The sequence below is a fragment of the Aphelocoma coerulescens genome, unplaced genomic scaffold, assembly GCF_041296385.1.
Source record: "Aphelocoma coerulescens isolate FSJ_1873_10779 unplaced genomic scaffold, UR_Acoe_1.0 HiC_scaffold_180, whole genome shotgun sequence".
In the NCBI taxonomy this organism is placed as follows: domain Eukaryota; kingdom Metazoa; phylum Chordata; class Aves; order Passeriformes; family Corvidae; genus Aphelocoma; species Aphelocoma coerulescens.
This window is the reverse complement of record NW_027183528.1, coordinates 122405-255248: the sequence shown is the minus strand read 5'-3', so window position 1 is coordinate 255248 and position 132844 is coordinate 122405. Positions and strand designations below refer to the sequence as shown.

The 132844-nt window shown below is 62.0% G+C and overlaps 3 protein-coding genes and 1 long non-coding RNA gene across 4 annotated transcripts in view; 1 reads left to right on the top strand and 3 right to left on the bottom strand.

Annotated features, from left to right (window-relative positions):
* SCAF1 (SR-related CTD associated factor 1) overlaps positions 1–21560 on the bottom strand; it is a 64185-nt gene extending 42625 nt beyond the window's left edge. Inside the window, 27 exon segments of the mRNA XM_068998831.1 lie at positions 3545–3575; positions 4978–5105; positions 8072–8112; positions 8159–8260; positions 8262–8339; positions 9228–9310; positions 9464–9521; positions 9524–10111; positions 10113–10201; positions 10257–10302; positions 10304–10349; positions 10351–10952; positions 10954–11213; positions 11216–11488; positions 11491–11742; positions 11745–11900; positions 11903–12110; positions 12113–12241; positions 12243–12494; positions 12496–12537; positions 12540–12619; positions 13480–13607; positions 15219–15274; positions 16436–16497; positions 18742–18787; positions 19612–19751; positions 21463–21560. Of these exon segments, the coding sequence (XP_068854932.1) occupies positions 3545–3575; positions 4978–5105; positions 8072–8112; positions 8159–8260; positions 8262–8339; positions 9228–9310; positions 9464–9521; positions 9524–10111; positions 10113–10201; positions 10257–10302; positions 10304–10349; positions 10351–10952; positions 10954–11213; positions 11216–11488; positions 11491–11742; positions 11745–11900; positions 11903–12110; positions 12113–12241; positions 12243–12494; positions 12496–12537; positions 12540–12619; positions 13480–13607; positions 15219–15274; positions 16436–16497; positions 18742–18787; positions 19612–19737 (3962 nt within the window). The 5' untranslated portion in view covers positions 19738–19751; positions 21463–21560.
* An 8884-nt stretch (positions 21561–30444) lies between these two features.
* Positions 30445–82532, bottom strand: PRR12 (proline rich 12). The gene is given in 17 exon segments (XM_068998830.1): positions 30445–30613; positions 32842–32937; positions 34955–35083; positions 40472–40569; positions 40656–40781; positions 43498–43844; positions 44926–45056; positions 47904–48020; positions 52044–52208; positions 52287–52402; positions 56435–56666; positions 56708–56813; positions 56815–57131; positions 60445–63881; positions 67341–67502; positions 75730–75842; positions 82447–82532. Coding segments are annotated over 17 exon segments (5919 nt in total). The 3' UTR covers positions 30445–30472.
* Positions 82533–83320: 788 nt separating this feature from the next.
* NOSIP (nitric oxide synthase interacting protein) lies at positions 83321–109685 on the top strand. Its single transcript, XM_068998825.1, has 8 exons — positions 83321–83667; positions 83770–83875; positions 89380–89461; positions 92992–93124; positions 95325–95410; positions 102140–102333; positions 106994–107102; positions 109537–109685. The coding sequence occupies exons 1-8, from the start codon at positions 83598–83600 to the stop codon at positions 109606–109608; spliced, it is 852 nt and encodes a 283-aa protein (XP_068854926.1). The 5' UTR covers positions 83321–83597; the 3' UTR covers positions 109609–109685.
* Positions 109686–121526: 11841 nt separating this feature from the next.
* LOC138100979 (uncharacterized) lies at positions 121527–127867 on the bottom strand. The gene is made up of 3 exons (XR_011146990.1): positions 127831–127867; positions 126112–126189; positions 121527–121569 (listed from the first exon to the last, which is right to left on the bottom strand). It is a non-coding gene; the product is annotated as an uncharacterized lncRNA (long non-coding RNA).
* Positions 127868–132844: the final 4977 nt, after the last annotated feature.

The window sequence follows — 132844 nt, the reverse complement described above, 5'->3', positions numbered from 1 at the left end:
TTTTTTGGGATGTTTTTGGATTTTTTGGGGATTTTTTTTTGGATTTTTTGGGGGATTTTTTGGATTTTTAGGGGATTGTTTTGAAATTTTTTTTGATTTTTTAGGGGATTTTTTTGAGATTTTTTGGAATTTTTTGAGATTTTTTGGGGATTTTTTGAGATTTTTTGGGGGATTTTTGGGGCATTTTTTGGGATTTTTTGGGGAATTTTTTGGACATTTTTGGGGGATTTTTTTGAAATTTTTAGGGATTTTTTTCGGGGATTTTGGGGGGTTTTGGGGTTTTTGTTTGGTTTTTTTGGGGCATTTGATCTCCCCGCTGCGGCTGTGGCAGATCTGGGGGAAAAAACGCAGAAATCGGGGCCGGGATAGAAAGGGGTTTTCTAAAAGGAATTTTGGGGGATTTTTTGGGATTTTTTGGGGATTTTTTGGGGATTTTTTTGGATTTTTTGGGGTTTTTTTCGAAATTTTTTGGGTTTAATTTGGGTTTTTGGGGATTTTTTGGGATTTTTAGGATTTTTTTGGGGAATTTTTGGGGGTTTTTGCGGATTTTTTTGGGGATTTTTTGGGATTTTTCAGAGGATTTTTTTCCAGATTTTTGGGATTTTTTGAGATTTTTTGAGGATTTTTTTGGATTTTTTTGGGATGTTTTTGGATTTTTTGGGGATTTTTTTGGATTTTTTGGGGATTTTTTGGGATTTTTAGGGGATTTTTTTTGAAATTTTTTGGGATTTTTTAGGGGATTTTTTTGAGATTTTTTGGGATTTTTTGAGATTTTTTGGGGATTTTTTGGGGATTTTTTGAGATTTTTAGGAGATTTTTGGGGATTTTTGAGATTTTTAGGGGATTTTTTGGGATTTTTTGAGATTTTTTGGGGGATTTTTTGGGGATTTTTTGGGATTTTTTGGGGAATTTTTTGGACATTTTTGGGGGATTTTTTGGGGAATTTTTTGGACATTTTTGGGGGATTTTTTGAATTTTTAGGGATTTTTTCGGGGATTTTGGGGGGTTTTGGGGTTTTTGTTTGGTTTTTTTGGGGCATTTGATCTCCCCACTGCGGCTGTGGCAGATCTGGGGGGAAAAACGCAGAAATCGGGGCCGGGATCGAAAGGGGTTTTCTAAAGGAATTTTGGGGATTTTTTTGGATTTTTTGGGATTTTTTTCGAAATTTTTTGGGGTTTTTTAGGGGATTTTTTTGGGTTTTTTTCGAAATTTTTTGGGGTTTTATTGGGTTTTTTGGGGATTTTTTGGATTTTTAGGGATTTTTTTGGGGAATTTTTGGGGTTTTTTGGGGATTTTTTGGGGGATTTTTTGGGATTTTTCAGAGGATTTTTTCCAGATTTTTGGGATTTTTTGAGATTTTTTGAGGATTTTTTGGATTTTTTGGGATGTTTTTGGATTTTTTGGGGATTTTTTTTTTGGATTTTTGGGGATTTTTTGGGATTTTTAGGGGATTTTTTTGAAATTTTTTGGGATTTTTTAGTGGATTTTTTTTGAGATTTTTTGGAATTTTTTGAGATTTTTTGGGGATTTTTTGGGGATTTTTTGAGATTTTTTGGGATTTTTTGGGGGATTTTTGGGGCATTTTTTGGGGATTTTTGTGGGAATTTTTTGGACATTTTTGGGGGATTTTTTGGGGAATTTTTTGGACATTTTTGGGGATTTTTTTGAAATTGTTAGGGATTTTTTTAGGGGATTTGGGGGGGTTTTTTGGGGTATTTTTAGGTTTTTTGGGGCATTTGATCTCCCCGCTGCGGCTGTGGCAGATCTGGGGGGAAAAACGCAGAAATCGGGGCCGGGATCGAAAGGGGTTTTCTAAAAGGAATTTTGGGGGATTTTTGGGGATTTTTTTGTATTTTTTGGGATTTTTTTCGAGATTTTTTGGGGTTTTTTAGGGGATTTTTTGGGGTTTTATTTGGGTTTTTTGGGGATTTTTTTGGGGATTTTGGGGGATTTTTTGGGATTTTTAGGGGGATTCTTTGGGATTTTTGGGGATTTTTTGAGGATTTTTTGGGGATTTTTTTGTGATTTTTCAGGGGATTTTTTTGAAATTTTTTGGGATTTTTTGAGATTTTTTGAGGATTTTTTTGGATTTTTAAAGGAGATTTTTTGAGATTTTTTGGGGGATTTTGGGGCATTTTTGGGATTTTTTGGGAATTTTTGGATATTTTTTTGAATTTTTAGGGATTTTTTAGGGGATTTTTTGGGATTTTTTTTTTATTTTTTAGGGGATTTTGGGGGATTTTTTGGGGTATTTTTAGGTTTTTTGGGGCATTTGATCTCCCCGCTGCGGCTGTGGCAGATCTGGGGGGAAAAACGCAGAAATCGGGGCCGGGATAGAAAGGGGTTTTATAAAAGGAATTTTGGGGATTTTTTGGGGATTTTTTTGGGATTTTTTTGGAGATTTTTTGGGGTTTTTTTCGAAATTTTTTGGGGTTTTTTAGGGGATTTTTTTGGGTTTTATTTGGGTTTTTTGGGGATTTTTTGGGATTTTTAGGGATTTTTTTGGGGAATTTTTGGGGTTTTTTGGGGATTTTTTTGGGGATTTTTGGGATTTTTCAGAGGATTTTTTTCCAGATTTTTTGGGATTTTTTGAGATTTTTTGAGGATTTTTTTGGATTTTTTTTGGGATGTTTTTGGATTTTTTGGGGATTTTTTTTGGATTTTTGGGGGGATTTTTTGGATTTTTAGGGGATTTTTTTGAAATTTTTTGGGATTTTTTAGGGGATTTTTTTGAGATTTTTTGGGATTTTTTGAGATTTTTTGGGGATTTTTTGGGGATTTTTTGAGATTTTTAGGGGATTTTTTGGGGGATTTTTTGAGATTTTTTAGGGGATTTTTTGGGGATTTTTTGAGATTTTTTGGGGGATTTTTTTGGGGATTTTTTGGGATTTTTTGGGGAATTTTTTGGACATTTTTGGGGGATTTTTTGGGGAATTTTTTGGACATTTTTGGGGGATTTTTTTGAAATTTTTAGGGATTTTTTTCGGGGATTTTGGGGGGGTTTTGGGGGTTTTGTTTGGTTTTTTTGGGGCATTTGATCTCCCGCTGCGGCTGTGGCAGATCTGGGGGGAAAACGCAGAAATCGGGGCCGGGATCGAAGGGGTTTTCTAAAGGAATTTTTGGGGATTTTTTTGGATTTTTTGGGATTTTTTTCGAATTTTTTGGGGTTTTTTAGGGGATTTTTGGGTTTTTTTTCGAATTTTTTTGGGGTTTTTTAGGGGATTTTTTGGGGTTTTATTTGGGTTTTTGGGGATTTTTTTGGGATTTTTTTGGGGATTTTTTGGGATTTTTTGGGGAATTTTGGGGATTTTTGGGGATTTTTTGGGGATTTTTGAGATTTTTCAGGGGATTTTTTTCGAGATTTTTTGGGATTTTTTGAGATTTTTTGGGGGATTTTTGGGGCATTTTTTGGGATTTTTTTTTGGAAATTTTTGGGGATTTTTTTGAAATATTTAGGGATTTTTTAGGGGATTTTTTGGGATTTTTTTTTGATTTTTTAGGGGATTTTGGGGGGTTTTGGGGTTTTTGTTTGGTTTTTTTGGGGATTTGATCTCCCCGCTGCGGCTGTGGCAGATCTGGGGAGAAAAAGGGCGAAATTGGGCGGGTTTGAAAGGGTTTTTATAAAGGATTTTTTGGGAATTTTTTTGGATTTTTTGGGGATTTGGGGGGGGGGGGTTGGGGGGTTTTGGGGGATTTTTTGGGGATTTTTTTGGATTTTTTTAGGGGATATTTTGGGATTTTTTGGGGGATTTTTTGGGGGATTTTTTGGGGATTTTTGGGGATTTTTTTGGATTTTTTGGGTATTTTTGGGGGATTTTTGAATTTTTTTTAAGGATTTATAAAAATTTTAGGGATTTTTGGAGGATTTTTTGGTAGATTTTTTGGGGACTTCTTTCAATTTGTTGGGTGAGTTTTTGGATTTTTTGGGGGCAATTTTTTAAGGAATTTTTGGAGGTCCCCCACCCCAAATTCCACCCAGGAAAAACTCCCCCCCCCCTCCCCCTCCTCCTCCCCTCCCCCCCCAGTTTTGTTCCCCCTGATTTTAGACCCCTCCCCAATTTGGGGACCCCCCCTCCCCCCCCTCCAATTTTAGGGCCCCTTCCCCCAATTTTGGGTCACTGGGACTTTAGGACCCCCCAATTTTGGGGTATTTTCCACCAATTTCGGTCACTACCACTTTAAACCTCCCCGATTTTGGGTATTTTCCCCCAAATTTTGCTTCCCTGTGACTTCAAACCCCCGGATTTTGGAGACACTCCAAATTTTGGAGATTTCCCCCCGATTTTGGAGATTTCCCCCCAATTTTGGGGTATTTCCTGCCAATTTTGGGGGTTTTTCCCCGATTTTGGGGTCACCATGACTTCAAACCCCCCAATTTTGGGTATTTTCCCGCAATTTTGGTTCCCTGTGACTTTAAACCCCCGATTTTGGGAACACCCCCAATTTTGGGCCATGTCCCTCCAATTTGGGGCCATTTCCCCCCGATTTTTGGCCATTCCCCCCGATTTGGGGCCATTTTCCTCCGATTTGGGGCCATTCTCCCCCCGATTTTTGGCCATTTCCCCCCGATTTGGGGCCATTTTCCTCCAATTTGGGGCCATTTTCCCCCCGATTTGGGGCCGTTTCCCCCCTATTTGGGGCCATTTTCCTCCGATTTGGGGCTGTTTCCCCCCGATTTGGGGCCGTTTCCCCCCGATTTGGGGCCATTTCCCCCCGATTTGGGGCCGTTTCCCCCCGATTTGGGGCCGTTTCCCCCCGATTTGGGGCCATTCTCCCCCATTTTGGGCCATTTCCCCCCAATTTGGGGCCATTTCCCTCTGATTTTTGGCCATTTCCCCCCGATTTTTGGCCATTTCCCCCCAATTTGGGGCCATTCTCCCCCATTTTGGGCCATTTCCCCCCGATTTGGGGCCATTTCCCTCTGATTTTTGGCCGTTTCCCCCCGATTTGGGGCCGTTTCCCCCCGATTTGGGGTACCTTGTGCACGGCCTTGCGCAGGATGTCCTTGTACTCGTCCTTGGTGATGTCCTTGCGCTGGTAGAAGGGTTTGATGCCAACTTGACCTCCTCGACCGCCCGCTCCTGCGTGTGCAGCTTCTTCAGGTACTGCGGACACGGCCACTTGTGGTCACTCGTGGTCACTCGTGGTCACTTGTGGTCACTCGGGGCCACTCGTGGTCACTCGGGGCCACTCGGGGCCACTCGGGGTCACTTGGGGTCACTCGGGGTCCCCGAAAGCGACCGGCGGTGACAACGTGGGACGATGGACATCGGTGATGTGGGGGGAACCCAACGCTGATGGTGCCACCGCCCACCCAACCTGGGGTGACCCCAACACCCTGATGGTCACCAGAACCATCACAGAGTGACCCCAACACCCTGATGGTCATCAGAACCAATTTGGGGTGACCCCAACACCCTTGTGGTCATCAGAACCAACCTGGGGTGACCCCAACACCCTCATGGTCATCAAAACCAACCTGACGTGACCCCAACACCCTGATGGTCATCAGAACCGATTTGGGGTGACCCCAACACCCTTGTGGTCATCAAAACCAACCTGAGGTGACCCCAACACCCTGATGGTCACCAGAACCATCACAGGGTGACCTCAACACCCTGATGGTCATCAGAACCAATCTGGGGCGACCTCAACACCCTGACGGCCACGGTCACCTTGGGGTGACCTCAAGACCCTCGTGGTCACCAGAACCATCACAGAGTGACCCCAACACCCCTGTGGTCATCAGAACCAACTTGGGGTGACCCTGAGGCCTTGTGGCCACCAGAACCAATTTGGGGTGACCTCAAGATTCTCGTGGTCATCAGAACCATCACAGAGTGACCCCAACACCCTCGTGGTCATCAAAACAACCTGAGGTGACCCCAAGGCCCTGATGGCCACGGTCACCTTGGGGTGACCCCAACACCCTGATGGTCACCAGAACCATCACAGAGTGACCCCAACCACCCTCGTGGCCACCAGAACCGATTTGGGGTGACCTCAAGACCCTCGTGGTCACCAGAACTGATTTGGGGTGACCCCAAGGCCCTGATGGCCAGGGTCACCTTGGGATGACCTCAAGACCCTCATGGTCATCAGAACCATCCCACAGTGACCCCAACACCCTCGTGGTCATCAGAACTGACTTGGGGTGACCTCAAGGCCCTGATGGCCACGGTCACCTTGGAGTGACCCCAATGCCCTGATGGTCATCAGAACCAATCTCGGGGTGATCTCAAGATCCTCGTGGTCACCAGAACCATCACAGAGTGACCCCAATGCCCCTGTGGTCATCAGAACCAATTTGGGGTGACCTCAACACCCTGATGGTCACCAGAACCATCACACAGTGACCCCAAGGCCCTCATGGTCATCAGAACCAATTTGGGGTGACCCCAACACCCTCAAGGTCATCAGAACCGATTTGGGGCCACCTCAACACCCTGATGGCCACAGTCACCTTGGGGTGACCTCAAGACCCTCGTGGTCATCAAAACCAACCTGAGGTGACCCCAACACCCTCGTGGTCATCAGAACCAATTTGGGGTGACCCTGAGGCCCTCGTGGTCACCAGACCAACTTGGGGTGACCCCGACACCCTCAGGACCCTCAGAACCAGCGTGAGGTGACTCCCACGCCACCATGGCCGCGGTCACCTCGGGGTGGCCCCAAAACCCTCGTGGTCATCAGAACCGACCTGGGCTGACCCAATGCCCCCCGTGCCCATCCCCCGCTGACCTTGTCGCTGTCCCCTCTGCCCCCCGTGACCCCCAATGCCCCCCAATGCCCCCCCGTGCCCCCCGTGCCCATCCCCCGCTCACCTTGTCACTGTCCCCTCTGCCCCCCAATGCCCCCCTGTGCCCCCCAACACCCCCCAATGCCCTCTGTGCCCCCCAATGCCCCCTGTGCCCCCCAATGCCCCCAAGGCCCCCCTGTGCCCACCCCCCGCTGACCTTGTCGCTGTCCCCAATGCCCCCCAATGCCCCCCGTGCCCCCCGTGCCCCCCATGCCCCCCAATGCCCCCCGTGTCCCCCTCTGCCCCCCAATGCCCCCCATGCCCACCCCCCACTGACCTTGTCGCTGTCCCCTCTGCCTCCTGTGCCCCCCCGTGCCCCCCAATGCCCCCCGTGCCCCCCAATGCCCTCTGTGCCCTCCTCTGCCCCCTGTGCCCCCCAATGCCCTCTGTGCCCCCCTGTGCCCCCCCAATGCCCCCCGTGCCCACTGACCTTGTCACTGTCCCCTCTGCCCCCCAACGCCCCCTGTGCCCCCCAATGCCCCCCCTGTGCCCCCCCGTGCCCCACTGACCTTGTCGCTGTCCCCTCTGCCCCCCAATGCCCCCCAATGCCCCCCAATGCCCCCCATGCCCCCCCCATGCCCACCCCCCGCTGACCTTGTCGCTGTCCCCTCTGCCCCCCAATGCCCCCCAATGCCCCCCGTGCCCCCCAACGCCCCTGTGCCCTCCAATGCCCCCCCTGTGCCCCCCGTGCCCCACTGACCTTGTCGCTGTCCCCTCTGCCCCCCCAATGCCCCCCAATGCCCCCTGTGCCCCCCATGCCCCCCCCGTGCCCACCCCCCACTGACCTTGTCGCTGTCCCCTCTGCCCCCTGTGCCCCCCAATGCCCCCCGTGCCCCCCAATGCCCCCTCTGCCCCCCAATGCCCCCCATGCCCCCCAATGCACCCCGTGCCCCACTGACCTTGTCGCTGTCCCCTCTGCCCCTCAATGCCCCCTCTGCCCCCCAATGCCCCCCGTGCCCCCCATGCCCACCCCCTGCTGACCTTGTCGCTGTCCCCTCTGCCCCTGTGCCCCCCTGTGCCCCCCAATGCCCCCTGTGCCCCCCAATGCCCCCTCTGCCCCCCAATGCCCCCCGTGCCCCCCATGCCCACCCCCCGCTGACCTTGTCGCTGTTCCCTCTGCCCCCTGTGCCCCCCAATGCCCCCTGTGCCCCCCAATGCCCCCCGTGCCCCCAATGCCCCCCCTGTGCCCCCCGTGCCCCGCTGACCTTGTCGCTGTCCCCTCTGCCCCCCAATGCCCCCTGTGCCCCCCTGTGCCCCCCATGCCCCACTGACCTTGTCGCTGTCCCCTCTGCCCTCGCCGTCCCTCCGGTCACCTCCGGCCGCGCCTCCTCCGTACAGGGGGGGCCCCCCCCGCCCCACCCCCGGGCCCCCCCGCAGCCCCCGGGACCCCCAACCCGGGCAGGGTGGGGGTGGGGGGTGCGGGGGGGCCCCCCCCGAGGGGCAGCAGGTACGGGGGGGGCAGGTGGGGGGGGCCGGGGGGGCCCGGGGGGGGCTGGGAGGGGCCCAGGGGGGGAGGGGCCGCCTTCGTGTGGCTCAGGATCTGCCGGGAAATTGGGGGGGGGTCACAGGGGTGGGGGGGGCACCCATGGGGGGGGGGAACCCTGTCCCCACCCCCTCTCTGGGGGGGTCTGGTCCTGCTTGGGGGTGCCCCTTGTCCCCCTCCCCCATAGGGGACATCCTGGGGGGTCCCCACCCCCCTTTTTGGGGTCTCTCTGTCCCTTTAAGGGTCCCCACCCCCCTTTTTGGGGTCTCCCAGCTCGTGGGGGGGGGGTCCCGCTGTCCCCTTCCTGGGGTCCCCACCCCCCTTTTTGGGGTCTCTCTGTCCCTTTAGGGCTCCCGCTGTCCCCACCCCCATTTCTGAGGTCCCCACCCCCCCCTTTTTGGGGTCCACACCCCCCTTTTTGGGCTCTCCTGTCCCTTTAGGGCTCCCGCTGCCCCCTCCTGGGGTCCCCAGCCCCCTTTTTGGGGTCCTCGCCCCCCTTTTTTGGGGTCCCCACCCCCCTTTTTGGGCTCTCCCTGTCCCTTTAGGACTCCCACTGTCCCCACCCCCCCTTTTTGGGGTCCCCACCTCCCTTTTTGGGGTCTCCCTGTTCCTTTAAGGGTCCTCACCCCCCTTTTTGGGGTCTCCCAGCTCGGGGGGGGGGTCCTGCTGTCCCCTCCTGGGGTCCCCACCTCCTCTTTGGGGTCTCCCTGTTCCCTTTAAGGGTCCCCACCCCCCTTTTTGGGGTCCCCACCCCCCCCTTTTTGGGCTCTCCCTGTCCCTTTAGGGCTCCCGCAGTCCCCACCCCCCCTTTTTGGGGTCCCCACCCCCCCTTTTTGGGCTCTCCCTGTCCCTTTAGGGCTCCCGCTGTCCCCACCCCCCTTTTTGGGGTCCCCACCCCCCCTTTTTGGGCTCTCCCTGTCCCTTTAGGGCTCCCGCTGTCCCCACCTGGTTGGTGGCCTGGATCAGCTCCTGCGCCTTAGCCCTGCTGGCCAAGTTGGCTTCTTCCATCTTGAACAGCAACGCCGTCACTGCCAGAAGGCAACAAAGGGGTGGGGGGCAAAAAAAAAAACCAACCAAAAACCCCCACACCCATTACCCCACCCCCCCCCCAAAAGAACACCCCAAAACCTTCCCCCCCAAACCACCACCCCCCCCCCCCCCCCAAAAAAAAAGCCACCTACGTGCCAGCACGCCGCTGGTGGCACAGTCCACCCCTCCCTGCAGGCTCCAGCCCCCCCCGCCGCCGCCGCCGCCGCCGCCGCCGGGGGGGCACCCGGGGGTCTCGCCGGCTCCTCCTTCCCCTCGGAGCGGCTGTCGGCCTCGGGGTCCCCCGGGGGGGCATCGCCGCCGCCGCCGCCGCCGCCCTCGGTGCCCGCTCCCTGCGGGGCAGCCCCGGCGCCCTCCTCGGGCAGGAAGGACACGTCGGGGGTCTTGCAGCTGCTGTCCACCGTCTGCGAGTCCGGGGTCAGCTCGCGCTCGGGGGGAGCCGCGGGGGCCGCGGCCCGCCGGGGGGGGCTTTGGGGGCGGCCGGGGTAGGGGGAGGGCTGGGAGGTTTGGGGGTGGCCCCCCCCGGATTTCTCGGAGCCCGACCAGGCCGGCTCGGGTTTGGGGGGCAGGCGCAGAGGGGGGGTCCCGGCGCCTTGGCTGCAGCTGTCGGCTTTGGACTTCTTCAAGGCGCCCTTGGTCTTGGTCTTCCTCTTCTTGCGGGCCTCGCCCTTGGCTTTGACCTTCACCTTCTTCACCCCTCCCTTGGCCTTGGGGGGCTTCAGCTTGCGGGGTTTGGCCCCCCCATCGCGGGCCGGCCCCTCGGCTTTGGGGCCGCCTTTGTCCCGCCTTCTCCTCGGCCTTGAGGAACGGGGCGCGGCTCTCGGCGTCGCGGGCGAACTTGACGGCGATGCCGCTGCCGGGGCCGCCGCCACCTGCCCGGCCCGGCCCCGCCGCCGCCCGGCCCGGCGCCGCCGCCGCCGCCGCCGCCCTCCTTGCCGGGGGTCGTGGTGGAGCTGACGCCCTCGCGGATCAACAACGGACACCTTGGACTGCAGCTTCACCTTGCGGGACGCGGGCGGGCTTCGGCGGAGCCCCCTCGGCCTCCTTGTGCCCCCCGCCCGTTTTCCCTTTCCGCGCCGCCTTCTCCCGCTGCTTCTCCTTGCTTTTGCCCGCATCGGGCGCGGCAGGCTCGGGGTATTCCTTGAACTTCTTCTTGTACTTCTCCCGGCCCGGGGGCCGCTCCTCGGTGCGGCCGCGCTTCCGCTCCTTGTCCTTCTTGTCGGGCGGCGGCGGCGGCGGCCGCGCCTCCGCCTTGCGCGCCGGGAACTCGGCGTGCTCGCGGTCCGAGAAGCCCTCGAAGCTCAGCCCCTCGGAGTCGTAGAGCACCTCCCGCTTGGGCTCGGGCGTGGCGGCGCGGCGGCTCACGGTGATGGTCCTTTTGATGGCGAACAGGTCGGAATCGTTGAGCTCCTGCACGGACGGCGGCACCACCGCCCGCAGCTCCCGGCGCCGCCCCGAGCCCGAATCGCCTTTCTCCGCCTTGGGCTCCGCGTCCCGCCGGGAGCCGCGCCGCTCCCGCGACCGCGAGCGCTGCTTCTTCTTCTTCTTGTCGCCGCGGTGCTTCTCCTTGTGCCGGGAGCGCCCGGAGCTGCCCGAGCGGCGGCCGCGCCGCTTCTCCCGCGACGCGCGAGCGCCGCGACCACGAGCGCCGGCGGGAGCGCGACCGGGAGCCGCGGCGCCGGTGCCGCTCCTTGGACTTGGGCGCCGGCTCCGGAGGCTTCTTGGCGCTGCCCCAGGCGCTTCCCGAGCCGCCGCGCTCCCGGGAGCGCTTGGATTTCTTGCGGGACGCGGCGGAAGGCGAACGCGGCGAGGGCGGCGCACGGAGCCGGCGCTGGGTCAGGATTTTCCGCCGCAGGTCGGAGCCGCCGCTTTTCCAGCGCGGGTCGGTTGGGATTCGGCCCCGAAATCGGCTTCCTCGTCCGAGTCGGCGTGCAGCGAAAGGAAATCGTCGCCGCCCTCGGGCAGCCGCGGGGCTCGGGGCTCCGGGGCGCGGCTGCGGGCGCTGCCGGGGGTGCCGGCGCCCGCCGAGGCGCGGAAGATGCGCAGGGGGCTGAAGCGCTCCTCCTCGGGCTGCACGATCTCGCCCTCCTCGATCTCCGAGTCCCCGGGCGTGCCCCACTCGCGGCGCCCGCGGTGCCGGGAGGTTTTCGGGGTGCCGCGGCCCCGGCGCCGCGGGATTGGGGCGGCACCCCGGCGATTTGGGGCGCTTTGGGGTTGCCGGCGGTCACCACTTCCAGCGAGAGCTTCCCGTCGAATTTGGGGTGCGCCTCGCTCTCGGCGCGGCCTTTGCCCCCCAGATCCACCACGAAGACGCGGCGCCGCGGCTCCGCCAGCGCCCCGTCCCGGGGGGAAGAGCCTTCCTCCCGCTCCTCCTCCTCCTCCTCCTCCTCCTCCTCCTCTTCCTCCTCCTCCGCAGCGTCGAGTCGGCCCCGGGCGGGTTCGGGGGCGTTTTAGGGGGTCCCGGCTCCGGCTCCTTCTCGAAATCCTGGCTCAGGCTGTTGTCGTCGTAGATGCCGGCCAAGGTCTCCGAGATGCGGCTGATGCTGTGGGAAACGTCGGGCAGCGCCGGCGGCTCTCCTCCTCCTCCTCCTCCTCTTCCTCCTCTTCTTCCTCCTCCTCCTCCTCCTCCTCCTCCTCCTCTTCTTCCTCCTCCTCCTCCTCCTCGGGGCTGGGGCTGCTCCGAGACGAGCTGGGGTTGGAGCCCGTGGGGTCGAAGGGGTCGTACTTCTGGTCCTGCCGCCCTTCGGCCTCTTTGCCGGGCGAGGAAGAGGAGCGCCGCCGTAGCCGAAATCCGGGGGGGCCCCCCCGCCGCCGCCGCCCCCTCCCCCCGCCGCCGCGCCGCCGCCGCCGCCCGGGTTCTCCTCGTCGGTGGGGTGGAAAGGATCATAAATATCCAGGGAGGGCGAGCGGGGGCCGGGCGGAAGCGGGCGGGGGGCCCGAGGAAGAGGAGGCGGACGAGGAGGAAGAGCGGGAGGAAGAAGAGGAGGAAGAGGAAGAGGAGGAAGAGGAAGAATCGGCTTTTTCCGGGGGGTGCGTGCGGCCGGGCTCGTCCCGCGGTGCCGCCGGGGCTTGGGGGGGTCGTTGCTGCTGTTGGGGTCCCCCCGGCCCCCCCGGAGCGGCAGCGCGGGGTCCCCGGGGGCGCCGGGGCCGGCCCGGCGTGGGGGGGAGGGGCCCGGCGGGTCCGGTGAGGGAGGGGGGGGCGCGGGGGGGGGTCCCGGCGGGGGGGCCCGGGGGGGACGGGGGACCCCCGGGAACGCGCCAGCGGCGGGAGGAGGTGCCGGGGAGGTGGCCTGGGAGAGGAGGGGGGGGGTGGAAAGAAAAGGGGGGGGGGGTCAGGAGGTGAGAGAGAGACCCCCCCACCCCCCCCCAAAAAATCCTACAGAGATCCCCCCATTTCCCCCCCCGGGAAATTCCCATTTTCAGGCCAAACCCCTCCCCAAACCCCCCATTTCTGCCCCAAGATCCCCCATTTCCCCCCCAAATCCCCCCAAAATCCCCCATTTCCCCCCCAACCCCCCCCCAAAATCCCCATTCCCCCCCAAATCCCCCAAAAATCCCCCATTTCTCCCCCAACCCCCCCCAAAATCCCCCATTTCCCCCAAATTCCCCCCAAAAATCCCCCATTTCATCCCCCCAACCCCCCCAAAATCCCCCATTTCCCCCCAAATCCCCCCAAAATCCATTTCCCCCTCCAAATCCCCCCAAAATCCCCCATTTTTCCCCCCCCAAAATCCCCCATTTTCCCCCCAAAATCCCCCATTTCCCCCCCCAATCCCCCCAAAATCCATTTCCCCCCCCAAATCCCCCAAAATCCCCATTTTTCCCCCCCAAAATCCATTTTTCCCCCCCAAATCCCCCCCAAAAATCCCCCATTTCCCCCCCCAACCCCCCCCCAAATCCCCCATTTTCCCCCAAATCCCCCCCAAAATCCCCCATTTTCCCCCCAAAATCCCCCATTTCCCCCCAAAATCCCCCATTTCCCGCCCCCAAAATCCCCCATTTCTCCCCCAAATCCCCCCCAAAATCCCCCACTTCCCCCCCAAATCCCCCCCCAAATCCCCCATTTTTCCCCCCATTTCCCCCCCAAAATCCCGCATTTGCCCCCCAACCCCCCCTGGTTGCCCCCCGGCCCCCCCCGCTCGCCCCCCACCTCCTTTGGGTGCCCTCCAGGGCCTCTCCCTGCGCAGGAGCCCCGAGGTGGCCGCGAGCCCCCCCAGGTCGCCCAGGCGGACCTCGGCCACCAACTCCAGCTCCTCCTCCTCGGGGGACCCCTCCCCGCTGTGGGGTGGGGAGAGGGGTCAGGGCACCCCAAAAAAACGGCACCCCCAAAGAAATAGCACCCCAAAAAGAAGGGCACCCCCAAAAAAAGGAAACCCCAAATAAATGAACCCCAAAAACAAGGGAACCCCAAAAAAATGAACCCCAAATAAATGAACCCCAAAAAGAAGGGAAGCCCAAAAAAATGAACCCCAAATAAATGAACCCCAAAAAGAAGGGAAGCCCAAAAAAATGAACCCCAAATAAATGAACCCCAAAAAGAAGGGAAGCCCAAAAAAATGAACCCCAAAAAGAGAACCCCCCAAAAAATGAACCCCAAAAAAACCCCCAAAAATGGAACCCCAAAAAAAACGGGAACCCCAAAAAGAAGGGAACCCCTAAAAAAAAACCCCAAAAATGGAACCCCAAAAAAAAAACGAACCCCAAAAAAGGGCACCCCCAAAAAAATGAACCCCAAAAACAAGGGAACCCCAAAAAATGAACCCCAAAAAGAAGGGAACCCCAAAATAAGGGAACTCCAAAAAAATGAACCCCCAAAAAAAACCCCCAAAAATGGAACCCCAAAAAACGGGAACCCCAAAAAGAAGGGAACCCCCCAAAAAAAAAACCAAAAAGGGGACCCCCAAAAAAATGAACCCCCAAAAAATGAACCCCCAAAAAAATGAACCCCAAAAAGAAGGGCACCCCAAAAAATGAACCCCAAAAAAAATGAACCCCAAAAAGAAGGGCACCCCAAAAAATGAACCCCAAAAAGAAGGGAACCCTAAAAAAAGGGAACCCAAAGAAGGGCACCCCAAAAAAAAGGGCACCCCAAAAAAAGGGCACCCCCAGACCCCAAAAATGCTCCTCGGCGGCCCCAAAAAAAAGAGGGGGGGAGGGGAAACACCCAAAAGGGACCCCCGGGGTTTGGGGGGAACCCCCCCAAAAATACCCCAAATTTGGGGGTGTCCATCCCAAAAGGGCCCGAAGGGTTCGGGGTTCCCCTCCCACCCCAAAAGGAGCCTGGAATTGGGGGTGACCCCCCCCAAAAATCCCAAATTTTGGGGTTCCCCCCTCCCCAAGGAAGCCCAGATTTGGGGTTTCCCGCCCAATTCTGTCCCCCCTCCCCGGTTTTGGGGTCCCCCCTCCCCATTTTTGGGGTCCCCCCTCCCCATTTTGGGGTCTCCCCTCCCCCTTTCGGGGTCCCCCTCCCCATTTTGGGGTCCCCCTCCCCATTTCGGGGTCCCCCCTCCCCATTTTAGGGTTCCCCCTCCCCATTTTTGGGGTCCCCCCTCCCCATTTCGGGGTCCCCCTCCCTATTTCGAGGTCCCCCCTCCCCATTTTTGGGGTCCCCCTCCCCATTTCGGGGTCCCCCCTCCCCATTTTTGGGGTCCCCCTCCCCAGTTTGGGGTCCCCCTCCCTATTTCGGGGTCCCCCTCCCCATTTTTGGGGTCCCCCCTCCCCATTTCGGGGTCCTCCTCCCCATTTTGGGGTCCCCCCTCCCCATTTCGGGGTCCCCCCTCCCCATTTTTGGGGTCCCCCCCCCCATTTTGGGGTCCCCCCTCCCCAGTTTGGGGTCCTCCCTCCCCATTTTTGGGGTCCCCCCTCCCCATTTTTGGGGTCCCCCCTCACCCGCTCAGCTGCAGCTGCTCCAGGGCCCCCCCCGGCCCCCCCGCGGCTTCCCAGACCTGAGGGGAGATTTTGGGGGAAAAACCCCCGGATTTGGGTCAGGGGGGGCGGGGGGGTGGGGAGGGACTGGGATGGGCGGGGAAGCAAACTGGGATCGACTGGGAGGGACTGGGATGGACTGGGAGGGACTGGGAGGGACTGGGAAGCAAACTGGGATCTACTAGGAAGAACTGGGAAGGACTGGGAAGCAAACTGGGATCTACTGGGATGGACTGGGAGGGACTGGGAAAGACTAGGAAGTAAACTGGGATATACTGGGAGGGACTGGGATGGGCTGGGTTGGACTGGGAGTTACTGGGAGGAGCTGGGATATACTGGGAAGGACTAAGAAGGGAACTGAGACACACTGGGAGAGACTGGAAAAGGAACTGGGATGGACTGGGAGGGACTGGGAGGGACTGGGATGGACTGGAGAAAGAACTGGGATAAACTGGGATGGACTGGGATGGACTGGGAGAGACTGGACAAGGAACTGGGATATACTGGGAGTAACCAGGACGGCCTTGGGCTATCCCAGGATGTGCAGGGGCGATACTGGGATCGACTGGGAGAAACTGGGAGGGACTGGGATGGACTGAGACGCACTGGTAGGTGAACTGGGAAAGCAACAGGGCCGAACTGGGCCTAACTGGGAAAGCAACAGGACCAAACTGGGCCGAACTGGGCTGAACTGGGAAAGCAACACGGCTGAACTGGGCGGAACTGGGAAAGCAACAGGGCCAAACTGGGCTGAACTGGGCTGAACTGGGCCGAACTGGGCGGAACTGGTCAGAACTGGGCGGAACTGGGCGGAACTGGGCTGAACTGGTCAGAACTGGGCTGAACTGGGCCGAACTGGGCGGAACTGGGCAGAACTGGGCGGAACTGGGCGGAAATGGGCGGAACTGGGCGGAACTGGGAAAGCAACAGGGCCAAACTGGGCCGAACTGGGCCGAACCAGGCGGAACTGGGAAAACAACAGGGCCAAACTGGGCTGAACAGGGCCAAACTGGGCGGAACTGGGCGGAACTGGGAGGAACTGGGCTGAACTGGGCTGAACTGGGCTGAACTGGGCTGAACTGGGCGGAACTGGGCTGAACTGGGCTGAACTGGGCGGAACTGGGCAGAACTGGTCAGAACTGGGCCGAACTGGGCGGAACTGGGCTGAACTGGTCACTCACCGGGCCGCCCTCGGGCCGGGGTCCCCAACACCAGCGCTGCCGGGGGGGCTTCCGGGGGGGGTCTGGGGGGACACCAGAGGGGAGGGGTCACACCCAGGGACCCCCGGGGGCACAGGGACCCCCAGGGGGCATCAGGACCCCCCAGGTGGCATCAGGACCCCCCCAGGTGGCACCCAGGGACCCCTGGGGGCACAGGGACCCCCCAGGGGGCATCAGGACCCCCCAGGGGGCATCAGGACCCCCCCAGGTGGCACCAAGACCTCCCCAGGTGCTACAGGGACCCTCCCAGGTGGCATCAGGACCCCCCAGGGGGCATCAGGACCCCCCCAGGTGGCACAGGGACCCCCCAGGTGGCACAGGGACCCCCCCAGGTGGCATCAGGACCCTCCCAGGTGGCATCAGGACCCCCCAGGGGGCATCAGGACCCCCCCAGGTGGCACAGGGACCCCCCAGGTGGCACAGGGACCCCCCCAGGTGGCATCAGGACCCCCCCAGGTGGCATCGGGACCCCCCAGGTGGCACCAGGACCCCCCCCCAGGGGCACCAAGACCCCCCCAGGTGGCACAGGGACCCCCAGGTGGCATCAGAACCCCCCCAGGTGGCATCAGGACCCCCCCAGGTGGCACCAGGACCCCCCAGGTGGCATCGGGACCCCCCCAGGTGGCACCAGGACCCCCCCCAGGGGCACCAAGACCCCCCCAGGTGGCACAGGGACCCCCAGGTGGCATCAGGACCCCCCCAGGTGGCACCAGGACCACCCAGGTGGCACCAGGTGGCACAGGGACCCCCTCAGGTGGCATCAAGTGACACAGGGACTCCCCCAGGTGCCACAGGGACCCCCCCCAGGTGCCACAGGGACTCCCCCAGGTGCCACAGGGACCCCCCCCCAGGTGCCACAGGGACCCCTCAGGTGCCACAGGGACCCCCCTCAGGTGCCACAGGGACCCCTCAGGTGCCACTGCCCCCCCCCTCAGGTGCCACAGGGACCCCCCCAGGTGCCACAGGGACCCCTGAGGTGGCATCAGGACCCCCTCAGGGGGCATCAGGACCCCCCCAGGTAACATCAGGTGCCACAGGGACCCCCTCAGGTGCCACAGGGACCCCCCAGGTGCCACTACCCCCCCCCCCAGGTGCCACAGGGACCCCTCAGGTGCCACAGGGACCCCCCCAGGTGCCACAGGAACCCCTCCCAGGTGCCATCAGGACCCCCCTCAGGTGGCATCAGGTGCCACAGGGACCCCCCAGGTGCCACTGCCCCCCCCTCAGGTGCCACAGGGACCCTCCCAGGTGGCATCAGGACCCCCCCAGGTGCCACAGGGACCCCTCAGGTGCCACAGGGACCCTCCCAGGTGGCACCAGGATGCCCTCAAGTGGTATCAGGACCCCCCCAGGTGGCATCAGGTGCCACAGGGACCCCCCCAGGTGCCACAGGGACCCCCCCAGGTGCCACAGGGACCCCTCAGGTGCCACTGCCCCCCCCCCAGGTGCCACAGGGACCCCCCCAGGTGCCACAGGGACCCCTCAGGTGCCACAGGGACCCCCCCCAGGTGCCACAGGGACCCCTCAGGTGCCACAGGGACCCCTCAGGTGCCACTGCCCCCCCCCCCCAGGTGCCACAGGGACCCCTCAGGTGCCACAGGGACCCCCCCAGGTGGCACCAGGATGCCCTCAAGTGGTATCAGGACCCCCCCAGGTGGCATCAGGTGCCACAGGGACCCCCCCAGGTGCCACAGGGACCCCCCCAGGTGCCACAGGGACCCCTCAGGTGCCACTGCCCCCCCCCCCAGGTGCCACAGGGACCCCTCAGGTGCCACTGCCCCCCCCCCCAGGTGCCACAGGGACCCCTCAGGTGACACCAGGACCCCCCCAGGTGGCACCAGGATGCCCTCAAGTGGTATCAGGACCCCCCCAGGTGGCATCAGGTGCCACAGGGACCCCCCCAGGTGCCACAGGGACCCCTCAGGTGCCACAGGGACCCCTCAGGTGCCACTGCCCCCCCCCCCCAGGTGCCACAGGGACCCCTCAGGTGCCACTGCCCCCCCCCCCCAGGTGCCACAGGGACCCCTCAGGTGACACCAGGACCCCCTCAGGGGGCATCAGGACCCCCCCAGGTAACATCAGGTGCCACAGGGACCCCCCCAGGTGGCACCAGGATGCCCTCAAGTGGTATCAGGACCCCCCCAGGTGGCATCAGGTGCCACAGGGACCCCCCCAGGTGCCACAGGGACCCCCCCAGGTGGCACCAGGACCCCCCCCAGGTGGCATCAGGTGCCCCTGCCCCCCCAGGTGCCCCTGCCCCCCCTCACCTTGTCCCCAGACGAAGGCGCCGCTCACCAGGCGCTGCAGGGCCTTCTGGGGGGGGGGGGGGGGGGGACACCCCCAAAATCCGTCACGAGGGTCCCGATCCCCAAATCCGCCCCCCAAAATCCCCCCTTGGGGGGGGTCCCAACACCCCCAAAACCCCCCCCAGGTGGTCTCAGCCCCCCCAAAACCCCCTCGGGGGGGGGTCCCAACACCCCAAAACCCCCTCAGGGGGGTCCCAGCCCCCCCAGTCCCCCCCCAGATGGTCTCAGCCCCCCCAAAACTCCCTCAGGGAGGTCCCAACACCCCCAAAACTCTCTCAGGAAGGTCCCAGCCCCCCAAAACCCCCCCAAATCCCTCCCCAGGTGGTCCCAGCCCCCCAAAACCCACCCCAAATCGCCCCCAGGTGGTCCCAGGCCTCCAAAATCCCCCCAAAAACTCACCCAAAACCCTCTCAGGGAGGTCCCAACACCCAAACCCCCCCAAAACCTCCTCTGGGGGATCCCAGGCCCCCCAAATCCCCCCCAGGTGGTCTCAGCCCCCCAAAACCCCCTCAGGGAGGGTCCCAGCCCCCCCAAATCCCCCCCAGGTGGTCCCAGCCCCCCAAAATTCCCCCCAAACCCCCTCAGGGGGGGTCCAGCCCCCCAAAATCCCCCCCAAAACCCCCTCAGGGGGGATTCCAGCCCCCCCAAATCCCCCCCCAGGTGGTCTCAGCCCCCCAAAACCCCCTCAGGGAGGGTCCCAGCCCCCCAAAATCCCCCCCAAACCTCCTTATGGGAGGTCCCAGCCCCCCCAAATCCCCCCCCCAGGTGGTCCCAGCCCCCCAAAATCCCCCCCAAACCCCCTCGGGGGGTCCCAGCCGCTCCCAGTCTCACCAGTAGCCCCTGGCTGGGCCGCAGGGACCCCTCAGGTTCCGGGGGGGCCCCCCCAGGCCCCCCCCCGTCCTCGCCCGGCCCTGCCGGGTCCTCCCCCCCCCGGGGGGGCTTCTCCTCCTCCTCCATGGGACGGCGACGGCCTGGGGGGGGGTGGGGAAGGGGGGAATTAGGGACCCCCCAAACCCCCCTTTTCCCACCCCAATTTCCTCCTCAATCCAAATTTTGGCGCTTCTCCTTTTTTTTGTTTTTTTTTTTTGCACCAGGAGCCCTTTTTTCCACCCAAATCCTCCTCCCCCCCCCCCAATTCCTGCCCAAAATTCCCCTCCCTGTCCTAAACCCCCAAATCCCCCCCGATTCTGCCCCAAATTGCACCTCGGAGTCCCCACTTGTACCCCAAACTCCGTTTCTCCCCCCAAATCCCCTCCTTGTGCCCCAAATTCTTGTTTTTTCTTCCCCAAATCCTTCCTTTCTTCCCAAACTCCCACCCCAAAGGATCCTTTTACCCCAAATCCCCGAGGTCCCACCCCTCATCCTGCTCCTTCACCCCCAAATCCCCCCATTCCCACCCCAAATTCCCCTTTCACCCCCAAAATTCCTCTCCCCGCATCCCAGATCTCCTCCTCCGACCCAAATTCCTCCATTCTGACCCCAAATCCCATCTCTGTATCCCCAAAAGTGCCGGATTTTTCACCCCAAACCCTTTCCCTGTACCCCAAAATCCTTCGTTCCTCGCCTCGACTCCCAAATCCTCCCTTTTGTACCCCAAATCCCTTCCCGATCCCACCCCAAACCCCCTCTCTCCGCACCCCAAATCCCCTCTTTCTTACCCCAAATCCCCTTTCTTACCCCAAATCCCAACTCCCCTTCCCAAACCCCAAACCCCAAATCCCCGCACCCCAAATCCCCCCTTTCTTACCCCAAATCCCTTCCCAAACCCAAATCCCCCTTTTCTTACCCCAAATCCCCTTTCTTACCCCAAACCCCAACTCCCCTTCCCCCAACCCCAAACCCCAAATCTCCGCACCCCAAATCCCCCCTTTCTTACCCCAAATCCCTTCCCAAACCCCAAATCCCCCTTTTCTTACCCCAAATCCCACCTTTCTTACCCCAAACCCCAACTCCCCTTCCCCAACCCCAAACACCCTCTCTCCGCACCCCAAATCCCTTCTCAAACCCCAAATCCCCCCTTTCTTACCCCAAATCCCCCCTTTCTTACCCCAAACCCCAACTCCCCTTCCCCAACCCCGAACACCCCTCTCCGCACCCCAAATCCCTTCCCAAACCCCAAATCCCCCCTTTCTTACCCCAAATCCCTTCCCAAACCCCAAATCCTTTCCCAAACCCCAAATCCCCCCTTTCTTACCCCAAATCCCTTCCCAAACCCCAAATCCTTTCCCAAACCCCAAATCCCCCCTTTCTTACCCCAAATCCTTTCCCAAACCCCAAATCCCCCCTTTCTTACCCCAAATCCTTTCCCAAACCCCAAATCCCCCCTTTCTTACCCCAAACCCCAACTCCCCTTCCCCAACCCCAAACCCCAAACCCCCGCACCCCAAATCCCCCGCTGCCACCCCAACCCCCCCCTTCCTGGCCCCAAATCCCCTCAATCTTCCCCAAATCCCCTCAGCCCTCCCCTCCCCTCACGCCCCCTCCCCTTTCTCCCCCCGCCCCCTCCCCCCCCCCCCAAAATCCCGCCGTTCCCGCCCCAAACCACCCCAGACCTCCCCTTCTCCCCTCTCCCCACCCCGACCTCCCCCTCAGGACCCCCTTCGACGTCCCGGACCCCCTCAGGACCCCTCAAAACCGCCCCGATCCCCCCGACCCCCCGCCCGGGCCCCGCCGCCATTTTACCGCGGCTTCTCCGCTCCCTCCGCTGGGGGGCGGCGCCGCGCGGGGCACGACGGGTAGCGCCGCCTACCGGGGGGGAGGACCCGCGCCGCGCCGCGTTGCTAGGCGACGCCGCGGTGTGGCCACGCCCCCTCGCAGGAAGCCACGCCCCACTAAGCCACGCCCCCACGCCTTGGCCACGCCCCCACGGCGCCTTGGGAAGCGGCGCGGGGGGCGGGGCTTGCATATATTAAGGCGAGGCCACGCCCCCCGGGGGTTTGGGGGTCTCGGGAGGGGTTTGGGGGGTCCCCAAGGGGAGACGGGAGGGTCCTGGAGGTGTTTTGGGGCTCCAAAAGGAGGGGGGGGGAGGGTTTGAGACCCCCCCCCCCAAAAATCATGTGAGTCCCCCAAAGACGAGACCCCCCCCCTCCCCAAATCTGAGCACCCCAAATTGTGACCCCCACACCCCCCCCAGAAATTTAAGCCCAACTCTGAGCCCCCCCAAACTCTGACACCCCCCCCAAACTGACACCCCCCAACTCTGAGCCCCCCAAACTCTGAGCCCCCCCAAACTCTGACACCCCCTCCCCCCCTCAAATCTGACCCCTCCCTACCCCCCCAAAATCGTGTGACCCCCCCCCCCCCACTCCGAGCCCCCCAAACCGCGTGACCCCCCCAAAACCTGACCCCAAATCTGCCCCTCCCCAATTTCCCCCCGGTTCTGCCCCCGGCACCCCCCAAATTCCCCAAAACCCCCCCAAAACCCCCCCCAGCCCCCAAAAATAAACTCGCAGAGCCTCGGGAACGACGCAAAGCTCTCGGCAGCACCCACGACATGTCACGATAGCCCGGAGAAAACGGGGGGGGGGGGACCCCCCAATCCTCACCCCGAACCCCCCCCTTCTCCTCTGTGGGGCTGGGGGGGCCCAGGGGGTGTTGGGGACCCCCCCCCCAAATTCCCTTTTCCGCCTCTTTTCCCCCTCATTTTCCACTTTTCTGGCAGTTTTTGGCCTCCAGGAGCTCCTTTTGCACCCCAAATCCTCTCCCCGCCCCCCAAATTCCCCCTTTCTCGCCCCAAAAATCCTCCGTGCCCGCCCCGAATTCTCCTTTCACCCCAAATCCATCTCTGCAGCCCCAGAGCCCACGTGGTGTTTGCCCCCCCAAATTCCAAATTCCCGGCACAAATCGCCCTCTCCCTGCCCCAAATTGTCCTTTCACCCCAAATTCTCCCCCCCCCCTTTTTTTTGCACCCCAAATCTTCCCGTTCCCACCCCAAATCTGCCGCACCTGTCTGAAATTCCCTTGCTCCCACCCCAAATTGCCTCTTCTCACCCCAAACCCACCATTCCCACCCCAAATCTCCCCTTCTGACCCCAAACCTCCCCTTCTGACCCCAAATCTCCCCTTCTGACCCCAAACCCACCATTCCCACCCCAAGCCCATCTCGGCACCCCAAACCTCCCCTTTTTAACCCCAAATCCTCCTTTTTCACCCCAAACCCACCATTCCCACCCCAAACCTCTCCCCACACCCCAAATCTCCCCTTCTGACCCGAAACCTCCCCTTCTGACCCCAAATCTCCCCTTCTGACCCCAAACCTCCCCTTCTGACCCCAAATCTCCCCTTCTGAGCCCCAAATCTCCCCTTCTGACCCCAAACCCCTCCATCCCCCCCCAAAGCCCATCTCGGCACCCCAAACCTCCCCTTTTTAACCCCAAACCCTCCCGCTGGACCCAAACCCCCGCGTTTCTCACCAAATCCCCCTCAACTGCCGCCCAACCCCCCCACCCCCCACCCCGCACCCCAAACCCCCCCCCCTTTCTCAGCCCAAATCCCACCCCGCACCCCAAATCCTCCACGAACACCCCAAACCTCCCAAACCCCTCCCGATCCTCCCCAAAACCCCCTCAGCCCCCGCTCCCCTCACGCTCCATCCCCTCCCTCGGCCTCCCCCGCTCGCCGAAACCCCGGAATTCCGCCCTTCCCGCCCCGCACCCCCCCTCTTCTCCCTTCTCCCTTCTCCCCCACCCCGACCTCCCCCTCACATCCCCTGCCCACCCCTCAAACCACCCCAAACAGCCCCAAAATCACCGCGGCCATCCCCTCCCCCCCCTCCCCCCCCCCGACCCTGCCGCCGGCTGACCGCGCCTCTTCCGCTGCCTAGCGCCGCCTAGCGGGGGGGAGGACCCGCGAGGCCACGCCCACTCCCAGACCACGCCCACCAAGACCACGCCCACCCGGCCAGGCCACGCCCACCCGGGCGAGTCCAGCGGCGCCTCCGTGTCCCTCCGGCATCGCCCCGGGCTCGCTGCCCTTGGGCGCCTTCCCGTTCTGCCTCATCTCCGACACCAGAGCCCTGCTCAGCCCGGCCGGCTTGGCTGCCTCGCCCGCTCGCCTTCCGACACCCGGGAATTTCCTGCCCCTGGGCGCTCCGCAGGCGGTGCTGAACAGGTAACCGGCACGCACGGAGCCCAGCGTGTTTTCCAGTGGAGGATTTCGGCACTCGGGTCCCCGAGGCGCCGGGAGGGGATCTCCGAGCTGAATTGTAGAGGTGCACCCTCACCAATTGTAGTGGTGCATCGGAGGTTGTGCGAAGGAGGTGCGAAGTGCAATCCTGGCCGAGCTGCGCGCTGTCACAGAGCGCTGCCTCTCCCCGTGCCGGCCGCTTGGTGCCTGCCAGCGATCTCCCACATTCCCATCAATGTTCTGCGCTCCACTGGGACAGTCGAGCTCGGCTTCGAGCGCTGACTCTTTCCGCTGCCTGTTCTGTGCGGGACATCTGTTACTGTGCCACTGCCAGAACCTTTTGGGATGCAGCAAGGAAAAGGATCCGCTGTGACTTTGCCGAGTCTCTCTGGGAGAACCTCCAAGGGCGCAGATTGGAACTGCTGGGACTGGAGCCCCTTCACAGCGGCGGCAGCTCCAGTGACCCAACGCGTCCCTGCTCACACAGTCCCACCAGGTTTCCTCACCGCTTCAGCCCCAGGTTTGCCATGGCAGAGTCTCAGATGTCTTGTTCCACAAAGCCATTTATTCACGGTGCAGTAACACAGTGCAAGCTCGAGCTGCTGAATCCAAGCAGGACCCCAAACAAAGCACCCCTGGGCTCATTTGTCCCACCATTTTCCCGGTTTTATTCAACTTTCCCACCCGTTTTCCCTCAAGTTTCCCACCACTTTTCCTCTCACGCTTCCCATCCTTCTGTCCCCTCACATTTCCCATCGTTTTTGGTCTCATGTTTCCTGCCTTTTTTCCCCTTTATGTTTCTCACCCATGTTTCCTCCCAGTTCCCATCTTTTCCCCTCACGTTTCCCGCTCTTTTTCCCCCTCACCTTTCCCGCCCTTTTCTCCCCTCACGTTTCGTTCCCTTTTCCACCCTCACCTTTCCCACACGTTTCTCCCCTCACCTTTCCCTCCCTTTTCCCCCCTCACCTTTCCCTCCCTTTTCTCCCCTCACGTTTCCCTCCCTTTCCTCCCTCACCTTTCCCTCCCTTTTCCCCCCTCACCTTTCCCTCCCTTTTCTCCCCTCACCTTTCCCTCCCTTTTCTCCCCTCACCTTTCCCTCCCTTTTCTCCCCTCACCTTTCCCTCCCTTTTCCCCCCTCACCTTTCCCTCCCTTTTCTCCCCTCACCTTTCCCTCCCTTTTCTCCCCTCACCTTTCCCGCTCTTTTCCCCCCTCACCTTTCCCTCCCTTTTCCCCCCTCACCTTTCCCTCCCTTTTCCCCCCTCACCTTTCCCTCCCTTTTCCCCCTCACCTTTCCCGCCCTTTTCTCCCCTCACATTTCTTTCCCTTTTTCACCCTCACGTTTCTCCCCTCACGTTTCCCGCTCATTTCTCCCCTCACCTTTCCCTCCCTTTTTCCCCCTCACCTTTCCCGCTCTTTTCTCCCCTCACCTTTCCCACCCTTTTCCCCCCTCACATTTTACCCTTTTTCCCCCTCCCTTTTCTCCCCTCACCTTTCCCTCCCTTTTCCCCCCTCACATTTTTCCTTTTTTCCCCCTCACGTTTCCCCCTTCACCTTTCCCTCCTTTTTCCCCTCAGGTTTCCCTCCCTTTTTTCCCGCCCTCACCTTTCCGCCCTTTTCTCCCCTCACCTTTCCCTCCGTTTTTTCTCCCCTCAAGTTTCCCTCCCTTTTCCCCCCTCACCTTTCCCGCCCTTTTCTCCCCTCACATTTCTTTCCCTTTTTCCCCCTCCCTTTTCTCCCCTCACGTTTCCCGCTCTTTTCCCCCCTCACCTTTCCCTCCCTTCCTCCCCTCACCTTTCCCTTCCTTTCTCCCCTCACCTTTCCCTCCCTTTTCTCCCCTCACGTTTCCCTCACTTTTCCTCCCTCACCCTTCCCGCCCTTTTCCCCCCTCACATTTCCCTCCCTTTTTCCCCCTCACCTTTCCCTCCCTTTTCCCCCCTCACATTTTTCCTTTTTTCCCCCTCACGTTTCCCCCTTCACATTTCCCTCCTTTTTCCCCTCACGTTTCCCTCCCTTTTTTCCCGCCCTCACCTTTCCGCCCTTTTCTCCCCTCACCTTTCCCTCCCTTTTTTCTCCCCTCACCTTTCCCGCCCTTTTCTCCCCTCATGTTTCGTTCCCTTTTCCCCCCTCACCTTTCCCGCCCTTTTGTCCCCTCACATTTCTTTCCTTTTTCCCCCCTCACGTTTCCCCCCTCACCTTTCCTCTCCTTTTCCCCCTCACCTTTCCCTCCCTTTTCCCCCTCACATTTCCCTCACTTTTCCTCCCTCACCCTTCCCGCCCTTTTCCCCCCTCACATTTTCCTCCCTTTTCCCCCTCACTTTTCCTTTCCTTTTTCCCCCTCACCTTTTCCTCCCTTTTCCCCCCTCACCTTTCCCTCCCTTTTTTCTCCCCTCACCTTTCCCTCCCTTTCCCCCCTCACGTTTCCTGCTCTTTTCTCCCCTCACATTTCCCTTCCTTTTCTCCCCTCACATTTCCCTCCCTTTCCCTCCTCACGTTTCCCTCCCTTTTCTCCCCTCACCTTTCCCTCCCTTTCCCCCCCTCACCTTTCCCTCCCTTTTCCCACCTTTCCCTCCCTTTCCCCCTCACACTCCCCGCCATTTCCCCCCCTCACACTCCCCACCTGCACCTCTCACTGTCCCCCCTCACCTCATCCTGTGGCCGCCCCACCCCAGCCGTGCACCTGTAAGTGACGGGTGGGTGGGTGGGGGTCGGTCTCCAGCGTCCGGGGGAGACCCCGGAGTGTCCCAGGGGAGGGGGCTGGGGCTGAAGCGGTGAGGAAACCTGGTGGGACTGTGTGAGCAGGGACGCGTTGGGTCACTGGAGCTGCCGCCGCTGTGAAGGGGCTCCAGTCCCAGCAGTTCCAATCTGTGGCCTTGGAGGTTCTCCCAGAGAGACTCAACAAGGTCACACTGGATTGTTCCTTCACACTGCCATGGCCACAGCACGTCCTTGCACCATTGCTTTGGGTGCTTCCCTCTTTGCGCACTCCCCTCAGAGTTTGTCCCTGTCCCAGTTATCAGCTCCTGTGCTGCCTTTCCCACTCCGTTGGAAATCTCCAATCACACAATTGTGTGTGCTCGGAACCCGAGCTGCTCTCCTCACACAGTTCTCGGGTGGTCTCAGCACTCAGGGACAGGTGGGCTCAGGTCCCTGGGACAAGGGATCCACGCCATGAAGCTCCATCATGAATGAGCTTGGGATTGGGGGGTCCCAGGGGAGGTTTGGGGGTCTCAAGTGGTTCCAGGTGAGGGATCTGGGGATCCTGGAGGGAGGTTGAGGCTCCCCTTTGGATTTGGGGGTCCCTGGGGAGGTTTGGGGGTCTCAGGTGGTTCCAGGTGAGGGGTCTGGGGATCCTGGAGGGAGGTTGAGGATCCCCTTTGGATTTGGGGGTCCCGGGAGAGGTTTGGGGGTCTCAAGTGGGAGGGTCTGCAGTGGTTCCAGGTGAGGGGGATCCTGGAGAAAGGTTGAGGGTCCCCATTGGATTTGGGGGTCCCGGGAGAGGTTTGGGGGTCTCAGGTGGTTCCAGGTGAGGGGGTCTGGGGGAGGTTTGGGGGTCTGCAGTGGTTCCAGGTGAGGGATCTGGGGATCCTGGAGGGAGGTTGAGGGTCCCCTTTGGATTTGGGGGTCCCTGGGGCGGTTTGGGGGTCTCAGGTGGTTCCAGGTGAGGGGGTCTGGGAATCCTGGAGGGAGGTTGAGGCTCCCCTTTGGATTTGGGGGTCCCTGGGGCGGTTTGGGGGTCTCAGGTGGTTCCAGGTGAGGGGGTCTGGGGATCCTGGAGGGAGGTTGAGGCTCCCCTTTGGATTTGGGGGTCCCTGGGGCGGTTTGGGGGTCTCAAGTGGTTCCAGGGGGTTTTGGGTGCCCACAGGAGGTTTGGGGATCTGGGGGGTCCCAGAGAAGATTTTGGGGGATCCCAGGGGGGTTTTGGAAGTCTCCCACCCTCCCAAGTCACGTGACTCCCCATTCCGAGACCACCCCCAAATTATAACCCCACCCCCACCCCCCCCCGCCCCCAAAACCCCCTGACCCCCAACTCACGGAACACCCCCCCCCCCCCCCCAAAATCCGAACCCCATTCCCTTCCCCCCCCTCCCCGGAAATCGCAGCCCCTCCCAAACGATGACCCCCCCCCCAAATCGGGAATCCCCCGCACCCCAAAATCGTGTGACGACCCCGCCCCTCCCCCCATGACCCCATCAGGGTCCTGCCCCCCCCCCAAAAAGCCCCCCCCCCCAAAAAATCTCTCGGAGCCTCGGGAACGATAAAAAGGTCTCGGCAACACCCACGACACGCCCGTCACGATACACCGTAGAAAAGGGGGGGGGGGGGGCCACGGGGTGGGGGTGGGGGGCCCCCTCAAGCCCCCCCCCCCCCCAAAAACCCCGCGGGGTTGGGGGAGGGGGGGAGGGGAAGGGGCAAAGGGAAGGCTCCCCGCCCCCCCAATATATATAATAATAATTATAATAATAATTAAAAAAACACCCCCCCCCCCCCGAAAATGAACCAAAAAAAAAAAAAAATTGGGGGGGAGGGGGGGGGAAAGGAGAGAAGCCCCTCCCCCCCCCCTCCAAAATTGGGGAGGGGGCGGGGAGAAAAGGGGGGAGGGCAAAATAAACCCCCCCCCCCCCCCCCCCGCTCCGCCTCGGTGGGGGGAGGGGTGGTGCGGTGACACCTTGAGGGAGGGGGGGAGGGGCAAATTGAGGAGGGGGGGAGGGGGTATAAATGCCCCGGGGGGGGGAGGGGGGAGGGGGAGGGGAACTGCCCCCGGGGGGGGGGGGGGGGGAGGGGGCAAATGCGACCCCCGAGGTGGGGGAGGGGGGCAAATACAATATGATACATAGAGACTTTGACCATATACACTATTTACAGCCCCCCCCCCCAAAATCCCGGGGGGGGGGACACGAATAAAGGGAGGGGGGGGGGAGGGGTCCTCCCCCCCCCCACCCCCTCCCCCCCCCCAAAACCCAGAGGAGGCCCCAAAATCCCAGGGTGGGGGGGGGGGGGTCCCCCTCCCTTTTAACTCCCCCCCCCTCAAATCCATCCGGGGGAGGGGGGGGGGGGGCTTGGCAATAAATAGCTGGGGGGGGGTTGGGGGGAGGGGCTGATGGTGATTTTGGGGCCCCCTCCCCCCATTTTTCATCCCCCTGGCACCTCCCCCCCCCCCAAATTTATGTACAGGTTCCCCTCGAGGGGGGAGGGGGGCGGCGAGGGGTGGTCCCGGTTGGGTGGGTGGGGGGGGGGAATTTGGGGACCCCCCCCCCCCCAAAATAACCCTGTTGGCTGCCTGAGGGGGACCCCAAGGTGTTGGGAGGAGGGGGGGGGGGGGGCCCCCCCTTTTCTTCCCCTCCCCCAAAATTAGGGACCCCCTCCCCAAAATGGGGCCCCCCCCCGGGCTGCTAATAGACATTTATACATATATATAAATAGGGGGGGGGGTCTCCGCCGGGGGGGGGGGCATTTTTTGGGGGGTTGGGGGGTGGGGGAACCCCCCTTTTATTGGGGTGGGGGTTTAGGACACCCCTTTTTTTTTTTTTTTTTCCTGTGGGGGGGGGGGGGTCCCAGGAACTTCCGACCCCCCACCCCAAAAAAAAAAAAGGGGGGGGGAGGGGTCGGACACAGCCCCCTGATTGGGGGGGGGGGAGGGGCGCTGATAAGGGGGTGCCCCCAATTCTGGGGGGACCCCGAATGTGTGTGTGGGGTGGGGGGGGGGTGTCCCCAAAAAAAGGGGGGGGGGGGAGTCCCCGAGTGGGTGTGGGTCCCCATTTTTGGGGGAGGGGTCCCCAAGTCTGTCAGGAGCGGGGTTTCCCCCAGAGCCGCCCCCGTTTTTGGGGTGACCCCGGACCCCCCCAGGGGTGTCCCCATTTTTTGGGGGGGGGGATCCGCCCCCGTTTTTGGGGTGTCCCCATTTTTGGGGGGGGGATCCGCACCCGTTTTTGGGGTGTCCCCATTTTTGGGGGGGGGATCCACCCCCATTTTTGGGGTGTCCCCATTTTTGGGGGGGGGATCCGCCCCCATTTTTGGGGTGTCCCCAACTCGGGGGGGGGTTCAGTTCCTTGGGCGAGCCCGTCCCACTCCCCCTCCTTTGGGGGTGTCCCCCCTCCCCCCCCCCATGCTTTTTGGGAGCTCCCCCGAATTTTGGGGGACCCCCTGTGTTTCGGGGGTGCCCTCCAGGGGGCACGGGGCCGTTTTGGGGGTTCCCCCCCCCCTCGCACAAACCGGGAGCTCCATCCCCATCCCCCTCCCCACCGCAGAACCCCCCCCCCCATTTCAAGGGGCGTCCCCCCACATTTTGGGGCACTCCCGGTTTTTTTTTTTTTTGGGGGGGGTCCCCCCCATATTTTGGGGGCACCCTGGGGGGGGGCACTCCAGGGGTTCCCCCTCCCCCTCAGCTGTGTCCGCACGGCGGGGGGGGGGAGGGAGGGTCCGTCCTCATCCTGGGGGTGTCCCCGCGCGGTTCCGGGGGCGTCGCCCCATTTTTGGGGGGGGTTCTCCGTTTTTGGGGGGGTTCCCGTTTTTTGGGGGGGTTCCCCATTTTTGGGGGGGGGGGTCCCCGTTTTTTTTTTGGGGGGGGGGTCAGGCGCACTTGGCCCGCGCCTGGGCCAGGAGGTCGCTGAAGGAGTCGAAGAGGCGCTCGAGCCAGGGCTGGTTGCGCATGCAGCGCTGCACCACCTCCTCCTGCCCCAGGTCCTCGGCGCGGCCCTCGATCGCCGTCGTCTGCGGGGACACGGCCACGGCTCAGCCACCCACGGCCGCAGTGGCCACCCGACCGGCAGCAGGAGTGGCCACTGACGGCAGGAGTGGCCACTGACGGCAGGAGCGGCCACCCGGCGGCGGCAGGAGCGGCCGCTGACGGCGGCCGACGGCAGCGGGAGAGGCCGGAGAGAGAGGGAGCGGCCGTGGTGGAGGGGGATGGTCAGTGCCACGGCCGGCGGGGGAGGGGAGGGTCAGGGGGAGGGGGAGAATGGCCAGTGAGATGGCTACCAGGGAGGGGATGGTCAGTGGGAGAGGGGGAATGGTCAGTGAGATGGCTACCACAGAGGGGATGGTCAGTGCCATGGCTACCATGGAGGGGAGGGTCAGTGCCATGGCTACCATGGAGGGGATGGTCAATGCCATGGCTACCAGGGAGGGGATGGTCAGTGCCACGGCTGGCGGGGAGGGGATGGTCAGTGGGATGGAGAGAATGGCCAATGCCATGGCTACCATGGAGGGGATGGTCAGTGGGATGGAGAGAATGGCCAATGCCATGGCTACCACAGAGGGGATGGTCAGTGCCATGGCTACCATGGAGGGGATGGTCAGGGGGAGGAGGAGAATGGCCAGTGAGATGGCTACCACAGAGGGAATGGTCAGTGCCACGGCCGGCAGGGAGAGGAGGGTCAGGGGGAGGGGGAGAATGGCCAGTGAGATGGCTACCAGGGAGGGGATGGTCAGTGCCACGGCCGGCATGGAGGGGAGGGTCAGGGGGAGAATGGCCAGTGAGATGGCTACCAGGGAGGGGATGGTCAGTGCCATGGCTACCATGGAGGGGATGGTCAGTGCCATGGCTACCATGGAGGGGACGGTCAGTGCCATGGCTGGCGTGGAGGGGAGGGTCAGGGGGAGGAGGAGAATGGTGAGTGCCATGGCTACCAGGGAGGGGATGGTCAGTGCCATGGCTACCATGGAGGGGACGGTCAATAGGATGGAGAGAATGGTCAACACTGTGGCTACCATGAAGGAAATGGTCAATGCCACCACCAGCAGGAAGGGGATGGTCAGTGGGAGGGGCAGAATGGCCAATGCCATGGCTACCATGGAGGGGATGGTCAGTGCCATGGCTACCATGGAGGGGACAGTCAGTGGGATGGAGAGAATGGCCAATGACATGGCTACCATGGCGGGGATGGTCAGTGCCACGGCCGGCACAGAGGGGATGGTCAGTGGGAGGGGGAGAATGGCCAATGCCATGGCTACCATGGAGGGGATGGTCAATGCCACGGCTACCACGGAGAAGACGGTCAGTGCCACGGCCAGCACAGAGGGGATGGTCAGTGGGAGGGGGAGAATGGCCAATGCCATGGCTACCATGGAGGGGACGGTCAGTGCCATGGCTACCACGGAGAAGACGGTCAGTGCCACGGCCGGCACAGAGGGGATGGTCAGTGGGATGGACAAGGTGGCCGACGCGTGGCCACCATGAAGGGGATGGTCAAGGCCAAGGCCACCAGAAAGGGGCGAGCCAACACCGCGGGGAGGACAAGCAGCGCGATGACCACCAGGAGTGACCACCACAACGGTCACCGCGACGGGGAGGCACGCACGGGACACAAGTGGCCAAGGTGGCCCTGGAGACTGACAGGGGGGTGGCCCAGGTGGCCCTGGAGACAAGGGGGTGGCCCAGGTGGCCCAGGTGACGGGGGGGTGGCCCAGGTGGCCCAGGTGATGGGGTAGACCAGGTGGCCCAGGTGATGGGGGTGGCCCAGGTGATGGGGGTAGCCCAGGTGGCCCGGGTGGTGGCCCAGGTGACAGGGGTAGCCCAGGTGACCTGGGCGGTGGCCCAGGTAATGGGGGCGGCCCAGGTGGCCCAGGTGATGGGGGGTGGCCCAGGTGACAGGGGGGCAGCCCAGGTGACCCAGGTAGCCCAGGTGACGGGTGGTAGCCCAGGTGGGCCGGGCAGTGGCCCAGGTGATGGGGGTAGCCCAGGTGGCCCAGATGATGGGAGTAGCCCAGGTGGCCCAGGTGACAGGGGGTGGCCCAGGTGGCCCAGGTGATGGGAGTGGCCCAGGTGACCCAGGTGGGCCGGGCGGTGGCCCAGGTGATGGGGGTAGCCCAGGTGACCCGGGCAGTGGCCCAGGTAGCCCAGATGACGGGGGTAGCCCAGGTAGCCCAGGTGGTAGCCCAGGTGACGGGGGTAGCCCAGGTAGCCCAGGTGGTAGCCCAGGTGGCCCAGGCGCGCTCACCTCGTCCTTGCAGCGCAGGAAGGTGTGGTACTTGTAGTGGTGCAGGGAGTGGTAGAGCGTGTACAGGAACGACTTCTCCACCTCCACCTTGAACTCCTGCGGGGCAAGCGCGGGTCAGGGACCACCAGGGACCACCCGGGACCACCAGGGACCACCGGGGAGCCCTGGGACCACCAGGGAGCCCCTGGGACCACTGGGGAGCCCTGGGACCACCAGGGACCACCAGGGACCACCCGGGACCACCCGGGACCACCGGGGAGCCCTGGGACCACTGAGGAGCCCCTGGGACCACCAGGGACCACCAGGGACCACCAGGGACCACCCGGGACCACTGGGGAGCCCCTGGGACCACTGGGGAGCCCTGGGACCACCAGGGACCACCCGGGACCACCGGGGACCACCGGGGAGCCCTGGGACCACTGAGGAGCCCCTGGGACCACCAGGGACCACCAGGGACCACCAGGGACCACCCGGGACCACTGGGGAGCCCCTGGGACCACTGGGGAGCCCTGGGACCACCAGGGACCACCCGGGACCACCCGGGACCACCGGGGAGCCCTGGGACCACTGGGGAGCCCCTGGGACCACTGGGGAGCTCTGGGACCACCAGGACCACTGGGGAGCCCCCGGGACCACCAGGGACCACCAGGGAGCCCCTGGGACCACCAGGGACCCCCCAGGACCCCTGGGACCACCAGGGACCACCAGGGACCACCGGGGAGCCCCCGGGACCACCAGGGAGCCCCAGGGACCACCAGGGACAACCTGGGGTCCCCCAGGACCCCTCAGATCCCACCCAACACCTCTGGGACCCCTCTAATGACCCCCAGGACCCCTCATTGGACCCCCCAGGACCCTCTGGGACCCCTCTAGTGACCCCCTGGACCCTCTGAGACCCCTCCCATGACCCCCAAGCCCCTCTAGTGACCCCCAGGACCCCCTGAAACCCCTCCCATGACCCCCCCAGGACCCTTTGGAACCCCTCTAGTGACCCCCAGGACCCCTCTAGTGACCCCCAACCCCCCTTGGAACCCCCCCAGGACCCTCTGACCCCTCTAGTGCCCCCCAGAACCCCTCTAGTGACCCCCAAGACCCCTCTAGTGCCCCCTGAGACCCCTCTAGTGACCCCCAAGCCCCTCTGAGACCCCTCTAGTGCCCCCCGGGACCCCGCTAGTGACCCCCAACTCCCTCTAGTGACCCCCAGGACCCTCTGAAACCCCTCTAGTGACCCCCCAGGACCCCTCCCATGACCCTCAGGACCCTCTAAGACCCCTCTAGTGCCCCCCAGAACCCCTCTAGTGACCCCCAGGACCCTCTGGGACCCCTCTAGTGACCCCCAACCCCCCATGGGACCCTCCCAGGACCCTCTGGGACCCCTTTAGTGACCCCCAAGCCCCCTCTAGTGACCCCCAACCCCCCATGGGACCCCCCCCAGGACCTTCTGGGACCCCTTTAGTGACCCCCAAGCCCCTCTGGGACCCCTGTAATGCCCCCTGGGACCCCTCTAATGCCCCCTGGGACCCCTCTAGTGACCCCCAAGACCCCTCTAGTGCCCCCCAAGCCCCTCTGGGACCCCTCTAGTGCCCCCTGAGACCCCTCTAGTGACCCCCAAGCCCCTCTGGGACCCCTCTAGTGCCCCCTGAGACCCCTCTAGTGACCCCCAAGCCCCTCTGGGACCCCTCTAGTGCCCCCTGGGACCCCTCTAATGCCCCCCAAGACCCCTCTAGTGACCCCCAACCCCCCATGGGACCCTCCCAGGTTCCTCTGGGACCCCTCTAGTGACCCCCAAGACCCCTCTAATGCCCCCTGGGACCCCTCTAGTGACCCCCAAGACCCCTCTAGTGACCCCCAAGCCCCTCTGGGACCCCTCTAGTGCCCCCTGAGACCCCTCTAGTGACCCCCAAGCCCCTCTGGGACCCCTCTAGTGCCCCCTGGGACCCCTCTAATGCCCCCCAAGACCCCTCTAGTGCCCCCCAAGCCCCTCTGGGACCCCTCTAGTGCCCCCTGAGACCCCTCTAGCGACCCCCAACCCCCCATAGGACCCCTCTAATGCCCCCCAGGACCCCTCTAGCGACCCCCAACCCCCCATAGGACCCCTCCCCCGCCCCCTTACCTGGGGTTTGCCCACGCTCCTCTTGACCTTGCTGAGGGTCTTGCGGTTGTAGGGGTCCCCCCCGGGGCGCAGCTTCACCAGGGACTCCCCGGGCTCGGCGTGCAGCTGCGGGAAGGTGTGCAGGGCCTCCTGGGGGGCCCCGCGTCACCCGCGGCCTCACCGCAGCCCCCCCGGCCCCGGCAGCCCCACAGATCGACCCTTCCTGCCCCATAGAGCCGCCCCCCTGCCCTATAGAGGCACCCCGGTTCTATAGAGCCGCCCCCCTGCCCTATAGAGGCACCCCGGTTCTATAGAGCCGCCCCCCTGCCCTATAGAGCCGCCCCCCTGCCCTATAGAGCCCCCTCAGCGCCATAGAGCCGCCCCCCTGCCCTATAGAGGTACCCCAGCCCTATAGAGGCACCCCCCTGCCCTATAGGGGCAACCCAGCCCCATAGAGCCGCCCCCCTGCCCTATAGAGCCCCCTCAGCGCCATAGAGGCACCCCAGCCCTATAGAGGCACCCCCCTGCCCCATAGAGGCACCCCGGTTCTATAGAGCCACCCCCCAGCCCTATAGAGGCACCCCCCAGCCCTATAGAGCCCCCTCAGCGCCATAGAGCCGCCCTAGCCCCATAGAGCCACCCTCCAGCCCTATAGAGCCCCCTCAGTGCCATAGAGCCGCCCCCCTGCCCTATAGAGCCACCCCCCTGCCCTATAGAGCCCCCTCAGCGCCATAGAGGCACCCCAGCCCTATAGAGGCACCCCGGTTCTATACAGCCGCCCCCCTGCCCTATAGAGGTACCCCAGCCCCACAGAGCTCCCTCAGATCCCTTCCAACCCCATAAAGGCACCTCAGCCCCATAGAGTCACCTCCCTGCCCTATAGAGGTACTCCAGCCCTATAGAGCTCCCCCAGCCCTACAGAGCCGCCCCCCTGCCCTATAGAGGCACCCCAGTTCTATAGAGCCGCCCCCCTGCCCTATAGAGGCAACCCAGCCCTACAGAGCCGCCCCCCTGCCCTAGAGAGGCACCCCAGTTCTATAGAGCCGCCCCCCTGCCCTATAGAGCCCCCTCAGCGCCATAGAGGCACCCCAGCCCTATAGAGCCACCCCCCAGCCCCATAGAGCCACCCCCCAGCCCTATAGAGCCCCCTCAGTGCCATAGAGCCGCCCTAGCCCCATAGAGCCACCCCCCAGCCCTATAGAGCCCCCTCAGTGCCATAGAGCCGCCCCCCTGCCCTATAGAGGTACCCCAGCCCTATAGAGGCACCCCCCTGCCCTATAGGGGCAACCCAGCCCCATAGAGCCGCCCCCCTGCCCTATAGAGCCCCCTCAGCGCCATAGAGGCACCCCAGCCCTATAGAGGCACCCCCCTGCCCCATAGAGGCACCCCCCTGCCCTATAGAGCCCCCTCAGCGCCATAGAGCCGCCCTAGCCCCATAGAGCCACCCCCCAGCCCTATAGAGCCCCCTCAGTGCCATAGAGCCGCCCCCTGCCCTATAGAGGTACCCCAGCCCCATAGAGCTCCCTCAGATCCCTTCCAACCCCATAAAGGCACCTCAGCCCCATAGAGCCACCCCCCAGCCCTATAGAGGCAACCCAGCCTCATAGAGCCGCCCCCCTGCCCTATAGAGGCACCCCAGTTCTATAGAGCCGCCCCCCTGCCCTATAGAGGCACCCCAGTTCTATAGAGCCACCCCCCAGCCCTATAGAGGCAACCCAGCCCCATAGAGCCGCCCCCCTGCCCTATAGAGGCACCCCAGTTCTATAGAGCCCCCTCAGCGCCATAGAGCCGCCCTAGCCCCATAGAGCCACCCCCCAGCCCTATAGAGCCCCCTCAGTGCCATAGAGCCGCCCCCCTGCCCTATAGAGGTACCCCAGCCCCATAGAGCTCCCTCAGATCCCTTCCAACCCCATAAAGGCACCTCAGCCCCATAGAGTCACCTCCCTGCCCTATAGAGGTACTCCAGCCCTATAGAGCTCCCCCAGCCCTACAGAGCCGCCCCCCTGCCCTATAGAGGCACCCCAGTTCTATAGAGCCGCCCCCCTGCCCTATAGAGGTACCCCAGCCCCATAGAGCCGCCCCCCTGCCCTAGAGAGGCACCCCAGTTCTATAGAGCCGCCCCCCTGCCCTATAGAGCCCCCTCAGCGCCATAGAGGCACCCCAGCCCTATAGAGCCACCCCCCAGCCCCATAGAGGCACCCCCCAGCCCTATAGAGCCCCCTCAGTGCCATAGAGCCGCCCTAGCCCCATAGAGCCACCCCCCAGCCCTATAGAGCCCCCTCAGTGCCATAGAGCCACCCCCCTGCCCTATAGAGGTACCCCAGCCCTATAGAGGCACCCCCCTGCCCTATAGGGGCAACCCAGCCCCATAGAGCCGCCCCCCTGCCCTATAGAGCCCCCTCAGCGCCATAGAGGCACCCCAGCCCTATAGAGGCACCCCAGCCCTATAGAGGCACCCCCCAGCCCCATAGAGCCGCCCCCCTGCCCTATAGAGCCCCCTCAGCGCCATAGGGGCACCCCAGCCCTATAGAGCCCCCTCAGTGCCATAGAGCCGCCCTAGCCCCATAGAGCCACCCCCCAGCCCTATAGAGCCCCCTCAGTGCCATAGAGCCGCCCCCTGCCCTATAGAGGTACCCCAGCCCCATAGAGCTCCCTCAGATCCCTTCCAACCCCATAAAGGCACCTCAGCCCCATAGAGTCACCCCCCCTGCCCTATAGAGCCCCCTCAGCGCCATAGGGGCACCCCAGCCCTATAGAGGCACCCCAGCCCTATAGAGGCACCCCCCTGCCCCATAGAGGCACCCCCCTGCCCTATAGAGCCCCCTCAGCGCCATAGGGGCACCACCCTGCCCTATAGAGGCACCCCCCTGCCCCATAGAGGCACCCCAGCCCTATAGAGCTCCCTCAGATCCCTTCCGGCCCCATAGAGCCACCCCCCTGCCCTATAGAGGCACCCCAGCCCCATAGAGCGCCCTCAGCCCCATAAAGCTCCCTCAGATCCCTTCCTGCCCCATACAGCCGCCCCCCTGCCCCATAGAGCCCCCTCAGCGCCACAGAGCCGCCCCCCTGCCCCATAGAGGCACCCCAGCCCTATAGAGATACCCCAGCCCCATAGAGCCACCCCCCTGCCCCATAGAGGCACCCCAGCCCCTTAGAGCCGCCCCCCAGCCCCATAGAGGTACCCCAGCCCCATAGAGCCCCCCCTGCCCTATAGAGCCCCCTCAGCACCATAGAGCCACCCCAGCCCTATAGAGCTCCCTCAGATCCCCCCCCCAGCCCCACACTTCCCCCTCCCCCAGCCCCACAGATCCTTTCCCAGGATGCTCTGAGCCCCACAGCCCCACACTGCCCCATCCCCCAGCCCCACACTGCCCCCTGCCCAGCCCCACAGCCCCTCCCCAGCACCCCCAGCCCCCCCCAGCCCCACAGACCCTCCCCAGCCCCACAGCCCCCTCCTCCAGACCCCCAGCCCCACACTTCCCCCTTCCCCAGCCCCACAGCCCCTCCCCAGAACCCCCAGCCCCACATAGCCCCCTCCCCAGCCCCACAGATCCTTTCCCAGGATACCCCCACCCCCCCCAGCCCCACAGACCCTCCCCCGCACCCCCAGCCCCCTCCCCAGCCCCACACTGCCCCCTCCCCGGCCCCACACTGCCCCCTGCCCAGCCCCACAGACCCTCCCCAGCACCCCCAGCCCCACACTTCCCCCCTCCCCCAGCCCCACAGACCCTCCCCCAGCCCCACTTTCCCCCCCAGCCCCACACTTCCCCCTCCCCCAGCCCCACACTTCCCCCTCCCCAGCCCCACAACAGCCCCCTCCCCAGCCCCACAGATCCTTTCCCAGGATGCCCCCAGCCCCCCCCAGCCCCACACTTCCCCCCTCCCCCAGCCTCCCCCCAGCCCCCCAGCCCCCCAGATCCTTTCCCAGGATGCCCCCAGCCCCACACTTCCCCCTCCCCCAGCCCCACACTGCCCCCTGCCCAGCCCCCCAGCCCCTCCCCAGCACCCACAGCCCCCCCAGCCCCACGGCCCCTCCCCAGCACCCTCCCCAGCCCCACACTTCCCCCTCCCCCAGCCCCAGAGACCCTCCCCAGCCCCACACTTCCCCCTCCCCAGCCCCACTGCCCCACACTTCCCCCTCCCCCAGCCCCACAGATCCCTTCCCAGGATACCCCCAGCCCCACACTGCCCCATCCCCAGCCCCACAGCCCCTCCCCAGAACCCCCAGCACCCTCCCCAGCCCCACATAGCCCCCTCCCCAGCCCCACAGATCCTTTCCCAGGATACCCCCACCCCCCCCAGCCCCACAGACCCTCCCCCGCACCCCCAGCCCCCTCCCCAGCCCCACACTGCCCCCTCCCCAGCCCCACACTGCCCCCTCCCCAGCCCCACACTGCCCCCTGCCCAGCCCCACAGACCCTCCCCAGCACCCCCAGCCCCCCCAGCCCCCCCCAGCCCCACACTTCCCCCTCCCCAGCCCCACAACAGCCCCCTCCCCAGCCCCACAGATCCTTTCCCAGGATACCCCCAGCCCCCCCCAGCCCCACACTTCCCCCCTCCCCCAGCCCCACAGACCCTCCCCCAGCCCCACTTTCCCCCCCAGCCCCACACTTCCCCCTCCCCCAGCCCCACACTTCCCCCTCCCCCAGCCCCACAGATCCTTTCCCAGGATACCCCCAGCCCCCCCCAGCCCCACACTTCCCCCCTCCCCCAGCCTCCCCCCCAGCCCCCCAGCCCCCCAGATCCTTTCCCAGGATGCCCCCAGCCCCACACTTCCCCCTCCCCCAGCCCCACACTGCCCCCTCCCCAGCACCCACAGCCCCCCCAGCCCCACGGCCCCTCCCCAGCACCCTCCCCAGCCCCACACTTCCCCCTCCCCCAGCCCCAGAGACCCTCCCCAGCCCCACACTTCCCCCTCCCCAGCCCCACTGCCCCACACTTCCCCCTCCCCCAGCCCCACAGATCCCTTCCCAGGATACCCCCAGCCCCACACTGCCCCATCCCCAGCCCCACAGCCCCTCCCCAGAACCCCCAGCCCCCTCCCCAGCCCCACATAGCCCCCTCCCCAGCCCCACATAGCCCCCTCCCCAGCCCCACAGATCCTTTCCCAGGATGCCCCCACCCCCCCCAGCCCCATACTTCCCCCTGCCCAACCCCACAGATCCTTTCCCAGGATACCCCCATCCCCCAGCCCCACACTTCCCTTTCCCCCAGCCCCACAGATCCTTTCCCAGGATACCCCCACCCCCCCCAGCCCCACACTGCCCCCTGCCCAGCCCCACAGACCCTCCCCAGCACCCACAGCCCCCCCAGCCCCACGGCCCCTCCCCAGCACCCTCCCCAGCCCCACACTGCCCCCTCCCCAGCACCCCCAGCCCCCCACTTTCCCCTCCCCCAGCCCCACAGATCCTTTCCCAGGATACCCCCACCCCCCCCCAGCCCCACACTACCCCCTCCCCAGCACCCCCAGCACCCTCCCCAGACCCTCCCCCAGCCCCCCAGCCCCACACAGCCCCCCCAGCGCCCCCCACCCCTCACCTGCAGGCTGGGGTTCAGCGTCACCCTCTTCAGCACCTTCTTCTTGTGGTCGTTGAGGATCCCGTCGATTTTGCGCATGGGGGGCAGGTACAGCTCATCTGGGGGGAGGGGTGGGGGGGCGTCACTGGGGGGGGCTCCGAGGGCTGAGGGGTGGGGGAGGGGTGGGGGGAGGGTCCTGGCTCACCGTTGGTGTCCTCCAGGGCCTGGATCATGTCGGGGTCCAGGGCGGTGCTGACGAGCATCTCCACGTAGCTGCGGTACATCTCCTTCATGGCGCGCGTGTTCAGCACCCGCCCGGGCGGGGCCCGCTCTGCGGGACGCGGCCCCTTTAAGAGGGGGGGGGGGGGGGGCACGCCCAGACCCTTCCCCTGCCCCTCCTCCAAAATCCCTTCCCCGCGGTGTGGATTGCAAAAGGAGCGCGGTCCCTTTAAGAGGGGGAGGGGCACGCCCAAACCCTTCCCCTGCCCCTCCTCCAAAATCCCTTCCCGCGGTGTGGATTGAAAAAGGAGCGCGGCCCCTTTAAGAGGGGGAGGGGCACGCCCCTGCCCCTCCCCCTCCTCCAAAACCCCCTCCCCATCATGTGGATTGAAAAAGGAGCGCGGCCCCTTTAAGAGGGAGAAGAGCATGCCCAGACCCACCCCGCGGTGTGGATTGAAAAAGGAGCGCGGCCCCTTTAAATGAAAGCCACGCCCTTCCCCTGTGGCCCCGCCCACAAAAGCCCCCTCCTCAAAAATCCCCCCTCCCCCCAAATTTTAGGGGAGGCGGCGCCTTTAAGTGGAAGCCACGCCCCCTTCACCCAAACCACGCCCACCAAAGCCACGCCCCCTTACAGCAGCCAATAGGAACCGGGAACAAGCCCCGCCCCCACATCGCCATATATGGGCAAAACCACGCCCCTTAAAGCGGCCACGCCCCCTTAAAGCGGCCACGCCCCTTAAAGGGGAACGGGGGGTGTCCCAACTCCTCCCCGCCCCCAGGGGCCCCCCCAAAAAACCACCAAATTTTGGGGTGTCACCTCCAGGGTCCCCAAAAAACGCCCCAAGGTCCCCCCAAATCATCAGGGACCCCCCCCCCCCCCCCCAAAAAAAAAAACCCTCTCAGAGACCCCAAAATCTTCAGGAACACCCCAAAAAATCAGCCCCGAACACCCCAAATTCACCCTCGGAACGCTCCCAAATTTCGGGGTCCCCCCCAAAAAAACCCTTCAGGAATCTGCCCCCCAAAACCTCACCCCCTTTTCCCCCCCTCAGGACCCCCAAATCCCCCTCCCAAATTTTGGGGTGAGCCCAAAACTTGCCCCCAAAAACCCCTCGAACCACTCCAGGAGTTGTGGTCCCCCCAAAACCCCTCCAAAATTTGGGGTCCCCCCCCAAAACTCCCCCCAAAGCCCTCCCAGATTTCAGGGTCCCCCCCCAAAACCCCTCCCAGATTTTGGGGTGCTCCCAAAACCCCTCTCAAACCCCCCCCCCCTCGATTTCGGGGTGCCCCAAACCCCCCAAACCCCCCTAAATTTCGGGGTCCCCCTCCCCGATTCCGGGGTCCGTCCTCTGCCTGCCCCCCAAATTTCGGCGTGCCCCTCCCAAACCCCCCCCAAATTCCGGGGTGCTCCCCACTCCCCATTTTGATTTCGGGGTCTCCCCCAAGTTTTGGGGTCTCTCCCCCGGTTCCGGGGTCCCCCACACCCCTCATTTCGATTTCGGGGTGCTCCCCATCCCCCATTTTAATTTCGGGGTTCCCTCTCTGTTTCGGGGTGCTCCCCACCCCCATTTTGATTTCGGGGTCTCTCCCCCGATTTCGGGGTGCCCCCCCAAACCCCCAATTCGATTTCGGGGTGCCCCCCCAGCCCCTCCACCCCCCATTTTGATTTCGGGGTCTCTCCCCCGATTTCGGGGTCCCCCCCGCCCCCATTTCTATTTCGGGGTGCTCCCCATCCCCCAATTCGATTTCGGGGTGCCCCCCCACCCCCAATCCGATTTCGGGGTGCTCCCCGCTCCCCGCCCACCCCCTCCACCCCCAATCCGATTTCGGGGTGCCCCCCACACCCCCCACTCCCCAATTCGATTTCGGGGTGCCCCCCATCTCCCAAAGCCCCAATCCGATTTCGGGGTGCCCCCGCACCCCCTCCACCCCCAATCCGATTTCGGGGTGCCCCCCCAAACCCCAAAGCCCCAATTCGATTTCGGGGTGCCCCCCATCTCCCAAAGCCCCAATCAGATTTCGGGGTGCCCCCCCAAACCCCAAACCCCCAATCCGATTTCGGGGTGCTCCCCCACACCCCCCGCCCCCAATCCGATTTCGGGGTGCCCCCCGCACCCCCCCCAAACCCCCAATCCGATTTCAGGGTGCCCCCCCACCCCCCCCACCCCCAATTCGATTTCGGGGTGCCTCCCACCCCCCTTCACCCCCAATTCGATTTCGGGCTGCCCCCCATCCCCCAAACCCCCAATTCGATTTCGGGGTGCCCCCGCACACCCCCCACCCCCCAATCCGATTTCGGGGTGCCCCCCCGCACCCCCGCCCCCAATTCGATTTCAGGGTGCCCCCCCAAACCCCAAACCCCCAATTCGATTTCAGGGTGCTTCCCATCCTCCAATCCGATTTCGGGGTGCCCCCCCGCCCCCAATCCGATTTCGGGGTGCCCCTGCACCCCCTCCACCCCCAATTCGATTTCGGGGTGCCCCCGCACCCCCTCCACCCCCAATTCGATTTCGGGGTGCCCCCCCGCCCCCAATCCGATTTCGGGGTGCTTCCCACCCCCCAATCCGATTTCGGGGTGCCCCCCGCCCCCAATCCGATTTCGGGGTGCTTCCCACCCCCCAATCCGATTTCAGGGTGCCCCCCGCCCACCCCCCCCACCCCCCATTTCGATTTCGGGGTGCTCTCCATCCCCCATTTCGATTTTGGGCTGTCCCCCGCACCCCCCGCCCCCAATCCGATTTCGGGGTGCCCCCCGCACCCCCCAAACCCCCAATTCGATTTCGGGGTGCCCCCCGCGCCCCCCGCCCCCCGTCCCCTCCCCCTCTCACCCTCCTCGCTGGGGGGTTCGGGGCTCGAGCCCGACTCCGACGTCGTCGCCGCCTCCTTGAGCCACTTTTTCCTCTTCTTGGGGGGGGGCTCCGCCTTCACCTTGGGGGGCTTGGCCTTGGCCTTGGGGGGGGGCGGGGCCGGGGGGGGCCCGGGGGGGCCCCGCGGCCGGCGCGGGGGGGGGGCGGGGGCTGGGGGAGGGGGGGGGTCGTTCCTCGGGGGTCTCTCGGCTTTTGGGGGGCGCTCGGTTTTTGGGGGGCGCTCGGCTTTGGGGGCTTTTTCGGGGGGGTCCGTTTTGGGCGGGGGGGGAGGGGCTTTGGGGGCGCTGGGTTTGGGGTGGTTCTGCCTCCTTGAAGGGGGGGGGGAGGGGAAAAAAAAAAAAAAGGGGGGGGGGAGAGGGGTCAGAGGGGTGGGGGAGGGGCACCATAAAGTGTCCCCAAGGACCCACCCCCTCCCCCCCCCGCCCCTCTCCTCCCCTCCCCCCCCCGCTGAAACAGCTCCGGGGGGTGGGGGGGCAATGGGAGCCCCTCCCCCTCCCCACCCCCCCACCCCTGAGGGGACATCGGGGACAAAAGGGGCACCCCCCGAAGGCTCGGTGGTGCTGCCCAGGTGTGCCCAGGTGGGCCCAGGTGTGCCCCAGGTACCCCCAGGTGTGCCCAAGTGTGCCCCAGGTGTGCCCCAGGTGTGCCCAGGTGTGCCCCAGGTACCCCCAGGTGTGCCCCAGGTGCCCCCAGGTGTGCCCAAGTGTGCCCAAGTGTGCCCCAGGTGTGCCCCAGGTGTGCCCAGGTGTGCCCCAGGTGTGCCCCAGGTACCCCCAGGTGTGCCCAAGTGTGCCCAAGTGTGCCCCAGGTGTGCCCCAGGTGTGCCCAGGTGTGCCCCAGGTGTGCCCCAGGTACCCCCAGGTGTGCCCAGGTGTGCCCCAGGTGTGCTCCAGGTGGCCCCAGATGTGCCCCAGGTGTGCCCCAGGTACCCCCAGGTGTGCCCCAGGTACCCCCAGCTGTGCCCAGCTGCCCCCAGGTGTGCCCAGGTGTGCTCCCAGCTGCCCCCAGGTGTGCCCCAGGTGATTCCAGCTGCCCCCAGGTGCCCCCAGGTGTGCCCAGGTGTGCTCCCAGCTGCCCCCAGGTGTGCCCCAGGTGATTCCAGGTGCCCCCAGCTGTGCCCAGCTGCCCCCAGCTGTGCCCAGCTGCCCCCAGGTGCCCCCAGGTATGCCCCAGGTGTGCCCAGGTGCCCCCAGGTGTGCCCAGGTGTGCTCCCAGCTGCCCCCAGCTGTGCCCAGCTGCCCCCAGGTATGCCCCAGGTGCCCCCAGGTGTGCCCAGCTGCCCCCAGGTGCCCCCAGCTGCCCCCAGGTGTGCCCAGGTGTGCTCCCAGCTGCCCCCAGCTGCCCCCAGGTGCCCCCAGGTGTGCCCAGGTGTGCCCGGCGGTGCCGCACCTGAGGGCCAGGGGCCGGTGCCAGGGTTTCCGCGAGCACACGCGCACGTAATCCTTCTTGTTGACGTTCTCCAGGAACTTGACGTAGAGGCGCTGGTAGCGGTGCTTGGCATCCCCGAAATAGCCCAGGTACTGCGGGGCGCGGGCACCGCGCGCTCAGGGCACCCCGGCACCGCCCGCGGACCCCAAACCCCACCCGGGGACACCAAAAACCCCACCCGGGACACCAAAATCCCACCCGGGGAGCCCAAAATGCCACCCGGGGACACCAAAATGCCAACCGGGGAGCCCAAAATCCCACCCAGGGATCCCAAAATACCCCCCAAAATGCCACCCGGGGACACCAAAATGCCACCCCGGGATCCCAAAATACCCCCCAAAATCGCACCCGGGGACCCCAAAATCGCACCCGGGGACACCAAAATATCCCCCAAAATGCCACCCAGGGACCCCAAAATGCCACCCGGGGATCCCAAAATGCCACCCGGGGACACCAAAAACCCCACCCCGGGATCCCAAAATCCCACCCGGGGAGCCCAAAATACCCCCCAAAATGCCACCCGGGGACACCAAAATGCCAACCGGGGATCCCAAATCCCACCTGGGGACACCAAACCCCACCCGGGACACCAAAAACCCCACCCCGGGATCCCAAAATCCCACCCGGGGACCCCAAACCCCACCCGGGGATCCCAAAATACCCCCCAAAATGCCACCCGGGGACACCAAAACCCCACCCAGGGACCCAAAAATCCCACCCGGGGATCCCAAAATCCCACCTGGGGACCCCAAATCCCACCCGGGGATCCCAAATCCCCACCCGGGGATCCCAAAATCCCACCCGGGGATACCAAATCCCACCCGGGGATCCCAAAATCGCACCCGGGGACCCCAAATCGCACCCGGGGACCCAAAAATGCCACCCGGGGACCCCAAAATCGCAGCCGGGGATCCCAAAATACCCCCCAAAATGCCACCCGGGGACACCAAAATGCCAACCGGGGATCCCAAATCCCACCCGGGGACACCAAAATGCCACCCCGGGATCCCAAAATACCCCCCAAAATCGCACCCGGGGACCCCAAAATCGCACCCGGGGACACCAAAATATCCCCCAAAATGCCACCCAGGGACCCCAAAATGCCACCCGGGGATCCCAAAATGCCACCCGGGGACACCAAAAACCCCACCCGGGGAGCCCAAAATCCCACCCGGGGAGCCCAAAATACCCCCCAAAATGCCACCCGGGGACACCAAAAACCCCACCCGGGACACCAAAAACCCCACCCCGGGATCCCAAAATCCCACCCGGGGATCCCAAAATACCCCCCAAAATGCCACCCGGGGATCCCAAAATCCCACCTGGGGATCCCAAACCCCACCCGGGGATCCCAAAATACCCCCCAAAATGCCACCCGGGGATCCCAAAATCGCACCCGGGGACCCCCAAAATGCCACCCGGGGACCCCAAAATGCCACCCGGGGACACCAAAATGCCACCCAGGGACCCCCAAAATGCCACCCGGGGATCCCAAATCCCACTCGGGGATCCCAAAAATGCCACCCGGGGACCCCAAAATCCCACCCGGGGACCCCAAAACCGCACCCGGGGACCCCAAAATCGCACCCGGGGACCCCAAAATGCCACCAGGGACCCCAAAATGCCACCCGGGGACCCCAAAATGCCACCCGGGGACCCCAAAGGTTTTGGGGGCGTTTTTGGGGGTGTTCTTGGGACATTTTTTGGGGCGTTTTGGGGGCGTTTTTGGGGGTGTTTTGGGGCGTTTTTGGTTTTTTTGGGGGGGGCGTTTTTGGTATTTTTTTGGGGGCGTTTTCGGGGTTTTTTGGGGGCGTTTTTGGTTTTTTTTGGGGCGTTTTTCGAGCTTTTTGGGGTGGTTTTTGGACGATTTTGGGGTGTTTTTGGGGAAGTTTTGGGGCATTTCTGGGGGTGTTTTTGGGGGTGTTTTCGGGACATTTTTGGGGTGGTTTTGGGGTGGTTTTCGGGGCATTTTTCGAGCATTTTGGGGTGATTTTCGTACGATTTAGGGGCATTTTGGGGGTGGTTTTGGGGGTATTTCTGGAGGCGTTTTTGGGGTGTTTTCTGGGTGTTTTTTGGGGCGTTTTGGGGGCATTTTGGGGTGTTTATTGGGGTGTTTTTGGGGCGTTTTTGGGGGTGTTTTTGGGGCATTTTTGGGGATGTTTTTGGGGCATTTTCTGGGTATTTTTGAGATATTTTGGGGGTGGTTTTGGGGCATTTTGGGGTGTTTTTTGGGATGTTTTTGGGGCATTTTCTGGGTATTTTTGGGCATTTTGGGGGTGGTTTTGGGGGTGGTTTTGGGGGTGGTTTTGGGGATGTTTTTTGGGGCGTTTTTGGGGATGTTTTTGGGGCATTTTCTGGGTATTTTTGGGGCATTTTGGGCTGGTTTTGGGGTCTTTTTGGGGGTGTTTTTGGGGCAATTTGGGGTGGTTTTTGGGGCGCTTTTGGGGATGTTTTTGGGGCATTTTCTGGGTATTTTTGAGACATTTTGGGGGTGGTTTTGGGGGTGGTTTTGGGGGTGGTTTTGGGGATGTTTTTTGGGGCGTTTTTGGGGATGTTTTTGGGGCATTTTCTGGGTATTTTTGGGGCATTTTGGGCTGGTTTTGGGGTCTTTTTGGGGGTGTTTTTGGGGCAATTTGGGGTGGTTTTTGGGGCGCTTTTGGGGATGTTTTTGGGGCATTTTCTGGGTGTTTTTGGGGCAATTTGGGCTGTTTTTTGGGGCGCTTTTGAGGATGTTTTTGGGGCATTTTCTGGGTGTTTTTGGGGCAATTTGGGGTGTTTTTTGGGGCGCTTTTGGGGATGTTTTTGGGGCATTTTCTGGGTGTTTTTGGGGCAATTTGGGCTGTTTTTTGGGGCGCTTTTGGGGATGTTTTTGGGGCATTTTCTGGGTATTTTTGGGGCATTTTGGGGCTGTTTTTTGGGGGTGTTTCTGGGGTGCTCACGTTGCTGGTGGCGCAGAACTGGCGCTGCCCGTCCTTGATCTCGGGGGTGAATTTCTGCAGCAGCGCCTTCTGCACCCGCCAGATGGGGGGCGGCTCCCGGCCCGTCTGCAGCGCCAGCTGGGGGGGCAAAAACGGGGCTCGGGGGGGTCCTGAAACCCCCAAAACCCCCCCCAAAACCCCCAGAGCCATCCCCACCCCCCCAGAGCCAAAGGAACCCCCAAAAGTCACAGAAATCCCCCAAAATTCAGAGAAATCCCTCAAAATCCCCCCAAAATGCCCCTCAGGTGCCCTCCCAGTGCCATCTCCTGACTCCCAGTGCCCTCCCAGTGCCCTCCCAGTGCCCTCCCAGTGCCTCCCAGTGCCTCCCAGTGCCATCTCCTGACTCCCAGTCCCTCCCAGTGCCTCCCAGTGCCATGTCCTGACTCCCAGTCACTCCCAGTGCCCTCCCAGTGCCCTCCCAGTGCCATCTCCTGCCTCACAGCATGTCCAAATGCCCCTCAGGTGCCCTCCCAGTGCCTCCCAGTCCCCTCCTAGTGCCCTCCCAGTGCCATATCCTGACTCCCAGTCCCTCCCAGTCCCTCCCAGTGCCCACCTTGAGGGTGGGGATGTCCTCCACGCGCACCACGAACTCGTCCCTCTCCCTGAAGATGCCTCCCAGTCCCTCCCACTCCCTCCCAGTGCCTCCCAGTGCCCTCCCAGTGCCCTCCCAGTCCCTCCCAGTGCCCACCTTGAGGGCGGGGATGTCCTCCACGCGCACCACGAACTCGTCCCTCTCCCTGAAGATGCCCCCCAGTGCCTCCCAGTGCCTCCCAGTGCCCTCCCAGTGCCATGTCCTGACTCCCAGTGCCACGTCCTGACTCCCGGTCCCTCCCAGTGCCCTCCCAGTGCCCTCCCAGTGCCATGTCCTGACTCCCAGTGCCATGTCCTGACTCCCAGTCCCTCCCAGTGCCCTCCCAGTGCCATTTCCTGCCTCACAGCATCTCCAAATGCCCCTCAGGTGCCCTCCCAGTGCCATCTCCTGACTCCCAGTGCCTCCCAGTGCCCTCCCAGTGCCTCCCAGTCCTCTCCCAGTGCCATCTCCTGACTCCCAGTGCCCTCCCAGTCCCTCCCAGTGCCCTCCCAGTGCCATTTCCTGCCTCACAGCACCTCCAAATGCCCCTCAGGTGCCCTCCCAGTGCCATGTCCTGACTCCCAGTCCCTCCCAGTCCCTCCCAGTGCCCACCTTGAGGGCGGGGATGTCCTCCACGCGCACCACGAACTCGTCCCTCTCCCTGAAGATGCCCCCCAGTGCCTCCCAGTGCCCTCCCAGTGCCCTCCCAGTGCCTCCCAGTGCCATCTCCTGACTCCCAGTGCCTCCCAGTGCCCTCCCAGTGCCTCCCAGTGCCATGTCCTGACTCCCAGTCCTCTCCCAGTCACTCCCAGTGCCCTCCCAGTGCCATTTCCTGCCTCACAGCACCTCCAAATGCCCCTCAGGTGCCCTCCCAGTGCCAATGCAGTGCCTCCCACTGCCTCCCACTCCCTCCCAGTGCCCTCCCAGTGCCTCCCAGTGCCCTCCCAGTGCCCACCTTGAGGGCGGGGATGTCCTCCACGCGCACCACGAACTCGTCCCTCTCCCTGAAGATGCCCCCCAGTGCCTCCCAGTGCCCTCCCAGTGCCTCCCAGTGCCTCCCAGTGCCCACCTTGAGGGCGGGGATGTCCTCCACGCGCACCACGAACTCGTCCCTCTCCCTGAAGATGCCCCCCAGTCCCTCCCAGTGCCCTCCCAGTGCCCTCCCAGTGCCTCCCAGTGCCCACCTTGAGGGCGGGGATGTCCTCCACGCGCACCACGAACTCGTCCCTCTCCCTGAAGATGCCCCCCAGTGCCTCCCAGTGCCTCCCAGTGCCCTCCCAGTGCCATGTCCTGACTCCCAGTGCCATGTCCTGACTCCCGGTGCCTCCCAGTGCCCTCCCAGTGCCTCCCAGTGCCATGTCCTGACTCCCAGTCCTCTCCCAGTCACTCCCAGTGCCCTCCCAGTGCCATTTCCTGCCTCACAGCACCTCCAAATGCCCCTCAGGTGCCCTCCCAGTGCCAATCCAGTGCCTCCCACTGCCTCCCACTCCCTCCCAGTGCCCTCCCAGTGCCTCCCAGTCCCTCCCAGTGCCCACCTTGAGGGCGGGGATGTCCTCCACGCGCACCACGAACTCGTCCCTCTCCCTGAAGATGCCCCCCAGTGCCTCCCAGTGCCCTCCCAGTGCCATGTCCTGACTCCCACTCCCTCCCAGTCCCTCCCAGTGCCCTCCCAGTGCCTCCCAGTCCCCCCCAGTGCCCACCTTGAGGGCGGGGATGTCCTCCACGCGCACCACGAACTCGTCCCTCTCCCTGAAGATGCCTCCCAGTGCCCTCCCAGTGCCATGTCCTGACTCCCAGTGCCATGTCCTGACTCCCAGTGCCTCCCAGTGCCCTCCCAGTGCCTCCCAGTGCCATGTCCTGACTCCCAGTCCTCTCCCAGTCACTCCCAGTCCCTCCCAGTGCCCACCTTGAGGGCGGGGATGTCCTCCACGCGCACCACGAACTCGTCCCTCTCCCTGAAGATGCCCCCCAGTGCCTCCCAGTCCCTCCCAGTGCCTCCCAGTGCCTCCCAGTGCCCTCCCAGTGCCCTCCCAGTCCCTCCCAGTGCCCACCTTGAGGGCGGGGATGTCCTCCACGCGCACCACGAACTCGTCCCTCTCCCTGAAGATGCCCCCCAGTGCCTCCCAGTCCCTCCCAGTGCCTCCCAGTGCCTCCCAGTGCCCTCCCAGTGCCCTCCCAGTCCCTCCCAGTGCCCACCTTGAGGGCGGGGATGTCCTCCACGCGCACCACGAACTCGTCCCTCTCCCTGAAGATGCCCCCCAGTGCCTCCCAGTCCCTCCCAGTGCCTCCCAGTGCCTCCCAGTGCCCTCCCAGTGCCCTCCCAGTCCCTCCCAGTGCCCACCTTGAGGGCGGGGATGTCCTCCACGCGCACCACGAACTCGTCCCTCTCCCTGAAGATGCCCCCCAGTGCCTCCCAGTCCCTCCCAGTGCCTCCCAGTGCCTCCCAGTGCCCTCCCAGTGCCCTCCCAGTCCCTCCCAGTGCCCACCTTGAGGGCGGGGATGTCCTCCACGCGCACCACGAACTCGTCCCTCTCCCTGAAGATGCCCCCCAGTGCCTCCCAGTCCCTCCCAGTGCCTCCCAGTGCCCTCCCAGTGCCCTCCCAGTCCCTCCCAGTGCCCACCTTGAGGGCGGGGATGTCCTCCACGCGCACCACGAACTCGTCCCTCTCCCTGAAGATGCCCCCCAGTGCCTCCCAGTCCCTCCCAGTGCCTCCCAGTGCCTCCCAGTGCCCTCCCAGTGCCATATCCTGTCTCCCACTCCCTCCCAGTGCCTCCCAGTGCCCTCCCAGTGCCCTCCCAGTGCCTCCCAGTGCCCACCTTGAGGGCGGGGATGTCCTCCACGCGCACCACGAACTCGTCCCTCTCCCTGAAGATGCCCCCCAGTGCCTCCCAGTCCCTCCCAGTGCCTCCCAGTGCCTCCCAGTGCCCTCCCAGTGCCATATCCTGTCTCCCACTCCCTCCCAGTGCCTCCCAGTGCCCTCCCAGTGCCCTCCCAGTGCCTCCCAGTGCCCACCTTGAGGGCGGGGATGTCCTCCACGCGCACCACGAACTCGTCCCTCTCCCTGAAGATGCCCCCCAGTGCCTCCCAGTGCCCTCCCAGTGCCCTCCCAGTGCCTCCCAGTGCCATGTCCTGGCTCCCAGTGCCTCCCAGTCCCTCCCAGTGCCCTCCCAGTGCCCTCCCAGTGCCTCCCAGTGCCCACCTTGAGGGCGGGGATGTCCTCCACGCGCACCACGAACTCGTCCCTCTCCCTGAAGATGCCCCCCAGTGCCTCCCAGTGCCCTCCCAGTGCCATGTCCTGACTCCCACTCCCTCCCAGTCCCTCCCAGTGCCCTCCCAGTCCCTCCCAGTGCCTCCCAGTGCCCACCTTGAGGGCGGGGATGTCCTCCACGCGCACCACGAACTCGTCCCTCTCCCTGAAGATGCCCCCCAGTGCCTCCCAGTGCCCTCCCAGTGCCATGTCCTGACTCCCACTCCCTCCCAGTCCCTCCCAGTGCCCTCCCAGTCCCTCCCAGTGCCTCCCAGTGCCCACCTTGAGGGCGGGGATGTCCTCCACGCGCACCACGAACTCGTCCCTCTCCCTGAAGATGCCCTCCCCGCCGCTCTCGGCCTCCTCGTCGCTCGTGTCCCCGCAGACGGCGGCCGTGCCCTGCTTCTGTGCCAGGTGCAGCGCCCGCGCGTCCGGCGCCCCCGCGCCCTCGGGGGACCCCCCCCCCCCGGCCGGGCTGGGAGACCCCCCCCCCGCCCCTCCCCCACCCCCTGCCCCTCCCCCGGCCTTGGCGGCCGCGGGGGGGGAGGGGGGCAAGGTGGGGGTGGGGGGAGCTTCGGCCTGGGGGGGCTCCGGGGGTGGCGGGGGAGGGCTCGGGGGGGGCTCCTCCGGTGGGGGGGCGTCTGTGGGGGGAGGGGAGAGAGAGGGGGAGGGGGGTTAGAGGTGGGTCCTGGAAGGGAGAAGTGGGGGTCAAATGGCTCCCAGAGGGTCCTGGAAGGGAGAGGTGGGGGTCAAATGGCTCCCAGAGGGTCCTGGAAGGGACCTATGAGCCCCTAAATGGCTCCCAGAGGGTCCTGGAAGGGAGAGGTGGGGGTCAAATGGCTCCCAGAGGGTCCTGGAAGGGAGAGGTGGGGGTCAAATGGCTCCCAGAGGGTCCTGGAAGGGAGAGGTGGGGGTCAAATGGCTCCCAGAGGGTCCTGGAAGGGAGAGGTGGGGGTCAAATGGCTCCCAGAGGGTCCTGGAAGGGAGAGGTGGGGGCCAAATGGCTCCCAGAGGGTCCTGGAAAGGACCTGTGATCCCCAAATGGCTCCCAGAGGGTCCTGGAAGGGACCTATGAGCCCCTAAATGGCTCTCAGAGGGTCCTGGAAGGGAGAGGTGGGGGTCAAATGGCTCCCAGAGGGTCCTGGAAGGGAGAGGTGGGGGCCAAATGGCTCCCAGAGGGTCCTGGAAGGGAGAGGTGGGGGCCAAATGGCTCCCAGAGGGTCCTGGAAGGTTCCCATGAGCCCCAAATGGCTCCCAGAGGGTCCTGGAAGGGACCTATGAGCCCCAAATGGCCCCTAGAGGGTCCTGGAAGGGAGCTATGTGGCCCTGGAGGCTCTCTGTGGGTCCTGGAAGGGACCTATGAGCCCCAAATGGCTCCCAGCAGGTCCTGGAAGGGACCCATGTGCCCCAAGAAGATCCCCATGAGCCCCAAATGGCTCTCAGAGGGTCCTGGAAGGGAGAGGTGGGGGTCAAATGGCTCCCAGAGGGTCCTGGAAGGGAGAGGTGGGGGTCAAATGGCTCCCAGAGGGTCCTGGAAGGGAGAGGTGGGGGTCAAATGGCTCCCAGAGGGTCCTGGAAAGGACCTGTGATCCCCAAATGGCTCCCAGAGGGTCCTGGAAGGGACCTATGAGCCCCTAAATGGCTCTCAGAGGGTCCTGGAAGGGAGAGGTGGAGGCCAAATGGCTCCCAGAGGGTCCTGGAAGGGACCTATGAGCCCCTAAATGGCTCCCAGAGGGTCCTGGAAGGGAGAGGTGGGGGCCAAATGGCTCCCAGAGGGTCCTGGAAGGGACCCATGTGCCCCTGGAGGCTCTCTGTGGGTCCTGGAAGGGACCTATGAGCCCCAAATGGCTCCCAGCAGGTCCTGGAAGGGACCTATGTGCCCCAAATGGCTCCCAGAGGGTCCTGGAAGGGACCTATGTGCCCCAAATGGCCCCTAGAGGGTCCTGGAAGGGACCCATGTGTCCCTGGAGGCTCTGAGAGGGTCCTGGAAGGGACCTATGACCCCCAAATGGCTCCCAGAGGGTCCTGGATGGGAGATGTGACCCCCAAATGGCTCCCAGAGGGTCCTGGAAGGGACCCATGTGCCCCAAATGGCCCCTAGAGGGTCCTGGAAGGGAGCTGTGTGGCCCTAGAAGGTTCCCATGAGCCCCAAATGGCTCTCAGAGGGTCCTGGAAGGGAGATGTGGCCCCCAAATGGCCCCCAGAGGGTCCTGGAAGGGAGAGGTGGGGGTCAAATGGCTCCCAGAGGGTCCTGGAAGGGAGAGGTGGGGGTCAAATGGCTCCCAGAGGGTCCTGGAAGGGAGAGGTGGGGGCCAAATGGCTCCCAGAGGGTCCTGGAAGGGAGCTATGTGCCCCTGGAAGCTCTCTATGGGTCTTGGCAGCTCCCGGTGCCCTCCCAGCAGGTCCTGGCAGGTCCCTATGTACCCCGGCAGGTCCTGGCAGCTCCCAGTGCCCTCCCAGCCACCCAGGACAGGTCCTGGCAGCTCCCAGTGCCCCCATGGCAGGTTCTGGCAGGTCCCTATGTACCTCTGGCAGCTCCCAATGCCCTCCTAGCCACCCGGGGCAGGTCCTGGCAGCTCCCAATGCCCTCCCAGCAGCTCCTGGCAGGTCCTGGCAGCTCCCAATGCCCTCCCAACCACTCGGGACAGGTCCTGGCAGCTCCCTATGTACCCCTGGCAGCTCCCAGTGCCCTCCTAGCCACCCGGGGCAGGTCCTGGCAGCTCCCAATGTCTCCCCCAGCAGGTCCTGGCAGGTCCTGGCAGCTCCCAATGCCCTCTCAACCACTCGGGACAGGTCCTGGCAGCTCCCAATGGCCCCCTGGCAGCTCCCAGTGCCCCCATGGCAGGTCCTGGCAGCTCCCTATGTACCCCTGGCAGCTCCCAATGCCCTCTCAGCCTCCTGGGGCAGGTCCTGGCAGCTCCCAGTGCCCCCCTGGCAGGTCCCTATGTATCCCTGGCAGGTCCTGGCAGCTCCCTATGTACCCCTGGCAGCTTCTGGTGCCCTTCCAGCAGGTCCTGGCAGCTCCCAATGCCCTCCCAACCACCCGGGACAGGTCCTGGCAGCTCCCAGCAGCTCCCAATGCCCTCCCAACCACCCGGGACAGGTCCTGGCAGCTCCCAAAATCTCCCCCAGCAGGTCCTGGCAGGTCCTGGCAGCTCCCAATGCCCTCCCAGCAGCTCCTGGCAGCTCCCAGTGCCCTCCCAACCACCCGGGACAGGTCCTGGCAGGTGCACCCCGGCGTCTCACCGTGCGGCTCCGCGTCCCTGCGCTCGGGGGGCTCGTCCAGCGCCGAGATGGCCGAGCTGGAAGCTCCCTACAGGTCCTGGCAGCTCCCTATGTACCCCTGGCAGCTCCTGGCAGCTCCCTATGTACCCCTGGCAGCTCCTGGCAGCTTCCTATGTACCCCTGGCAGGTCCTGGCAGCTCCCTATGTACCCCTGGCAGCTCCCAATGCCCTCCTAGCCACCCGGGACAGGTCCTGGCAGCTCCCAGTGCCCCCATGGCAGGTCCTGGCAGGTCCCTATGTACCTCTGGCAGCTCCCAATGCCCTCCTAGCCACCCGGGGCAGGTCCTGGCAGCTCCCAGTGCCCCCCTGGCAGCTCCCAATGCCCTCCCAACCACCCGGGGCAGCTCCCAGTGCCCTCCCAACCATCCGGGACAGGTCCTGGCAGGTCCTGGCAGCTCCCAATGCCCTCCCAACCACCCGGCACAGGTCCTGGCAGCTCCCAGTGCCCCCATGGCAGGTCCTGGCAGGTCCCTATGTACCTCTGGCAGCTCCCAATGCCCTCCCAACCACCTGGGACAGGTCCTGGCAGCTCCCAGTGCCCTCCCAGCAGCTCCTGGCAGCTCCCAATGCCCTCCCAACCACTCGGGACAGGTCCTGGCAGCTCCCAGCAGCTCCCAATGCCCTCTCAACCACCCGGCACAGGTCCTGGCAGGTCCTGGCAGCTCCCTATGTACCCCTGGCAGCTCCCAATGCCCTCCCAACCACTCGGGACAGGTCCTGGCAGCTCCCAGTGCCCCCATGGCAGGTCCTGGCAGGTCCCTACGTACCCCTGGCAGCTTCTGGTGCCCTTCCAGCAGGCCCTGGCAGCTCCCAGTGCCCTCCCAACCACCCAGGACAGGTCCTGGCAGCTCCTGGCAGCTCCCAACCACCCGGGACAGGTCCTGGCAGCTCCCAGCAGCTCCCAATGCCCTCCCAGCAGCTCCTGGCAGCTCCCAATGCCCTCCCAACCACCCGGGACAGGTCCTGGCAGGTCCTGGCAGCTCCCAGTGCCCTCCCAACCACCCGGGACAGGTCCTGGCAGGTCCTGGCAGCTCCCAATGCCCTCCCAGCAGCTCCTGGCAGCTCCCAGTGCCCTCCCAACCACCCGGGACAGGTCCTGGCAGCTCCCAACCACCCGGCACAGGTCCTGGCAGGTCCTGGCAGGTGCACCCCGGCGTCTCACCGTGCGGCTCCGCGTCCCTGCGCTCGGGGGGCTCGTCCAGCGCCGAGATGGCCGAGCTGGAAGCTCCCTACAGGTCCTGGCAGCTCCCTATGTACCCCTGGCAGCTCCTGGCAGCTTCCTATGTACCCCTGGCAGCTCCCAATGCCCTCCCAACCACCCGGCACAGGTCCTGGCAGCTCCCAACCACCCGGCACAGGTCCTGGCAGGTGCACCCCCAGCGTCTCACCGTGCGGCTCGGCGTCCCTGCGCTCGGGGGGCTCGTCCAGCGCCGAGATGGCCGAGCTGATGCTCTTCTGCAGGTCCTGGTTCTTGCTGACCGAATCCTCCTCGTCCGACGAGAAGCTGGGCAGCGTCTCCAGGTTGCGCTTCAGCTCCTCGTCCAGGCGCTTGCAGGGCGACGGGCACGCCATCACCAGCCCCTCCCCCTCCCCACCCCCACCACCCCCACCCCCCCCCGTCTCCAGGGACCCCCCCAGCACCGGGAAAGCGCCGGGGGCACCCCCTGAGGAGGAGGAGGAGGAGGAGGAAGAGGAAGAGGAGGAAGAAGAGGAGGTGGTGGTGGTGGCGGCGATGCGGGCGGGGGGCTTGGAGGGGCTCGGGGGCAGCGGGTGCCGCTTGCCCGATTTGAGGAAGTCCAAGAAGGAGGCCATGAAGCCCGACTTCATCTCCGGCTGCTTCTCCTCGGCCTCGCGCAGCTTCTGCTTCATGCGGCTCTGGGACGGCTCCGGCAGCGGCTCCGGGAGCCCCGGGAAAGGAGGAGGAGGAGGAGGAGGAGGAGGAGGAGGAGGAGGGAGAGGGGGTGCGGAGGAAGCTGGAGGGATGGAGGAGGAGGAGGAGGAGGAGGAGGAGGAGGAGGAGGGTGGTGGTGGTGGTGGTGGAAGGGCGGTGGTGGTGGAGCCTGGTTTGGATACGGCCAGTTTGATCTGGGGAAGGGAAGGAGGGAGCAGTGAGCACCAGGGAGCACCAGGGAGCACCAGGGAGCACCAGTGAGCACCAGTGACCACCAGTAACCCCCCCATTGGATACGGCCAGTTTGATCTGGGGAAGGGAAGGGATGGACCAGTGACCACCAGTGACCACCAGGGAGCACCAGTGACCACCAGTGACCCCCAGTGACCACCAGGGATCCCCTGACCCCCAGTGACCACCAGTGACCACCAGGGAGCACCAGGGGCCACCAGTGACCACCAGTGACCCCCAGTGACCACTAGGGATCCCCTGACCCCCAGTGACCACCAAGGACCCCCAGTGACCACCAGTGACCACCAGTGACCACCAGGGACCACCAGGGACCACCAGGGAGCACCAGGGACCCCCTGCCCCCCAGTGACCACCAGTGACCACCAGGGAGCACCAGGGGCCACCAGTGACCCCCAGTGACCACCAGGGACCCCCCCATTGGATACGGCCAGTTTGATCTGGGGAAGGGAAGGGATGGACCAGTGACCACCAGTGACCACCAGTGACCACCAGTGACCACCAGGGAGCACCAGTGAGCACCAGGGACCCCCTGGGACCCCCTGACCCCCAGTGACCACCAGTGACCACCAGTGACCACCAGTGACCACCAGGGACCCCCTGACCCCCAGTGACCACCAGTAACCCCCCCATTGGATACGGCCAGTTTGATCTGGGGAGGGAGGGAGGGACCAGTGACCACCAGTGACCACCAGGGACCCCCTGTCCCCCAGTGACCACCAGTGACCCCCAGTGACCACTAGGGATCCCCTGACCCCCAGTGACCACCAGTGACCACCAGTGACCACCAAGGAGCACCAGGGACCCCCTGACCCCCAGTGACCACCAAGGACCCCCAGTGACCTCCAGTGACCCCCAGTGACCTCCAGTGACCCCCAGTGACCCCCCCATTGGATACGGCCAGTTTGATCTGGGAGGGTTCCAGTATGGACCAGTGACCACCAGGGACCCCCCCCATTGGATACGGCCAGTTTGATCTGGGGGAGATGGACCAGTGACCCCCAGTGACCCCCAGTGACCCCCAGTGACCACCAGTGACCCCCAGTGACCACCAGTGACCCCCTGACCCCCAGTGACCCCTCAAAACCCCCTTTTCTCCAATATTTCACCTCCAAAGGCACCACGACCCCCCCCAGCTCCTCACCTTGAAGGATTTGGGGGTCTCCAAACCATCCTCACTCCCAATTTTGGGGCGATTTGGGATCATTTTGGGGGCCAGAACACCACAGGAACCTCCCCAAACCCTCTTTTCCTCCCAAATCCCCCCCAACTCCCCACCTTAAGCAGCTCAGGGGTCTCCAAACCATCCTCACTCCCAATTTTGGGACCATTTGGACATCAGAAACCTCCCAAAAACCTCTTTTCCTCCCAAAATCTCCCCCCTTAAGTGGCTCCAAACCATCCTCACTCCCAATTTCGGGGCGATTTGGGATCATTTTAGGGGCCAGAACACCCCAAACCCCTCTTTCCCTCCCAAATCCCCCCCCCAACTCCCCACCTTAAGCGACTCAGGGGTCTCCAAACCATCCTCACTCCCAATTTTGGGGCGATTTGGGATCATTTTGGGGGCCAGAACACCCCAAACCCCTCTTTCCCTCCCAAATTCCCCCCCACTCCCCATCTTAAGCAGCTCAGGGGTCTCCAAACCATCCTCACTCCCAATTTTGGGGCGTTTTGGGACCATTTGGACATCAGAAACCTCCCAAAAACCTCTTTTCCTCCCAACTTTCCTCCCAACTTCCCCCCTTAAGTGGCTCCAAACCATCCTCACTCCCAATTTTGGGACCATTTGGACATCAGAAACCTCCCAAAACCCCTCTTTTCCTCCCAAATCCCCCCCACCTCCTCACCTTAAGCGGCTCAGGGGTCTCCAAACCATCCTCACTCCCAATTTTGGGGCGATTTGGGATCATTTTGGGGGCCAGAACACCACAAACCCCTCTTTCCCTCCCAAATTCCCCCTCCCACCTCCTCACCTTAAGCGACTCAGGGGTCTCCAAACCATCCTCACTCCCAATTTTGGGGCGATTTGGGATCATTTTGGGGGCCAGAACACCACAGGAACCTCCCCAAACCCTCTTTCCCTCCCAAATCCCCCCCAACTCCCCATCTTAAGCAGCTCAGGGGTCTCCAAACCATCCTCACTCCCAATTTTGGGGCGATTTGGGACCATTTGGACATCAGAAACCTCCCAAAAACCTCTTTTCCTCCCAAAATCTCCCCCCTTAAGTGGCTCCAAACCATCCTCACTCCCAATTTCGGGGCGATTTGGGATCATTTTGGGGGCCAGAACACCACAAACCCCTCTTTCCCTCCCAAATCCCCCCTCCCACCTCCTCACCTTAAGCGGCTCAGGGGTCTCCAAACCATCCTCACTCCCAATTTTGGGACCATTTGGACATCAGAAACCTCCCAAAAACCTCTTTTCCTCCCAACTTTCCTCCCAACTCCCCCCCTTAAGTGGCTCCAAACCATCCTCACTCCCAATTTTGGGGCGATTTGGGACCATTTGGACATCAGAAACCTCCCAAAAACCTCTTTTCCTCCCAAAATCTCCCCCCTTAAGTGGCTCCAAACCATCCTCACTCCCAATTTTGGGACTATTTGGACATCAGAAACCTCCCAAAAACCTCTTTTCCTCCCAACTTTCCTCCCAACTCCCCCCCTTAAGTGGCTTCAAACCATCCTCACTCCCAATTTCGGGGCGATTTGGGATCATTTTGGGGGCCAGAACATCACAAACCCCTCTTTCCCTCCCAAATTCCCCCCCACTCCCCATCTTAAGCAGCTCAGGGGTCTCCAAACCATCCTCACTCCCAATTTTGGGGCGTTTTGGGACCATTTGGACATCAGAAACCTCCCAAAAAACCTCTTTTCCTCCCAAATCCCCCCCACCTCCTCACCTTAAGCAGCTCAGGGGTCTCCAAACCATCCGCACTCCCAATTTTGGGCCATTTTGGGACCATTTGGACATCAGAAACCTCCCAAAAACCTCTTTTCCTCCCAACTTTCCTCCCCACTCCCCATCTTAAGCAGCTCAGGGGTCTCCAAACCATCCTCACTCCCAATTTTGGGGCATTTTGGGACCATTTGGACATCAGAAACCTCCCAAAAACCTCTTTTCCTCCCAAAATCTCCCCCCTTAAGTGGCTCCAAACCATCCTGACTCCCAATTTCGGGGCGATTTGGGATCATTTTAGGGGCCAGAACACCCCAAACCCCTCTTTCCCTCCCAAACCCCCCCTCCCACCTCCTCACCTTAAGCGGCTTGAGCGGCTCCACGCCGTCTCCCTCCTCTCCTCCCTTCTTGCCCCGTCCTCTCCCTCTCCCTCGCGGCCTCTTGGCTCCATCGGGACCGGGGAACCCGGGCGGCTCCAGAGGCCGAATCCGAGGCCGTCCCCGCGGCCGGGGGGGCCCTTCTCGCTTGGGCTTGGTGGGTTTGCGGCCTCGCTTCTTGGGGGCGGGGTGGGCGCCGGGGTGGGGGCAGAAATCGATGTCGCCCATGGGGGTCAGCGGGGGCCGGCGGCAGCTGGAGATGAGGTCGGGCAGGAGGTCGGGCAAGCGGCGCGAGTTGAGGCGGATGTCGGCGGGCACGTCGGCTTTGTCCTCGTCGTCCTCGAACTCGTACTCCTGCGCGTAGGTTTTTTTGGGGGGCGGGAAGGGGTCCCGCTTGCGCAGCAGGTGGAAGGACGAGGTTTTGAGCAGCTTTTTGGGTTTGGAGGAGCAGAAGAGCGGCGTGCTGAGCGGCGGCGGGGCCGCTTTGGGGCCGCCCTCGCCCGTGCTCTGGATCAGCCCCAGCGGCTCCGCGTTCACCGTCGAGGGCAACTCGTGCTTGGGGGGCTCCAAGCCCAGTTGCGGGGGGTCCCCCCCGCCGGCGCCGCCGTCCTGGGGGCAGAAGGAGGGGTGGTAGCTCTGCCCCATGTCGTAGGGCGGCGGCGGCTTCAGCCCCTCCGCCCGCGCCTCCAGCCCGCCGCTGCCGTCCTCCTCGTCGTCCTCGGTGGGCTTGGCGAAGTCCTCGGGCGGTGGCCCGAACATGTCCTCCATGCCCGGGAAGAAGCCGCGGTCCTCGTCCTGCAGCAGCGCGTCCGGGAAGCAGATGGAGGTGAGGGGCACGAAGCGCCCTTTGCCCCCCGCCGGGCTGCCCCCTTCCGAAAACTGGTCCTTGGCCTCGGGGGGCACGGCCGGGACCCCCCCCTCAGGGTCCAGCAGGTGCCCGGGGGGGCCTTGGACCCCCGCGCTTTGCCCCAGGTGCGGTTCCAAGCCCAAAGGCGGCTCCAAGAAGTCCTGGATCTCCTGGGGGGGGGGCAGCACCTCCATGGAGTCGGGGGGCAGCGGCGGGGGGGCCTGGGGGTCCAGGCCTTGCGAGCGCACCTGGTGCAGGTGAGCTTCCAGCAGCAGCTGCGGGGAGGGGGCGGCCGGGGGGGCCGGGGGCGCCGATTGTGGGGCTGGGGGCGGCGGCGGGGGCGGCGGCGGGGGCGGCATCCGCTGCTGCTCCAGCAGGTGAACGTCCAGCGGGGCTCTGGCCTTGGGCCGGGCGTGCAGCTGGCTCTGGGTGTGGGTGAGCACCGAGGGCAGCAGCGAACCCCCCAGTTCTGGGGAGGGGTCCAGCAGGAGGTTGTGGGGCTCCAGCGGGGGTCCCTCGCCCACCAGCCGCCCGTGCTCGGGGGTCTTGGGCAGGTAAGAGTGCGGCGGCGGCGGCGGCGGCGGCGGCGGCGGCGGCGGCTGGCCCAGTTCCTTGCCGCCGGCTAAATGTTCGGGCGGCTTCTTCAGCTCGTACGAGTCCAGCGTGGGCGGCGGCTGGTGGCCGTAGTGGACCACCGAGGTGGCCGCCAAGCCCTCGCCCCCACCGCCGGCCCCTCCGGCGGCCGCCCGGAATTCCTTCCCTCGCTCCGGCTTCTTCTTCTCCTTGAGCAGCGCCAGCTCCAGCGGCGCCTCCAGGTTGGAGTTGGGCCGGATGACGCTCTGCAGTTGGTACCGCTCCTCCTTGCCCAGGGCTCCCCCGTAGCCTCCCAGCGCCTTGGGGCCCCCGCCGCGCTCCTCGCAGCCCCCCAGCCCCTCTCGGGGCGGGCTGGGCGCCTGCAGCAGGTGCTGGATCAGGAAATCCTCGTCCTCGCTGCGCTCGGCCGCCAGCAGCTCCGCCTCCCCCTTCGCCCCCTTCCCGAAGCTCGGAGGGGCTCCGGGAGCGGGGGGCGGCTGCCGCTCCAAGCCCCCCGGAGCCGCCCCGTAGCCCTGCGGGGTCATGAAGGACGGCGACAGCACGGAGCCCAGGTACTTCTGCGACTGGCCCGGGGACGCGCCGCTCTGGGGCCGCGCGGCCGGCGGCGACTGCAGCGGGCGGATGATGGGCGAAGGGCTGGACCCCCCCAGGCCGGCGTAGGGCAAGGGGGGCCCGGGCATGGCGGGCGAGTGGCCGGTGCTGTAGGTCAGCGAGGGGCTGGCGGTGGGGAGCCCCTGGGAGGGGGCCGGGGGTCCGTAGCCCCCCGCTTGTCCCCCCTCGGGCTGGACGCCGTAGGGCAGCGCCTGCAGCTGCTCGGGCGAGTAGGTGCCCCCCGCGCTGACGCAGGGCTGCAGCCCCCCCTGGCCGCCGCCTTGCCCCCCGCTTTGGTAGCCGGCGGCTTTGCCCCCCAAGTCCCCCCCTTGGCCGCCGCTGAACCCCCCCGCGGGCTGCGCCGCCCCCGCCAGGCTTTGGGGGGCTCCGGGCGCGTTGTAGCCGGGGGCTCCCCCCATGGCCAGCAGGCTCTGGGGGGGCTGGCCCGGCGAGTAAGCGGGCGACTGGCTGGCGATGACGGAGCTGGGCTTGGGCGTGCTGGGGGTGTAGCTGCTCTGGCACTTGGGCGTGTTGGTGGAGCGGGGCGGTTGCCGCGATGCCGAGTAGCTCTTGGACTTGCCCCCGCCGCCGCCGCCGCCGCTCGCCGCCGCCGCCGCCGCCGCCCCGTTGCCCCCCGCGCTGCCGCCGGAATAGGCCGGCGACTGGATGATGGGCCGGTAGCCGGGCTCGGGGCGCGGCGCCGGGGGCGCGTTCTTAGGGGGCTGCTGCGAGCCCTCGGAGCTGGCGGGGGACTGGTCGCCCAAGGGGCTACAGGACAGGGGCGCCCGGTGAGGGGGCACCTGCTGGTAGGAGCCCCCGCAGCTCAGGTAGTGCTGGAGGCTATGAGCGGGCGCGGGGGGCAACTGCGGCTGGGCCCCGGCGGGCCGCTGGTAGTGCTTGATGACGCTGTCCTGTCGCGATATGGCGCGATCGCCGCCGCCCCCCGCGCCGCCGCCGCCGCCGCCGCCGCCCGCGCCGCCGAACACGGGCGCGTTGTAGAGCTGCGGGGGCTGCTCGGCCGGCGCGGGCAGCGGCGCCGACAGCAGGTTGAACTGGGAGGAACTGGGAGCCGGCCGGTACGGTGGGGTCTGCGCCGGTAAAGCCGAGCCCAGCACGGCCGAGCCCAGGCGGTCGAAGCCCAGCGAGGAGGGCACGGTGGGCTGGGTGGGTTTGATGTGCAGCAGGGGGTCGTGAGGGGACAGCAGCCCGTTGGAGCCGGGGCTGAAAGCGGCCTCGGGGAGGCTCAGGGGGGATCCCACCGGGAAGCTGCGGCCACCGAAAGACGCCGGGTGCTGGTAAGGGCCGAGCGCCGACGATGACGGGAAGGTCCCCGAGCCGGGAAGGGCACCCGAGATGAAGAGTTCGGCCGGAGCTGGAGTGTGCATGGCTGGGGATGGCGGGAGGAGGGAGGTAAGGGGCGGGGTGGGGGGTTGGGAAGGAGGGGAAGGGGGTTGGGGGGAGGGGGGGACCCCGCTGACCCACCCCAGTGGGTGGGGATACCTCGGGGGAAGCGGGGATGCCGTTGGGATAGGTAGGGACCTACCACTGGGAGGTACTGGGAGGGGAGTGGGAGGGACTGGGAGTCAGGACATGGCACTGGGAGGGCACTGGGAGGGCACTGGGAGGGACTGGGAGGGACTGGGAGACAGGATATGGCACTGGGAGGGCACTGGGAGGGACTGGGAGTCAGGACATGGCACTGGGAGGGACTGGGAGGGCACCTGAGGGGCATTTGGACATGCTGTGAGGCAGGAAATGGCACTGGGAGGCACTGGGAGGGCACTGGGAGTGACTGGGAGTCAGGACATGGCACTGTGGGAGGGCACTGGGAGGGCACTGGGAGGCACTGGGAGTCAGGACATGGCACTGGGAGGGCACTGGGAGGGCACTGGGAGTGGTGTAAGTGGGAACCCCATTGGGGTGGGTGGGGATACCTCGGGGGAAGCAGGGATGCCGTTGGGATAGGTAGGGACCTACCACTGGGAGGTACTGGGAGGGGAGTGGGAGGGACTGGGAGTCAGGAGATGGCACTGGGAGGGCACTAGGAGGGCACTGGGAGTGACTGGGAGTCAGGACATGGCACTGGGAGGGCACTGGGAGGGCACTGGGAGTCAGGATATGGCACTGGGAGGGCACTGGGAGGGACTGGGAGGGACTGGGAGTCAGGACATGGCACTGGGAGGGCACTGGGAGGGACTGGGGGGCACTGGGAGGGCACTGGGAGGGCACTGGGAGGCACTGGGAGGGCACTGGGAGGGACTGGGAGGGACTGGGAGACAGGATATGGCACTGGGAGGGCACTGGGAGGGACTGGGAGTCAGGACATGGCACTGGGAGGGACTGGGAGGGCACCTGAGGGGCATTTGGACATGCTGTGAGGCAGGAAATGGCACTGGGAGGCACTGGGAGGGCACTGGGAGTGACTGGGAGTCAGGACATGGCACTGGGAGGGCACTGGGAGGGCACTGGGAGGCACTGGGAGTCAGGACATGGCACTGGGAGGGCACTGGGAGGGCACTGGGGGTGGTGTAAGTGGGAACCCCATTGGGGTGGGTGGGGATACCTCGGGGGAAGCGGGGATGCCGTCGGGATAGGTAGGGACCTACCACTGGGAGGTACTGGGAGGGGAGTGGGAGGGACTGGGAGTCAGGAGATGGCACTGGGAGGGCACTAGGAGGGCACTGGGAGTGACTGGGAGTCAGGACATGGCACTGGGAGGGCACTGGGAGGGCACTGGGAGTCAGGATATGGCACTGGGAGGGCACTGGGAGGGACTGGGAGTCAGGACATGGCACTGGGAGGGCACTGGGAGGGACTGGGGGGCACTGGGAGGGCACTGGGAGGGCACTGGGAGGCACTGGGAGGGCACTGGGAGGGACTGGGAGGGACTGGGAGACAGGACATGGCACTGGGAGGGACTGGGAGGGCACCTGAGGGGCATTTGGACATGCTGTGAGGCAGGAAATGGCACTGGGAGGCACTGGGAGGGCACTGGGAGTGACTGGGAGTCAGGACATGGCACTGGGAGGGCACTGGGAGGGCACTGGGGGTGGTGTAAGTGGGAACCCCATTGGGGTGGGTGGGGATACCTCGGGGGAAGCGGGGATGCCGTCGGGATAGGTAGGGACCTACCACTGGGAGGTACTGGGAGGGGAGTGGGAGGGACTGGGAGTCAGGACATGGCACTGGGAGGGCACTGGGAGGGACTGGGGGGCACTGGGAGGGCACTGGGAGGCACTGGGAGGGCACTGGGAGGGACTGGGAGGGACTGGGAGACAGGATATGGCACTGGGAGGGACTGGGAGTCAGGACATGGCACTGGGAGGGACTGGGAGGGCACTGGGAGTGACTGGGAGTCAGGACATGGCACTGGGAGGGCACTGGGAGGGCACTGGGGGTGGTGTAAGTGGGAACCCCATTGGGGTGGGTGGGGATACCTCGGGGGAAGCGGGGATGCCGTTGGGATAGGTAGGGACCTACCACTGGGAGGTACTGGGAGGGGAGTGGGAGGGACTGGGAGTCAGGACATGGCACTGGGAGGGCACTGGGAGGGCACTGGGAGTCAGGATATGGCACGGGGAGGGCACTGGGAGGGACTGGGGGGCACTGGGAGGGCACTGGGAGGGCACTGGGAAGCACTGGGAGGGCACTGGGAGTCAGGACATGGCACTGGGAGGGCACTGGGAGGGACTGGGAGTCAGGACATGGCACTGGGAGGGCACTGGGAGGGACTGGGGGGCACTGGGAGGCACTGGGAGGCACTGGGAGTCAGGACATGGCACTGGGAGTCAGGAGATGGCACTGGGAGGGTACTGGGAGGGCACCTGAGGGGCATTTGGAGATGCTGTGAGGCAGGAAATGGCACTGGGAGGGCACTGGGAGGGCACTGGGAAGGCACTGGGAGTGGTGTAAGTGGGAACCCCATTGGGGTGGGTGGGGATACCTCGGGGGAAGCGGGGATGCCGTTGGGATAGGTAGGGACCTACCACTGGGAGGTACTGGGAGGGGAGTGGGAGTCAGGACATGGCACTGGGAAGGTACTGGGAGGCACTGGGAGGGCACTTGGAGGGCATTGGGAGGGACTGGGAAGCACTGGGAGGGCACTGGAGGGCACTGGGAGGGCACTGGGAGGCACTGGGAGGGCACTGGGAGTCAGGACATGGCACTGGGAGGGCACTGGGAAGGCACTGGGAGGGGCATTTGGAGATGCTGTGAGGCAGGAAATGGCACTGGGAGGGCACTGGGAGGGCACTGGGAGGGACTGGGAGTCAGGACATGGCACTGGGAGGGCACTGGGAAGGCACCTGAGGGGCATTTGGAGATGCTGTGAGGCAGGAAATGGCACTGGGAGGGACTGGGAGTCAGGACATGGCACTGGGAGGCACTGGGAGGGCACTGGGAGGGCACTGGGAGGGACTGGGGGTGGTGTAAGTGGGGACCCCACTGGGGTGGGTGGGACCACCCCGGTGTAAATGGGGACCCCAATGGGATAACTGGGGACACCCTGGGGGAAGGGGGGACCCCAATGGGATAACTGGGGACACCTCGGGGGAAGTGGGGACCCCACTGGGGTGGGTGGGACCACCCTGGTGTAAGTGGGGACCCCACTGGGGTGGGTGGGGACATCCTGGTGGAAATGGGGACCCCACTGGGATAACTGGGGACACCCTGGGGGAAGCGGGGACCCCACTGGGGTGGGCAGAAAGCGCCTGGGGTAAGCAGGGACCCCCACCCAGTGCGGAATAAGCCCCCACTAGGACAGAATTGGGACTCCCCCTCCCCTCCCCTCCCCCTCGGTGCAGAATAAAGACCCCTCCCCAAAACCCCCCCCCCTCCCCAGACCCACCGGTCTGCCAGGACGGGGTGCGGAACTGGGAGAGCAGCGAGGAGGCCGAGGGTCCGGGCTGGGGGCCCCGCGACTCCAGCGCCGAGATCAGGTTCATGACGGAGGCGTCGGGGGCCGCGCCCCCCGCGTGGTGCAGCCCCGTCTCGAAGAGCCCCGACAGCCCTGGGGACACGGGGACACCTTGGGGACACCCTGGGGACACTTGGGGACACCCTGGGGACAGCTGGGGACACCCTGGGGACACCCTGGGGAGACCTTGGGGACACGGGGACACCTTGGGGACACCCTGGGGACACTTGGGGACACCCTGGGGACAGCTGGGGACACCCTGGGGACACCTTGGGGACACGGGAACACCTTGGGGACACCCTGGGGACACCCTGGGAACACCTTGGGGACACCCTGGGGAGACCCTGGGGACAGTGGGACCCAGCCTCACCCCCCTTTCCATCCCAGGGACACCCTGGGGACACCTTGGGGACACCCTGGGGACACCCTGGGGACACCCTGGGGACACCTTGGGGACACCCTGGGGACACCCTGGGGACAGCGGGACCCAGCCTCACCCCCCTTTCCATCCCAGGGATACCTTGGGGACACCCTGGGGACACCCTGGGGACACCTTGGGGACACCCTGGGGAGACCTTGGGGCACCTTGGGGCACCTTGGGGACACGGGGACACCTTGGGGACACCCTGGGGACAGCAGGACCCAGCCTCACCCCCCTTTCCCTCCCAAGGACACCCTGGGGACACCCTGGGGACACCCTGGGGACACCTTGGGGACACCTTGGGGACACCTTGGGGAGACCCTGGGGACACCTTGGGGACACGGGGACACCTTGGGGACACCCTGGGGACACCCCGGGGAGACCCTGGGGAGACCTTGGGGAGACCTTGGGGAGAGCGGGACCCAGCCTCACCCCCCTTTCCTTCCCAGGGACACCCTGGGGACACCCTGGGGACACCCTGGGAACACCTTGGAGACACCCTGGGGAGACCCTGGGGACAGTGGGACCCAGCCTCACCCCCCTTTCCATCCCAGGGACACCCTGGGGACACCCTGGGGACACCCTGGGGACACCCTGGGGACAGCGGGGACACCTTGGGGACACCCTGGGGACACCTTGGGGACAGCGGGACCCAGCCTCCACCCCCTTTCCGTCCTGGGGACACCCTGGGGACACCTTGGGGACACCTTGGGGACACCCTGGGGACACCTTGGGAACACCCTGGGGACAGTGGGACCCAGCCTCACCCCCCTTTGCGTCCCAGGGACACCTTGGAGACACCCTGGGGACACCCTGGGGACACCTTGGGGACACCCTGGGGACACCCTGGGGACACGGGGACACCTTGGGGACACCCTGGGGAGACCTTGGGGAGCCTTGGGGACACCCTGGGGACACCCTGGGGAGACCCTGGGGAGACCTTGGGGAGACCTTGGGGACACCCTGGGGACACTTGGGGAGACCCTGGGGAGACCTTGGGGACACCTTGGGGACAGCAGGACCCAGCCTCACCCCCCTTTCCCTCCCAGGGACACCTTGGGGACACCCTGGGGACACCCTGGGGACACCTTGGGGACACCTTGGGGCACCCTGGGGCACCTTGGGGACACCCCGGGGACACCCCGGGGACACCCCGGGGAGACCCTGGGGAGACCCTGGGGAGACCATGGGGAGAGCGGGACCCAGCCTCACCCCCCTTTCCTTCCCAGGGACACCCTGGGGACACCCTGGGGCACCCTGGGGACATGGGGACACCCTGGGGACACGGGGACACCTTGGGGACACCCTGGGGACACCCTGGGGCACCTTGGGGACACCCTGGGGAGACCTTGGGGAGACCTTGGGGAGACCTTGGGGAGAGCGGGACCCAGCCTCACCTCCCTTTCCTTCCCAGGGACACCTTGGGGACACCCTGGGGCACCTTGGGGACACCTTGGGGACAACTTGGGGACAGCTGGGGACACCCTGGGGACACCTTGGGGACACCTTGGGGACATGGGGACACCCTGGGGACACGGGGACACCTTGGGGACACCCTGGGGACACCCTGGGGACACCTTGGGGACAGCGGGACCCAGCCTCACCCCCCTTTCCATCCCAGGGACACCCTGGGGACACCCTGGGAACACCTTGGGGACACCCTGGGGACACCCTGGGGACACCTTGGGGACACCCTGGGGACACCTTGGGGACACCTTGGGGACACCCTGGGGACAGCAGGACCCAGCCTCACCCCCCTTTCCATCCCAGGGACACCTTGGGGACACCTTGGGGACACCCCGGGGACACCCTGGGGAGACCCTGGGGACACCTTGGGGACACCTTGGGGACACCCGGGGGACACCCTGGGGACACCTTGGGGACACCCTGGGAACACCTTGGGGACAACGGGATCCAGCCTCACCCCCCTTTCCATCCCAGGGACACCTTGGGGACACCCTGGGGCACCTTGGGGACACCCTGGGGACACCCTGGGGACACCCCGGGGACACCCCGGGGACACCCTGGGGACACCTTGGGGACACCCTGGGGAGACCCTGGGGAGACCCTGGGGACATCCTGGGGCACCCTGGGGACACCTTGGGGACACCTTGGGGACACCCTGGGGACACCCTGGGGACACCTTGGGGACACCCTGGGGCACCCTGGGGACACCTTGGGGACACCCTGGGGACACCTTGGGGACACCCTGGGGACATTGGGGACACCCTGGGGACACCCTGGGGACACCTTGGGGACACCCCGGGGACACCCTGGGGACACCCTGGGGAGACCTTGGGGACACCTTGGGGACACCCTGGGGACACCCTGGGGACAGCAGGACCCAGCCTCACCCCCCTTTCCCTCCCAAGGACACCCTGGGGACACCTTGGGGACACCTTGGGGACACCCTGGGGCACCTTGGGGACACCCTGGGGACAACTTGGGGACAGCTGGGGACACCCTGGGGACACCTTGGGGACAGCTGGGGACACCCTGGGGACATCCTGGGGACACCTTGGGGACATGGGGACACCCTGGGGACACCTTGGGGACACCTTGGGGACACCCTGGGGACATCCTGGGGACACCTTGGGGACATGGGGACACCCTGGGGACACCCTGGGGACACCCTGGGGACAGCAGGACCAAGCCTCACCCCCCTTTCCCTCCCAGGGACACCTTGGGGACACCTTGGGGACACCCTGGGGACACCTTGGGGACAGCAGGACCAAGCCTCACCCCCCTTTCCCTCCCAGGGACACCCTGGGGACACCCTGGGGACACCCTGGGGAGACCTTGGGGAGACCTTGGGGAGAGCGGGACCCAGCCTCACCCCCCTTTCCTTCCCAGGGACACCCTGGGGACACCTTGGGGACACCTTGGAGACACCCTGGGGACACCCTGGGGACAGCGGGACCCAGCCTCACCCCCCTTTCCCTCCCAGGGACACCCTGGGGACACCTTGGGGACACCTTGGGGACACCCTGGGGATGGGGTTGGACGCTGGGGTCCGGGTGACAAAGGGACCCAGGGACTTTGGGGTCACGGTGACAAAGGGACACGGGGGGGAGGTAAGACGAGGTCAGGATGGCAAAGTGTCACGGGGTCGGGGTGACACAGAAACGGGGTGACACAGAGATGGGGTGACCACAGGGTTGGGGTGACACAGGGACAGGGTGACACAGGGACAGGGTGACACGGGGACGTGGAGATGGGGTGACCACAGGGTTGGGGTGACACGGGGACAGGGTGACACAGGGACAGGGTGACACGGGGACACAGAGATGGGGTGACCACAGGGTTGGGGTGACACGGGGACAGGGTGACACGGGGACATGGAGATGGGGTGACCACAGGGTTGGGGTGACACAGGGTTGGGGTGACACAGGGACAGGGTGACACGGGGACACAGAGATGGGGTGACCCCAGGACGAACAGCAGGGGTGCCACAGGGTTGGGGTGACACAGGGACATGGAGATGGGGTGACCGGGGGATGCACAGCTGTGGTGGCACAGGGTTGGGTGCCACGGGGTTGGGGTGACACAGAAATGGGGTGACACGGGGACATGGGGACATGGAGATGGGGTGACCACAGGACGAACAGCAGCGGTGCCACAGGGTTGGGTGACACAGAAAAAGGGTGACACGGGGACAGGGTGACAGAGGAACAGGGTGACCAGGGGGACAAGCAGCGGTGGTGCCACAGGGTTGGGGTGCCACAGGGTTGGGGTGACACAGGGACAGGGTGACACAGGGACAGGGTGATGGGGTGACCACAGGGTTGGGGTGACACGGGGACAGGGTGACACAGGGACAGGGTGACACGGGGACAGGGTGATGGGGTGACCGGGAGACAAGCAGCTGTGGTGGCACAGGGTTGGGTGACACAGGGACAGGGTGACACAGGGACAGGGTGATGGGGTGACCGGGGGACAAACGGCGGGGGTGCCACAGGGTTGGGGTGACACAGAAATAGGGTGACACGGGGACATGGAGACGGGGTGACCACAGGGTTGGGTGACACAGAAAAAGGGTGACACGGGGACAGGGTGACAGAGGGACAGGGTGACCAGGGGGACAAGCAGCGGTGGTGCCACAGGGTTGGGGTGACACAGGGACATGGAGATGGGGTGACCGGGGGATGCACAGCTGTGGTGGCACAGGGTTGGGTGCCACGGGGTTGGGGTGACACAGAAATGGGGTGACACGGGGACATGGGGACATGGAGATGGGGTGACCACAGGACGAACAGCAGCGGTGCCACAGGGTTGGGTGACACAGAAAAAGGGTGACACGGGGACAGGGTGACAGAGGGACAGGGTGACCAGGGGGACAAGCAGCGGTGGTGCCACAGGGTTGGGGTGACACAGGGTTGGGGTGACACAGGGACATGGAGATGGGGTGACCACAGGGTTGGGGTGACACAGGGACAGGGTGACAGGGGGACAGGGTGACGTGGAGATGGGGTGACCAGGGGACGAACAACCGTGGTGCCATAGGGTTGGGTGACACAGGGACAGGGTGACACGGGGACAGGGTGACCGGGGGATGAACAGCAGTGATGCCACAGGGTTGGGGTGACACAGAAACAGGGTGACACGGGGACATGGTGACGTGGAGATGGGGTGACCGGGGGACAAGCAGCTGTGGTGCCACAGGGTTGGGGTGACACAGGGTTGGGGTGACACAGGGACAGGGTGACACGGGGACAGGGTGACACGAAGACAGGGTGACACAGGGACAGGGTGACACAGAAACAGGGTGACACGGGGACAGGGTGACCGGGGGATGAACAGCGGGGGTGCCACAGGGTTGGGGTGACACAGGGTTGGGGTGACACAGGGACAGGGTGACGCAGGGGGGACAGGGTGACACGGAGACAGGGTGACACAGGGGATGAACAGCGGGGGTGCCACAGGGTTGGGGTGACACAGGGACAGGGTGACACAGGGACAGGGTGATGTGGAGATGGGGTGACGAGGGGACGAACAACGGTGGTGCCATAGGGTTGGGTGACACAGAAACGGGGTGACACAGGGACATGGAGACGGGGTGACCACAGGGTTGGGGTGACACAGGGACAGGGTGACACAGGGACAGGGTGATGGGGTGACCGGGGGACAAACGGCGGGGCTGCCACAGGGTTGGGCTGACACAGAAACAGGGTGACACCGGGAGGGACAGGGTGACACGGAGACAGGGTGACACAGAAACAGGGTGACACGGGGACAGGGTGACCGGGGGATGAACAGCGGGGGTGCCACAGGGCTGGGGTGACACAGAAACAGGGTGACACGGGGACAGGGTGACACAGGGACAGGGTGACACGGGGACAGGGTGACGCAGGGGGGACAGGGTGACACGGGGACAGGGTGACACAGACACAGGGTGACACGGGAACATGGAGATGGGGTGACCGGGGGACAAACAGCTGTGGTGGCACAGGGTTGGGTGACACAGAAACAGAGTGACACAGGGACAGGGTGACACCGGGACATGGAGATGGGGTGACCGGGGGACAAGCAGCTGTGGTGCCACAGGGTTGGGTGACACAGAAACAGGGTGACACAGGGACAGGGTGACACAGAAACAGGGTGACACGGGGACAGGGTGACTGGGGGATGAACAGCGGGGGTGCCACAGGGTTGGGGTGACACAGGGACAGGGTGATACAGAAACAGGGTGACACGGGGACAGGGTGACCGGGGGATGAACAGCGGGGGTGCCACAGGGTTGGGGTGACACGGGGACAGGGTGACACAGGGACAGGGTGACACGGAGACAGGGTGACACAGGGACAGGGTGACACGGGGACAGGGTGACCGGGGGATGAACAGCGGGGGTGCCACAGGGTTGGGGTGACACGGGGACAAAGGGCCGGGCTGACACCGGGTAGGGACGTTGTGCTTACAGAGCGCCGGGGTGACGCGGGGTCAAGGCGACGTGGGGTGACACAGGGTGCAGGGGACACAGGGCTGGGGGTGTCGGGGTGACACGGGTGGGAGGTTTTGGGGTGATCTAGCGGGGTTGATGTAAATTTTGGGTGCCCTCTTCACACGGGAGGGAGCTGGGGGTCCTGGTGGATGGCGGGTTGGATGGGAGAAAAATGGGGGGAAAGGAAGAAAAAAATGGGGGGGAAACGTGAAGGGAAAAGATGGGAAAGGTGAGGGGGGAAAAGGGAGGGAAAGGTGAGGGGGGAAAAGGGAGGGAAAGGTGAGGGGAAAAAAGAGCGGGAAACGTGAGGGGGGAAAAGGGAGGGAAAGGTGAGGGGAGAAAAGGGAGGGAAAAGTGAGGGGAAAAGGGAGGGAAAGGTGAGGGGGGAAAAGGGAGGGAAAGGTGAGGGGGGAAAAGGGAGGGAAAGGTGAGGGGAAAAGGGAGGGAAAGGTGAGGGGAAAAGGGAGGGAAAGGTGAGGGGAGAAAAGGGAGGGAAAGGTGAGGGGGGAAAAGGGAGGGAAAGGTGAGGGGGGAAAAGGGCGGGAAAGGTGAGGGGGGAAAAGGGAGGGAAAGGTGAGGGGGAAAAGGGAGGGAAAGGTGAGGGGGAAAAGGGAGGGAAAGGTGAGGGCACAAATATCCCCGTGTGACACCGGTTGAGCTCTTGTGACAACACCATGGCGAGGGCAGCCGGGCTCGCAGCACCGTGGGATCGGGCTGCCCCAGGCTGTCTTGGGGTGACACAGGCTGTCCCGGGGTGCCAGCAGGTGACACGGGGTGACAGGGGGTGCCATAGGGTGCCCCCAGGTGACAGCTGACGACACTGGGTGTCCGCGGGTGACGCGGGCTGCCCTTGGCTGACAATCAGCGCCATAAGGTGACAATACACACGGGGGTACACGTGGCGCCCCGGGGTGTCCTTGGGGGAGAGCGGGTGACACGGGGTGGCAGTGGGTGACAGCGGGTGACACGGGGTGACAGTGGGTGACAGTGGGTGACACGGGGTGACAGTGGGTGACACGGGGTGATGCTGGGTGACAGCGGGTGACATGGGATGACAGTGGGTGACAGTGGGTGACACGGGGTGACACAGGGTGACACGGGATGATGCTGGGTGACAGCGGGTGACATGGGATGACAGTGGGTGACAGTGGGTGACACGGGATGACATGCGGTGACAGTGGGTGACACGGGGTGACAGTGGGGTGACATGGGGTGATGCTGGGTGACAGTGGGTGACACGGGGTGACAGTGGGGTGACAGTGGGTGACACGGGGTGATGCTGGGTGACAGGGGGTGACAGTGGGTGATAGTGGGGTGACACGGGGTGATGCTGGGTGACAGTGGGTGACACAGGGTGACACGGGGTGATGCTGGGTGACAGTGGGGTGACAGTGGGGTGACAGTGGGTGACACGGGGTGACATGGGGTGATGCTGAGTGACAGTGGGTGACAGCGGGTGACACGGGGTGATTCTGGGTGACAGTGGGTGACAGTGGGGTGACAGTGGGGTGACACGGGGTGACATGGGGTGATGCTGGGTGACAGTGGGGTGACAGTGGGGTGACAGTGGGTGACACGGGATGATGCTGGGTGACAGTGGGTGACACGGGGTGACAGTGGATGACACAGGGTGACACAGGGTGACACGGGGTGATGCTGGGTGACAGTGGGGTGACAGTGGGTGACAGCGGGTGACATGGGGTGATGCTGGGTGATGCTGGGTGACAGTGGGTGACAGTGGGTGACACGGGGTGACACGGGGTGATGCTGAGTGACAGTGGGTGACACGGGGTGACACGGGGTGATGCTGGGTGACAGTGGGTGACAGTGGGGTGACAGTGGGTGACACGGGGTGACACGGGGTGATGCTGGGTGACACGGGGTGACAGTGGGGTGACAGTGGGTGACACGGGGTGATGCTGGGTGACAGTGGGTGACAGGGGGTGACAGCGGTGCCGTACCTGGGGGGTGGTGGTTGGCCGCATAGCCCTGCAGAGGGTGGGGGGCTCCGTAGGGCTGCCGGTGCAGCAGGTCGGGGTCAGGGTGCGACCCCCGCGAGCCCCCGTACACCAGGCTGGGGACAGGGGACAGGAGCGTCACACAGGCGTGTCACAGCCCCCTCCCCCACCCTCCCGGACCCTCCCCCGTGCGCCGGGCTGGGGACACAGGGGTGTCACACGGGTGTCACCCCCACAGCCCTCAGGGCACCCCAGAGCACCCCTCGTACACCCATCCAGGGACACACCCACACACAGCTGTGACACACCCATACACAGGTGTGTGACACACCCACACACAGCTGTGACACACCCACACACAGGTGTGTGACACACCCACAGACAGCTGTGACACACCCACACACAGGTGTGTGACACACCCACAGACAGCTGTGACACACCCACAGACAGGTGGGACACACCCACACACAGGTGGGACACACTGACACAGGTGTGTGACACACCCACACACAGGTGTGTGACACACCCACAGACAGGTGGGACACACGCCCAGACAGGTGTGTGACACACCCACAGACAGGTGGGACACACCCACAGACAGGTGTGTGACACACCCACAGACAGGTGGGACACACGCCCAGACAGGTGTGTGACACACCCACAGACAGGTGGGACACACCCACAGACAGGTGGGACACACCCACACACAGGTGGGACACACCCACACACAGGTGGGACACCCCCACAGACAGCTGTGACACACCCACACACAGGTGTGTGACACACCCACAGACAGCTGTGACACCCACAGACAGGTGGGACACACCCACACACAGGTGGGACACACTGACACAGGTGTGTGACACACCCACACACAGGTGTGTGACACACCCACAGACAGGTGGGACACACCCCCAGACAGGTGTGTGACACACCCACAGACAGGTGGGACACACCCACAGACAGGTGTGACACACCCACAGACAGGTGGGACACCCCCACAGACAGGTGGGACACCCCCACAGACAGCTGTGACACACCCACAGACAGGTGGGACACACCGACACAGGTGTGTGACACACCCACAGACAGGTGGGACACACTCACAGACAGGTGTGTGACACACCCCAGACAGGTGTGGGACACACCCACACACAGGTGGGACACACCCACAGACAGGTGTGACACACCCACAGACAGGTGTGGGACACACCCACACACAGCTGTGACACACCCACACACAGGTGTGTGACACACCCACAGACAGGTGGGACACACCCACACACAGGTGTGTGACACACCCACAGACAGGTGGGACACACCCACAGACAGGTGTGACACACCCACACACAGGTGTGGGACACACCCACACACAGGTGGGACACACCCACACACAGCTGTGACACACCCACACACAGGTGTGTGACACACCCACAGACAGGTGGGACACACCCACACACAGGTGTGTGACACACCCACAGACAGGTGGGACACACCCACAGACAGGTGTGACACACCCACACACAGGTGTGTGACACACCCACAGACAGGTGGGACACACCCACAGACAGGTGTGTGACACACCCACAGACAGGTGTGGGACACACCCACAGACAGGTGGGACACACCCACACACAGCTGTGACACACCCACAGACAGGTGTGACACACCCACAGACAGGTGGGACACACCCACAGACAGGTGGGACACACCCACACACAGGTGTGTGACACACCCACAGACAGGTGTGACACACCCCCACACAGGTGTGACACACCTCCACGTGTGCCAGGCACTGACACGCGTGTGCGACGCTCGCCCTGCAATGGCACCCCAATGGCACCCCAGCCCCCCAATCCTGCTGCACCCCAGTGCACAAACACCCCACACCCCAGTGCGTGGAGACCCTGGCACCCCAAATCCTCCCGCACCCCAAATCCTGCTCCACCCCAAGCACAGACACCCCAACACCCCACGGCATGCAGACCCTGGCACCCCAAATCCTCCCATACCTCAAATCCTGCAGCACCCCAAATCCTCCCGCACCCCAGTGCACAAACACCCTGACACCCCGGTGCACAGAGACCCCAGCACCCCAAATCCTGCAGCACCCCAAATCCTGCTGCACCCCAAGCACACACACCACAACACCCTGGTGCATGGAGACCTCGGCACCCCAAATCCTCGAGCACCCCAAATCCTGCAGCACTCCAAGCACAAACAGCCCAGTGCACGGAGAGCTCGGCACCCAACTCTTGGGACACCCCAAATCCTGCAGCACCCCAAGCACACACACCCCACACCCCAGTGCCTGGAGACCCCAGCACCCCAAATCCTGCTGCACCCCAAATCCTGGAGCACCCCAAATCCTGCAGCACCCCAAGCACAAACACCCCAATACCCCAGTCAGTGCCCGGAGACTGCGGCACCCCAAATCCTGCAGCACCCCAGTGCACACACACCCCAACACCCCGGTGACTGGAGACCCCGGCACCCCAAATCCTCGAGCACCCCAAATCCTGCAGCACCCCAAGCACACACACCCTAACACCCCAGTGCCTGGAGACCCCGGCACCCCAAATCCCGCCGCACCCCAAATCCTGCAGCACCCTGGACACACACAACCCAACACCCCAATGCCTGGAGACCCCAACACCCCAAATCCTGCAGCACCCCAAATCCTGCAGCGCTCCAAGCACGCACACACACCCTGACACCCCAGTGCACAGAGACCTCAGCACCCCAAATCCTCAAGCACCCCAAATCTTACTCCTTCCCGGACAGAAACACCCCGACACCCCAGTGCCTGGAGACCCCAGCACCCCAAATCCCGCTGCACCTCAAATCCTGCAACATCCCAAGCACAGACACCCTGACACCCCAGTGCCTGGAAACCTCGGCACCCAAATCCTGCTGCACCCCAAATCCTGCTGCACCCCAAATCCTGCTGCACCCCAAATCCTGCAGCACCCCAGACACACACACCCCAACACCCCAGTGCCTGGAGACGCCAGCACCCCAAATCCTGCTGCACCCCAAATCCTGCTGCACCCCAGGTGCACAAACACCCTGACACCCCAGTGCCTGGAGACGCCAGCACCCCAACTACTGCAGCACCCGAGGTGCACAAACACCCCAACACCCCAGTGCACGGAGACCCCAGCACCCCAAATCCTCAAGCACCCCAAATCCTGCAGCACCCCGGACACACACACCCCAACACCCCAGTGCATGGAGACCCCAACACCCCAAATCCTGCAGCACCCCAAATCCTGCAGCGCTCCAAGCACGCACACACACCCCGACACCCCAGTGCACAGAGACCTCAGCACCCCAAATCCTGCTGCACCCCAAATCCTGCTGCACCCCAAATCTTACTCCTTCCCGGACACAAACACCCCGACACCCCAGTGCCTGGAGACCCCGGCACCCCAAATCCCGCCGCACCCCAAATCCTGCAGCACCCCAAGCACACACACCCTGACACCCCAGTGAACGGAGACCTTGGCACCCAAATCCTCCTGCGCCCCAAATCCTGCAGCACCCCAAATCCTGCAGCACCCCAGTGCACAAACACCCTGACACCCCGGTGCACAGAAACCCCAGCACCCCAAATCCTGCAGCACCCCAGCGCACAAACACCCTGACACCCCGGTGCACAGAAACCCCAGCACCCCAAATCCTGCAGCACCCCAGCGCACAAACACCGCAGTGCACGGAGAGCTCGGCACCCAACTTTGGGACACCCCAAATCCTGCAGCACCCCAGACACACACACCCCAACACCCCAGTGCCTGGAGACCCCGGCACCCCAAATCCCGCCGCACCCCAAATCCTGCAGCACCCCAGTGCACAAACACCCTGACACCCCAGTGCACAGAGACCCCAGCACCCCAAATCCTGCCGCACCCCAAATCCTGCAGCACCCCAGTGCACAAACACCCTGACACCCCAGTGCACAGAGACCTCAGCACCCCAAATTCTGCTGCACCCCAAATCCTCAAGCACCCCAAATCTTACTCCTTCCCGGACACAAACACCCCGACACCCCAGTGCCTGGAGACCCTGGCACCCCAAATTCTGCAGCACCCCAAATTCTGCAGCAACCCGGACACACACACCCCAACACCCCAGTGCATGGAGACCCCAACACCCCAAATCCTGCAGCACCCCAAATCCTGCAGCGCTCCAAGCACGCACACACACCCCGACACCCCAGTGCACAGAGACCTCAGCACCCCAAATCCTGCTGCACCCCAAATCCTGCTGCACCCCAAATCTTACTCCTTCCCGGACACAAACACCCCGACACCCCAGTGCCTGGAGACCCCGGCACCCCAAATCCCGCTGCACCTCAAATCCTGCAGCACCCCAAGCACACACACCCTGACACCCCAGTGAATGGAGACCTCGGCACCCAAATCCTGCAGCACCCCAAATCCTGGAGCACCCCAAATCCTGCTGCACCCCAAATCCTGGAGCACCCCAAATCCTGCAGCACCCCAGACACAGACACCCCAACACCCTGGTGCCTGCAAACCTCAGCACCCCAAATCCTGCAGCACCCCAAATCCTGCTGCACCCCAAATCCTGCAGCACCCCAGACACACACACCCCAACACCCCAGTGCATGGAGACCCCGGCACCCCAAATTCTGCTGCACCCCAACGTCTGGCCCAGCGGGCCCCCAGCACCCCAACAACCCCGAGCCCTGGCGCTGCAGCACCCGCTGCATCCGAGCCCCCCAAATCCCGGTGCAGCGGGACGCCAGCCCCCCGACACCGCCGTACCCCGACACCGCCGCACCCCGATTCCCCGCGCAGGCGGCCCTCAGCACCCGCGAGCGCAGCCCCCAGCCCCGCCGAACGCCAGCACCGCGAGCCCCCGGCCCCCCGATACCGCCGGGCAGCACCCCCGGCCTCACCGCACCCCGGGACCCCGCACCCCAATCCTGCCGCACCCCGCACCCCAACCTCGAAGCCCCCCGGGCGTCAGCGCTGCCCCGCTCCCCTCACGGCAGCACCCCCGGCCCCGCCGCACCCCGGGACCCCGCACCCCAACCTCGAAGCCCCCCGGGCGTCAGCGCTGCCCCGCTCCCCTCACGGCGGCACCCCGATACTGCCGCACCCCGCACCCCAACCCCGCCGCCCCCCGCCCCTCAGCGCTGCCCCGCTCCCCTCACGGCAGCACCCCGATACCGCCACCCCCCGGGACCCCGCTCCCCTCAGGGTAGCACCCCAACCCCGCCGCACCCCGAGACCCCACACCCCAACCCCGCCGCCCCCCAGCGCTGCCCCGCTCCCCTCACGGCGGCACCCCGATACCGCCACCCCCGCTCCCCTCACGGCAGCACCCCCGGCCCCGTCACCCCGCTCCCCTCACGGCAGCACCCCAACCCCGCCGCACCCCGGCCCCGCCGCACCCCGGGACCCCGCACCCCAACCCCACCGCCCCCCGCCCCTCAGCGCTGCCCCGCTCCCCTCATGGCAGCACCCCGATACCGCCGCACCCCAGCGCTGCCCCGCTCCCCTCACGGCGGCACCCCGATACCGCCGCCCCCCGGGACCCCGCTCCCCTCACGGCGGCACCCCAAACCCCACCACCCCGCTCTCCTCACGGCACCCCAACCCCGCCGCCCCTCGGGACCCCGCTCCCCTCACGGCGGCACCCCAACCCCGCCGCCCCCCGGCCCCGCCGCCCCCCGGGACCCCGCTCCCCTCACGGCGGCACCCCGATACCGCCACCCCCGCTCCCCTCACGGCAGCACCCCAACCCCGCCGCCCCCCGGGAGCCCGCACCCCAACCCCGCGGCCCCCCAACCCTCAGCGCTGCCTCGCTCCCCTCACGGCGGCACCCCAAACCCCGCCGCCCCCCGGGACCCCGCACCCCTCACGGCGGCACCCAAACCCCGCCGCCCCCCGGCCCCGCCGCCCCCCGGGATCCCGCTCCCCTCACGGCGGCACCCCGATACCGCCACCCCCGCTCCCCTCACGGCGGCACCCCAACCCCGCCGCACCCCGGGACCCCCGCACCCCAACCCCGCCGCCCCCCAACCCTCAGCGCTGCCCCGCTCCCCTCACGGCGGCACCCCGATACCGCCGCACCCCAACCCCGCCGCCCCCCAGCGCTGCCCCGCTCCCCTCAGGGTAGCACCCCAACCCCGCCGCACCCCGAGACCCCGCACCCCAACCCCGCCGCCCCCCAGCGCTGCCCCGCTCCCCTCACGGCAGCACCCAAACCCCGCCGCCCCCCGGGACCCCGCTCCCCTCACGGCGGCACCCCAAACCCCGCCGCCCCCCGGGACCCCGCTCCCCTCACGGCGGCACCCCCGGCCCCGCCGCCCCCCAGCGCTGCCCCGCTCCCCTCACGGCAGCACCCAAACCCCGCCGCCCCCCGGGACCCCGCTCCCCTCACGGCGGCACCCCAACCCCGCCGCCCCCCGGCCCCGCCGCCCCCCGGGACCCCGCTCCCCTCACGGCGGCACCCCGATACCGCCACCCCGCTCCCCTCACGGCGGCACCCCAATCCCGCCGCCCCCCGGCCCCGCCGCCCCCCGGGATCCCGCACCCCAACCCCGCCGCCCCCCCAGCGCTGCCGCCGCTCCCCCCGCGCACCGGGAGCCGCCCCCCCGCCCCAGCCCCCCCCCAGCCCCGGCCCCGGCGCCCCCCGATCCGCGCCCCCTCACAGCCCCCCGGGCCCCCCGCGCAGCCCCCCCCTCACCTGGCCTTGGCCGAGCGCTCGTAGCTCCAGCCGGGCCCGGCGCTCAGGGGGTCCCCGAACCCGGCGGCCGGGTAGTTCCTGTCCATGGGGGCGGCGCCCCCCGGGGCCGGGCGGGGGTCGAGGGCCGGGGGGGGGGGCCGGAGGGGGGGGGGGGGGACCGGGCGGGGGGCGCTCACGGAGCCGCCATGATGGAGCGGGGCCGCGCGCCGCCGCTTCCTCCCACAGTGCACCGCGCGGGGAGGGCGGGGGGGGGCGGGGCCGGAGCGGGGCCGCGCCGCGGCGGGAGCGCGGGGAGAGGGGCGGGGCTGAGGGGGGCGGGGCCGAGGGGAGCCAATAGGGAGCGAGGGGCGGGGCCGAGGCCTGTCCATAAAAGGAAAAGGGGCGGGGCAAACGGCCGGGCCGGACAATGTCTGCGGCGGGGAAAGGGGGCGGGGCCAAGCGCGGCCGGAGGGGGCGGGGCCAGGCAGTGGCGGGAGCGCTGAGGGGGCGGGGCCAAGCGGCGGCTGCGGGCGGAAAGGGGCGGGAAAAGGGGCGGGAAATGGGCGGGAAATGGGCGGGAAATGGGCGGGAAATGGGCGGGAAATTGGCGGGGAAATGGGCGTGGCCACGCCTTTTCTATAGGGGAAGGGGCGGGGCGAGCAACGGCGGGAGAGAGAGGGGAAGGGCGGTGCCTATAGGAGGAAAAAGGGGCGGGTACGGGCCGGCGGTGTCCCCTATAGGGGCGGGGTGATGTGAGGGGCTCAGCCCGGCTCCCGGGGGTTCCTGGGGGAGCGGGGTGCGGCTGGGAGGTGCGAGGGCAGAGCAAGTGAGCGGCGGGGTTTTACAGCAGGAGCTCCTGAGGGACCCCGGGGCGAACTGGGACGTACTGGGAACAACTGGGAGCTGCGGTGGGTGGGAGACGCCTCTTGCCGCGGGGCGGAACCGAAACGCTGCACTCACCCGGGCTCTTTTTGCTGTTGCGCGCTCCAGAGGACTCTTTTCACCGCCGTTCACTTCCGCTCCACCGCTTCCGCCTTCCTCTGTGGCGACGGAGCTGGCGGTGAGGGGGACGCGGGCCCCGAACCCTTCCGGGACCCCCGGGACCCTCTGTGGGCATCGCCCTTCGGTGATTTTACACCTCCGGAGCCGCCGCCGGGCGCTGAGGCGCAGCCATGACCCGGCACGGCAAGAACTGCACGGCGGGGGCCGTGTACAGCTACCACGAGAGGAAGAAGGACACAGGTGGGAGCGGGGAAAGGGGCGCGGGGCCGCCCCGGGAGGGGACGCGGGGCCGCCCCGGGACGGGACGGGGCCCGCAGCGTCCCCCTGGTGCTGTCCCCGCAGCGGCCTCGGGCTACGGGACCCAGCGGGTGCGCGTCGGGCGCGACGCCATCAAGGACTTCGACTGCTGCTGCCTGTCCCTGCAGCCCTGCCGCGACCCCGTGGTTACGTGAGGGAGACCCCAAAAATACCCTAAAAACACCCCAAAATAACACCGGGACCCCCTAATAGAGTCCCAGCCCTGCCGCGACCCCGTGGTCACCTGAGGGAGACCCCAAAAATACCCTAAAAACACCCCAAAACAGCACCGGGACCCCCCAAAAACAGTCCCAGCCCTGCCGCGACCCCGTGGTCACGTGAGGGAGACCCCAAAAACACCCCCAAAAACACCCCAAAATGGCACCGGGAACCCCCAAAAACAGTCCCAGCCCTGCCGTGACCCCGTGGTCACGTGAGGGAGACCCCAAAAAACACCCTAAAAACACCCCAAAATAACACCGGGACCCCCCAAAACAGTCCCAGCCCTGCCGGGACCCCGTGGTCACCTGAGGGAGACCCCAAAAAACATCCTAAAAACACCCCAAAATAACACCGGGACCCCCCAAAAACAGTCCCAGCCCTGCCAGGACCCCGTGGTCACCTGAGGGAGACCCCAAAAATACCCCCAAAAGGCACCGGGACCCCCCAAAAACAGCCCCAAAACCAGCCCAAAATAACACCGGGACCCCCAAAAATACCCTAGAAACAGCCCCGAGAACCCCAAAAACAGCACTAGGGCCTCCAAAACCCCCCCAAAACAGCCCTGGGACCCCCAAAAACACACCGGGACCCCCCAAAACAGTCCCAGCCCTGCCGTGACCCCGTGGTCACGTGAGGGAGACCCCAAAAATACCCCCAAAAACACCCCAAAATAACACCGGGACCCCCTAATAGAGTCCCAGCCCTGCCGCGACCCCGTGGTCACCTGAGGGAGACCCCAAAAACACCCTAAAAACACCCCAAAACAGCACCGGGACCCCCCAAAAGAGCCCCAAAATGGCACCAGGACCTCCCAAAACACCCCAAAAACAGCCCCGGGACCCCCAAAACCCCCCCAAACAGCCCTGGGACCCCCAAAAACACCGCGGGACCCCCAAGAACACCCCCAAAATAGCACCAGGACTCCCAAATCCACCCCAAAACACCCCAAAAAACAGCACCGGGACCCCCAAAACCACCCCAAAATAACCCCTGGGACCCCCAAACCAGTCCCAGCCCTGCCGCGACCCCGTGGTCACCTGAGGGAGACCCCAAAAATACCCCTAAAAACACCCCAAAATGGCACCGGGACCCCCCAAAACCAGCCCCAAAACCAGCCCAAAATAACACCGGGACCCCCAAAAATACCCTAGAAACAGCCCCGGGAACCCCAAAAACAGCACTAGGGCCTCCAAAACCCCCCCAAAACAGCCCTGGGACCCCCAAAAACCACCCCCAGGACCCCCCAAAACAGTCCCAGCCCTGCCGCCACCCCGTGGTCACCTGAGGGAGACCCCAAAAATGCCCCCAAAAACACCCCAAAATGGCACCGGGACCCCCCAAAAACAGTCCCAGCCCTGCCGGGACCCCGTGGTCACCTGAGGGAGACCCCAAAAATACCCCCAAAAACACCCCAAAACGGCACCGGGACCCCCCAAAAACAGTCCCAGCCCTGCCGCGACCCCGTGGTCACCTGAGGGAGCCCCCAAAAACAGCACCGGGACCCCCAAAAAGAGCCCCAAAAACAGCCCCGGGACCCCCAAAATAGCACTGGGACCCCCAAAAACAGCACCGGGACCCCCAAAACCACCCCCACAATGGCACCGGGAGCCCCAAAAACACCGTGGGACCCCCCAAAACAGTCCCTGCCGCGACCCCGTGGTCACATGAGGGAGACCCCAAAAATGCCCCCAAAATAACACCGGGACCCCCAAAAATACCCCCAAAACCACCCCAAAATGGCACCGGGACCCCAAAAACAGCCCCAGCCCTGCCGCGACCCCGTGGTCACCTGAGGGAGCCCCCAAAAACAGCACCGGGACCCCCAAAAAGAGCCCCAAAAACAGCCCCGGGACCCCCAAAATAGCACTGGGACCCCCAAAAACAGCACCGGGACCCCCAAAACCACCCCCACAATGGCACCGGGAGCCCCAAAAACACCGTGGGACCCCCCAAAACAGTCCCTGCCGCGACCCCGTGGTCACATGAGGGAGACCCCAAAAATGCCCCCAAAATAACACCGGGACCCCCAAAAATACCCCCAAAACCACCCCAAAATGGCACCGGGACCCCCAAAACAGTCCCAGCCCTGCCGTGACCCCGTGGTCACGTGAGGGAGACCCCAAAAACAGCACCAGGCCCCCCAAAAACACCCCCCAAAATACCACCCCGGAACCCCCAAAAACAGCCCCGGGACCCCCAAAAACAGCCCCGGGACCCCCAAAAATACCCCAAAACCAGCCCCGAGACCCCCAAAACCAGCCCCGGGAGCCCCAAAATAACACCGGGAGCCCCAAAAACACCGCGGGACCCCCAAAAACACCCCCAAAATAGCACCAGGACTCCCAAATCCCCCCGGAAACAGCACTGGGACCCCCAAAAACCCACCCAAAATAACACCGGGACCCCCCAAAACAGTCCCAGCCCTGCCGGGACCCCGTGGTCACCTGAGGGAGACCCCAAAAAACATCCTAAAAACACCCCAAAATAACACCGGGACCCCCCAAAAACAGTCCCAGCCCTGCCAGGACCCCGTGGTCACCTGAGGGAGACCCCAAAAATACCCCCAAAAGGCACCGGGACCCCCCAAAAACAGCCCCAAAACCAGCCCAAAATAACACCGGGACCCCCAAAAATACCCTAGAAACAGCCCCGAGAACCCCAAAAACAGCACTAGGGCCTCCAAAACCCCCCCAAAACAGCCCTGGGACCCCCAAAAACACACCGGGACCCCCCAAAACAGTCCCAGCCCTGCCGTGACCCCGTGGTCACGTGAGGGAGACCCCAAAAATACCCCCAAAAACACCCCAAAATAACACCGGGACCCCCTAATAGAGTCCCAGCCCTGCCGCGACCCCGTGGTCACCTGAGGGAGACCCCAAAAACACCCTAAAAACACCCCAAAACAGCACCGGGACCCCCCAAAAGAGCCCCAAAATGGCACCAGGACCTCCCAAAACACCCCAAAAACAGCCCCGGGACCCCCAAAACCCCCCCAAACAGCCCTGGGACCCCCAAAAACACCGCGGGACCCCCAAGAACACCCCCAAAATAGCACCAGGACTCCCAAATCCACCCCAAAACACCCCAAAAAACAGCACCGGGACCCCCAAAACCACCCCAAAATAACCCCTGGGACCCCCAAACCAGTCCCAGCCCTGCCGCGACCCCGTGGTCACCTGAGGGAGACCCCAAAAATACCCCTAAAAACACCCCAAAATGGCACCGGGACCCCCCAAAACCAGCCCCAAAACCAGCCCAAAATAACACCGGGACCCCCAAAAATACCCTAGAAACAGCCCCGGGAACCCCAAAAACAGCACTAGGGCCTCCAAAACCCCCCCAAAACAGCCCTGGGACCCCCAAAAACCACCCCCAGGACCCCCCAAAACAGTCCCAGCCCTGCCGCCACCCCGTGGTCACCTGAGGGAGACCCCAAAAATGCCCCCAAAAACACCCCAAAATGGCACCGGGACCCCCCAAAAACAGTCCCAGCCCTGCCGGGACCCCGTGGTCACCTGAGGGAGACCCCAAAAATACCCCCAAAAACACCCCAAAACGGCACCGGGACCCCCCAAAAACAGTCCCAGCCCTGCCGCGACCCCGTGGTCACCTGAGGGAGCCCCCAAAAACAGCACCGGGACCCCCAAAAAGAGCCCCAAAAACAGCCCCGGGACCCCCAAAATAGCACTGGGACCCCCAAAAACAGCACCGGGACCCCCAAAACCACCCCCACAATGGCACCGGGAGCCCCAAAAACACCGTGGGACCCCCCAAAACAGTCCCTGCCGCGACCCCGTGGTCACATGAGGGAGACCCCAAAAATGCCCCCAAAATAACACCGGGACCCCCAAAAATACCCCCAAAACCACCCCAAAATGGCACCGGGACCCCCAAAACAGTCCCAGCCCTGCCGTGACCCCGTGGTCACGTGAGGGAGACCCCAAAAACAGCACCAGGCCCCCCAAAAACACCCCCCAAAATACCACCCCGGAACCCCCAAAAACAGCCCCGGGACCCCCAAAAACAGCCCCGGGACCCCCAAAAATACCCCAAAACCAGCCCCGAGACCCCCAAAACCAGCCCCGGGAGCCCCAAAATAACACCGGGAGCCCCAAAAACACCGCGGGACCCCCAAAAACACCCCCAAAATAGCACCAGGACTCCCAAATCCCCCCGGAAACAGCACTGGGACCCCCAAAAACCCACCCAAAATAACACCGGGACCCCCCAAAACACCGCAGGACCCCCCAAAAACAGTCCCAGCCCTGCCGGGACCCCGTGGTCACGTGAGGGAGACCCCAAAAACAGCCCTAAACAGCATCGGGACCCCCAAAAACAGCCCCAAAACCACCCCGGGACCCCCCAAAACAGCCCCAGCCCTGCCGCGACCCCGTGGTCACGTGAGGGAGACCCCAAAAATACCCCCAAAAACACCTCGGGACCCCCAAAACCAGCCCCGGGACCCCCAAAACCAGCCCCAAAATAGCACCAGGACTCCCAAATCTCCCCAAAACCACCCCAAATCAGCACCGGGACCCCCAAAAACAGCACCGGGACCCCCAAAAACAGCACCGGGACCCCCCAAAACAGTCCCAGCCCTGCCGCGACCCCGTGGTCACGTGAGGGAGCCCCCAAAAACACCCTAAAAACACCCCAAAACAGCACCGGGACCCCCCAAAAGAGCCCCAAAATGGCACCAGGACCTCCCAAAACACCCCAAAACCAGCCCCGGGACCCCCAAAAACAGCCCTGGGACCTCCAAAACCCCCCCAAAACAGCCCTGGGACCCCCAAAAACTACCCCTAGGACCCCCAGAAACCCCCCAGGACCCTCAAAACCTCCCCAAAACCACCCCTGGGACCCCCAGGACTTCCCAAAACCCCCAGAAACTCCCCCAAGACCCTCAAAACCTCCCCAAAACCACCCCTGGGACCCCCAGGACTTCCCAAAACCCCCAGAAACTCCCCCAAGACCCTCAAAACCTCCCCAAAACCACCCCTGGGACCCCCAAAAACCACCCCTGGGACCCCCAGAAACTCCCCCAAGACCCTCAAAACCTCCCCAAAATCACCCCTGGGACCCCCCAAAACCACCCCCAAGACCCTCAAAACCTCCCCAAAATCACCCCTGGGACTCCCCCCAAACCCCCTCTCAGGACCCCTCAAAAATATTGGGGTCCTCCCAACAACCCCCAGGAAACCCCTGGACTCCCAAAATTTCCCCCCCCACCCAAATTTTGGGGACCCTCCCCCATTACCCTCCCACCCCAATCTCCCCCTTTCACCCCTCCCATCTCAGGGTGCCTGAACCCCCCAAAATTTGACCTTTGGGAGTCCCCCACACCCCATAAGACCCCCCCCCCCCCCCAAACTATTAAACCCCCTCCAAAATATTTTGGGGTGCCCCTGACCCCCCCCTTTTCCCTCCCCCCAGCCCTGACGGGTTCCTGTACGAGCGCGAGGCCATCGTGGGGTTCCTGCTGCACCGCAAGGCTCAGATCGCCCGCGAGACCAAGGTGGGGGTCCCCAAAACCCCCGGCGGGTTCCCGAAACCTCGGGGGTCCCCAAAACCTCAGGGGGACCCCAAAACCTCTGGGTTTTGGCATTTTTCCCTTCGTGTTTCCTCACGGGAAATGTGAGGGGAGAAAAGGGCGGGAAAGGTGAGGGGGGAAAAGGGAGGGAAAGGTGAGGGGGGAAAAGGGAGGGAAAGGTGAGGGGGGAAAAGGGAGGGAAAGGTGAGGGGGGAAAGGGAGGGAAAGGTGAGGGGAGAAAAGGGAGGGAAAGGTGAGGGGGGAAAAAGGGAGGAAAATGTGAGGGGAGAGAAAATGGCAGGAAATGTGAGGGTAAAAAGGGAGGGAACGTGAGGGGAGAAACATGAGGGGGAAAAGAGCAGGAAACGTGAGGAGAGAAAAGGGAGGGAAAGGTGAGGGGGGAAAAAAGGGAGGGAAAGGTGAGGGGAAAAAAGGAGGGAAAGGTGAGGGGGAAAAGGGAGGGAAAGGTGAGGGAGGAAAAGGGAGGGAAAGGTGAGGGGGGAAAAGGGCGGGAAAGGTGAGGGGGGAAAAGGGAGGGAAAGGTGAGGGGGGAAAAGGGCGGGAAAGGTGAGGGGGGAAAAGGGAGGGAAAGGTGAGGGGAGAAAAGGGAGGGAAAGGTGAGGGGGGAAAAGGGAGGGAAAGGTGAGGGGAGAAAAGGGAGGGAAAGGTGAGGGGGGAAAAGGGCGGGAAAGGTGAGGGGAGAGAAAACGGCGGGAAATGTGAGGGTAAAAAGGGAGGGAACGTGAGGGGAGAAACATGAGGGGAATAAGAGCAGGAAACGTGAGGAGAGAAAAGGGAGGGAAAGGTGAGGGGAAAAAAGGAGGGAAATGTGAGGGGGGAAAAAAGGGAGGGAAAGGTGAGGGGGAAAAAGGAAAGGAAAAGTGAGGGGGAAAAGGGAGGGAAAGGTGAGGGGGGAAAAGGGAGGGAAAGGTGAGGGGAGAAAAGGGCGGGAAAGGTGAGGGGAGAAAAGGGAGGGAAAGGTGAGGGGGGAAAAGGGCGGGAAAGGTGAGGGGGGAAAAGGGAGGGAAAGGTGAGGGGAGAAAAGGGAGGGAAAGGTGAGGGGAGAAAAGGGCGGGAAAGGTGAGGGGGGAAAAGGGCGGGAAAGGTGAGGGGGGAAAAGGGAGGGAAAGGTGAGGGGAGAAAAGGGAGGGAAAGGTGAGGGGAGAAAAGGGCGGGAAAGGTGAGGGGAGAAAAGGGAGGGAAAGGTGAGGGGAGAGAAAACGGCGGGAAAGGTGAGGGTAAAAAGGGCGGGAACGTGAGGGGAGAAACATGAGGGGAATAAGAGCAGGAAACGTGAGGAGAGAAAAGGGAGGGAAAGGTGAGGGGAGAAAAGGGAGGGAAAGGTGAGGGGAAAAAAGGAGGGAAATGTGAGGGGGGAAAAGGGAGGGAAACGTGAGGGGGGAAAAGGGCGGGAAAGGTGAGGGGAGAGAAAACGGCGGGAAATGTGAGGGTAAAAAGGGAGGGAACGTGAGGGGAGAAACATGAGGGGAATAAGAGCAGGAAACGTGAGGAGAGAAAAGGGAGGGAAAGGTGAGGGGAAAAAAGGAGGGAAATGTGAGGGGGGAAAAGGGAGGGAAAGGTGAGGGGGGAAAAAAGGGAGGGAAAGGTGAGGGGGAAAAAGGAAAGGAAAAGTGAGGGGGAAAAGGGAGGGAAAGGTGAGGGGGGAAAAGGGAGGGAAAGGTGAGGGGAGAGAAAACGGCGGGAAATGTGAGGGTAAAAAGGGAGGGAACGTGAGGGGAGAAACATGAGGGGGAAAAGAGCAGGAAACGTGAGGAGAGAAAAGGGAGGGAAATGTGAGGGGAAAAAGGGAGGGAAAGGTGAGGGGGGAAAAGGGAGGGAAAGGTGAGGGGAAAAAGGGAGGAAAATGTGAGGGGAGAGAAAATGGCAGGAAATGTGAGGGTGAAAAGGGAGGGAAAGGTGAGGGGAGAAAAGGGAGGGAAAGGTGAGGGGAAAAAGGGAGGAAAATGTGAGGGGAGAGAAAATGGCAGGAAATGTGAGGGTAAAAAGGGAGGGAACGTGAGGGGAGAAACATGAGGGGAATAAGAGCAGGAAACGTGAGGAGAGAAAAGGGAGGGAAAGGTGAGGGGAGAAAAGGGAGGAAAATGTGAGGGGAGAGAAAATGGCGGGAAATGTGAGGGTAAAAAGGGAAGGAAACATGAGGAAAGAAAAGGGAGGGAAAGGTGAGGGGGGAAAAGGGAGGGAAAGGTGAGGGGAGAAAAGGGCGGGAAAGGTGAGGGGGAAAAGGGAGGGAAAGGTGAGGGGGGAAAAGGGAGGAAAATGTGAGGGGAGAGAAAATGGCAGGAAATGTGAGGGGGGAAAAGGGAGGAAAATGTGAGGGGAGAGAAAATGGCAGGAAATGTGAGGGGAGAAAAGGGCGGGAAAGGTGAGGGGGGAAAGGGAGGAAAAGGTGAGGGGAGAGAAAACGGCGGGAAATGTGAGGGTAAAAAGGGAGGGAACGTGAGGGGAGAAACATGAGGGGAATAAGAGCAGGAAACGTGAGGAGAGAAAAGGGAGGGAAAGGTGAGGGGAGAAAAGGGCGGGAAAGGTGAGGGGAGAAAAGGGTGGGAAATGTGACGGTAAAAAGGGAAGGAAGCGTGAGGGGAAAAAGGGAGGGAAATGTGAGGGGAGAGAAAATGGCAGGAAATGTGAGGGAAGAAAAGGGAGGGAAACGTGAGAGGAAAAGGGAGGGAAGTGAGGGAAGAAAGGGAGAGAAACGTGAGGGGGGAAAAGGGAGGAAAATGTGAGGGGGGAAGAGGGCGGGAAAGGTGAGGGGGGAAAAGGGAGGGAAAGGTGAGGGGGGAAAAGGGAGGGAAAGGTGAGGGGGGAAAAGGGAGGAAAATGTGAGGGGGGAAGAGGGCGGGAAAGGTGAGGGGGGAAAAGGGAGGGAAACGTGAGGGGAGAGAAAACGGTGGGAAATGTGAGGGTAAAAAGGAAGGGAAACATGAGGAAAGAAAAGGGCGGGAAAGCTGAGGAGAGAAAAGGGCGGGAAAGCTGAGGGGAGAAAAGTGGAGGGAAACGTGAGAGTGGAAAAGGGAGGGAAACGTGAGAGTGGAAAAGGGAGGGAAAGGTGAGGGGGAAAAGGGAGGAAAATGTGAGGGGAAAAGGGAGGGAAAGGTGAGGGGAGAAAAATTCAGGGGGAGTCCCCAAAGTTTAGGAATGGAGTGTCTGCAAATGAGGCAGAGTTGGGGATTTTGGGGCAGGATTTTGGGGGGGTCCCCGAAGTTCGCGGGGTCCCCAAAATCCCGGGAGGATCCCCACAATCAGGGCAGGGGGCCTGAAATCCAATAAATTCGGGGGAACTCCGGAGTTTTGGGGGAGTCTGGGGTTTTTTTTTTTGAGGTCCCTCCCTGATTTTGGCGTCCCCCCACGTTTATGGGCCTGCTCTGGGGGGGGGGGGGAGGGCGGTGCTCCGGAATTTGGGGAGGGTTTGGGTGGTCTGTGAGGGGTTTGAGGGTAGATTTGGGGGTCTCCCCGAGATTTTGGGGGGCCCCAATTTTGGGGTTCCCTCCCCTTAGGCCTACGAGCGGCAGCGGGCGCAGCGGCGCCGGGAGCGGGAGCAGCGCCAGGGGGAGGGGGCGGCCGCCGCCATCAGGGGCTTCCTGGAGGCCGAGACCCCCCTGGGGAAGGGGGAGACCCCCGGGACCACCGGTAAGGGGGGGGTCTGGGTGGGATTTTGGGGGGGTCTGAGTGGGGTTTGGGGGGGTCTGAGTGGGGTTTGGGGGGATTTTGGGGGGTCTGGGTGGGGTTTGGGGGGGTTTTGGGGGGTCTGAGTGGGGTAAGGAGAGGTTTGGGGGGGTCTGGGTGGGATTTTGGGGGGTCTGAGTGGGGTAAGGGGGGATTTTGGGGGGTCTGGGTGGGGTTTGGGGGGGTTTGGGGGGGTCTGAGAGGGGTAAGGGGGGATTTTGGGGGGTCTGGGTGGGGTTTGGGGGGGTTTTGGGGGGCCTGAGTGGGGTAAGGGGAGGTTTGGGGGGGTCTGGGTGGGATTTTGGGGGGTCTGAGTGGGGTTTGGGGGGATTTTGGGGGATCTGGGTGGGGTTTGGGGGGGTTTTGGGGGGTCTGGGTGGGGTAAGGGGGGATTTTGGGGCGTCTGGGTGGGGTTTGGGGGGATTTTGGGGGGTCTGGGTGGGTCTGAGTGGGGTTTGGGGGGATTTTGGGGGGTCTGGGTGGGTCTGAGTGGGGTTTGGGGGGATTTTGGGGGGTCTGGGTGGGGTTTGGGGGGGTTTTGGGGGGTCTGAGTGGGGTAAGGAGAGGTTTGGGGGGGTCTGGGTGGGATTTTGGGGGGTCTGAGTGGGGTTTTGGGGGGTCTGAGTGGGGTTTGGGGGGATTTTGGGGGGTCTGAGTGGGGTTTGGGAGGGGTTTGGGGGGATTTTGGGGGTTCTGGGAGGAGTTGAGGGGATTTTGGGGGTTTGGGGGATCTGAGTAGGGTTTGGGGGGGATTTTGGGGGGTTTGGGGGGATTTTGGGGGCTCTGAGAGGGGTTTGGGGGGATTTTGGGGGGTCTGAGTGGGGTTTGGGGGGATTTTGGGGGCTCTGAGTGGGGTTTGGGGGGATTTTGGGGCAGTCTGGGTGGGTTTTGGGGGGATTTTGGGGGAGTCTGGGTGGGTTTTGGGGGGATTTTGAGGGGTCTGAGTAGGTTTTGGGGGGTGCTGAGATGTTTCTAGGGAGCTGGGTGGGGTCTCGGGGGGATATTGGGGGGCCTGAGTGGGGTCGGGGAGGGATTTTGGGGGATCTGGGAGGGGTTTGGGGGGATTTTGGGGAATCTGGGTGGGGTTTGGGGGGATTTTGGGGGTTTGGGGGGATTTTGGGGGCTTGGGGGAGGGGGATTTTGGGGGGTCTGAGTGGGGTTTGGGGGGGTTTTGGGGGGTCTGAGTGGGGTTTGGAGGGGATTTGGGGGGGGCTGGGTGGGGTTTGGGGGGATTTTGGGGGGTCTGAGTGGGGTTTGGGGGGCGCTGAGATGTTTTTAGGGAGCTGGGTGGGGTCTCAGGGGGATTTTGGGGGGTCTGGGAGGGGTTTGGGGGGGATTTTGGGGGATTGGGGGGATTTTGGGGGGTCTGACCGGCGTTTTGGAGGATTTTGGGGGATCTGGGTGGGGTTTGGGGGGATTTTGGAGGGATTTTGGGGGGTCTGAGTGGGGTTTGTGGGGATTTTGGGGGGTCTGAGTGGGGTTTGGGGGGATTTTGGGGGTTCTGGGAGGAGTTGAGGGGATTTTGGGGGTTTGGGGGATCTGAGTAGGGTTTGGGGGGGATTTTGGGGGGTTTGGGGGGATTTTGGGGGCTCTGAGAGGGGTTTGGGGGGATTTTGGGGGGTCTGAGTGGGGTTTGGGGGGATTTTGGGGGTCTGGGTGGGGTTTGGGGGGATTTGGGGGGTTTGGGTGGGGTTTGGGGGGCGCTGAGATGTTTTTAGGGAGCTGGGTGGGGTCTCAGGGGGATTTTGGGGGGTCTGGGAGGGGTTTGGGGGGGATTTTGGGGGTTTGGGGGGATTTTGGGGGGGTCTGGGTGGGGTTATGGGGATTTTGGGGGTTTGGGGGGTCTGAGTGGGGTTTGGGGGGGATTTTGGAGGGATTTTGGGGGCTCTGGGTGGGATTTGGGGGGATCTGGGAGGGGTTTGGGGGGATTTTGGAGGGTCTTGGGGGGGTTGGGGGGGATTTTGGGGCGTCTTGGGGGGATTTTGGGGGTCTGGGGGGGATTTGGGAGGCTCTGGGAAGGATATTTGGGGTTTGGGGTGGGAAGACCCCCGTGACCCCAATAAGGGGGGGGGATTTTTGGGGGGGGAGGCTGCTTTGGGGGGGCTGTGGGGCCGGGATTTGGGGTTGGGGGTCACTCGGTGCCCTCCCCCTCCCCCCCCCCCAGGTGCCCCCGGCCCCTCGGGACCCCTCCCCAGTTTCTGGATCCCCTCGCTGACCCCGGAGGCCGGAGCCGAGCGGCTGCAGAAGCCCGTGAGTGGCCACGGGCGGAGCCCACGGGGCCACCCCAAAGGCACAGCGGGACCCCAGAGGCGCCCCAGATCCCAAATCCCGCCCCCAGCCCCAAAACCTTCTAAATCCACACAAAAAAACCCATAAAATCACCCCAAAACCTTCCAAAATCCACACAAATCCACACAAAAACCCCATAAAATCACCCCAAAACCTTCTAAATCCACACAAAAACCCCATAAAACCTTCCCAAATCCACATAAAAACCCACAAAAACCCCATAGAATCACCCCAAAACCTTCCCAAATCCACACAAAAACCCACAAAAACCCCCATAAAATCACCCCAAAACCTTCTGAAATCCACAGAAAAACCCCACAAAACCTTCCGAAATCCACACGAAAAGCCACCAAAACCCCATAAAATCACCCCAAAACCTTCTGAAATCCACAGAAAAACCCCATAAAATCACCCCAAAACCTTCTGAAATCCACACAAATCCATACAAAAACCCCATAAAATCACCCCACAACCTTCCGAAATCCACACAAAAAACCCCATAAAATCACCCCAAAACCTTCTAAATCCACACAAAAACCCCATAAAATCACCCCAAAACCTAAATCCACAGAAAAACCCCATAAAATCACCCCAAAACCTAAATCCACAGAAAAACCCCATAATATCACCCCAAAACCTTCCGAAATCCACAGAAAAACCCCACAAAATCACCCCAAAACCTTCCGAAATCCACACAAAAACCCCATAAAATCACCCCAAAACCTTCTAAAGTCCACACAAAACCCCATAAAATCACCCCAAAACCTTCTAAAATCCACAGAAAAACCCCATAAAATCACCCCAAAACCTTCTAAAATCCACAGAAAAACCCCACAAAATCACCCCAAAACCTTCTGAAATCCACAGAAAAACCCCACAAAAACCCCATAAAATCACCCCAAAACCTTCCGAAATCCAGAGAAAACCCCACAAAAACCCCATAAAACCTTCTGAAATCCACAGAAAAATCCACAAAATCACCCCAAAACCTTCCGAAATCCAGAGAAAACCCCACAAAAACCCCACAAAAACCCCACAAACCCCACAAACCCCTGCAAAACCCCACAAAAACCCCAAATCGGGGGGGTTTAGGGTGTTTTTGTGGGGTTTTTGGGTGGTTTTGTGGGGTTTTGGGGTAGTTTTGTGGGATTTGTGGTGTTTTTGTGGGGTTTTAGGGCTTTTTTTGAGGTTTTGGGGTGTTTTTGTGAGGTTTTGTGGGGTTTTGGGGTGGTTTTGTGGGGTTTTGGGGTGCTTTTGTGGGGTTTTGGGGTAGTTTTGTGAGGTTTTGGGGTGCTTTTGTGGGGTTTTGGGGTAGTTTTTGTTGGGTTTTTGGGTGGTTTTGTGGGGTTTTGGGGTGGTTTTGTGAGGTTTTGGGATGGTTTTGTGAGGTTTTGTGGGGTCAGGGTTGTTTTGTGGGATTTTGGGGTGCTTTTGTGGGGTTTTGGGGTGGTTTTGTGGGGTTTTGGGGTGGATTTTGTTGGGATTTGGGATGTTTTTGTGGGTTTTGGGGTGTTTTTGTGAGGTTTTGGGGTGGTTTTGTGGGTTTTGAGGTTTTTGTGAGGTTTTAGGGTCGTTTTGTGGGGGTTTTTTTTGAGGTTTTGGGGTGTTTTTTTGAGGTTTTGGGGTCGTTTTGTGAGGTTTTGGGGTGGTTTTGTGGGGCTTTGGGGTGAATTTTGTTGGGATTTGTGGTGTTTTTGTGGGGTTTTTGGGTGGTTTTGTGGGGTTTTGGGATGGTTTTGTGAGGTTTTGTGGGGTCAGGGTTGTTTTGTGGGATTTTGGGGTGCTTTTGTGAGGTTTTGGGGTGGTTTTGTGGGGTTTTGGGGTGGATTTTGTTGGGATTTGGGATGTTTTTGTGGGTTTTGGGGTGGTTTTGTGGGGTTTTTTTTGAGGTTTTGGGGTCGTTTTGTGAGGTTTTGGGGTCGTTTTGTGAGGTTTTGGGGTGCTTTTGTGGGGCTTTGGGGTGGTTTTGTGAGATTTGTGGTGGTTTTGTGGGATTTAGGGTTGTTTTTGAGGTTTTGGGGTGCTTTTGTGGGGTTTTGGGGTGGTTTTTGTTGGGATTTGGGATGTTTTTGTTGGGGTTTTGGGGTGGTTTTGTGGGGTTTTGTGGGGTCAGGGTCGTTTTGTGAGGTTTTGGGGTGCTTTTGTGGGGCTTTGGGGTGAATTTTGTTGGGATTTGTGGTGTTTTTGTGGGGTTTTTGGGTGGTTTTGTGAGGTTTTGGGATGGTTTTGTGAGGTTTTGTGGGGTCAGGGTTGTTTTGTGGGATTTTGGGGTGCTTTTGTGGGGTTTTGGGGTGGTTTTGTGGGGTTTTGGGGTGGATTTTGTTGGGATTTGGGATGTTTTTGTGGGTTTTGGGGTGGTTTTGTGAGGTTTTGGGGTGGTTTTGTGGGTTTTGAGGTTTTTGTGAGGTTTTAGGGTCGTTTTGTGGGGGGTTTTTTTGAGGTTTTGGGGTGTTTTTATGAGGTTTTGGGGTCGTTTTGTGAGGTTTTGGGGTGCTTTTGTGGGGCTTTGGGGTGAATTTTGTTGGGATTTGTGGTGTTTTTGTGGGGGTTTTGGGTGGTTTTGTGGGGTTTCGGGGTGGTTTTGTGGGTTTTGAGGTGTTTTTGTGAGGTTTTGGGGTGGTTTTGTGGGGTTTTGGGGTGGATTTTGTTGGGATTTGGGATGTTTTTGTGGGTTTTGGGGTGGTTTTGTGGGGGTTTTTTTTGAGGTTTTGGGGTCGTTTTGTGAGGTTTTGGGGTCGTTTTGTGAGGTTTTGGGGTGCTTTTGTGGGGCTTTGGGGTGGTTTTGTGAGATTTGTGGTGGTTTTGTGGGATTTAGGGTTGTTTTGTGGGGTTTTAGGGTTGTTTTTGAGGTTTTGGGGTGCTTTTGTGGGGTTTTGGGGTGGTTTTTGTTGGGATTTGGGATGTTTTTGTTGGGGTTTTGGGCTGTTTTTGTGAGGTTTTGGGGTGTTTTTATGAGGTTTTGGGGTCGTTTTGTGGGGTTTTGGGGTGCTTTTGTGGGGCTTTGGGGTGGTTTTTGTTGGGATTTGGGATGTTTTTGTGGGGTTTTTGGGTGGTTTTGTGGGGTTTCGGGGTGGTTTGAGGTTTTGGGCTGTTTTTTGGGGGTTTGGGCTGTTTTAGGCTGTTTTTCTGTGATTTTAGGCTGTTTTGGTGAGGTTTTGTGGTATTTTTGTGCGGATTTTGGGGTGTTTTTGTGAGGTTTTGGGGTGGTTTTGTGCGGTTTTGGGGTATTTTTGTGCGGTTTTGGGGTGCTTTTGTGAGCTTTTGGGCTGTTTTGTGAGGTTTTAGGCTGCTTTTGTGATGTTTTGGGCTGGTTTAGGCTGTTTTTGTGAGCTTTTGGGCTATTTTTGTGCGGTTTTAGGCTATTTTTGTGTGGTTTTGGGGTGTTTTTCTGGGATTTGGGCTGTTTTGGGCTGTTTTTGTGAGGTTTTGGGGTATTTTTGTGCAGTTTTAGGCTGTTTTTCTGTGATTTTAGGCTGGTTTTGTGCGGTTTTGGGGTATTTCTGTGAGGTTTTGGGGTATTTCTGTGAGGTTTTGGGCTGGTTTTGTGTGGTTTTGGGCTGGTTTTGTGCGGTTTTGGGCTGTTTTTGTGAGTTTTTGGGCTGTTTTTGTGTGGTTTTGGGGTGTTTTTCTGGGATTTGGGCTGTTTTTGTGAGCTTTTGGGCTGTTTTTGTGCGGTTTTGGGGTATTTTTGTGAGGTTTTGGGCTGTTTTTCTGGGATTTGGGCTGTTTTGGGCTATTTTTGTGCGGGTTTGGGCTATTTTTGTGCGGTTTTGGGGTGTTTGTCTGGGATTTGGGCTGTTTTGGGCTGGTTTTGTGAGGTTTGGGCTATTTTTGTGCAGTTTTGGGCTATTTTAGTGCGCTTTTGGGCTATCTCTGTGCGCTTTTGGGCTATTTCTGTGCGCTTTTGGGCTATTTTTGTGCGCTTTTGGGCTATTTTAGTGAGGTTTTGGGCTATTTCTGTGCGCTTTTGGGCTATTTTAGTGCGCTTTTGGGCTGTTTTTGTGCCGTTTTGGGCTATTTTAGTGCAGGTTTGGGCTATTTTTGTGCAGCTTTGGGCTGGTTTTGTGCACTTTTGGGCTATTTTTGTGCGGTTTTGGGCTATTTTTGTGAGGTTTTGGGCTGTTTTTCTGGAATTTGGGATGTTTTAGGCTCTTTTTGTGAGGTTTTGGGCTATTTTTGTGCGCTTTTGGGCTATTTTAGTGCAGTTTTGGGGTATTTCTGTGCACTTTTGGGCTATTTTTGTGCGGTTTTGGGGTATTTTTGTGAGGTTTTAGGCTATTTCTGTGTGGTTTTGGGGTATTTCTGTGTGGTTTTGGGCTGTTTTGTGAGGTTTTAGGGCTGTTTTTCTGTGGTTTGGGCTGTTTTGGTGAGCTTTTGGGCTATTTCTGTGCGCTTTTGGGCTGTTTTTGTGAGGTTTTGGGCTATTTTTGTGCGCTTTTGGGCTATTTTAGTGCAGGTTTGGGCTATTTCTGTGCGCTTTTGGGCTGGTTTTGTGCAGTTTTGGGCTATTTTTGTGCGATTTTGGGCTATTTTTGTGCGGTTTTGGGCTATTTTAGTGCAGTTTTGGGCTATTTTTGTGCAGGTTTGGGCTATTTTTTGTGCAGGTTTGGGCTATTTTTGTGCAGTTTTGGGCTATTTTTGTGCAGTTTTGGGCTATTTTAGTGAGCTTTTGGGCTATTTCTGTGCGCTTTTGGGCTATTTTAGTGCGCTTTTGGGCTGGTTTTGTGCAGTTCTGGGCTATTTTTGTGCGATTTTGGGCTATTTTTGTGCGCTTTTGGGCTATTTCTGTGCGCTTTTGGGCTATTTTTGTGCAGGTTTGGGCTATTTTAGGGCGGTTTTGGGCTGTTTTTGTGCAGGTTTGGGCTATTTTTGTGCGGTTTTGGGCTGTTTTTCTGGGATTTGGGATGTTTTAGGCTCTTTTTGTGAGGTTTTGGGCTATTTTTGTGCGGTTTTGGGGTGTTTTTCTGGGATTTGGGCTGTTTTGGGCTGGTTTTGTGAGGTTTGGGGCTGTTTTGGTGAGGTTTTGGGCTGTTTTTCTGTGATTTTAGGCTGTTTTGTGCGGTTTTGGGCTGGTTTTGTGAGGTTTTGGGGTGTTTTGTGAGGTTTTGGGGTATTTTTGTGAGGTTTTAGGCTGTTTTTCTGTGATTTAAGGCTGGTTTTGTGCGGTTTTGGGGTATTTCTGTGAGCTTTTGGGCTGGTTTTGTGCAGTTTTGGGCTATTTTTGTGAGTTTTTGGGCTATTTTTGTGCGGTTTTGGGGTGTTTGTCTGGGATTTGGGCTGTTTTGGGCTGGTTTTGTGAGGTTTGGGCTATTTTTGTGCAGTTTTGGGCTATTTTAGTGCGCTTTTGGGCTATTTCTGTGCGCTTTTGGGCTATTTTTGTGCAGGTTTGGGCTATTTTAGTGCAGGTTTGGGCTATTTTAGGGCACTTTTGGGCTATTTTAGGGCGGTTTTGGGCTATTTCTGTCTGCTTTTGGGCTATTTTAGTGCGCTTTTGGGCCATTTTTGTGCGGTTTTGGGCTATTTTAGTGCGATTTTGGGCTATTTCTGTGCGCTTTTGGGCTATTTCTGTCTGCTTTTGGGCTATTTTTGTGCAGTTTTGGGCTATTTCTGTGCGCTTTTGGGCTATTTCTGTGCGCTTTTGGGCTATTTTAGTGCACTTTTGGGCTATTTCTGTGCGCTTTTGAGCTATTTTTGTGCGCTTTTGGGCTATTTTAGTGCAGTTTTGGGCTATTTTTGTGCGCTTTTGGGCTGTTTTTGTGCAGTTTTGGGCTATTTTAGTGCAGGTTTGGGCTATTTTAGTGCAGGTTTGGGCTATTTCTGTGCGCTTTTGGGCTATTTCTGTGCGCTTTTGGGCTGTTTTAGTGCAGGTTTGGGCTATTTTAGTGCGCTTTTGGGCTATTTTAGTGCGCTTTTGGGCTATTTTAGTGCGCTTTTGGGCTATTTCTGTACGCTTTTGGGCTATTTTAGTGCGCTTTTGGGCTATTTCTGTGCGCTTTTGGGCTATTTTTGTGCAGGTTTGGGCTATTTTAGTGCAGGTTTGGGCTATTTTAGGGCACTTTTGGGCTATTTTAGGGCGGTTTTGGGCTATTTTTGTGAGCTTTTGGGCTGTTTTTGTGCAGTTTTGGGCTATTTTTGTGCAGCTTTGGGCTGGTTTTGTGCACTTTTGGGCTATTTTTGTGCGGTTTTGGGGTATTTTTGTGCGGTTTTGGGGTGTTTTTCTGGGATTTGGGCTGTTTTGGGCTGGTTTTGTGAGGTTTGGGCTATTTTAGTGCGCTTTTGGGCTATTTTAGGGCGGTTTTGGGCTATTTTAGTGCAGGTTTGGGCTATTTTAGTGCAGGTTTGGGCTATTTCAGTGCGATTTTGGGCTATTTTAGTGCGATTTTGGGCTATTTTTGTGCGCTTTTGGGCTATTTCTGTCTGCTTTTGGGCTATTTCTGTGAGCTTTTGGGCTATTTTAGTGCAGGTTTGGGCTATTTTAGTGCGCTTTTGGGCTGTTTTTGTGCAGTTCTGGGCTATTTCTGTGCGCTTTTGGGCTGTTTCTGTGCGCTTTTGGGCTATTTTAGTGCGATTTCGGGCTATTTCTGTGCGCTTTTGGGCTATTTTAGTGCGCTTTTGGGCTATTTTAGTGCAGGTTTGGGCTATCTCTGTGCGCTTTTGGGGTCCCCCTGACCCCTTTCCCCCCCCCCTCAGGACCGCTGTGTCCGGTGCCCCATGTCCGGCCGGAAGCTGCGCCTGGCCCAGCTGGTCCCGGTCCGGTTCTGTCCGGCCGAGCCGGGGCTGAGCCCGGGCCAGCTGCTGGCCCGAGAGCCCAGCGAGCGCTACGTGTGCGCCCTGAGCCGGGACCCGCTGGGCAACGCCACCCCCTGCGCCGTGCTGCGGCCATCGTGAGTGACCACTGAGCCCCGGGGGCCCTCGGGAGTGACCACTGACCCTCGGGAGTGACCACTGAGCCTCGGGAGTGACCACTGACCCCCAGGGACCCCCTAAAACCCCCTGGGACCCTCGGGAGTGACCACTGAGCCCCGGGGGCCATCAGGAGTGACCACTGACCCTCGGGAGTGACCACTGACCCCCTGGGACCCCCTGAGACCCTTGGGAGTGACCACTGAGCCCCGGGGGCCCTCGGGAGTGACCACTGACCCTCAGGAGTGACCACTGAGCCCCTGAGACCCCTGGGACCCCCTGAGCCCCTCAGGAGTGACCACTGACCCCCAGGGACCCCCTGAGACCCTCAGGAGTGACCACTGAGCCCCGGGGGCCATCGGGAGTGACCACTGACCCTCGGGAGTGACCACTGAGCCCCTGAGACCCCTGGGACCCCCTGAGCCCCTCGGGAGTGACCACTGACCCTCAGGAGTGACCACTGAGCCCCAGGGACCCCCTAAAGCCCCCTGGGACCCTCGGGAGTGACCACTGAGCCCCTGAGACCCCTGGGATCCCCTGAGACCCTCAGGAGTGACCACTGAGCCCCGGGGGCCATCAGGAGTGACCACTGACCCTCAGGAGTGACCACTGACCCCCTGGGACCCCCTGAGACCCTCAGGAGTGACCACTGAGCCCCTGGGACCCCCTAAAACCCCCTGAGACCCTCGGGAGTGACCACTGAGCCCCGGGGGCCCTCGGGAGTGACCACTGACCCTCAGGAGTGACCACTGACCCTCAGGAGTGACCACTGAGCCCCGGGGAGCCCCTAAAACCCCCTGGGACCCTCGGGAGTGACCACTGAGCCCCGGGGGCCCTCAGGAGTGACCACTGACCCTCAGGAGTGACCACTGAGCCCCTGAGCCCCTCGGGAGTGACCACTGACCCTCGGGAGTGACCACTGACCCCCTGAGACCCCAGGGACCCCCTGAGACCCTCGGGAGTGACCACTGAGCCCCCGGGGCCCTCGGGAGTGACCACTGACCCTCAGGAGTGACCACTGAGCCCCTGGGACCCTCGGGAGTGACCACTGACCCCCCTAAAACCCCCTGAGACCCTCAGGAGTGACCACTGAGCCCCTGAGACCCCTGGGACCCCCTGAGACCCTCGGGAGTGACCACTGAGCCCCGGGGGCCATCAGGAGTGACCACTGACCCTCAGGAGTGACCACTGACCCCCTGGGACCCCCTGAGACCCTTGGGAGTGACCACTGAGCCCCTGGGACCCCCAGGGACCATCGGGAGTGACCACTGAGCCCCGGGGGCCATCAGGAGTGACCACTGACCCTCGGGAGTGACCACTGACCCCCAGGGACCCCCTGAGACCCTCAGGAGTGACCACTGACCCCCAGGGACCCCCTAAAACCCCCTGAGACCCTCAGGAGTGACCACTGAGCCCCGGGGGCCATCAGGAGTGACCACTGACCCTCAGGAGTGACCACTGACCCCCTGGGACCCCCTGAGACCCTCGGGAGTGACCACTGAGCCCCTGGGACCCCCAGGGACCATCGGGAGTGACCACTGACCCCCAGGGACCCCCTGAGACCCTCAGGAGTGACCACTGACCCCTAGGGACCCCCTAAAACCCCCTGAGACCCTCAGGAGTGACCACTGAGCCCCAGGGACCATCGGGAGTGACCACTGACCCTCAGGAGTGACCACTGACCCCCAGGGACCCCCTAAAACCTCCTGAGACCCTCGGGAGTGACCACTGAGCCCCAGGGACCATCGGGAGTGACCACTGACCCTCAGGAGTGACCACTGAGCCCCGGGGGCCCCCTAAAGCCCCCTGGGACCCTCAGGAGTGACCACTGAGCCCCGGGGGCCCTCGGGAGTGACCACTGAGCCTCAGGAGTGACCACTGAGCCCCAGGGACCCCCTAAAGCCCCCTGGGACCCTCGGGAGTGACCACTGACCCCCAGGGACCCCCTAAAACCCCCTGAGACCCTCAGGAGTGACCACTGAGCCCCTGAGACCCCTGGGACCCCCTGAGACCCTCAGGAGTGACCACTGAGCCCCAGGGACCCCCTAAAGCCCCCTGGGACCCTCGGGAGTGACCACTGAGCCCCGGGGGCCCTCGGGAGTGACCACTGACCCTCAGGAGTGACCACTGAGCCCCAGGGACCCCCTAAAGCCCCCTGGGACCCTCAGGAGTGACCACTGAGCCCCGGGGACCCCCCAAACTCCCCCCAAGCTCCCCCCAGTTCCCCCACGGACCCCCCGATTTCCCTCTCCGGCCCCCCCGCCCGGTCATCCCCACGCCCCCAATCTGACCTCTGACCCCCGAGTGACCCCTGAGTGACCCCCAAATGACCCCGAGTGACCCCAAAGTTCCTTAAATGACCCCGAGTGACCCCGAGTGACCTCTAAATGACCCCAAATGACCCCGAGTGACCCCAAACTGCCCCCAAATGACCCCTAAATGACCCCGAGTGACCCCTAAGTGACCCCGAGTGACCCTAAGTGACCCCGAGTGACCCTAAATGACCCCGAGTGACCCCCAAATGACCCCGAGTGACCCCTAAATGACCCCAAACTGCCCCTGAGTGACCCCAAAGTTCCCTAAATGACCCCGAGTGACCCCTGAGTGACCCCAAATGACCCCTAAGTGACCCCTAAATGACCCCGAGTGACCCCAAACTGCCCCCAAATGACCCCGAGTGACCCCAAAGTTCCTTAAATGACCCCGAGTGACCCCGAGTGACCCCAAAGTTCCTTAAATGACCCCTGAGTGACCCCTAAATGACCCCGAGTGACCCCAAACTGCCCCCAAATGACCCCTGAGTGACCCCAAAGTTCCTTGAATGACCCCGAGTGACCCCGAGTGACCTCTAAATGACCCCGAGTGACCCCTAAATGACCCCAAACTGCCCCTGAGTGACCCCAAAGTTCCCTAAATGACCCCGAGTGACCCCAAAGTTCCTTAAATGACCCCGAGTGACCCCTAAATGACCCCTAAATGACCCTGAGTGACCCCAAAGTTCCCTAAATGACCCCGAGTGACCCCCAAATGACCCAGAGTGACCCAGAGTGACCCCAAATGACCCTGAGTGACCCCTAAGTGACCCCCAAATGACCCCGAGTGACCCCAAAGTTCCTTAAATGACCCCGAGTGACCCCTGAGTGACCCTGAGTGACCCCAAATGACCCCTGAGTGACCCCGAGTGACCCCTGAGGGACCCTGAGTGACCCCAAATGACCCCTGAGTGACCCCTAAATGACCCTGAGTGACCCCTGAGTGACCCCAAATGACCCCTGAGTGACCCCAAAGTTCCCTAAATGACCCCAAGTGACCCCGAGTGACCCCAAAGTGACCCAGAGTGACCCCGAGTGACCCCTAAATGACCCCTAAATGACCCTGAGTGACCCCAAACTGCCCCCAAATGACCCCGAGTGACCCCAGAGTTCCTTAAATGACCCCGAGTGACCCCTAAATGACCCCAAACTGCCCCTGAGTGACCCCAAAGTTCCCTAAATGACCCCAAGTGACCCCGAGTGACCCCAAAGTGACCCAGAGTGACCCCGAGTGACCCCTAAATGACCCCTAAATGACCCTGAGTGACCCCAAACTGCCCCCAAATGACCCCGAGTGACCCCAGAGTTCCTTAAATGACCCCGAGTGACCCCTAAATGACCCCAAACTGCCCCTGAGTGACCCCAAAGTTCCCTAAATGACCCCGAGTGACCCCAAATGACCCCGAGTGACCCCTAAATGACCCCCGAGTGACCCCTGAGTGACCCCAAATGACCCCGAGTGACCCCTAAATGACCCCCGAGTGACCCCTGAGTGACCCCAAATGACCCCGAGTGACCCCAAACTGCCCCCAAATGACCCTGAGTGACCCCAAAGTTCCTTAAATGACCCCGAGTGACCCCTAAATGACCCCTAAGTGACCCCTAAGTGACCCCTAAATGACCCCGAGTGACCCTGAGTGACCCCAAACTGCCCCCAAATGACCCCGAGTGACCCCTAAGTTCCTTAAATGACCCCAAAGTGACCCAGAGTGACCCCGAGTGACCCCAAAGTTCCTTAAATGACCCCGAGTGACCCCTGAGTGACCCTGAGTGACCCCAAATGACCCCTGAGTGACCCCAAAGTTCCTTAAATGACCCCGAGTGACCCCGAGTGACCCCTGAGTGACCCAGAGTGACCCCGAGTGACCCCTAAATGACCCCAAATGACCCCTGAGTGACCCCGAGTGACCCCTGAGTGACCCTGAGTGACCCCTAAATGACCCCGAGTGACCCCTGAGTGACCCTGAGTGACCCCAAATGACTCCGAGTGACCCCTGAGTGACCCCAAACTGCCCCTGAGTGACCCCAAACTGCCCCCAAATGACCCCTAAATGACCCCGAGTGACCCCTAAATGACCCCAAATGACCCCGAGTGACCCCAAACTGCCCCCAAATGACCCCAAATGACCCCGAGTGACCCCAAAGTTCCTTAAATGACCCCGAGTGACCCCTAAGTGACCCCGAGTGACCCCAAACTGCCCCCAAATGACCCCAAACTGCCCCCAAAGTTCCCTAAATGACCCCGAGTGACCCCTAAATGACCCCGAGTGACCCCAAACTGCCCCCAAATGACCCCTAAGTGCCCCCTAAGTGCCCCCGGGTGCCGCAGGGGGGCCGTGGTCACTCTGGACTGCGTCGAGCGCCTGATCCGCCGGGACATGCGGGACCCCCTGAGCGGGGACCCCCTGGGCGACGGCGACATCATCGTCCTGCAGCGGGTCTGGGGGCGCGGGGGGGGATTTGGGGGGGTCTGGGGGGGGTTTGGGGGGGTCTGGGGGAGTTTGGAGGGGGTTTGGGGGGATTTGGGGGGGTTTCGGGGGGATTTGGGGGGTCTGGGGGAGGTTTGGGGGGATTTTGGGGGGGTCTGGGAGGGGGTTTGGGGGGTCTGGGAGGGGGTTTGGGGGGATTTTGGAGGGTCTGGGTGGCGTTTGGGGGAGGTTTGGGGGGATTTTGGGGGGGTCTGGGAGGGGGTTTGGGGGGTCTGGGGGAGGTTTGGGGGGATTTTGGAGGGTCTGGGTGGCGTTTGGGGGAGGTTTGGGGGGATTTTGGGGGGATTTGGGGGGGATTTTGGGTGGCCTGAGGGTCCCTGGGAAGGACTGGGGGGGATTTTGGGGGGGCTAGGTGGGGTTTGGGGGGATTTTGGGGGGGTTTGGGGGGATTTGGGGGGGTCGGGGAGGGGGTTTGGGGGGGGATTTGGGGGGATTTTGGGGGAGTTTGGAGGGGGTTTGGGGGGATTTGGGGGGGTTTGGGAGGGATTTTGGGGGGCCTGAGGGTCCCTGGGAAGGACTGGGGGGGATTTTGGGGGGGCTAGGTGGGGTTTGGGGGGATTTTGGGGGGGTTTGGGGGGGATTGTGGGGGGATTTTGGGGGGTTTGGGAGGGATTTTGGGGGGCCTGAGGGTCCCTGGGAAGGACTGGGGGGGATTTTGGGGGGCTGGGTGGGGTTTGGGGGGATTTTGGGGGGATTTGGGGGGTCTGGGGGAGGTTTGGGGGGATTTGGGGGGATCTGGGGGGGTCTGGGGGAGGTTTGGGGGGATTTTGGAGGGTCTGGGTGGCGTTTGGGGGAGGTTTGGGGGGATTTGGGGGGATTTGGGGGGATTTTGGGGGGCCTGAGGGTCCCTGGGAAGGACTGGGGGGGATTTTGGGGGGGCTGGGTGGGGTTTGGGGGGGATTTTGGGGGTTCGGGGAGGGGGTTTGGGGGGGATTTGGGGGGGTCTGGGGGAGTTTGGAGGGGGTTTGGGGGGATTTGGGGGGGTCTGGGAGGGGGTTTGGGGGGGATTTGGGGGGATTTTGGGGGGTTTGGGAGGGATTTTGGGGGGCCTGAGGGTCCCTGGGAAGGACTGGGGGGGATTTTGGGGGGTCTGGGTGGGGTTTGGGGGGATTTTGGGGGGGTTTGGGGGGGATTGTGGGGGGTCTGGGAGGGGTTAGGGAGGGGTTTGGGGGGATTTTGGGGGGTCTGGGAGGGGTTTGGGGGGATTTTGGGGGTATTGTGGGGGGATTTGGGGGGATTTGGGGGGGTCTGGGTGGGGTTTGGGGGTTCTAGGACGGATTTGGGGTGCGTTTGGGGGGTCTGGGGGGGGGGTTGGGGTGGGTTTTGGGGTTTTTGGGGTGGGTTTTGGGGTTTTTTTGGGGTTTTTAGGGTGGGTTTTTGGGGGGGCTGTGGGGTTTTTGGGGTGGGTTTTTGGGGTTTTTGGGGTGGGATTTGGGTGGGTTTGGGTATTTTTTGGGGGTTTTTGGGGTGGGTTTTTGGGGTTTTTGGGGTGGGTTTTTGAGGTTTTTGGGGTGGGTTTTGGGTATTTTTTGGGGGTTTTTGGGGTGGGGTTTTGGGGTTTTTGGGGTGGGGTTTTGGGGTTTTTGGGGTGGGTTTTGGGTGGGTTTTTGGGGTTTTTGGGGTGGGGTTTTGGGTGGGTTTGGGTGGGTTTTTGGGGTGGGTTTTTGAGGTTTTTGGGGTGGGTTTTGGGTATTTTTTGGGGGTTTTTGGGGTGGGTTTTTGAGGTTTTTGGGGTGGGTTTTGGGTATTTTTTGGGGGTTTTTGGGGTGGGGTTTTGGGGTTTTTGGGGTGGGGTTTTGGGGTTTTTGGAGTGGGTTTTGGGTGGGTTTTTGGGGTTTTTGGGGTGGGGTTTTGGGTGGGTTTGGGTGGGTTTTTGGGGTGGGTTTTTGAGGTTTTTGGGGTGGGTTTTGGGTATTTTTTGGGGGTTTTTGGGGTGGGGTTTTGGGGTTTTTGGGGTGGGTTTTGGGTATTTTTTGGGGGTTTTTGGGGTGGGGTTTTGGGGTTTTTGGGGTGGGGTTTTGGGGTTTTTGGGGTGGGTTTTGGGTGGGTTTTTGGGGTTTTTGGGGTGGGGTTTTGGGTGGGTTTGGGTGGGTTTTTGGGGTGGGTTTTTGAGGTTTTTGGGGTGGGTTTTGGGTATTTTTTGGGGGTTTTTGGGGTGGGGTTTTGGGGTTTTTGGGGTGGGGTTTTGGGGTTTTTGGGGTGGGGTTTTGAGGTTTTTGGGGTGGGTTTTGGGTATTTTTTGGTGGTTTTTGGGGTTGGTTTTTGGGGTTTTTGGGGTGGGGTTTGGGGTGGGTTTTTGGGGTGGGTTTTCGGGGCTCTGCGGGGACAATTTTGGGGTCCCCCCTCCCCCTCCCTCACCCCGTTTTTCCCCTCCCCCCCCCAGGGCGGGACCGGCTTCGCCGGCGCCGGGGTCTCCCTGGAGGCCAAGAAATCGCGGCCGGTGATGCAGGCCTAGGGGGGACCCCGAAACCGGGGGGACTCCGAAACTGGGGAGCCCCCCAAAATTGGGGAGGGGGGCAAAAAAAAAACCCCCCCCCCAAAAACCACCGGGAGATCCCAAAACGCTGCCCCCCCCCAAAACCCCCAAAATCCCATTTATTTCCCCCAAAACCGCCCCCAAACCTTCCTGGGAACCCCCCAAACCATCCAGGGGGGTCCCCAAAAACCACCCCGGGACCCCCAAAATCACCCAGGGACCCCCAAAAACCAACCTGGGACCCCCAAAATCCACCCCGGGACCCCCAAAATCCCCTGGGGGGGTCCCTAAAACACCTCGGGACCCCCCAAAATCACCCTGGGACCTCCAAAAATCACCCAGGGACCCCCAAAACCACCCCGGGACCCCAAAAACCACCCTGGGACCCCCAAATTCACCCCGGGACCCCCAAAAATCACCCAGGGACCCCCAAAACCACCCAGGGACCCCCTAAAACCCCCCCTGGACCCCAAAAATCCCACCCCGGGACTCCCCAAAACCCCCCCTGGACCCCAAAAACCACCCCGGGACCCCCAAAACCCCCCCTGGACCCCAAAAACCACCCCGGGACTCCCCAAAACCACCCCGGGACCCCCAAAATCCACCCCGGGACCCCCAAAACCCCCCCCCAAAATCCCCTGGGGGGTCCCTAAAACACCTCGGGACCCCCCAAAATCACCCTGGGACCCCCAAAACCACCCCAGGTCCCCAAAACCCAACCCGGGACCCCCAAAATCCCACCCCGGGACCCCCCAAAACCCCCCCAAAATGCCCCCAAAATCTCCCCGGGGGTCCCTAAAACACCTCGGGACCCCAATAAACCACCCTGGGACCCCCAAAATCCCACCCTGGGACCCCCAAAATCACCCAGGGACCCCCCAAAACCACCCCGGGACCCCCAAAAACCACCCCGGGACCCCCAAAACCAACCCGGGACCCCCAAAAACCACGCCGGGACCCCCCAAAATCCACCCCGGGACCCCCAAAAACCACCCCGGGACCCCCAAAATCCACCCCGGGACCCCCAAGACCACCCTGGGACCCCCAAAACCCCCCCTCAAAATCCCCTGGGGGGTCCCTAAAACACCTCGGGACCCCCCAAAATCACCCTGGGACCCCCAAAACCACCCCAGGTCCCCAAAAACCAACCCGGGACCCCCAAAATCCCACCCCGGGACCCTCCAAAACCCCCCCAAAATGCCCCCAAAATCTCCCCGGGGGTCCCTAAAACACCTCGGGACCCCAATAAACCACCCTGGGACCCCCCAAAACCACCCCGGGACCCCCAAAATCCCACCCCGGGACCCTCCAAAACCCCCCCAAAATCCCCCCAAAATCTCCCCGGGGGTCCCTAAAACACCTCGGGACCCCCAATAAACCACCCTGGGACCCCCAAAATCCCACCCCGGGACCCCCAAAATCCCACCCTGGGACCCCCCAAAATCCCACCCCGGGACCCCCAAAATCCCACCCCGGGACCCCCAAAACCACCCCGGGACCCCCAAAACCCCCCCAGGACTCCCAAAACCACCCTGGGACCCCCAAAACCCCCCCCCAAAATCCCCCTGGGGGATCCCTAAAACACCTCGGGACCCCCCAAAATCACCCCGGGACCCCCAAAACCACCCCAGGTCCCCAAAAACCAACCCGGGACCCCCAAAATCCCACCCCGGGACCCTCCAAAACCCCCCCAAAATCCCCCCAAAATCTCCCCGGGGGTCCCTAAAACACCTCGGGACCCCAATAAACCACCCTGGGACCCCCAAAATCCCACCCTGGGACCCCCAAAATCACCCAGGGACCCCCCAAAACCTCCCCGGGACCCCCAAAACCCCCCCCGGGACCCCCAAAATCCCACCCCAGGACCCCCAAAAACCAACCCGAGACCCCCCAAAATCCCCCCAGGACTCCCAAAACCACCCCGGGACCCCAAAAAACCACCCTGGGACCCCCAAAATCCCACCCTGGGACCCCCAAAATCACCCTGGGACCCCCAAAACCCCCCCCCAAAATCCCCCTGGGGGGTCCCTAAAACACCTCGGGACCCCCAAAAACCACCCCGGGACCCCCCAAAACCCCCCCCAAAATCCCCCTGGGGGATCCCTAAAACCACCCCGGGACCCCCAAAACCCCCCCCGGGACCCCCAAAATCACCCAGGGACCCCCAAACCTCCCCCGGGACCCCCCAAAAACCCCCCCCAAAATCCCCCTGGGGGGGGGGGTCCCTAAAACACCTCAGGACCCCCCAAAACCCCCTCGGCAGCCCCAAAACTTCCATTTTCCGCCCCAAAATAAACCTTTTCCACCCCAAAATCAACTCCGCTCCTTCCCTGGGGCCCCCCCGGATTTTTTGGGGCTCTCCCCAAATTTGGGGGAGGGGTTTTTGGGGGGACCCCTCCCCTCTTTTTAACCCCCCCCACCCCCTTTGTGGGCCCCACCCGCGCCTCGCCCCTTTTAAGGCCCCCCCCAAGCCCCGCCCCCTCCCCCGCGGCTCCACCAATCAGCGCTAAAATGACGTCACTTTATTGGCGAGGGAGCCAATCAGCTTTGGCCAATAATAAAGGGGGCGTGGCCTCGGCGCGCCCCGCCCATCCCGTACCAAAAAAAAGGGGGGGGGGGACCCCAAAATTTGGGGCTGTCAATCAAAACCCAGCTGGCTCCACCCCCTTTTTTGAGGCCACGCCCCCTCGAGGACCCCGCCCCCTTTTTTTTTTTTTTGAGGGGGGGGGGTCCCCAAAATCTTTGTGCAAAGGGGGGGGGGGGAGGGGACGCCCCCCCCCCCCAAATAAGACACTTGATGGGGGTGGGGGAGGGGCGCCCCCCCCCCCCCCTTGAGCTTTTTGGGGACCCCCCTAAATTTGGGGGACCCCCCCCCCCCCCCTTTTTTGGGGGGGTGGGGGGAAGGGTTTAGGGCGGGGTCTGCGATGCTGCCCCTCCCCCACCCTTTTAAATTTTGAGGAAAACCCCAAAATTTTGGGATTTTTCCCCTTTTTTTTACTGATGTGGAACCCCAAATTTTCCTTTTCTCCCCCATTTTAAGGCCCTGAATTTTTATTTTTTTGGGGTGGGGGACCCCCCCAAAAATTTCCCCCCTCCCCCAAAAATCCTTGGGGGGGGGGAGGACCCCAAAATCCTCAAAAACCCCAAATTTCTTCATTTTCCCCCCATTTTTTGTGGTGGTTTTTTTGGGGGGGGGTTGATTTTTTGGGGGGATGTGGGGGGAGGGGTCCCCATGAATTTTTTGGGGGGGTGGGGGGAAGGGTTTAGGGTGGGGTCTGCAATGCTGCCCCTCCCCCACCCTTTTAAATTTTGAGGAAAACCCCAAAATTTTGGGATTTTTCCCCTTTTTTTTACTGATGTGGAACCCCAAATTTTCCTTTTCTCCCCCATTTTAAGACCCTGAATTTTTTTCTTTTTGGGGTGGGGGACCCCCCAAAAATTTCCCCCCTCCCCCAAAAATCCTTGGGGGGGGGGAGGACCCCAAAATCCTCAAAAAAAACCCAAATTTCTTCATTTTTCCCCCATTTTTTGTGGGGTTTTTTTTTGGGGGGGGGTTTGAGGTTTTGGGGGGATGTGGGGGGGGGGGTCCCCATGAATTTTTTGGGGGGGGGTGGGGGGAAGGGTTTAGGGCGGGGTCTGCGATGCTGCCCCTCCCCCATCCCCCTTTAAATTTTGAGGAAAACCCCAAAATTTTGGGATTTTTCCCCTTTTTTTTACCGGTGGGGGACCCCAAATTTTCCTTTTCTCCCCCATTTTAAGGCCCTGAATTTTTTTCTTTTTGGGGTGGGGGACCCCCCCAAAATTCCGCCCCCTCCCCCAAAAATCCTTGGGGGGGGGAGGACCCCAAAATCCTCAAAAAAACCCAAATTTCTTCATTTTCCCCCCATTTTTTGTGGGGTTTTTTTTTGGGGGGGGGGTTGAGGTTTTGGGGGGGATGTGGGGGGAGGGGTCCCCATGAATTTTTTGGGGGGGGGGTGGGGGGAAGGGTTTAGGGCGGGGTTTGCGATGCTGCCCCTCCCCCACCCTTTCAAATTTTGAGGAAAACCCCAAAATTTTGGGATTTTTCCCCTTTTTTTTACCGGTGGGGAACCCCAAATTTTCCTTTTCTCCCCCATTTTAAGGCCCTGAATTTTTTTCTTTTTGGGGTGGGGGACCCCCCCAAAATTCCCCCCTCCCCCAAAAATCCTTGAGGTGGGAGGACCCCAAAATCCTCAAAAACCCCAAATTTCTTCATTTTTCCCCCATTTTTTGTGGTGTTTTTTTTGGGGGGGGGGGTTGAGGTTTTGGGGGGGATGTGGGGGGAGGGGTCCCCATTAATTTTTTGGGGGGGTGGGGGAGGGGTCACTGGGGGTCTCCCGCCAGCAGCCGGGGCCGGGGGAGGTCCCCGAACATTTCGGTGCCGTCGCCCCCCCCCCCGCAGCGCCAGGGCCCTCATGGAGGCCGCGATTCGCTCCAGGTCCGGGGGGGCCTGGGGGGGGGGGCCAGAAAAGAACCCCGAAATCAGCCCCAGAACCCCAAAAATCATCCCCAAAATCATCCCTAAAAAGAACCCCGAAAGAACCCCAAAATCATCCCCAGCACCCCAAAATCATCCCTAAAAATAACCCCCAAATCATCCCTGAAAAGAACCCCAAAATCACCCCCAAAACTCCAAAAAGAACCCCAAAATCATCCCCAGAACCCCAAAAATCATCCCCAAAACCACCCCCAAAAAGCATCCCCAAAATCACCTCCAAAACCCCCAAAATAATCCCAAAATCATCCCTAAAAAGAACCCCAAAATCGTCCCCAGAACCCCAAAAAGAACCCCGAAATCACCCCCAGAACCCCAAAAATCATCCCCAAAATCATCCCTAAAAAGAACCCCGAAATCACCCCCAAAAGAACCCCCAAACCCCCGAAATTATCCCCAAAATCATCCCTAATAAGAACCCTTAAATCACCCCCAAAAAGAACCCCAAAATCATCCCCAGAACCCCAAAAATCATCCCCAAAATCATCCCCAAAAAGAACCCCGAAATCACCCCCCAGAACCCCAAAAAGAACCCCAAAATCATCCCCAAAACCCCGAAATTGTCCCCAAAATCATCCCTAAAAAGAACCCCAAAAGAACCCCAAAATCGTCCCCAAAACCCCAAAAATCATCCCCAAAACCACCCCCAAAAAGCATCCCCAAAATCACCTCCAAAACCCCCAAAATAATCCCAAAATCATCCCCAAAAAGAACCCCAAAATCACCCCCAGACCCCAAAAAGAACCCCGAAATCACCCCCAGAACCCCAAAAATCATCCCCAAAATCATCCCCAAAAAGAACCCCGAAATCACCCCCAAAAGAACCCCCAAAACCCCGAAATTATCCCCAAAATCATCCCTAATAAGAACCCTTAAATCACCCCCAAAAAGAACCCCAAAATCACCCCCAGAACCCCAAAAATCATCCCCAAAATCATCCCCAAAAAGAACCCCGAAATCACCCCCAGAACCCCAAAAAGAACCCCAAAATCATCCCCAAAACCCCGAAATTGTCCCCAAAATCATCCCTAAAAAGAACCCCAAAAGAACCCCAAAATCGTCCCCAAAACTCCAAAAAGAACCCCAAAAGAACCCCGAAATCATCCCCAAAGCCCCAAAAATCATCCCCAAAATCACCCCTAAAAAGAACCCCAAAATCATCCCCAAAAGCCCCCCAAAATCATCCCCAAAACCCCCCGACCCAAAATCATCTCCAAACCCCAAAAAGAACCCCAAAATCATCCCCAGAAGCCCAAAAACCATCCCCAAAACCATCCCCAAAATCATCCCTAAAAATAACCCCAAAATCATCCCCAAAACCCCAAAATCATCCCCAAAAAGAACCCCAAAAGAACCCCAAAATCATCCCCAAAACCCCAAAAATCATCCCTAAAAAGAACCCCGAAATATCCCCAGAACCCCAAAACCCCCAACCCAAACTCATCCCCAAATCCCCAAAAAGAACCCCAAAAATCATCCCCAGAACTCCAAAAAGAACCCCAAAAAGAACCCCAAAATCACCCCCAAAACCCCAAAATCATCTCCAAAAAGAACCCCAAAATCATCCCCAGAACCCCAAAAATCATCCCCAAAACCACCCCCAAAAAGCATCCCCAAAATCACCTCCAAAACCCCAAAAATAATCCCAAAATCATCCCCCAAAAGAACCCCGAAATCACCCCCAGAACCCCAAAAATCATCTCCAAAAAGAACCCCAAAATCATCCCCAGCACCCCAAAATCATCCCTAAAAATAACCCCCAAATCATCCCTGAAAAGAACCCCAAAATCACCCCCGAAACTCCAAAAAGAACCCCAAAATCATCCCCAGAACCCCAAAAATCATCCCCAAAACCACCCCCAAAAAGCATCCCCAAAATCACCTCCAAAACCCCCAAAATAATCCCAAAATCATCCCCAAAAAGAACCCCAAAATCACCCCCAGACCCCAAAAAGAACCCCGAAATCACCCCCAGAACCCCAAAAATCATCCCCAAAATCATCCCTAAAAAGAACCCCGAAATCATCCCCAAAATCACCCCCAAAACCCCGAAATTATCCCCAAAATCATCCCTAATAAGAACCCTTAAATCACCTCCAAAAAGAACCCCAAAATCATCCCCAGAACCCCAAAAATCATCCCCAAAATCATCCCCAAAAAGAACCCCGAAATCACCCCCAGAACCCCAAAAATCATCCCCAAAACCACCCCCAAAAAGCATCCCCAAAATCACCTCCAAAACCCCCAAAATAATCCCAAAATCATCCCCAAAAAGAACCCCAAAAGAACCCCAAAATCGTCCCCAAAACTCCAAAAAGAACCCCAAAATCACCCCCAGAACCCCAAAATCACCTCCAAAACCCCAAAAATAATCCCCAAAATCATCCCTAAAAAGAACCCCAAAATCACCCCCAGAACCCCAAAAATCATCCCCAAAATCATCCCTAAAAAGAACCCCGAAATCACCCCCAAAAGAACCCCCAAAACCCCAAAATTATCCCCAAAATCATCCCTAATAAGAACCCTTAAATCACCCCCAAAAAGAACCCCGAAATCACCCCCAGAACCCCAAAAATCATCCCCAAAATCATCCCTAAAAAGAACCCCGAAATCACCCCCAGAGCCCCAAAAATCATCCCCAAAATCATCCCTAAAAAGAACCCCAAAATCATCCCCAAAAGCCCCCCAAAATCATCCCCAAAACCCCCCGACCCAAAATCATCTCGAAACCCCAAAAAGAACCCCAAAATCATCCCCAGAAGCCCAAAAACCATCCCCAAAAGCATCCCCAAAATCATCCCTAAAAATAGCCCCAAAATCATCCCCAAAACCCCAAAATCATCCCCAAAAAGAACCCCAAAAGAACCCCAAAATCATCCCCAAAACCCCAAAAATCATCCCAAAATCACCCCCAAAAAGAACCCCAAAATATCCCCAGAACCCCAAAACCCCCAACCCAAACTCATCCCCAAATCCCCAAAAAGAACCCCAAAAATCATCCCCAGAACTCCAAAAAGAACCCCAAAAAGAACCCCAAAATCACCCCCAAAATCATCTCCAAAAAGAACCCTAAAATCATCCCCAGAACCCCAAAAATCATCCCCAAAATCATCCCCAAAAATAACCCCAAAATCACCCCCAGGACCCCAAAAATCATCCCCAAAATCATCCCTAAAAAGAACCCCAAAATCATCCCCAGAACCCCAAAAATCATCCCCAAAAGAACCCCAAAATCACCCCCAAAAATAATCCCCAAATCATCCCTGAAAAGAACCCCAAAAGAACCCCAAAATCACCCCCAAAACCCCAAAAATCATCCCCAAAATCATCCCTAAAATCATCCCTAAAAATAACCCCAAAATCATCCCCAAAAATCATCCCCAAAACCACCCCCAAAAAGCATCCCCAAAATCACCTCCAAAACCCCCAAAATAATCCCAAAATCATCCCTAAAAAGAACCCCAAAAGAACCCCAAAATCATCCCCAGAACCCCATAAACCCCCCCAGGAGCCCCCCAACCCCCTCCCCAAAATCATCCCCAGAACCCCATAAACCCCCCCAGGAGCCCCCCAACCCCCTCCAAGGCCCCCCTAAACCCCCCAAAAACCCCCCCAAACCCACCCTAGCGCCCCCCAAAATTCCATAAACTCCTCCCAGGACCCCCCAAAACCCCAAAGACCCCACCAAAAGCCCCCCAAAACCCCACAAACCCCCCCAAAGACCCATAAACCCCCCCCAGGACCCCATAAAGCCCCCCCAGGACCCCCCCCCAAACCCCATAAACCCCCCCAGGACCCCCCCAACCCCTCCAAGCCTCCCCAGGACCCCCCCAGGACCCCCCCAAAACCCCATAAACCTCCCCAGGACCCCCCAAACTCCCCCCAGGACCCCATAACCTCCCCCAGGACCCCCCCAAAACCCCCCAAACCCCCCCAAAGCCCCCCCAGGACCCCCCCAAGACCCCCCAAACTCCCCCCAGGACTCTCCCAGGACCCCCCAAACTCCCCCCAGGACCCCCCCAACCCCTCCAAGCCTCCCCAGGACCCCATAACCCTCCCCAAACCCCCATAAACCCCCCCAGGACCCCCACAGGACCCCCCAAACTCCCCCAGGACCCCCCAAACTCCCCCCAGGACCCCCCCAAAACCCCATAAAGGCCCCCAAAGACCCCCCAGGACCCCCCCAGGACCCCCCAAAACCCCATAAACCCCCCCAAAGACCCCCCCAAAAGCCCCCCAGGACCCCCCCAAAACCCCATAAACCCCCCCAGGACCCCCCCAAAACCCCCCAAACCCCCCCAAAGACCCCCCCAGGACCCCCCAAACTCCCCCCAGGACCCCCCCAGGACCCCCCAAACCCCCCCAGCACCCCATAAACCTCCCCAGGACCCCCCAAACTCCCCCCAGGACCCCATAAAGCCCCCCCCAGGACCCCCCCAAAACCCCACAAACGCCCCCAAAGACCCATAAACCCCCCCCAAAGACCCCCCCAAAAGCCCCCCAGGACCCCCCAAACCCCCCCAGGACCCCCCCAAACCCCCATAAACCTCCCCAGGACCCCCCAAACTCCCCCCAGGACCCCATAAAGCCCCCCCAGGACCCCCCCCAAAACCCCACAAACCCCCCCAAAGACCCATAAACCCCCCCCAAGGACCCCATAAAGCCCCCCCAGGACCCCCCCCAAAACCCCACAAACGCCCCCAAACCCCCCCAAAAGCCCCCCAGGACCCCATAACCCCCCCCAGGACCCCCCCAAAACCCCATAAACCTCCCCAGGACCCCCCCAGGACCCCCCAAAACCCCATAAACCCCCCCAAAGACTCCCCCAAAAGCCCCCCAGGACCCCCCAAACCCCCCCAGGACCCCCCCAAACCCCCATAAACCTCCCCAGGACCCCCCAAACTCCCCCCAGGACCCCATAAAGCCCCCCCAGGACCCCCCCAGGACCCCCCAAACTCCCCCCAGGACCCCCCCAACCCCTCCAAGCCTCCCCAGGAGCCCATAACCCCCCCCAAACCCCCATAAACCTCCCCAGGACCCCCACAGGACCCCCCCAGGACCCCCCAAACTCCCCCCAGGACCCCCCCAAAACCCCATAAACCCCCCCAGGACCCCCCAAACTCCCCCCAGGACCCCCCCCAAGCCTCCCCAGGACCCCATAACCCCCCCCAAACCCCCATAAACCTCCCCAGGACCCCCCCAAAACCCCCCAAACCCACCCAAAGACCCCCCCCAGGACCCCCCAAACTCCCCCCAGGACCCCCCCAGGACCCCCCAAACCCCCCCAGCACCCCATAAACCTCCCCAGGACCCCCCCAAAACCCCCCCAGGACCCCATAAAGCCCCCCCAGGACCCCCCCCAAAACCCCACAAACCCCCCCAAAGACCCATAAACCCCCCCCAAGGACCCCATAAAGCCCCCCCAGGACCCCCCCCAAAACCCCACAAACGCCCCCAAACCCCCCCAAACTCCCCCCAGGACCCCATAACCCCCCCCAGGACCCCCCCAAAACCCCATAAACCTCCCCAGGACCCCCCCAGGACCCCCCAAAACCCCATAAACCCCCCCAAAGACTCCCCCAAAAGCCCCCCAGGACCCCCCAAACCCCCCCAGGACCCCCCCAAACCCCCATAAACCTCCCCAGGACCCCCCAAACCCCCATAAACCTCCCCAGGACCCCCCAAACTCCCCCCAGGACCCCATAAAGCCCCCCCAGGACCCCCCCAAAACCCCATAAACGCCCCCAAAGACCCCCCCAGGACCCCCCAAACTCCCCCCAGGACCCCCCCAGGACCCCCCAAACCCCCCCAGCACCCCATAAACCTCCCCAGGACCCCCCCAAAACCCCCCCAGGACCCCAAAGCCCCCCCAGGACCCCCCAAACTCCCCCCAGGACCCCGAAGCCCCCCCAGGACCCCCCCAAGACCCCCCAAACTCCCCCCAGGACCCCCCCAACCCCTCCAAGCCTCCCCAGGAGCCCATAACCCCCCCCAAACCCCCATAAACCTCCCCAGGACCCCCACAGGACCCCCCCAGGACCCCCCAAACTCCCCCCAGGACCCCCCCAAAACCCCATAAACCCCCCCAGGACCCCCCAAACTCCCCCAGGACCCCCCCCAAGCCTCCCCAGGACCCCATAACCCCCCCCAAACCCCCATAAACCTCCCCAGGACCCCCCAAAACCCCCCAAACCCCCCCAAAGACCCCCCCCAGGACCCCCCAAACTCCCCCCAGGACCCCCCCAGGACCCCCCAAACCCCCCCAGCACCCCATAAACCTCCCCAGGACCCCCCCAAAACCCCCCCAGGACCCCATAAAGCCCCCCCAGGACCCCCCCAAAACCCCACAAACCCCCCCAAAGACCCATAAACCCCCCCAGGACCCCATAAAGCCCCCCCAGGACCCCCCCAAAACCCCACAAACGCCCCCAAACCCCCCCAAAAGCCCCCCAGGACCCCATAACCCCCCCCAGGACCCCCCCAAAACCCCATAAGCCTCCCCAGGACCCCCCCAGGACCCCCCAAAACCCCATAAACCCCCCCAAAGACTCCCCCAAAAGCCCCCCAGGACCCCCCAAACCCCCCCAGGACCCCCCCAAACCCCCATAAACCTCCCCAGGACCCCCCAAACCCCCATAAACCTACCCAGGACCCCCCCAGGACCCCCCAAAACCCCATAAACCCCCCCAAAGACTCCCCCAAAAGCCCCCCAGGACCCCCCAAACCCCCCCAGGACCCCCCCAAAACCCCATAAACCTCCCCAGGACCCCCCAGGACCCCCCAAAACCCCATAAACCCCCCCAAAGACTCCCCCAAAAGCCCCCCAGGACCCCCCAAACCCCCCCAGGACCCCCCCAAAACCCCATAAACCTCCCAGGACCCCCCCAGGACCCCCCAAAACCCCATAAACCCCCCCAAAGACTCCCCCAAAAGCCCCCCAGGACCCCCCAAACCCCCCCAGGACCCCCCCAAACCCCCATAAACCTCCCCAGGACCCCCCAAACCCCCATAAACCTCCCCAGGACCCCCCAAACTCCCCCAGGACCCCATAAAGCCCCCCCAGGACCCCCCCAAAACCCCACAAACCCCCCCAAAGACCCATAAACCCCCCCCAAGGACCCCATAAAGCCCCCCCAGGACCCCCCCAAAACCCCACAAACGCCCCCAAAGACCCCCCCAAAAGCCCCCCAGGACCCCACAACCCCCCCCAGGACCCCATAAACCTCCCCAGGACCCCCCAAAGCCCCCCCCAGGACCCCCCCCAGCCCCACCTTGTGTGCGGAGCCGCCGGTGCCGGGGGGCCCGCGGGGCCCGGGGGGGGCTCTGAGGGCCCAGCTGGGCACGGACACGGGCAGGGAACGAGCCAGGGGGGGCCCGGGGGGGGGGCGGGGGGGGCCCGCTCGGCCCCTCCGAGGGGGGGCTGCTCTCTGAGGGGGGGGAGGGGGGGGGGAGGGGATGGGGTCAGCACCCCCCCAAAAAAATGGGAAAATCCAGCACCAGAAAGAAACAGCCCCAAACCTACCCCCCCCAAAAAAAAAAACCTGCAAAAAAAACCCAAAATCCACCCTGGAAAGACCCCAAACCCCCCCTAAAAAAAAACCCAAAATCCACCCCGGAAAGACCCCAAAACCCCCCCTAAAAAAAAACCAAAATCCACCCAAAAAAAACCCCAAAACCCCCCCAAAAAAACCCAAAATCCACCCCGGAAAGACCCCAAAACCCCCCCCAAAAAAACCCAAAATCCACCCAAAAAAAACCCCAAACCCCCCCCCCAAAAAAACCCAAAATCCACCCAAAAAAAACCCCAACCCCCCCCCCAAAAAAACCCAAAATCCACCCTGGAAAGACCCCAAAACCCCCCCTAAAAAAACCCAAAATCCACCCCGGAAAGACCCCAACCCCCCCCCCCCCCAAAAAACCTAAAATCCACCCAAAAAAAACCCCAAAACCCCCCCCAAAAAAACCCAAAATCCACCCCGGAAAGACCCCAAACCCCCCCTAAAAAAAACCCAAAATCCACCCAAAAAAAACCCCAAACCCACCCCAAAAAAAACCCACAAAAAACCTAAAATCCATCCCAGAAAAACCTAAAATCCACCCCAAGAAAACCAAAATCCACCCCAAAGAAACCCCACAAAAAACCCCAAAATCCATCCCGGAAAAACCCCAAAACCCCCCCTAAAAAAAACCCAAAATCCACCCAAAAAAAGACCCCAAACCCCCTCCCAAAAAACTCTCCAAAAAACCCAAAATCCACCCCAAAAAACCTAACATCCACCCCCAAAAAACCACCCCAAACCCCCTCCCAAAATCCACCCCAAAAAAATCTAAAGTCCACCCCCAAAAAACCCAAAATCCACCCAAAAAAAGACCCCAAACCCTCTCCCAAAAAAACCCACAAAAAACCTAAAATCCACCCCGAAAAAACCTAAAATCCACCCCAAGAAAACCAAAATCCACCCCCCAAAAAACCACCCCAAACCCACCCCAAAAAAAACCACCAAAAACCCCAAAATCCACCCCGGAAAGACCCCAACCCCCCCCCCCAAAAACCCCAAAATCCACCCAAAAAAAGACCCCAAAAACCCCCCCCCAAAAAAACCCAAAATCCACCCAAAAAAACCCCACAAAAAACCTAAAATCCATCCCGAAAAAAAACTAAAATCCACCCCAAGAAAACCAAAATCCACCCCCAAAGAAACCCCACAAAAAACCCCAAAATCCATCCCGGAAAAATCTAAAATCCACCCCCAAAAAAAGACCCCAAAATCCCCCCAAAATACCCAAAATCCCCCCTTCAAAAAACCCAAAATCCACCCCAAAAAAACCAAAACTCCCGCCAAAAGCCCCCCAAACTCCCCCCAAAAAACCCAAAATCCACCCCGGAAAAATCTAATATCCACCCCAAAAAAAAACCCAAAAAAAAAAGACCCCAAAATCCCCCCCAAAAAAGACCCCAAACCCAGCCCAAAAAAATCCCACAAAAACCCCAAAATCCACCCCAAAAAAAACCAAAATTTACCCCCAAAAAAAACCACCCCAAACTCCCTCCCAAAATCCCACCCCCAAAAAATCCAAAATCCACCCCAAAAAACCCCCAAAATCCACCCCAAAAAAAAACCACAAAAAACCCCAAAATCCACCCCGGAAAAATCTAAAATCCACCCCAAGAAAACAAAATCCACCCAAAAAAAGACCCCAAACCCACCCATAAAAAAAAAAAACCACAAAAAACCCCAAAATCCGCCCCAAAAAGACCCCAAAACCCCCCCAAAAAAACCAAAATCCACCCCCCAAAAAACCACCCCAAACCCACCCCAAAAAAACCAAAATCCCCCCCAAAAACCCCCCCAAACTCCCCCCAAATAACCCAAAATCCACCCCCAAAATAATACCCCAATCCGCCCCCAAAAAACCCAAAATCCACCCCAAAAAAACCCAAAACCCACCCCGAAAACCCCCAAAATCCACCCCAAAAAAACTAAAATCCACCCCCAAAATAACACCCCAACCCGCCCCAAAAAGACCCCCAAACCCACCCCAAAAAAAACCCACAAAAAACTCAAAATCCACCCCGAAAAAAACCCAAACTCCCCCCAAAAAAAAACCAAAATCCCCCCTTCAAAAAACCCAAAATCCATCCCAAAACCCCCCCCCCCAAAACCCAAAATCCACCCCCAAAAAAACCCAAAATCCACCCCCAAAGAAACCAAAATCCACCCCCCAAAAAACCCCCAACCCCCCCCAAAACTCCCCCCAAACTCCCCCCAAAAAACCCAAAATCCACCCAAAAAAACCCAAAATCCACCCCCAAAAAACCTAAAGTCCATCCCCCAAAATAACACCCCAACCCCCCCCAAAAAACCCTCCAAAAAAACCCCAAAATCCACCCCAAAAAAAACCCCAAATCCACCCCAAAAAAACCCAAAATCCACCCCAAAAAAAACCAAAATCCACCCCAAAAACCCCAGAATCCACCCCAAAAAAAACCCAAAATCCACCCCAAAAAAACCCAAACTTCTCCCAAAATCCCCCCCAAAAAACTCTCCAAACTCCCCCAAAAAATCCAAAATCCACCCCAAAAAACCCCAACCCCCCCCCTCGGACACCCCAAAATTCTTCATTGTGGCCCCCCCCCCCCCAATTTTTGGCCACCCCACCCCAAATTTTCTGCCCCCCCACCCCCAAATTCTGCCCCCACCCCCAAATTTTTGCCCCCCCAACCCCCCAAATTTTACCCCCCAAATTTTGGCTCCCCCCCGATTTTTGGCCCTCTCACCCCAAATTTTTCACCCCCAATTTTGGCCTCACCCCACCCCCCAAATTTTTGGCCCCCCCCAAATTTTGTGGCCCCCCCAAATTTTGCCCGCCCCCCAAATTTTGTGCACCCCCCCCCAAATTTTGGTTCTCCCACCCCAAATTTTACCCCCCCAAATTCTGCCCCCCACCCCAAATTTTGTACCCCTCCCCCACCCCAATTTTGTGCCCCCCCACCCCCAAATTTTGCCCCACCCCCCCCAAATTTTACCCCCCGAATTTTGGTCTCCCTCCCAAATTTTGTCCCCCCACCCCCCAATTTTCGGCTCTCCCACCCCAAATTTTACCCCCCCAAATTTTACCCCCACCCCAAATTTTGGCTCCCCCCCCCCCAATTTTTGTCCCCCCCACCCCAAATTTTACCCCTCCCCCACCCCAATTTTCTGCCCCCCCACCCCAATTTTTGCCCTCCCACCCCAAATTTTACCCCCCAAATTTTGGCTCCCTCCCCCCAATTTTTGGCCCCCCCACCCCCCATTTTACCCCTCCCCACCCCAATTTTTGCCCTTCCCCCCCAAATTTTACCCCTCCCCCCCAATTTTACCCCTCCCCCCCACTTTTTACCCCTCCCCCCCCAATTTTGGTCTCCCCCCCCCAAATTTTGTCCCCCCCACCCCAAATTTTACCCCTCCCCCACCCCACTTTTTGCCCCTCCCCCCCAATTTTCACCCCTCCCCCCCAAATTTTACCCCTCCCCCCAATTTTACCCCTCCCCCCCCAATTTTGGTCTCCCCCCCCCACATTTTGCCCTTCCCCCCCAAATTTTACCCCTCCCCCCCATTTTTCACCCCTCCCCCCCACTTTTTACCCCTCCCCCCCAATTTTACCCCTCCCCCCCAATTTTTACCCCTCCCCCCCCCCCAATTTTGGTCTCCCCCACCCCACTTTTTGCCCCTCCCCCACCCCAATTTTTGCCCTTCCCCCCCACTTTTCACCCCTCGCCCCCCAATTTTTACCCCTCCCCCCCCCAATTTTGGTCTCTCCCCCCCCAAATTTCCTCTCCCCCCCCAAATTTTGTCCCCCCCACCCCAAATTTCACCCCTCCCCCACCCCAATTTTTGCCCCTCCCCCCCATTTTTCACCCCTCCCCCCCACTTTTTACCCCTCCCCCCCAATTTTACCCCTCCCCCCCCAATTTTGGTCTCCCCCCCCCACATTTTGCCCTTCCCCCCCAAATTTTACCCCTCCCCCCCATTTTTCACCCCTCCCCCCCCACTTTTTACCCCTCCCCCCCAATTTTCACCCCCCCCCCAATTTTTACCCCTCCCCCCCCAATTTTGGTCTCTCCCCCCCCCTAATTTTGTCCCCCCCACCCCAAATTTTACCCCTCCCCCCCCCCAATTTTTACCCCTCCCCCCCCAATTTGGTCTCCCCCACCCCAAATTTTACCCCTCCCCACCCCAATTTTTGCCCTTCCCCCCCACTTTTCACCCCTCTCCCCCCAAATTTTACCCCTCCCCCACCCCAATTTTTGCCCTTCTCCCCCACTTTTCACCCCTCCCCCCCCACTTTTTACCCCTCCCCCCCCAATTTTGGTCTCCCCCACCCCAATTTTTACCCCTCCCCCCCACTTTTCACCCCTCCCCCCCCAATTTTGGTCTCTCCCCCCCCCCAAATTTCCCCTCCCCCCCCAATTCCCGCCCCTCCCCCACCGTCGGGGCTCTCGGGGTCCGACTCCGGCTCCGGCTCCTCCTCGGGACCCCCCCAATCCTCGTCCATCAGGAACAGCCCTGGGGGGGAGGGGGGATTTGGGGGGGGGGGAGGGGCACCAGAGACCCCCCCCCCTCCAGGGACCCCCAAAATATCCCCGGGACCCCCCCCAGACCCAAAATCCCCCCCAAAAATGTCCCCGGGACCCCCAAAATATCCCCGGGACACCCCCGGACCCAAAATCCCCCCCAAAAAATGTCCCCAGACCCCAAATCCCCCCCCCCCCAAAATATCCCCGGGACCCCCCCAGGGACCCCCAAAATCTCCCCATGACCCCCCCAGGGACCCCCAAAATGTCCCCAGACCCAAAATTTACCCCCCAAAATGTCCCCGGGACCCCCCCAGGACCCCCCAAAATCCCCCCATGACCCCCCCCCAGACCCAAAATCCCCCCCCAAAATGTCCCCGAGACCCCCCCGGGACCCCCAAAATATCCCCGGGACCCCCCCCAGACCCAAATCCCCCCATGACCCCCCCCGGAACCCCCAAAAATCTCCCCATGACCCCCCCAGGGACCCCCAAAATGTCCCCAGACCCAAAATCTCCCCCCCCAAAATGTCCCCGGGACCCCCCCGGGGACCCCCAAAATATCCCCGGGACCCCCCCGGACCCAAAATCCCCCCCAAAAAATGTCCCCAGACCCCAAATCCCCCCCCCCAAAATATCCCCGGGACCCCCCCAGGACCCCCCAAAATCCCCCCATGACCCCCCCGGACCCAAAATCCCCCCGTGACCCCCCCCAGACCCAAAATCCCCCCCCCAAAATGTCCCTGGGACCCCCCCCAGACCCAAAATCTCCCCAAAATCCCCCCATGACCCCCCCAGACCCAAAATCCCCCCCCAGCCCCAACTCCCCTCCCCCCAGCCCGCCCCTCCCCCACTCCCAGGACCCCCCAAAATCCCCCCATGACCCCCCCAGACCCAAAATCCCCCCCAAAATGTCCCCGAGACCCCCCCAGGGACCCCCAAAACGTCCCCCTGACCCCCCCAGACCCAAAATCCCCCCCCAAAATCTCCCCTGACCCCCCCAGGGACCCCCCAAAATGTCCCTGTGACGCCCCCAGACCCAAAATATCCCTGTGACCCCCCCAGGACCCCCCAAAATCCCCCCATGACCCCCCCCAGACCCAAAATTCCTCCCCAAATCACCCCATGACCCCCCCAGGGACCCCCAAAATCCCCCCATGACCCCCCCAGACCCAAAATCCCCCCCCCAAAATTGTCCCCGGGACCCCCCCAGGGACCCCCGAAATGTCCTCGTGACCCCCCCAGACCCAAAATCCCCCCCAAAAATGTCCCTGGGACCCCTCCGGGGACCCCCAAAATATCCCCGGGACCCCCCCAGACCCAAAATCTTCCCCCAAAATGTCCCGGGACCCCCCCAGGGACCCCCAAAATATCCCCGGGACCCCCCCCAGACCCAAAATCCCCCCGACCCCCCCCAGGGACCCCCCAAAATCCCCCCCTGACCCCCCCAGACCCAAAATCCACCCCTGAACCCCCCCAGGGACCCCCCAAAATCCCCCCATGACCCCCCCCAGACCCAAAATCCCCCCCCAGCCCCGACTCCCCTCCCCCCAGCCCGCCCCTCCCCCACTCCCAGGACCCCCCCCGACCCCTCCCCGCCCCAAATTCCCCCAGTTCCCCTCCCCCCCCCTCACCAGTGGCATCACTGGGCGCTGCCGCCGCCCCTCCCCCCCCCCCCGCCGCCGCCGCCCCTCCCCCCCCGCCCCCTCCCCCTCCTCCAGCACGGAGCGGGTGGGGGAGGGGCGCTCTCCTCCTGGCGGGGGGGGGGTCCTCCGGGCCTTGTTTTTTTTGGGGGGGGGCGATCCCGGGGTTCTCTGGGGGGGGTCCCTGCCTGGGGGCGGGGGTGGGGGTGGGGGAGGGGCGGCATTTTGGGTGGGGGAGGGGGTCATGGCTCGGTGGGCGGCGGCGATGGCCGGCAGGAAGCGGCGAGCGGCGGCTCCCAGGGGTCCCGGGCCGTGATGGGCCAAAGTCGGGACCCCCCCGGGACCCCCCCAGACCCCCAAAATCACCACGTCGGGACCCCCCCGGGCCCCCCCCCGCCCCCCGCCCGGAACCCCTCGGCCGCCGCCACCAGAGCGGCCCAGCGGGAGCGGAGCCCCTCGGGGGGAGGGGGCGTCCACATCGGGGAGGGGTCCCGGGGGGCCTTGGGGGGGGGGTTTGAGGGGTGCTGGGGGGGGTTTGAGGGGTTCTGGGGGGGGTTTGGGGGGTGCTGGGGGGGGTTTGAGGGGGTCTTGGGGGGGTTTGAGGGGTGCTGGGGGGGGTTTGAGGGGGTCTGAGGGGGGTTTGAGGGGTCCTTGGGAGGGGTTTGGGGGGGGGTTGGGGGTCTTGTAGGGTGCTGAGAGGGGTTTGAGGGGGTTTGGGGGGGGTTTGGGGGTCTTGGGGGGTCCTTGGGAGGGGTTTGGGGGGTGCTGGGGAGGATTTCGGGGGGGTTTGAGGGGTTCTGAGAGGGGTTTGAGGGGTGCTGGGGGGGGTTTGGGGGGTGCTGGGGGGGATTTGGGGGGGGTTTGGGGGGTTCTGAGAGGGGTTTGAGGGGTGCTGAGAGGGGTTTGGGGGGGGTTTGGGGGGTGCTGGGGGGGATTTGGGGGGGTTTGGGGGGTGCTGGGGGGGGTTTGGGGGGGGTTTGGGGGGTGCTGAGAGGGGTTTGAGGGGGTCTGGGGGGGGTTTGAGGGGTGCTGGGAGGGGTTTGGGGGGTCCTTGGGAGGGGTTTGGGGGGGGTTGGGGGTCTTGGGGGGTGCTGAGAGGGGTTTGAGGGGGTCTGGGGGGGGTTTGGGGGGTCCTTGGGAGGGATTTGGGGGGGGTTTGGGGGGTGCTGAGAGGGGTTTGAGGGGTGCTGGGGGGGATTTCGGGGGGGTTTGGGGGGTGCTGAGAGGGGTTTGGGGGGTGCTGGGGGGGGTTTGGGGGGGGTTTGGGGGGTCTTGGGGGGGTTTGAGGGGTTCTGGGGGGACTTTGGGGGGGGTTTGGGGGGTTCTGGGGGGGTTTGGAGGGTGCTGGGAGGGGTCTGGGGGGGGTTGGGGGGTGCTGAGAGAGGTTTGGGGGTCTTGGGAGGGGTTTGGGGGGTCTTTGGGGGGTCTTGGGAGGGGTTTGGGGGGTTCTGAGAGGGGTTTGGGGGGTTCGGGGGGGGTTGAGGGGTCTTGGGAGGGGTTTGAGGGGTTCTGGGGGGGTTTGGGGGGTGCTGGGAGGGGTTTGGGGGGTGCTGGGGGGGGTTCTGGGAGGGGTTTGGGGGGTTCTGAGAGGGGTTTGGGGGTCTTGGGATGGGTTTGAGGGGGGTTTGGGGGGTTCTGGGGGGGGGTTGAGGGGTCTTGGGGGTCTTGGGGGGGTTCTGGGAGGGGTTTGAGGGTCTTGGGGGGGGGGGGTTGAGGGTGCTGGGAGGGGTTTGGGGGGTCCTGGGGGGGTTCTGAGAGGGGTTTGGGGGGAGGTTTGGGGGGTTCTGGGAGGGTTTGGGGGGTGCTGAGGGGATTTAGGGGGTCCTGGGAGGGGTCTGGGGGGACTTTAGGGGGTGCTGGGGGGTCCTGGGGGGGGGGTTGGGGAGGAGGTTGGGGGGTTTGGGGGGTGCTGGGAGGGGTTTGGGGGTCTGGGGGAGTTTGGGGGGTGCTGGGGGGGTTCTGAGAGGGGTTTGGGGGGTCCTGGGTGGGTTTAGGGGGTCTTGGGGGGTTCTGGGGGGGTTTTGGGGTGGGTGGGGGTTCCTAGGGGGGGTTTGGGGGGGTCCTGGAGGGGTTTGGGGGGGTCCTAAGGGGTTTTGGGGGGGGGTTGGGGGGTGCTGAGGGGATTTGGGGGGTCCTGGGGGGGATTTTGGGGGTCCTGCGGGGGTTTAGGGGGTCCTGGGGTGGGTTTGGGGGGGGGTTGGGGGGTCCTGGGGGGGGGGGGGGGGTCTTGGGGTAGGACCGGGGGGGTTGGGGAAGGTCCAGGGGGTCCCGGGGGTCACGCGGGGATTTGGGGGCGGTTTAAGGGTCCCGGAAGGGTTTTGGGGGGGTCCCGGGGGGATTTTTAGGGGGTCCCGGGGGGGTTTTGGGGGGTCCCGGGGGGATTTTTAGGGGGTCCCGGGGGGGTTTTGGGGTGTCCCGAGGAGATTTTAAGGGGTCCCGGGGGGGTTTTAAAGGGGTCCCGGGGGGGTTTTTAGGGGTCCTGAGGAGATTTTAAGGGGTCCCAGGGGGTTTTTAGGGGGTCCCGGGGGAGTTTTTTGGGGGTCCCGGGTCCGGGGGGGGGGTCGCGGCACCACCGGAACCGCTCGGCGGCCCCGGGGCCCCCCAAGATGGCGGGGCCGGAAAAGGCGTGGCCACGGCAGGAAGTGGGCGTGGTTAAACCCGGAAGAGGGGGCGTGGTCATCACGGGGGAGGGGCGCGGCCACACGCGCGGCTCCCATTGGTCGGCGGGCGCGCGCGCGGGGGGGGGCGTGGCTTGGCGGACCGGAAGGGGCGTGGCCGCGCGGGCGGAAGCGGAAGCGGCGGGTGCGGGATGGAGGCGGCGGCGGGAGGGAGGGTGAGGCCTCCCCTGCCCCTCCCCCCCCTCCCCTCCCCCCGGGACCCCTCCTCAAGTGACCCCCGGGCCCCTCCCCCCCCCCGGGACCCCCCCGGGGGGCGCTGTCGTGTCACCTCGCCCCTCCCCCACCCCACAGTGACACCTCCCCTCCCCCCCCCCGGGTGTCCTCTCCTTGTGGTGGCGGTGACAGCGCGGTCCCCGGGAGGGGAGGGGGTGGGGACGGGGTGATGGTGACAGGGACAGGGTGACACAAGGACAGGGGGACAGGGACAGGGTGACACAGGGACAGGGTGAGAGGGACAGGGTGACAAGGACAGGGTGACACGGGGACAGGGTGACAGGGACAGGGGGACAGGGGTGACGGTGACACAGTGACGGTGACACAGGGACAGTGATGGTGATGGTGACACAGGGACACCGTGACAGGGACAGGGTGAGAGGGACAGGGTGACACAAGGACAGGGTGACAGGGACAGGGTGACACGGGGACAGGGTGAGAGGGGACAGGGTGACACGGGGACAGGGTGACGGTGACAGTGACGGTGGCACAGGGACACCATGACAGGGACAGGGTGACGGTGACACAGGGACGGTGATGGTGACAGGGACAGGGTGACAGGGACAGTGACGGTGACACAGTGACGGTGACAGTGATGGTGACAGGGACACCGTGACAGGGACAGGGTGACAGTGACACAGGGACGGTGATGGTGACACGGTGACGGTGACAGGGACACAGTGACAGGGACAGGGTGACGGTGACACAGGGACGGTGATGGTGACACAGTGAGGGTGACAGGGACAGGTGGCAGTGACAGGGTGACGGTAACACAGGGACGGTGACGGTGACACAGTGATGGTGATGGTGACAGTGACAGGGACACCATGACAGGGACAGGGTGGCGGTGACACAGTGACGGTGACGGTGATGGTGACAGGGACAGGGTGACAGTGACAGGGACAGGGTGGCGGTGACACAGGGATGGTGATGGTGACACAGTGATGGTGACAGGGACAGGTGGCAGTGACAGGGTGGCGGTGACACAGGGACAGGTGACGGTGACACAGTGATGGTGACGGTGACAGTGACACAGTGACAGGGACAGGGTGGCGGTGACACAGGGACAGTGATGGTGACAGTGGCAGGGACACAGGGACAGGGACACAGGGACAGTGATGGTGACACAGTGAGGGTGACAGGGACAGGTGGCAGTGACAGGGTGACAGGGACACAGTGACGGTGACGGTGACACAGTGATGGTGTCATGGTGACACTGATGGTGACAGTGCCAGTGCCGGGTGACAGCGACGGTGCCACGGTGACAGCACTGGGTGACAGCGCCACAGGGACGGTGACACGGGGACGGTGACGGTGGGGGAGGTGACAGTGACGGTGACAGGGTGACAGTGACGGGGAGGTGACGGTGACACGGTGACAGTGACACAGTGACAGTGACACAGTGACGGTGACACGGTGACGGTGACACAGTGACGGTGACATGGTGACAGTGACACAGTGACACAGTGACGGTGACACGGTGCCAGTGTGACAGCGGGGAGGTGACGGTGACACAGTGACAGTGACGGGGAGGTGACAGTTAGGGTGACACAGTGACGGTGACACGGTGCCAGTGTGACAGCGGGGGAGGTGACGGTGCCCCGTCAGGTGGCACGGTACCAGGGCCGGGTGCCGGTGACACAGTGACAGTGGGGGAGGTGACAGTGACACGGGGACGGTGACAGTGACAGGTGACAGTGACCATGCCGGGTGACGGGGAGGTGACAGCGCCCCTGCCGGTGCCCCTGATGCACTGTCCGGTTGTATCCGACTGTGTCCGGCCATGTCCGACTGTGTCCAACCGTGTCCGGTTGTGTCCGACTGTGTCTGGTTGTGTCCGGCCATTTCTGACTGTTTCCAGCTGTGTCCAGTTGTGTCCGGCTGTTTCCGACTGTTTCCAGCTGTGTCCGGCCATGGCCGACTGTGTCCGACTGTATCCGGTTGTGTCCGACCGTGTCCGGCCGTATCCGGCCGTGTCCGACTGTGTCCGGCCGTGTCCGATTGTTTCTGGCCGTGTCCGACTGTTTCCAGCTGTTTCCGGCCGTGTCCGGCTGTATCCGGCCGTTTCTGGCTGTGTCCGGTTGTGTCCGGCCGTTTCCGGCTGTGTCCGACTG

Excerpts from the sequence above, each read along its gene's own strand:
- NOSIP (XM_068998825.1), top strand. The coding sequence starts at position 83,598 with ATGACCCGGCACGGCAAGAACTGCACGGCGGGGGCCGTGTACAGCTAC. Across the intron at positions 95,411-102,139 it reads CCGAGCGGCTGCAGAAGCCC|GACCGCTGTGTCCGGTGCCC; the intron begins GTGAGTGGCCAC and ends CCCCCCCCTCAG. Across the intron at positions 102,334-106,993 it reads TGCGCCGTGCTGCGGCCATC|GGGGGCCGTGGTCACTCTGG; the intron begins GTGAGTGACCAC and ends CGGGTGCCGCAG.